At 52.1% G+C, this 126,598-nt stretch overlaps 6 protein-coding genes and 2 long non-coding RNA genes across 23 annotated transcripts; 6 read left to right on the top strand and 2 right to left on the bottom strand.

Moving 5' to 3' along the window:
• Positions 1–476: 476 nt before the first annotated feature.
• Positions 477–3,030, bottom strand: LOC138734269 (transmembrane protein 218-like). 2 transcript variants are annotated; one of them, XM_069881873.1, is made up of 5 exons: positions 2,915–3,030; positions 2,724–2,826; positions 1,463–1,531; positions 845–1,028; positions 477–620 (listed from the first exon to the last, which is right to left on the bottom strand). In XM_069881873.1, exons 1-4 carry the CDS (start codon positions 3,028–3,030, stop codon positions 894–896), a joined length of 423 nt encoding a protein of 140 aa, XP_069737974.1. In that variant the 3' UTR covers positions 477–620; positions 845–893. The 2 variants fall into 2 exon arrangements, with proteins under 2 accessions (XP_069737974.1, XP_069737975.1); XM_069881874.1 differs by lacking the exons at positions 477–620; positions 1,463–1,531 and having other exon boundaries at positions 627–1,028.
• A 10,491-nt stretch (positions 3,031–13,521) lies between these two features.
• Positions 13,522–15,445, top strand: LOC138734271 (uncharacterized). The gene is made up of 2 exons (XR_011339547.1): positions 13,522–13,669; positions 15,190–15,445. It is a non-coding gene; the product is annotated as an uncharacterized lncRNA (long non-coding RNA).
• Positions 15,446–16,976: 1,531 nt separating this feature from the next.
• On the bottom strand, positions 16,977–18,703 carry LOC138734272 (uncharacterized). The gene is made up of 2 exons (XR_011339548.1): positions 18,617–18,703; positions 16,977–17,275 (listed from the first exon to the last, which is right to left on the bottom strand). It is a non-coding gene; the product is annotated as an uncharacterized lncRNA (long non-coding RNA).
• Positions 18,704–18,962: 259 nt separating this feature from the next.
• On the top strand, positions 18,963–86,682 carry LOC138734267 (coiled-coil domain-containing protein 15-like). 15 transcript variants are annotated; one of them, XM_069881862.1, is made up of 18 exons: positions 18,963–19,064; positions 48,274–48,395; positions 57,256–57,304; positions 67,657–67,806; positions 68,631–68,813; positions 70,061–70,165; positions 73,879–74,043; positions 75,140–75,259; positions 76,988–77,091; positions 79,858–80,037; positions 80,111–80,259; positions 81,059–81,176; positions 81,304–81,362; positions 82,676–82,800; positions 84,758–84,822; positions 85,099–85,146; positions 85,730–85,762; positions 86,225–86,315. In XM_069881862.1, the coding sequence occupies exons 2-17, from the start codon at positions 48,343–48,345 to the stop codon at positions 85,731–85,733; spliced, it is 1,677 nt and encodes a 558-aa protein (XP_069737963.1). In that variant the 5' UTR covers positions 18,963–19,064; positions 48,274–48,342; the 3' UTR covers positions 85,734–85,762; positions 86,225–86,315. The 15 variants fall into 15 exon arrangements, 13 of the variants coding, with proteins under 13 accessions (XP_069737963.1, XP_069737960.1, XP_069737961.1 ...); XM_069881859.1 differs by lacking the exon at positions 85,730–85,762 and having other exon boundaries at positions 86,225–86,373; XM_069881860.1 differs by having other exon boundaries at positions 85,730–86,347.
• Positions 86,683–89,678: 2,996 nt separating this feature from the next.
• On the top strand, positions 89,679–95,610 carry LOC138734199 (glucose-6-phosphate exchanger SLC37A2-like). Its single transcript, XM_069881774.1, has 10 exons — positions 89,679–89,692; positions 90,903–91,023; positions 91,632–91,871; positions 92,310–92,386; positions 92,470–92,636; positions 93,049–93,086; positions 93,960–94,142; positions 94,264–94,354; positions 94,433–94,495; positions 94,962–95,610. The coding sequence occupies exons 1-10, from the start codon at positions 89,679–89,681 to the stop codon at positions 95,105–95,107; spliced, it is 1,140 nt and encodes a 379-aa protein (XP_069737875.1). The 3' UTR covers positions 95,108–95,610.
• A 589-nt stretch (positions 95,611–96,199) lies between these two features.
• On the top strand, positions 96,200–100,357 carry LOC138734198 (glucose-6-phosphate exchanger SLC37A2-like; the record flags this gene model as incomplete). Its single annotated transcript, XM_069881773.1, has 9 exons — positions 96,200–96,285; positions 96,483–96,618; positions 97,057–97,133; positions 97,217–97,383; positions 97,796–97,833; positions 98,707–98,889; positions 99,011–99,101; positions 99,180–99,242; positions 99,709–100,357. Coding segments are annotated over 9 exons (987 nt in total), but the record flags the coding sequence as incomplete, so codon positions are not given.
• Positions 100,358–100,946: 589 nt separating this feature from the next.
• Positions 100,947–105,106, top strand: LOC138734197 (glucose-6-phosphate exchanger SLC37A2-like; the record flags this gene model as incomplete). Its single annotated transcript, XM_069881772.1, has 9 exons — positions 100,947–101,032; positions 101,230–101,365; positions 101,804–101,880; positions 101,964–102,130; positions 102,543–102,580; positions 103,456–103,638; positions 103,760–103,850; positions 103,929–103,991; positions 104,458–105,106. Coding segments are annotated over 9 exons (987 nt in total), but the record flags the coding sequence as incomplete, so codon positions are not given.
• A 589-nt stretch (positions 105,107–105,695) lies between these two features.
• Positions 105,696–126,516, top strand: LOC138734196 (uncharacterized; the record flags this gene model as incomplete). Its single annotated transcript, XM_069881770.1, has 40 exons — positions 105,696–105,781; positions 105,979–106,114; positions 106,553–106,629; positions 106,713–106,879; positions 107,292–107,329; positions 108,205–108,387; positions 108,509–108,599; positions 108,678–108,740; positions 109,207–109,292; positions 110,153–110,201; positions 110,487–110,560; positions 111,031–111,109; positions 111,218–111,315; positions 112,649–112,831; positions 112,953–113,043; positions 113,122–113,184; positions 113,651–113,736; positions 114,597–114,645; positions 114,931–115,004; positions 115,475–115,553; positions 115,662–115,759; positions 117,093–117,275; positions 117,397–117,487; positions 117,566–117,628; positions 118,095–118,180; positions 119,041–119,089; positions 119,375–119,448; positions 119,919–119,997; positions 120,106–120,203; positions 121,537–121,719; positions 121,841–121,931; positions 122,010–122,072; positions 122,539–122,624; positions 123,485–123,533; positions 123,819–123,892; positions 124,363–124,441; positions 124,550–124,647; positions 125,981–126,163; positions 126,285–126,375; positions 126,454–126,516. Coding segments are annotated over 40 exons (3,733 nt in total), but the record flags the coding sequence as incomplete, so codon positions are not given.
• Between the last annotated feature and the right edge of the window lie 82 nt (positions 126,517–126,598).

Genomic DNA, 126,598 nt, shown 5'->3' with positions numbered 1-126,598 from the left:
GCTCCAGGATAACACCTTGGGCTCCTGAAACACACAGGAGACCCAGCTATCAGCACAGTCCCTGAGGGGCAAGAGGGTTTTTTTTGTGGGCTGGCAGGATTGTTTAGTGCAGTGAGGCAGGACCTGGCTTTCCCCTGGGTCCTTATGGAGGGGGGAATTTTAATTTGCCCATTTTGGCATTATTTTGCATATTGTTCTGTCCCCACTCCAAAGCCTCAGGTTTCCAGACAGCCTGGAAATACCTCCCTTTGACCCTCCAGCTGCAAGTAACAGGGAATAATTCCCTGTTTCAATTCCCCCATCACATGAAGCCGGAACACTCAGCTTGTTCCTGGGAATACTGCAGGAAGCCTGAACAGGGCCAATTACAGAGACAACAGAGGAGAAACGGCCAAAGGGACTGTCCCCAGCAATCCACAGCCCCACACAGAGACATGGTCACTGAAAGGTGACATTCTGGGAGAAAAAAGACTGAGTTAGGAGTTTCTCAGAGAGTTTTATTAAACAAAGGTGGAAAAGGAACGATAACAAGACATCTCGCGTAGGTAATAACAAACCATCTCAGCTCAGTTCAGTTCACTGAATCAAACCTACTGCAAAGTGCACAGATTTCAACTTTCCTGTAAAAGAGAAAAGAGAGAGGTTAAAAGCACCTTTGCAGTCTGCAGAGTCTCTGGAGAGGAAGGCGCTCATGCTCAGTCCAAACTCTGCTTCTGAAGAAGAAAGACGCAGTGCTGGGTGCTAGCAACACACTTTGCCACTTTGCTGGCTCTTTCTGAGCTCAGAAAAAAACAACGTGTTCACCTCCAGAAGAGTTTCCTGGCCTCCCTTCCTGGTTTATTACCGTGAAATTGGGATTTCCTCTTCCCAGGGCTTGCTGCCTCCAGCTGCTGCTACCTGCTGTGCAGCGGTTTGGCATAGACTGGCTCCATGAGGTAGTAAATGAGGAGCAGGAACAGGGACCCAAGAAAGACCAGGCTCATCACGGCCAGGAGAACGAAGCGGCCAATCAAGAAAGTGTCCACGATCTGCAGAGAGTGGGAAAAAAAATAAAGACCACAACACACATTACAACCTCATAGAATCATGGAATGTCCTGAGGTGGAAGGGACTCACAAAGTTGATTGAGTCCAACTCCTGTCACTGCACAGGACAACTCCACGATTCACACCGTGGGGCTGAGGGCAGTGGCAAAACGCTTCTGGACTATTGTCAGGCTTGAGACTGTTTCCCTGGGAGCTGTTCCAGTGCTCCACCAGCCTCTGGGGAAAGAACCTTTTCCTAATGTCCAATCTAACCCTCCCCTGGCATCTTCTTGCCATTCCCTCGGGTCCAGAGAGAAGAGCTCAGTGCCTGCTCCTCCTCCTTCTCCCCATGTGAGGAAGGTGCAGAGCACTAAGTCTCAGTCTGCTCTGGGAGCCTAGAGGGAGCACGCCACGTCCTGGAAAAGAGAATCACCTACCCCAGGAGGAAAATCTTTAGGGTTCCCCAGTTTTCCCCCATCACTTTTCACTCCTGATGCAGGTGCTTTCTGTGGGAAGCGGGGTGTGTGACAAATGACTGGAAGAAGAATCACAGGGAAGAAGCAACACAGGGAAGAAGAGTAAAAACCTGCAGCAGCTCTCCCCAGCCACAAATCTCCCAGCACTACACGGAACTGCGCAGTTCACCCCTTTTAGAAGGGAAATGGGAGAAAAAAAACACAAAAGATTAAAAAAAAAAAGAAGATACAGTAGCAACGTGAGACACAATGAGAAGGCAGCCAGGAGATGGCTGGTTATGAAATCACCCTCTTCGCTCCTGAGGCTGCCCCAGAGCCTCACCCACCCCCAGCTCAGCTGTCTCAGTCACATTAGCGCACGCTCAGCCTTGGTGTTGCTGCAGAAAGACTCTCTTGCGACCGACGCGTTGGCTCCTGCTGCACGTTTTGCTTTTTAATTAGCCAGTTAGCAGACTTTTGGTGCAGAAAGCCCAGGTCATGTATTATTGATAGGCAGGGCAGGTCCACTCCAATTGAAGAGCCAAAAAAAAAAAAACCTTTCAATTTCTGTTGGCCTCCCAGGCACAAACACGTGCTCAGGCACCCTTCATCTTGCTCCCAACCTTTGCATGAGGAGATCCCATGAAAGCAGGGAAAAGGAAAAACTTTCAAGTCTCTTTAGTAGGGATTTACACAGATCAGGACCGAGAAGAGCAATAATTAATGTGCATTAATAACAGAACAGAGGAAACAGCACCTAAAACGCCACAAAACTTCATGAGCTCCGGGAAAGCTCAGGATGGCAGCACAGGCAGCGGGTGCACAGCCAGCCCAATACGACCCACAACTGGGGGAGATCCTGCGCCTGACAGTGCGGGCAAGGGGCTGGATAAAAACAAAGCAGGATCTGTGCTTGGGTGCTGTAGTGACCTATGGAAGAGATGATCTGCTGTTACTGGCCTTTAAAGCAGAAAAAAGAGCTGAGGGAAGTGAAAAGCTGCCAAATTAGGAGGAAAATTATCAAAACTACCTGGCACGGGGCCTTGTTAAACCTCAGATGTTTTGCTGTGCGGGTGGGGAGGCCCTGGCCCAGGTTGCCCAGGGAAGCTGTGGCTGCCCCATCCCTTAGGGTGTCCCAAGGCCGGGCTGGATGGGGCTCGGAGCCCCTGACCCAGCGGGAGGTGTCCCTTCCCCGGGCTCTGCTGTCCCCCCCGTTCCAGGGCAGCCCCAGCCCCGCTCTCACCTCCCGAGCTCCGCTCGGCACGGGCCCCTCCTGCCCACGGGGCCAGAGCAGCAGCGCGGCCGTCACCGCCGAGGCCCCCAGCGCCGCCCCCGCCGCCACCGACCTGCGGGCGGGCGGGCGGCACGGGGCTCGGGGCGGGCTCGGGGCGGCCCCGGCTCCGGCCCCCGCCCCGCTCACCGCGCCCCGCTCACCGCGCCCGCCCGGCCGCCCGGAACAGCGACAGCGCCAGCAGCAGCGCCAGCGCCCACAGCAGCTGCAGCGCCAGCACCCCCGGGCCCAGCGCCGGCCCCGCCGCGCCGCCCGCCATGCCGCCCGCCGCTTCCGCCCCGCCCGCCGCAGCCAATCAGCGCCGCCCGCCGCTCCCCCTAGCAACCGCCCCGCCCGCCGCAGCCAATCAGCGCCGCCCGCCGCTCCCCCTAGCAACCGCCCCGCCCGCCGCAGCCAATCAGCGCCGCTCTCCGCTGCCCCGGCCACGGCTTCGCCCTCCCGCAGCCAATCAGCGCCGCCCTGCGCCTGCCCGGCGCTCCCCATTGGGGACACGGGCGGCGCGCGGAGCGGAGCCGGACCTCAGCCCCAGCCCCAGCGCCAGCCTGGACCCCATCCCGGACCCCATCCCGCATCCGCATCCCCCCATCCCCATCCCGGACCACATCCCCATCCCTATCCTGGACCCCAGCCCCATCCTGGGTCCCATCTCCAGCCCCAGCCCAAGCCCCAGCCCCATCACCATCCTGGACCCCATCGCAGTCCCTATCCCGGTCCCCATCCAGGTCTTCATCAAGATCTCAGTCCTGTCCCGATCTCCATCCTGATCCCCATCCCAATCCCTGTTCTGGTCCTGATCCCAATCCTTATCCCGGTCCTGATTCCTATCCCAGTCCCAATCCCTATCTCCCTCCCAGTCCCCATCCCGCTCCTGGTCCCTGTTCCTATCCCCATCCCCATCCCTATGTCTCTCCAGTCCCAGTCCCCATCCTGGTCCCACTCCCCATCCCATCCTGGGCCCAATCCCCATCCAGGTTCTGGTCCTGATCCTGGTGTCAGTCCTAATGCCGATCCCGTTCCTGAACCTGATCCCATGTCTCCCGGCAGCACGGAGCTCACCAGCCCCTCGTGCCAGTGTCCCTGTCCTGCTCCTGGAAGGTGCTCCCCATGGAATGGCAATTCCCCACCCTCCTGCCCCCCGTGTCAGACTGGTCTGTGTTTTACGAACCCCGCGTTGCTCGTTGCCATCGCTGCTAGCTCCTGTCCACCCTGCTGCCAGGAGCATCTCTGCTCGAGACAGGCTTCAACCCCCCAAATCCAAGGAGTTTTGCTATTTAGGGACAAAACTGGGCCAATTTGGTTAATGCAAACACGGCGGGACGTGGCCGAGCTTTGTGCTGCTGTGAGATGGGCACGCTGGGGGCTTCACGGCTGAGCTTTGTCGATGCACTCAGCGTCTCTGCATAAAGTTTGCGGACAACACTAAGCTGGGTGGAAGCTGGATCTGCTGGAGGGTCGGGAGGCTCCAAAAGGATCTGAACAGGCTGGATCCGTGGGCTGAGACCAATGGGATGAGGTTTAACAAGGCCAAATGCCGGGTCCTGCACTTGGGGCACAACAACCCTGAGCAGCTCCAGACTAGGAGGTCTGGCTGGAAACTGCCTGGAGGAGAGGGACCTGGGGGTGTTGGTTGACAGCGACTGAACAGGAGCCAGCAGTGGCCCAGGTGGCCAAGAAGGCCAATGGCATCTTGGCTTGGATCAGAAACGGTGTGACCAGCAGGTTCAGGGAGGTTCTTCTCCCTCTGGACTCGGCACTGGTGAGACCGCTCCTCGAATCCTGTGTTCAGTTCTGGGCCCCTCCCCACAAGAAGGATGTTGAGGCTCTGGAGCGAGTCCAGAGAAGAGCAACAAAGCTGGTGAAGGGGCTGGAGAACAGGCCTTCTGAGGAACGGCTGAGAGAGCTGGGGGTGTTTAGCCTGGAGAAGAGGAGGCTGAAGGGGAGACCTCATTGCTCTCTCCAACTACCTGAAAGGAGGTTGTGGAGAGGAGGGAGCTGGCCTCTTCTCCCAAGTGACAGGGGACAGGACAAGAGGGAATGGCCTCAAGCTCCGCCAGGGGAGGTTCAGTCTGAACATTAGGAAAAAATATTTCACGGGAAGGGTCATTGGGCACTGGCAGAGGCTGCCCAGGGAGGGGGTTGACTCGCCTTCCCTGGAGGTGTTTAAGGGACGGGTGGACAAGATGCTGAGGGACATGGGTTAGTGTTTGATAGGAATGGTTGGACTCGACGATCCGGTGGGTCTTTTCCAACCTGGTGATTCTATGATTCTATGATTCTAATTCCTTACCCGTGGATTCATCTTTTGTCTCAAAGAAAGGCACAGCCCAGCTGCAACACCACGTGTGCCCAGTAAAGAAACAAATAACGGTGTTAACATCTTTGTCCCAGACACGGATGGTGAGATTGAGGGCACACTTATCAGGTTGGCCGATGACACCAAGTTGTGTGGCATTGCCAACACACTGGAGGGCAGGGATGGCATCGAGAGGGACCTGGACAGGCTGGAAAGGCAGGGCTGTGCAAATCTCGTGGAGTTCAATGAGGCCAAGGTCCTGCACTGGGGTCGGAGCAACCCCAAGCACAAATCCAGGCTGAGCTGAGAATGGACTGGGAGCAGCCCTGAGGAGAAGGACCTGGGGTGCTGGGGGAGGAGAATCTCCACATGAACCAGCAACGTGCACTCGCAGCCCAGAAAGTCAAACTGTGTCCTGGGCTGCACCCAAAGCCATGGGACCAGCAGGGCCAGGGAGGGGATTCTGCCCCTCTGCTCTGCCCTGGTGAGACTCAACCTGGAGTCTTGTGTACAGTTCTGGAGTCCTCAGCACAGCAAGGACATGGAGTCCAGGGGAGGCCACGGAGATGGTCCAAGAGCTGGAGCACCTCTGCTATGAGGACAGGCTGAGAGAGTTGAGGTTGTTCAGCCTGGAGAACAGAAGGTTCCAGGAGAACTTAGAACAGCTTCCAGTACTGAAAGGGGCTCCAGGAAAGCTGGGGAGGGACTCCAGATCAGAGAGTGCAGGGAGAGGATGATGGGAATGGTTTTGAGCTGAAAGAGGGGAGATTGAGATGAGATGTTAGGGAGAAATGTTTTCCTGTGAGGGTGGGGAGGCCCTGGCCCAGGTTGCCCAGAGCAGTGGTGGCTGCCCCATCCCTGGAGGTGTTCAAGGACAGGTTCGATGGGACTTGGATCCCCTGATCCAGTGGGTTGGAACTGGATGGGCTTTGAGGTCCCTTCCAACCTAAACCATTCCACGATTCTCTGATTTGGGAGTCTCTTGGGCTGCTGAGATTTTCATCTCACAATCTTAGTGCTTGAATTGCCATCAACCCAGCTCTGATGGATACAACAGGTAGGATTAAAACCAACAAGCCGCATGGCTAGAAGCCCAGCTGCTGAAGCATAGGTCAGATATATTATTCAACATCTGAACAAATATCTGGGCCATAGAATGGTCCAGAAGTGGTTTAAATAGCTGGATGATTCCAGCTTTTGGACTTGCTTTACATTGTCATTGATGGCATCAAGAGACTATGAAGCAGAACCAAGAGGAGATGAAGGAGTCTAAATACTGAAAAAAGCCAATAAAAATGGGAAAAGGTCAAAGATGCTGTTGTAAAAGCTGCAGACAAAAGGTAGAAGAGGACATTCGATAAAGGAAAGGTCTCATTGGTTGATGGCCAAAAAATATAATTTTTAGATGGCAAAACAACAGATGGAAAAGGACCGGCAGAAGGACAAGGGTTTCTATGAAAACAGGGCCTTGAAGATGAAATTTGGGGTTTTACAAACTACTGGGGTCCAAAACTGCAAAGAAATGGGAGAACAGAGAAAAGCAAAGGGAATTTCTCAAGCAGCAGGAGGAAATTTATTTTGGATTGCCATTGGGGAATCATGGAAGGGAAGGGCTGGGGAGATGACGGTGAAGATGGACATTGCCAGTGGGGGCTTTACAGAGGGAAAAAAGCCCTCTCTGGTGGGATTAATGGCTCGAGGTGGTGCGGGAAGGAGTTTGCTACCAAACATACCCTTTTGCTGTGTTGGCAGGCAGATCCTATGCGATGCCAAGCAAAGCACGTGTCGCAGACAGCGTGCACCCTGGTTGCCGAACCGGTTGGTGTCACACTGGCACCTTTGATTCCAGCACAGCAGAAGGCAGGTCGGTGCCACACAGCGTAATTAATCGCTGTTTTATTCCTCCCATTGCAAAAAATGACAGAAGGGAAACAGCGGTTACGTGACATTTCATGCAGTCAAAATATCATCAGACTCCAAGTAGTTGAGAGGAAAACTGAATATATCTAGGCATTTACTTTTTTCAGGTTAACTGGTGGGTGAGCCGCAAGCACCAGCGTGGAGTCACCGCTCCGACCATGCCAGTCAGAATCTGATGGGCGAGAGCGATGAGGAAGAAACAGGATGTAAAAGCAGGCAGAAAAAGTGGGTTTAAAATGGAAATCCCTCTTGTCTTGATATAGAATCATAGAATCATAGAATCACTAGGTTGGAAAGGACCCACCGGATCTTCGAGTCCAACCATCCCCATCAATCGCTAAACCATGCCCCCCAGCACCTCATCAACCCGTCTTTTAAACCCCTCCAGGGGAGGTGACTCAACCCCCTCCCTGGGCAGCCTGTTCCAGTGCCCAATGACCCTTTCTGTGAAAAATTTTTTCCTAATGTTCAGCCTAAACCTCCCCTGTTGGAGCTTGAGGCCATTCCCTCTCATCCTGTCCCCTGTCACTTGGGAGAAGAGCCCAGCACCCTCCTCTCCACAACAAATTAGGAGAAGGTAACTGGGAAAATCAACCTCATTGGTGTGACCTTCCTTAGAAAAGACTTCAACCTATGTGCAATGACCCACATCATCGTAAATGCCCTCTTCTTTAGCTCAGCCTCCGCCGGCACCAGAGATGCTTGCGCAGTGGTTGGTCGTACCGGGGCAGTTGAATGCAAAGCTTAGGTTTTATGGCCAAAGAATAAGTCATTGTTGTCCTAAACCAAGCTTTTTTCCCTGCTTTTCCGTGCTAGGATTTGGTGTTGGTTCCTGCTTTGTGTCAGAGCTGTGTTGCACCTGGGGAAAAAAGGAGGGGAAAAGCAACGCTGACCATAGAACGTTCAGGGAAGCAACAGGAATTGAGGATTTTCACGCTGTTTGCAGCGATTCCCTGACTCTGGGAGAATCTTTATCTCTGTGGTGTTTCTTTACAGGATTCCGGCTGGTGTTGGGGTTGTCAGCACATTGAGTTCCTCCAAGACTTTTGATTTGCACCCACACCCTTGCTATGGACAGGACACCTCAAACTGGTGACAAACAGCGTGTTAACAATTAATCCAATCTGTTTGGTCCAACATATATGGATAATCGAGGTGCCATCCAGCCTCAAAGTGATGCTGAGCTATAAATAAGGAGAAGCAGAGTTATCTTGGTGCTACTGGATGCTCACAGCCCAGCAAAACCCAGCGCAAAGGGTTTAGTTGGACACAAAGAGTTCAGGTGGTGGCCGGTGGGTGGGAGATGCTGCCTGGGAATGATTCAAAGGGTGCAGCATCACCACAGATATCCTTGCTCAAGAGAAAGATAAGATTTCCTGGCAAAGGTATGAACAAGATCCTTGTGTTGGAATCAGACAAAATGGGCTGGACGGAGAGATGCAATTAGCACCAGGGCTAATTAAACACTTGGCCTGGTGGGGTTAGAGAGGTCACTTTCCTTCAAGGGCTGCAAAGCAGGATCAGATGGATCAAAGCTCTTCTGTAAGACGCCACTCAAGGAGCGGCCTCCGGAAACGGGGTGGGGTTGGGTTAAGATGGTCTTTTTTGGGTTAAAACCTGCAAATCCACCCTGCCTGGCTCATCCTCATGGACAAAAATTACCAAAGTGATCTCATATCAAATGCTGTTGTGATCAAACCCTCGGCAGCAGAGTTTGGAAGTGCTGGAGGAATTGATTTAAAGCTCTTTGCGCAGTTGTCAGACTTGCAGTTTTACAGCTGGAGCTCCCTGACGCTCCCATATTAGAATTAAAAAGAAACAGGCGTTGATGCAAGCAGGAAAATACTCTGCTCCTGATTTAAAGACTAGTGAATTGCTAAATATTTTTATTAGCGGCAAATTTGCAGCTTGCTGGAACTAATTTCACGCCCGGTAGATATGGAGCTTAAGCCGGGGATGGCGTTAAATTGCTCTCTTGTAAAGGTGTTTAAGTCTCGTGGTGGGGAGGCCGGTGGATGGTGGGGACCTGGCTGGGGACCCCTCTTTGGGGTGGCTTCTTGTGGGCTGGGAGCCCAGGGAGAGCAACCAGGGAAAGCCAGGCTTTTGTGGTGTTGGTGCAAACCCATCATCTCCCCCCAAGGAGCAATAGGAACCACCAACCCCTCTCATTTGCATATATTTGCTTACAGAGGTTTGCTACAGACTTGTGCAGGAACAAGGTAGTTGTGGGGCCCCGGGATCCTCCGGCCTGAAAAGATGCTCTTTATATTTTAGGGTGTTTTGGCGTATTTCAAAATTTATTTAGGATATTCGAAGTTTAAGTGATTTATGATTTTTAAATTTATTCAATTGATTTAAAAATTTTTATTTAATTGATTTTTAAAACTTATTTAATTTATTTTAATTATTTTAATTGATTTTTTTTTTTATTTAGGCTGTTCTGGGTTTAACAGACTCAAGAGGTGTGCAAATGCGGGCACAGCTACATCCCGACATGCGACCTGCCCTCTGTGCCCTTTATTTCCACATCTCCCTCAGCAGCTGGAGGTTTTGTACTTTGGAGATGGTTTTCCAGCCCCAATACCTTCGTCCTCCTTCTGCAAAGCCCCCGGCTGTGCTGGGAACCACCCAGCTTAACGCACTGGGGAAAACACATCCCGTTTCAGTTTGCCCAGATACAAACTGGGACAGGTGCAGGGATGGGCTCAGAGGATGCGGAGCCCGAGAAAGCAAAGTGAAGGCGTCGAGAGGATCCAATTACCCCTCTAAATAAACCTCCGGGAGGGCAGCAGTGGTAAACAAGAGCTATTTAAATCCCCTTATCCGCTCTCTGCTGTGGAAACACATGAGGTTAAACACATCTCCCCAACTTCTTGGAGGAGACGTGTGGCTGAGAAGCACTAAATTGCCCTTTTCCGAAGAGAAATACCCAAGAAAAGAAAGTTAAAACGCTAGGAGAGAGTTTGTAATGGCTCCGGTGGGGATCCGGCGCTCTCCCGCTTTGGATTATCTTTCTCCTGCTGATGGCAGAAATCAATTTTAATCGTCCTGACGGGAAATGAGGATGGAAGACTTCAAACAGAACAAATCCTGCCATGTTTGAAAAATAATAAAATGGGATAGGAAGTCACTTTTAAAATAAAAATAAATCCCATCCCAGCAAGAGGCAATGACTCTAAAAGCCCCAAAAGAGGCCCCGGGTGGTGGGAGGTGAAAGAATGAAAGCGTTTCCCATGTCGGGACAAGTCTGACTCATACCAAGAAGCGCTTGGGGAAGGCGGATGGAGGAAGAGAAGAGGTCCCAGTCATCACTCGTTATGGTTCAGAAGACTCCCAAGTGTGAGGAAATTGGTCCTTTTTTTGGTTTAGTGACTTTTAAAAATAAATGCAATTTAAATTCGGTCCAGTCAGTTTGTATATCAGGCTTTTTGATACTTGGCTCTCCGGAGTTAAAGCAAGTGCACAGTGATTTCCCTAAAAACCCTACAGAAAAAGGTCCTGTATTTGTCCTCTATTCTGGGGTTACTGAAATGTCACCGTGCCCACATGGAAGGACATTTCCCTGGGGATCCAAACTGCTCAGTGATATCGTGACAAAATCAGATCCAGCCAAGTAGAGGAAGGAGGAGAGAAACTACCAGAGAGATTTAAATTGGGTTGTAGAACCCTCTCTGGGTGCTGCAAGTGATGGAGCAGAGGCAAAGCTAAAGGCAGGAGTTAAAGGACTGATGGAAAATTTATACAAGGTTGAGGAGAGAAAGGAAGGCGAGAACAGGGTCTGGGGAGATGCTAAATGATATAATTTGGTTTTATAATGGCATTCTTAAAGGTGCTAAAGCCCATGCTGAGATGCTTTTCCAAGAAAACTGTACTTCTCATACGTTTCTCCAAGAAACGCTATTGCCCATCAATCTTATCCTTAAAAGATCATCAACAGGGGACCTCCTTGTGTCATTGCTTCTGGAAACCTCTTGCCTTTACCCATTTCCACCTCTTCCTCCTTCCAACCCAGGAGTTTTTAGCTGAGAAACCATGCAGTCATTGATAATGGAACTCTTGACACTTCACTTTAAGTGGCTCATCACCATTAGTTCTTTTGGTATTCCTCGTAATGGCATTAATCACCGGCCACTCATTAGACTTTAATGTGCCCATAATATGTTCATCTGTAGTAATTCCATCGCAATTAAGCGGTCAATAATGTCTCCTTATTGGAAAGGATTGGCGACACTGACGGGCGCTGTCTGTCCACGGGGCGTTGGGTGGCCGTGAGCAACCAACAGCTGCTAAAATGGCCCAGACCTGTGGGCCACGTGCCTGGCAGTGGCTGCTGTTCCCAAGACTCTGATTTCTTTTGGCAGCCAACCGTGTTGGCAGTTTTAATTACAGTTTTATCCTCCGCTCCTTGCAACACCTTGCTCTCACCCCTTTTCATTTGACGTAGATCGATTTTTCTGCAGTTCCCAGGCGGCAGCGTGGCAACGATGCAGCTGCTGCTGTTGTTGGGGTTTCTTTCAAAAATTGAATTCCTTTCCGTATTTGTGTGTGGCGGCAGGGAAATGAGTCCTGGTGGGAACAGGCTGGGCTTGGAGCAGCAAGGTCAAAGCCCTGCCTGGCTCCTGGGAGCTTCCTTCAAAAGTCACAGGGTTGCCCTTAAGCTCTCCTCTCTCCGAGTCCTGAGTATGAGGGATGTGGCTTTTACACCCCAAAATGACATTTTGGATTTTCACACAGCTCAGGGTCATTGGCAGAAAGGATGTTCTGGATCTGGCCAGAACAGCGCTCAATCAACACATGGCTTCGTCCTACCATGTGTGGACAACCCCAAGGTGGAGGTGACCCAGCTCCTGGGGAATTCCCAGGTCTGCACTGACCTCCCAGGTGTTTCCCCTCTCCTCCATCCTGAGTTTTTAATTGCTGGTGGATGACAAAAAAAAAAAAATAGAAGGCTAGTCCTTTCTGCTGCATCGTGACTCTGTGATCCTTCCAGCACCACATGCCAATGTTCTCCAAGGACACCATTTTCTTTTATCCTCGGGCGGGTGGGATCTTTGTGACCCAATGGGTGCATAAAACTTATTTTAATTGCTTTTGCCTGCAGATGAGATGTTATGTGGTGCTTTGATTTCCTCATGTTGTTCTGGTTTGAGCTAAAGCAGAACCAATTTTTTAACTTCTCAGCTCAGCCTCGTCTGTGTAAGTAACTCCATTTTCTGAAACTTAATCACAGAATCATAAAATCATGGAATCATTAAGGTTGGAAAAGACCTCTAAGCTCATCCAGTTCAACTGCCAAACCAACCCCACCGTGCTGACTAAACCATGACCCGAAGCGCCCTGAACACATGGTTTTTGAACTCCTCCAGGGAAGGAGGCTCCACCACTTCAACTGCACATTTTTCACTTCAGCTGCACAGTTTTCAGGCAGTGTCTGTCTCTAGAAGTCATAACACTTAAAGTTTATGATTATCACCACAGTAACATTGGGATGCAGAAAAGCCATTGCTTACGGCTGCCCCTACAGAGGCGAAGGCCATCCTCAGGTTGGTGGAATGTCCTAAGTGAAAGGGGTGGGAAAGGGTTGCACCTGCAGGGAGGGGCAGACAGGAGCAGGGACCCCAAACCGATGTAGTCATCAGGGGCGTAGATTTTGTACATTTGTATATCTTTTATTATTTTCTTATTCAGTATTTTCATTCTTCTTGTTGTTCCATTAAAGCTGTTTTAGTTTCCAGCCAACAAGTCTCTCTCTCATTTCTCTTTCCCTGGATGTGGGCGATCAGGATCACAGCCGCTCGTGTTTCGCTGCCGATGGGGCCAGGTCCGAGCTGAACCGGGACACAAGTCCGCCAGAAGTCCCTGAGGAAACTCCAGCAGCCCAGGGCAGGAATCATTTCCCTGGCATTTAAGATCCTTCTGGGTAACTCGTACAAAACAAAAAAATGAAAAGGTGGCTGATCAAATGGCTTTGGGGGCTGTAAAAAAAGTTGAATTCAATTCCTGCAAACTCTCCTAGATGTAATTTCAGGAGAGATCAAAGATGACACCAACCTGAGGGAGAAAAGCTACTCAAAATTCCAAGTTTATAGTCCATCTGTCTCCTTGCTTCAGGCAGCCAGCATTAAATTTATTGCTAAATAAAACAAATAAGCCTAGGAAAAGTCAGTGTCGAAATCTGCATACTCATAAGAGAATTAACAGAGCTCTCTGGCTATGATGGCTGCTTCTCAATTTGCATCTTTAAAGAGTTGTGACCATCTCGCTGCTTCCCCCTCCACTGGCTCCTCCAAAGCTGGGCCAGTGCGTGGTGCTGCGCAGCATTGCTTGGGAAAGAGATGCTGTGACTGAACTCCCATAGGGACCGAACCACAGCGGAGGTGGGGAAGGGATGCTGAACCCCAGCCAAGGTGAGGGAACATCTCAGGTGGAGCCAGAATTTGAATGTCACTTCTGCTGGCTGGTACCCAGCCACCACCGAGATCCAAGTGCAAAATAACATGTGGGGTGGTGATTATTGCTTCACATGACTCAGCTCATTCACCAGCTCTAGGTTTTGTTTTACCAGTGTTTGTACAAGGTGTAATTTTATGATCCTTTAGGTTTGTTTATCCCCCCGGTGCGTATCCCTCCAGCCCATTTCAACTGACCAGTATTCTCTTCGGGCAGCAGACTCCAAGTGCTGGAGGTAAGATGCTTTAAACATCCAGATCTTCCTTTTTTGTTGTTGTTTTTGTTCTTGGAAATGCTTGAGAAAAGATCCATCAGTGGGATGCTTGCAGTAACTTTGCGTGGGAGAGTGTGCAGGAGCAGCAAGAGCCAGCCCTGAGCTTCTTGCACCTTGAAATTCAACATTAAAAAGGAGGGAGCTGGCAGTGGAGGGGTTCCTATAAAATCTGTGTAACTTGTCATTTGTCCAGCATTTCCCTCCAGAAGGATCCCAAAATGTCATTGTTAGCGAGCCATCATTAACCCCAGCTCAGCCAGCACCAGGCTTGAGTAATCTCTTTTTTTACGGTGTTTTCTGCTCAAGCCTGGCTGCTTGGCAGAGCCAACAACAAGGAAAATGTCTTTCCTTTGGCTCTGGTTTCCTTTATTATTGATCCATCAGTCCCGCACAAGAAAAAAGCTTTGATTTTATTTAATCTTGCATGGGGAAACCTCCGGGAATATCAAACCATCCCAGCATCGATCAGTTATTCTTAATACATCCTCCTTGTGCCATTGGATAAAGCCTTTAATTATATTCTCCTGTGGATTTATCTATTAATAGTTGTCAAACCTGTGTAGTGATACTTGCTCTTGTTTGTGTGTCTGAGACTATTCAGGATGTATGGTGGCTTCAAAAATGATGCTGTTGCCTTGGTTCTGTAAATCTTTTGGGTTCATTCTCTTATTATTTAAGGCCAGGTTGGGTGGGGCATGGAGCCCCTGATTCAGTGGGCAAGTGTCCCTGCCCGTGGCAGGGGTTGGAAATGGATGGGCTTTGAGGTCCCTTCCAACCCAAACTATTTCATGGTTCTGTGACTCGTTGCTCTCATTGCTCTCTACAACTACCTGAAAGGAGGTTGTGGAGACGGGGGAGCTGGGCTCTTCTCCCAAGGGACAGGGGACAGGACGAGAGGGAATGGCCTCAAGCTCCGCCGGGGAGGGTCAGGCTGAAGATTAGGAAAAAATTTTTCACAGAAAGGGTCATTAGGCACTGGCAGAGGCTGCCCAGGGAGGGGGTTGAGTCACCTTCCCTGGAGGGGTTTAAAAGACGGGTGGACGAGGTGCTGAGGGACATGGTTTAGTGTTTGATGGGAATGGTTGGACTCGACGATCCGGTGGGTGTTTTCCAACCAGGTGATTCTATGATTCTATGATTCTATGACTGCAACACAGCGCCCGAGCTGCAGGGATGCAGGGCTGGTGGGTAACACCACCCTCCAAGCTAGGACTGTCTGGAGCAGCATCTCCTCCAAAACAAGCCCTCAATTTTCCTTAGGGATCTCTTTTGAGCATCCTTTAACTCCCGAGGAGGTCAGATATCCTCCCACACAGCCAACTTGCCGTTGGAGGGGATCTCTTCTCCCTCCAGCCCATTGGTCTGTGTGAGCCAGGCTCGGCTGTAGGTGCTCCGGCTGGGGCTGCATCCGAAAACTCTGTCCTGGCTTTAAGATCTGTCCTTTAATAATTCACTCGGCTTCACTCTTATGTATTTTTCAGAGTATCCCGTCACAGTTTTCTCAGAGAAACCCGACACGAGCAATAATGCAATCTTGGAAAGAGAATTGAATTATTTATGGAGGAGCAGTCAAACGATGGAGAAGAAACCACTGTATTTTATGTAATTTGTTTCCTCCTAAAGCCCATTATGTAAAAATGTAAATATCGCTGCTTTTCGATGTTTCCGCTCTTGCCAAGTGTTTAATATTTTAGTAAACTTGCTCCAAGTGCTTGTCACTTTGGAGAAGGAACCGTCCGGGGGCTGTTCAATAAGCACTGATTAGTTTGTGGTAATTAGATACGTAAGGCACCAACTCTGAGTGTGCTGACAGAGCAGTGAAGCCCTGGCAGAGGCTGCCCAGGGCAGTGGTGGAGTCGCCATCCCTGGAGGTGTTCAAAAACCACGTGGTCGTGACACCTCAGGACATAGTTGGGCAGGCACGTTGGGGTTAGGATGACGGTTGGACTGGATGAGCTTGGAGGGCTTTTCTAACCTTAACAATTCTCTGATTCTCTGATTCCAGCAGGGATGCTGCCAAAAATCCACTCGCCCACCAGGCAGGTGTGGGGGGAGCTCAGGGCTGGTGGGACAAGATCGGACCAAAAATAAGGAACCATCTAGGGGTGACCTGGTACAGCAGAAAGATGCCTTTTTTGGAGCGAAACCCCCCAGACTGAGTGCAGGGGACTTTCAACTTACCACCAAAAAAAGCTACAGTGAGATCCCCTGGCCAGATGCTGGAGTGGAGCCAATTCCACTGGGAAATCAGGTGCCATTGTTTTAAACCAGGGATGTTAATTAACCTCTGGAAAAAAAACTCTCCAGGGAAGAAGCAGCTTTTGCACTTGTGGAGGAATAATCCAGAGCAGGCTACTTTTCCTGGAGGATGAACATGAGTTTCTGAAACCAGTGGAAGAATCACTTTGGTGTTTGGCAACCAAAGCTTGGGAAGAAGAAAGAGGGGTGTTGGAGGAGTGAACATGGGGTGCTTGAGGAGTGAACATGGGGTGCTTGAGGAGCAAACATGGGATGCTCAAGGAATTCTCTTGGGATGCTCGAGGAGTGAACGTGGGCTGCTGGAGGAATTAACTTGGGATGCTTGAGAAGCGAACTTGGGATGCTTGAGAAACAAACACAGGATGCTTGAGGAATTCCCTTAGGTTGCTTGCAGAGCAAATGTGGTATGCTTGAGGAGCAAACATGGGCTGCTTGTTGCTGCTGGCACTGGAAGGATCAGGAGAACACCAAAATATTGAGCACTTGGGCATTATCAGCACTGATGGGGCTTAAACTACGCCCCGTGTGCACCTGCCCTCTTGGTTGGAAAAGACCTTTGTGATCATTGAGTCCAACCATCCCTGTCCTCTACTGAATCATCCCTGAGCACCTCATCTACCAGGCTTTTAAACCCCTTCAGAGATGGGGACTCCACCACCTCCCTGGCAGCCTCTGCCAGTGCCCGAGAATGCTTTCCGGGAAGAAACATTTCCTAATATCCAGTCTCAACCTGTCCAGGTGCAGCTTGAGGCCATTTTATTTCATCCTATCACCCATCACTTGGGAGAACAGACCAGCACCCACCTCACCACAACCTCCTTTTTCACCTTTCCCATCACATCTTGACCCCACAGCCATCCCTTGCGCATCATTTCTTGCCGCTGGGTCGTGCATCTCGCTGTAACTCCCTGGAGCAGATTTTAACCCAATCCCAGAAGAATTCCAGGGCTGTTTCAAGGGATTCTCTTTCCCACGCAATATTCCTTAGGAAATGGGCAGAAACTCAGCATTTTGTATCAAACACAGCTTTGACAGCAGTTTTTATTGGGGAAGGGGATGGAAAATTGGGAGAAACCAAACTGTGGCCAGGACTGAGATGAAAAATACCTATCCCTGTGCCTGCTGGAATAGAGCGTGTGGAAATTTGGCTGCAGAACCCAGTGCTCTCAGTGCTCCCAGTGAAAGGGACTCCAGGTAAAAGGATGAGATGGAGCTGTTGGAACAGGTCCAGAGGAGGTCGCAGAGATGACCTGAGGGCTGGAGCACCTCTGCTATGAGGACAGACTGAAAGAGCTGTGGTTGTTCAGCCTGGAGAAGAGAAGGGTGCACGGACATCTTAGAGCAGCTTCCAGTCCTGAAAGGGGCTGCAGGGAAGCTGAGGAGGGGCTCTGGATCAGGGAGTGCAGGGACAGGGCAAGAGGCAATGGTTTTGAGCTGAAAGAGGGGAGATTGAGATGAGATCTTAGGAAGAAATGTTTTGCTGTGAGGGTGGGGAGGCCCTGGCCCCGGTTGCCCAGAGCAGTGGTGGCTGCCCCATCCCTGGAGGGCTTCAAGGCCAGGTTGGACGGGGCTTGGAGCCCCTGATCCAGTGGGAGGTGTCCCTGCCCAATGCAGGGGGTGGGACTGGATGGGCTTAAGGTCCTTTCCAGTGCAAACCATTTCATAATTCCGTAATTCCACCCCCAGGTCCTTGGGAGAAGAAGGGGGAGGCGTGGACGAAAACTGGGGAGAACTCCATCTGAAATCCCCCCACAATTAACAGTGATTGAGGGATGCTCCCACCACTGGAGTGTTTTCCTCAAGGAAGGGGCTTTTGGGGTGCCCTGACTGTAAAGATCATAGAATCACAGAATAGTTTGGGTTGGAAGGGCCCTCAAAGCCCATCCAGTCCCACCCCCTACCATAGGCAGGGACACCTCCCACTGGATCAGGGCCTCCAAGCCCCATCCAGCCTGGCCTTGAACCCCTCCAGGGATGGGGCAGCCACCCCTGCTCTGGGCAGCCTGGGCCAGGGCCTCCCCACCCTCAGCGTGAAGAATTTCTTCTTTATGTCCACTCTACATCTGCCCCTCTCTGGTTTAAAAATGGTGCTGGGGTTGTGGTGACTCCCAGGGCTGTTGGTGACCTGGATGGCGGGGAGGCACCTTCAGAGGGGGCTGTGGTTGTGGCAGTTGTCAGTGCCAATCGGCGCTGGGGGGGCAGACTGGGGGGAGGCAAATGCAGCAGAGGGGAAAATGAGATGGGGGGAAGTAGGTTTGGGGGCAAAGGCAGCCGGGGCCGCTCTCAGGATGTCCTGGGGGGTCCCCAGATGTTGGGGGGGGGGAGCCTACTGGTCAGGGGCCGCTCGGGGGTAGAGGGCGGGGAAGAGGCGCCGGCCGGCAGGGGGCGTGGCCGGGGGCGTGGCCAGACGCCGGGGGCTGAGCGAGGGGCTTGACTGGCTGAGGGGCGTGGCTAAAGGGAGCCGATCGATGAGGGGGCGTGGCTACGGCTGAGGGCTCTGGCTGAGGGGGCGGGGCTACGGCTGAGGGGTCCGGGTGAGGGGGCGGGGCTAAGGGCACAGAGGGGGGGACGGGCCGCGGGAAGCAGGGGGCGTGGCCACGGGGGCGTGTCCGGTCGCGGCGGTGGAGGCGCGGCCAGGGGGGTCCTTACCCGGGCGAGAGGCCGCAGGAGGCGCGGTTGGTCGGGGCCGTTTCCAATCGCGGCGGAGGGCGGCCGGGGGCGTGGCCAGCGGGAGCACCGCGGGACTCGGGCCGGAGGGGGCGTGGCCTGCGGGAGGGGGCGTGGTCACACTCCGCGTCGGGGGCGTGGCCAGGCGAGGCCAATGGGAACGCGCCGTGGGCAGCGAGGGGCGCGGAGCGGAGGGGGCGTGGCCTATGGCGGAGGAGGGGGCGTGGCCAGACGGGGCGCGTCCAATGGGGACGGGTCATGGCCGGCGGGGGGCGTGGCCAGGCGGGGGCGTGGCCGGCGAGGGGCGGGGCCATGCGGGGGGCGGGGCGGGCGCGGGGCGGTTCCCGCGGCGGCGCGGCGGGGCCGGGCGGGCGGCGAGCGGCGGCCGCGCTGTCAGGCCGGTGTCGGTGTGATGAAGATTGGCGGGCAGGTAGGGCTGTCACTCACCGGCGGCCGCCGCGCGGGGGCGGGCGGAGCCGCGCCGTGCGCCGCGGACAAAGCGGCCCGGGCGCCGGGGCACGTGCGGCGGGGACCGGGACATCCCCCCCCGGCTTCACCTCCCCGGTGCGGGCAGCACCGCGCCGCCTGCCTCCTCTCCCTCCCTCCCTCGCGGGTGCCCCGTTCCCCCCCCCAGCCCCGGTCGGTTGCGGAGGTTCCCGGGGAGCTGCGGTGACCCCCGCCCCCGGCCGGCTCCGGTGCCCGCGGGAGGCTTGCAGCCCCCCTGCCCCGGGCCTTGCGGAGTCCCTGGCGGTCGCAGCCCCCCAGCCGGTTCGCCCCCATCCCCGGGCCGGTTGCACCCCCTCCGCAGCACCCGCTGACCGGTTGCAGAGCCCTCGGGGAGTCTCGTGCTCTACCGACCAGTCCCCTCTGCAGCCCCTCTGGCCGGCTGCCGTCCCCCTCCAGTGCCCGCAGACCCCCAAGCCAGGTTGCAGCCCCCACCCCCGACCGCTTGCAGAGCCCTCTGAAGCCCCTATGACCGGTTACCGAGACCCCTGGGGTTGGAGCCCCCAGCCGGTTCGGAGCCCCCTGGCCGGTTGTGCCCCCTCCTATGCCTGCAGAGGCCTCGGGTTCCAGCCCCCCAGCTGGGTCTGCACCCCACTAGAGTCGCTGCCCCAGCCCTCCCTAAGGGGGTCGTCCCCCTTCAGCCCCCCACCTTGCTTTTCCCAGCTGGAAAGTTGCCCTCCCTCCCCCCGGCCCCGGCTGGGGGGTTTGTCCGCAGCCACCGGCTTGGCTGGGGGCCCCCTGGCCACCCCCCCGAGCACCCGCAGTGCCCGCTTCTCCCAGGGGAGCCCCTGTGCTCCCTTGTCCTCTGTGGCACCCAGTTCTCCCAGTGCCTCCCAGTTCCCTCCTGCTCCCCTGTCCACACTCCTCCCAGTTCTCCCAGTGTCTCCCATTTCTGCTTCTCCCCTGTCCCCCACTGCACCCAGCGCTACCAATTCTTGTGCTCCCCTGTCTCCCACTGCACCCACTTCTCCCAGTTCTCCTCCTGCTCCCCTGTCTCCCACTGCACCCACTTCTCCCAGTTCTCCTCCTGCTCCCCTGTCTCCCACTGCACCCACTTCTCCCAGTTCTCCTCCTGCTCCCGTGTCCCACTACACCCAGTTCCCCTTGTGCTCCTTCCCCTGCTGCACCCATTTATCCCTGTTCCCCCAGCTCCCCAGCTGCACCCCATTCTCCCAGTGCTCCCCAGTTCCCCTCCTGCTCCCCTGTTCCTCACTGTCCCCAGTTCTCCCTCCTGCCCCCCAGTTCTCCCAGTGCCCCCCAGTTCCCCACTGCACCCAGTTCTCCCGGTGTCCTCCAGTTCCCCTCCTGCTCCCTTCTCCCCGTTGCACCCAGTTCTCCCAGTGCCCCCCATTTTCCCCGGACGCCTCTGTGCCCCCTGTCCCATCCCTCCCGTGCCGGTGGCGCTGGACAAATGCCGCAGCATTCCGCGTAGGGAGCTGCGCAGTGATGCTGGGGGCGCTTTGGGGGACTAATTCGGATAAGTTTGAACGGCCTTTGAATTCTGGAGTGTGTTTCCATCTGCAAGAGGGTGGCTCTGCCGGCAGCACTGTGCGGCTGGGGAAGTTTTGCTGAGGGATCCGTGTCCCTCTGCTCCGTCGCAGTCCTTGGCGGGCACTGAAGCTCAACCTGCACTCTGGCTCCTGCTCTTTGTTTGGATTCTTCCCAGTTTTTCTTGCTCCCAAGGATCTTTTTTCCCTCTATCTCACCGCCCGCCGGGTAACGGGAAACCCTAAACCTGGCAGGATATTTCCAAACTCCCAGCCGGGCGATGGGATTAAGGGAAAGGGGGGGATGGATTATTTTTGGCTGGGATGCGGGGGCAGCCGTCTGCCGGGGCGAGGCAGAGAACGGGAGGAGAAACCGCTTCAATTTGCTTTTTTTAGACTTATTTTACCTTTAAATCCTACAAAGTTGTGGAAGAAGTGGCGTGCGGCTCTGCAGATCCAGCTCCGGTGAAACTTTCGGGCGTTGTGCCTCCCAAAGCGCTGACTCGGTGTTTTTGGCATCTTTCCCCATGGCGGAAAAAGGGGGTGCGGGAAAAAGCCCTACTCCAAAACCTCTAGGGCCTGATGGTTCAGGGGCTGTTTGCAGCCCTGCGTGGATGGGGAGAGGGATTTGGGTCTACAAATTGGATTTTTAGGTGATTTGGGTCAAAAAATAACACCGTTTTGGGGAGTTTAGCCCATACCGAGCAGCCGGATGATGGGATTGGGATTCCTGCTTCTTTTTTTCCCCCCTCCCTCCCATTTTATTTCACTCCCTGTGCTAAGATCCCTCCATTAGGGGCAAAAGTTAATTGCTTGAGGCTAGTTACAGGCAAGGTTAATAGGGGAGCTGGCAGCATCAGGCAGGGAAGGAGATGTTGCGCTCCCCAGCATCCCAAAATGAGGGAGTTTAGGGCAATTTGCAGCCTTCCCCCCGACCCTGTAACAGTATCGGGGGGTCTGTGACCCCTTCATGCTTCATGTGAGCACGAGAGCGATAACGTGTCCTGTGGATCTGACCCCAAACACCCCCGGCTCCATGGGGTGGGGGAGAAGAGGATGAAAGTGCTCTCCCGCATCAGTGTGGGGCGTGCGGGAACAGTTTCCTTTCTCTCTCTCCGTCATTTCTGGCAGGGAAAGGAAATCTCCCTCTTTTTTAAGGAAATATTTTTTTCTTTTTAAGGAAATTGTTTTTAAGGTGATCTCTTTTTTGCCTAAGGAAATATATTTTTTAAAGGAATTCCCCTTTTAAGGAAATATCTTATTTTAAAGGAAATCTCCTTTGCTTTAAGGAAATCTCTTTTTATTTTAAGTAGATACAGAAAGTTGTATTGTGGGGGGAGAGTTTTATTCCACTGGATCACCTGGGAATAACCTTTTCTCCCAACTCCCGGATAAAAGGAGTCCTGGACATGAGGCAGCTTTGGATCTTGGTTGAGTTTTGCTTTTCTGGTGAACTTTCAGATTACTTAATGTTGTTTTTCTAGTTGACCAGCAGCATCCATCAGTCCCCGGGCGATAATAGGGTTTGGGTTTGTTTCCTCCCAGAAAACTTAGGCAGCGGCGCAGTCTCATTGGGAAGAGCATCCTTCACTCGCCCATCCCCACCCTGAGGGAGTCGGGGGGCCGGATTGCGCCTCCGGGTCCCACCCGCATCCCGCTTCCTGCGCCGTCAGGTTAGAGATGTGCGATGGATCCCCAGGGATGTTTCCTGAGGACGTGGAGAACAACAGCCTGGCATGCCGGGACCCCCCCAGTTTGGCCGAATTTGTTTTTCCTGGGAGCTGCTCTGCCTTAAAATAATTAGTGCAATTAGTGATGGCGATGGGATGGGGGGCGATGGGCAGGGATGCTGGTGGCAAGCGTGGCACAGAGCGGGCGAGGATTGATTCAAACACTGCCCGGAGAATTTTGTGGTGCTGAGCTCCCTCCCCTGGCTCTGGATAAATCCTTCTTTCTGATGTCTGGCTTTTTTCCCTGTGGAAATATCAGATTTGAGCAACAAACTCCTGAAGTCGAGCGGAAACTTTTGCCACGGTTAGGGATAAGTGAGGGGAGACTGGGCCTTCCTGACCCCAGTGGAGTGAGCGTCAACATCCTCTGTTCCAGTTTGCGGGTACCCTCGACGCATCCTAGCACCCCATCCCAGGGATTCTCCATCCTGATCTCACCGGGACATGGAAAAGCTGCTTGTTTTCAGGGTCTTAGTGGGATAATTTGCTGGATCCACACAACTCTCACTGGAATTTAGTATCCTAGTCGTCATCAAATGACTTGATTCCCAAATAATTTTCACTGCCACCAAAGAAAGTGTTAACAACTTCTCTCTAATTAGAAGAAAAATGAATTATTTCGTATGAATTAATCGTATCGTTAAGACATCAGCTCAAAGTAATAATTTGGAGGGACGAGAATTAATTCCCGATTAGATTCAGACCCAGGTTTGTCCCCATCCCCAGTCTTGCAAGGACCCAGTTGATGCTCCAGGTGATCCCTAGGGGAAACACCAGCCCTCTGGGACGGAATGGAGCCACGATCTGGTTGGGATGCAGCCGTGATCCCGTTGGGATGAGGTTGCCTTTGCCCAGCTGTGTGTGGCAGCTGTGTAAATAAGGTGGGAATTTGGCCTCGCCTCTCCTCCGTGCCTGATTATCTCGTATTTTTGTGGCCTTCCCTCTCCCGAAGGGCGAAATGCCCCTCCTTTGTCCGCGCCTCTGGTTAAATCTGCCGTTGGGAAACATCTGCGAGCTCCTGGCGGGTTATTTTGGCTTTTTTCTTCTTGGTGGAGAGGCCACAAAGGGCTGGGTTTGGGTCAGGGCTGCTCCAGTGGGATGAGATGCTCTGCGCGGCTGAGGCGATGCAGCTGCTCCTGGGGAACTGAGTGGGGGGAGCTGAGGCTTGGGGAGAGGCTGCGGCTGGCTGGGAGCTCCAGCTCAGGGCTGTTCCAGCTCGAAAGCATTTTCCGTCACCCTCAAAGTTCCATTTATTTACTTCTTTGTTTGTTTAGATTTTATTTTATTTTATTTTATTTTATTTTATTTTATTTTATTTTATTTTATTTTATTTTATTTTATTTTATTTTATTTTATTTTATTTTATTTTATTTTATTTCCATGGAATCACGGAATCACTCAGGTTGGAAAAGACCTTTACGATCATCGAGTCCAACCATAAACCTCCCTTTCCCAAGTCCACCACTCAACCAGGTCCTTAAGCACCACGTCAAAGCATTTATTTTTTATTTATTTTTTATTTTGCATTTTATTTTTTAAACTTTTTATTTCTTTTTTTAAGAAAATATTTATTATTTTATCTTATGTTTTCCTATTGAATTTTCTTTTCCATCTAGTGCTCCGGCAGCCTTCCAGCATCGCACACTGTGCGCCCCGTCCCACCCTAGGATAATCCAGGCAGCAGAACCCCAAATCTCCCGGCACCCCCAAAGGCTCCGGCAATTCCAGCACGGAGGCAGCGCTGCTGCTGTTCTCCAGGAGCCCCGAGCGCAGGGGCGCACAGGAGGAGAGCTTTGCGAGCTCCTCGCCCCGGGATGCTCAGGGGAGCGTTTGCCTTTAATAACAGATTGCCAAAACCATGAGAAATTTGCAAGCAACCCCCCATGTTTTGGGGTCGGTTCTCCCTTTCGCTGCTTCCTCCTGTCCACGTATCCCCTAAAACCAACCAACAACAGCCCCGACCGCAGGGAGTGATTCCTGTTTGATTTCATCCCAAATTTATATTTGGTCAAGGATGGCTCTGGAAAGCAGGGTTGGACCCGGGAATCTGGGGGGCCCTGGCTGGGAGCCGAGCACTGACCCTGTGCCCCTTTTCCCTCCGCTTCCCCCTCCCATTCCTCCCCTTTCCTGCACTTTTCCCTATCCTTTCCCCCTCTTTCCTCCCCTTTTCAATTTTTTTCCTTTCCCCTTTCAGTCTGCCCCTTTTCCTTCATTTTCCCTCTTACCCTTCCCTTCCTTTCCCTCTTCTTCCTTTTTTCCTCCTTCCCCCCCTTTTTCCCCATCACTCTTTTCTCCTCCCTTCCCTTTCCTCTCCCTTTCCTCCTCCCATTCCCCCATCTCCCCTCCCCATTCCCTCTTTCCTTTCCCCTCTTTGCCCCATTTTTTTTTTACTTTTCCCCCTTTTTTCTTCCCCCCTTTTTTTTCTTTTTCTCTTTTCCTTTTTTTCTTTTATTTTTGGCCTATTTGCTTCAGCCTTTTTTTTTTTTTCCCATTTTCATCCCCCCCTTTTTCCCCCCTTTTCCATTCTTTGTTTGCCCTTTTTTCTTTCATTTTTACCTTTTCCCTCTTCCCTCACCCCCTCCCTGGCTGCACCCTGGCTGCCCTGGCCAGCAGCCCCCATCCCATGCTGCGGAGGCTGCTGGAATCCCCCCCACTCACAACTTCTCCAAGGAATTAAACTCCCGCTCATTATTTCATGTCTCTGGTTCCGTTCCCCCTGATCAGATCAGCGCGTTATCCCTGTGATTCTCTAGCGGAGGCAGGAGCCGCCGCATCGCTCCCTGTATGCAAGAGGCACCGTGCAGTTTATAAAACTCTTACAATGGTTTCGAACACAACTCGCAGCGTCTCCAGCGAGTTTTAGAGCCGTGATTGCCAGCTCCCTGCTCCTGCAGCCAGTTCCCCCTGCCCTGGGGGATGGAAACCGCTTGGGACATTTTTAATGCTCCCCAGCAATATACTTAAAGGGAATTTATTGTTGTGTGCTGCTGGTTTCTCCGTCCGGCCACTGTCGCCTGGTGAGATTTGGGTGTTTGGTGCCTTTCCCAGAAAAAGACGCTTTGACTTGCTTGATTTTTCTCATCCCCCCCTCTATTTTCTGGTTTATTCCCTATTTTCCAGGCACTTTCTGCTACCTCTTACCAAAGGGAAGACCCTCTACGAGCGAGGCTGATAAGCCAAACTCCCTTCAGGTCTTCCATTGTATCAGCCCCTGGATCTGCTCGTAATCAATAATTACAAATAATCATCGCAGAGGTGGCGGGTGGGGGTCCCCTCTGGAGCATCCTGCATCCTGCGTTCATGGTCCCTCCTTTCGCATCCTGCATCCTCTCCCTGACCTTGCTTCTCCTCAGGACTCACTTCTTGAGATAAAATGATTAAACCCCGCGTCTGGATTCCAAGCCCATGGACTTTGCTTGAGGAGTTAAAAATTATTATTATTTATTATCTCAATCCCAAGAAAATCCCATTTATACAAAGTGTCTGGAAAGGTCTTTTAGTGCATTTATGTGCAGAAATTGGTTTCTTTATATCTCAGTGCCAGATCCAGCATCTCTTAACTCCGGCAATTAATTAATCACCATAAAAAAAATTAAGTGGGACATTTTGTCAGGCGCTGATCTGCCATGGCCACCCCTTGGTTTCTGGAGCACGTTGTAACCTCTAAAACCAGCGTTTTAAATGCATTTGGGAGTTGTTCAGTAGATGGAAATGGTCCTTTTGGCCAATATTGAGCCCACCAGCGCTGTTTGGCTTCCAGCAAATCGTTCTGTAAACCAGGGGGCTGTGTCAGCAGGATGGCAAAGGACTTAGTAATAATAATTAAGTAATAAATAAATAATACATAGCAGACAATTAATAAATAGTAAGAATTAAGTAAGAAGAAATAAAATAAATAGTAAGAAGCAATCAATAGTAAATAGTCAAGATCTGACATGTAATGAGCTGTCTTTGATAAACCAGGTTTAAGAGCAGATTCCAGGCAGAGTCTTAACCGATTTAATCCAGCTCAAATTTTAATTCCGGCTTTATTTGCCAGGCTCAGGCTGGAGCATCCTCCACCTTGTCTCTCCATGGGTTTTGAAGCTGATGGGGAAGAACAGGACGCAGTGCCTGCTGTATTTGTCCTCCTAAATAAATACTTCTATAGAAAAGATTTGTTATATTCCAGGAGATGCATGACTTCCTGCCCCATCCATTGCTTTTCCCGGGATAGGAGCTAGGAGGCCCTTGGCTGGCAGTCGCCTTCCCTTCTCCCCTTCATTAGCAGAGCCAGGTCCCGCTGGGTTCGGGGTTCTGCTCGCTCCCCGGGGATGCTCGGCTGGAGGAGGCTTCATCTGATAACTGTGATGCTCGTAATGAGCCCATAATTAAAACCCCTATCAGCGCTGGCAAGGCAGCCTCGCCGCGGCTCTCCCCACCTTCCCACCTCGTACCGGGGATGCTGCTGCAGTTTTAGGGATGCTTATGTGATTTTTAGGGATGCTTATGTGATTTTTAGGGATGCTGGGACAATTTTTGGTGTTGCTCATCCCACTTTTGAGAAGGCTCAATTTCAGGGATACTGGAAAGTACCCTTGAAATGTGATTTCTAGGGATGCTGGTGCAGTTATAGGGATGCTCGTCCATTTTTAGTGTTGCTTAACCAATTTTAGTGATGCTGGTATGGGTTTATGAAGGCTGGTGCAATTTTAGGGATGCTGATGCATTTTTAGTGACGCTGGTGCAGTTACAGGGGTGCTCACTCCAGTTTTGACGATGATGCAATTTTAGGGATGCTCATCAAATTATAGGGGTACCGGTGCAGTTTTATGGATGCTCATGCAAATTTTAGGGGTGCTGGGGTAATTTAGGTGATGCTATTCCCACTTCTGAGGAGGCTGCAATATCAGGGGTACTGGTGTGACTTTTAGGGATGCCGGTGCAGTTTTAGGGATGCTCATTTATTTTAAGTTTACTTATCCAATTTTAGTGATGCTGGTATGGTTTTATGGATACTGGGCCAGTTTTAGGGATGCTCATGTGAGTTTTAGGGACGCTATGGTAACTTTGGTGATGCTCGTCCCACTTTTGAGGAGGCTTAATTTCAGGGACACTGATGTGATTTTTATGGATGCTGGTGCAGTTTTAGGGATGCTGATGCAATTTTTATGTATGCTGGTGCAATTACAGGGCTGCTCATTCCAATTTTGAGGATGCTGGGGGAATTTTAGGGATGCTCATCACATTGTAGGAGTGCTGGCGCAGTGTTACGGGTGCTCATACATCTTTAGTGATACTCCTGCAGCTTTTGTGTGTGACTCACCCCAAACCCATCCTCATCATCAACATATTCCCCATCCCCACTCTTTTCCCCTATGCAAACCTGACCCCTTCAAGCCCTGCTGTTGCACCCACTGCTTTTTATTGAGTTGTGTTTCACTCTTTATGACCATTTTGGCATTTTGTCCTCATCCTGAGAGCTATCCTAGCTTTTCCTTCTGGTTAATATAACCTGTTACATATTAATCCCACCCAATGCCACTCTAAATCATTCCTCCTTACCTAAACAACCTCCAAACCCATTGTTTGGTTTTCTTCCATTTCCTCTCCTTTTAAAGTTCCTGTCCTAAACAGCACGGCTGAAGGAGCTGGTGAGAATTTTGATGCTGAAAGCACCAAATAAAGTGCTTTAGTACCATCTTTAATAGCAGAACAGCTGGAAAGTAGCCAAGGTTATCTCAAGGTAGAGACATCGTGGAGGGGGTTATTTTCCCTGCAACCATTTATGTTGGGATTTCGCTCGGCAGGGGAAAGCTAGTGAAATTCCCGGCGCTGTTATCCCTGCGGGAATTACTGGAAGCTTTTTTTGCCCTGAATTAATTGTGCTTGGAGAGGGGCTCAATGCAGAAGCGCTCTCACACTCCTGTGATCGCTTGGGGAGAGCTCGGCTGTTTGGGTTCCCCTTTCCCTGCCCGCTGCCTTTACTAGTTCAACTCATGTTAGGATGGAGGCTGGCAGCAAAAGAAAGGCACCTGAATCAGCACTGCAACCCTAAAGTGGGGTTTGCAGTGCCCCTTCAGCTGAGACCCTTCAGCCGGGACCCTTCATAGGAGACCCCTCAGCAGAGACCTCTCAGAGGAGACCACTCCGCAGAGACCCTTCAGCAGACCCCCCATTGTGAAGCCCCCTCAGCGAAGACCTCTCAGAGGACACTGCTCGGCAGAGGCCCCTCAGCCAAGCCCCCATTGTGAAGCCTCCTCAGGAGAGATCGCTCATCAGAGCCCTCTCAGCAGAGACCCCTCAGCCCAAGACCCCCTCAAAGGAGCCCCCTCAGCCAAGACCTGTCAGCAAAGCCCTCTCAGCAGAGACCCCTCAGAAGACATCCCTCAGCAAAGACCCCTTCAGCAAAGCTCCCTCAGCAGAGACCCCTCAGAGGAGACCCCTCAGCCAAAATCCCTCATCTGAGAGCCCTCATCAAAGCCCCCTCAGATGAGACCCCTCAAGAAGACATCCCTCAGCAGAGACCCCTTCGGCAAAGCTCCCTCAGCAGACACCCCTTTGGCAAAACCCTCTCACCAGAGGTCCCTCAGAGGAGACCCCTCAGCAAAGCCCCTGTGGTGAAGCCCCTCTGCGGGCCCCCCCGTGCCCCACGGCCGCAGCCCCACATCGCGCCCTGGCTGGTTTCCCACCTTCTGGCATCGCTGCCGCTTGTGGGGCTGGAGACCCCCGGGACACGCAGCGCCCCGCAGCCAACCAGACAGAATTCCACCCTTTGTTTCCTGTCCGACAGCCGACTTCGCGAGGCCGGGACGCTCAACAAGCCCCTCTTTGTGCTAATTTAATTAATCGCCGGGGCTGAGGGCGGAGGGGATGAGATGGGATGGCTATAAATGCCGCCTTTTTGGACGGGGCGTGCGTGGGGTCACTTAGCCTGGCAGTGATTGAGCCTAAATCCAATTAAATTTGAGTTAATTCTAATTGACTTGCGATAAAAAACTATCGGTGGATTGATTTATAATAGAAAATCACAGCTTGATTGGTTTATAATAGGAAATCATTGATGGATTGGTTCACAATAGGAAATTTTTGATTGATTTATAATACAAAATTGTTGATTGATTGATTTATAATATAAAATTGTTGATTGATTGATTTATAATAGGGAATTATTGATTGGTGTGTTCATAATAGGAAATTATTGATTGGTCTGTAACAGGAAATTATAGGTTGATTTATGAAAGAAGATTGCTGATTGATTGGTTTATAATAGGAAATTATTGATTGATTGGTCTGTAATAGGAAATTATAGATTGATTTATAATAGCAGATTGTTGATTGATTGGTTTATAATAGGAAATTATTGATTGGTTGGTTTATAATAGGAAATTATCAATCAACAATAGGAAATTGTTGATTGATTGGTTTATAATAGGAAATTATGGAGTGATTTATAATGGAAAACTATGGACCGATTGGTTTATAATAGGAAATTATGGAGTGGTTGGTCTATAACAGGCAACCACCATGCAGGAGCAAGCGCTGGGTGTGTGTCGTATTCCCCATCGCAGCTCCAGAGGAGGAAGAGCATCTCAACATCCTCCACCAGCGAGCTGCGAGATGGCGCTTGACCCACTCGGATACTCATAAATAAAAATAACTTTTCCAATGTGAGTTAAGCATCCCAGTGCTCTGTCTGACAGCGATTTCCTGGGACAAGCACCGCGTGGATGCACGCATGCGCTCCCAGCAGGCTTCCCGCGAGCATTCAAGCATGCGAGCATCACGGATGCTCACATTCCTGGGACTATCTTTGCCCTCGTGCTGTTATGTTTTTTTGTTACAACACAAATTTTGAACTTTATGTCCTGTTTGGAAGCAAGGGAAGTAAATAAAGAAGAGGTGAGGTCTCTAAAGCTGCAGAAACAGAGTAAAAAATAACTCTGAGTGTTGCTGCTGAGCAGGTTTTAGCTGCAAGATTTGATGTGTGTCTCCCACGAGAGCCGCAAACTATTTTCTAGCAGATAAATGATCGTTTTCAATGGAGAAATTGGGCTATTTTAGCAAAATTCTTTTAATATGTAATATAACATATATAATAGGAAATTATGTTAACGCTTAATAATAAGCAGCTCTAGGGAGCTGGAGGAGGAGATAATCCTAAATTAAAGATTTTTGGCCCCAAATAGCAGCAATCCCCATTGGACTTATTGCAGACAGCAAACAAGAAAAAAAAAACAGCGAACAATGATTTTCCCAACAGTTTTTCCTGTTTTGGCACATGGAGCATCTCGTTTTTGCCTCTGCTTTGGGTAAGAAAATCCTGAATACGTGACTGGTGGGAGCCAGTCCTGCCCGGATAGCGATGCTTTTTATTTATTTATTTATTTACATGGGATAACTCCCCAAATAGAGGGTAAACTCCCCCCAAAATCCCTCCGTGACCTCCAGCTCCAGATCTCAGCAGCATCACTGTGTCCACTGCATCTTTCATTTATGGGACATCCAACTATTTGCTGAAATCCAAAGTTCTTTTTGACGTTATTGTACTTTATTCTTCTTCCTATTAATAACCTAAAATAAGTGAAATCGTTGATATGAATTATTTGAGTGCTTGTTATTGTATTTAACATTTATGCTTCTATTCCCTTTAAGACAGGGGAGCGGTTGCTTGTTTATTTTTGGGATGCTAGGTCAGTGTCACATGAAACCAAGGGGGACGGTTGGTGAAACGCTATCCCATCCCAAAATAACCGCGCTGTGGTGCAGCCCTGCCATTCCTCAGCGAGGTAGCACAAGCCTTGGTGTGTGCATGGTGCAGCCAAACCAGCGCATCCCTTGCTTATATCCCAGTTTTATTTAGATGAGTGGCTACTCACTCCTCGTTTTGCTTTGGGGGGGATGAAAACAGCTTGTGTCTGCAATCCTGGTTGAGGTTTCCGTATGGATAGCCTGAATCCTTGTGGGAAAGGTCTGGGATTTGAGTCTATCCATGCTTGGTGCTTACTTTTTCCTCTGTGCACAGGGAACTGGAGCATCCCTGAGCATCATGGGACATGAATGGGTCATGCAACAGGTGATCTTGAGTGCTATCATGAAGCACATGCAAGAAAACCAGGTGATCAGGCCCAGTCCACACGGGTTCACAAAAGGCAGGTCTTTCCAAACTAACCTGGTCGCCTTCTATGACAAGTACAAGTCACTCGACGACTGGATGAGGGAAAGGCTGTGGATGGATCTTCCTGGACTTCAGTAAAGCCTTTGACACAGTTTCTCCCAGCATTCTGCTTGAGAAACTGTCACCTCAGGCCTGGAGAGGCACACACTCTCCTGGGTGGAAAACTGGTTGGCTGGAGGGCGCAGAGAGTGGTGGGAAATGGAGTTAACTCCAGCTGGAGGCCAGTGACAAGTGGGGTTCCCCAGGGCTCAGGGCTGGGTCCAGCCCTGTTCAGTGTCTTTATCAATGACCTGGATGAAGGCATCGAGTGGACCCTTAGCAAGTTTGCGGACGACACTAAGCTGGGTGGAAGTGTGGATCTGCTGGAGGGTCGGGAGGCTCCAAAGGGATCTGAACAGGCTGGACCGCTGGGCTGAGTCCAATGGCATGAGGTTTACCAAGGCCAAATGCCAGGTCCTCCACTTGGGGCACAACAACCCTGAGCAGCTACAGACTAGGAGAAGTCTGGCTGGAAACTGCCTGGAGGAGAAGGACCTGGGGGTGTTGGTTGACAGTGACTGAACATGAGCCAGCAGTGGCCCAGGTGGCCAAGAAGGCCAGTGGCATCTTGGCTTGGATCAGAAACGGTGTGACCAGCAGGTCCAGGGAGGTTCTTCTCCCTCTGGACTCGGCACTGGTGAGACCGCTCCTCGAATCCTGTGTTCAGTTCTGGGCCCCTCCCCACAAGAAGGATGTTGAGGCTCTGGAGCGAGTCAAGAGAAGAGCAACAAAGCTGGTGAGGGGGCTGGAGAACAGGCCTTATGAGGAGCGGCTGAGAGAGCTGGGGGTGTTTAGCCTGGAGAAGAGGAGGCTGAGGGGAGACCTCATTGCTCTCTCCAACTCCCTGAAAGGAGGTTGTAGAGAGGAGGGAGCTGGGCTCTTCTCCCAGGTGACAGGGGACAGGACGAGAGGGAATGGCCTCAGGCTCCGCCAGGGGAGATTTAGGCTGGACATTAGGAAAAAATTCTTCACAGCAAGGGTCATTGGGCACTGAAACAGGCTGTCCAGGGAGGGGATTGGGTCACCTTCCCTGGAGGTGTTTAAGGGATGGGTGGACGAGGTGCTGAGGGACATGGGTTAGTGATTGATGGGAATGGTTGGACTCGATGATCCGGTGGGTCTTTTCCAGCCTGGTGATTTTATGATTCTATGATTCTATCCTTGGTCCAGCCCAGGGAGATCCCTAATCCTCATCCTTCTCTGACCCTAAATGGCTCCTCAACAGCAGGAGCAGTTTTTAATAATTATCTCCTCCTGGCATTTTTTAGGAGAAAAAATGGGTTTTTCTCATAGGAGAAAGCTCTCGATCCTCCATGGGTGGTTCGGCATTGGAGGGCAGTTGTCTTGCGGACAGAGGTGGGGATGACAGATGGGTTTTGGGATGATTGGAGAGAAAAACCTGGCCAGCACTGTTGTGTTACCAGTTACCCACTGTTTTCACTGTTTTTTCTGGCTGGATTGGAAAACATGGATTTTCCCCATCATGTATTTTAGGTTTTAAAAGTTCCGGTGATGTCTGCCGGACTGTTGCATCTGTTTTTCCACAACATCATATAAATACTCCATATCCGCTTTTAATCCTTGTTTGCCTGGAATTTAGGGCTTTGCTCAAACTTCCCCAGCAAAAGTTTTTTGTGGTGTGTTTTTTCTTAATCCAAAGGGGCTGTTGCGTGTGTGCCTCCTCCCCATTCCTCTCTCCCAGGAATGGGGGTGTTTGTACACTTGGTTTTTCATCCCAGGGTGAGCAAAAATCCTGAAATAATGATGTTTTCAGTGGAGCGTAGCAGGCTTGGGAAAAGGGTTGGATGGGAGGTGCTGAAAATAGGGATTGGGAATTCCCTGGCAGCATGGCCGCAGTGCTGCCAGCTTGCTGGGGATGCTGGTGTGTTAGAGGTTTGGGTGGTATTTTTCCCTCTGATGTGGCACGGGTGTTGTTGAGTTTTTCTTTCTCAAGGGAAAAAAAAGAAAAAAGAAAAGGGGAAAGAAAATTCATAAAAAAAAGAAAGAGAAGAGATAATGAATAAAAGGAAAATTGGAAAAAAAGGAAACTAAGAATTGGAAAAACAGAGAAAAGAAAAGAAAGAAGAAATATGAAAAATAATTTTTAAGGAAGGAAAATAAACCAAAAAAGGTGAAATAAATAAAAAAAAAGAAAATAAAAGGAGAATACCCACCAGCTCTGGGCACAGCCCCAGCAAGGTGATCCCAGCAGTGTTGCCCTCTGAGCTGTGCTCCCGGAGGCTGGAGCACCTGAAAAGCACCCAACTCCTGTGGGATGCTGGCAGCTCTTCCCTCCAGGGGAAGGAAGGATGCTCCTGCTCTCTCCACTCACCTCCCAAAATCTTCTCGCTCTGGAGGGTGCGGGGGCTTGGGCAGAGCTGTACGCAGCCCCATACAGAGCGACCCCCTCAGTGTTCCATTATCCTATTAGAGCTCCAAAGCCGGTGTTAAGTGGACATGATTTCTGCCCACGGACCATTAATTTTGGTTTATTGCTGGCCTGATGGCCATTACCCATTTTTCCCCCCTCCCCGCCAGCGCCTTCCCCCATTAGGTTTGTTCAATTAGCAAAATATGAGCTGTTAATGCAGCGCGGGGGCTGCGGGTGGGATTTCGGGATGCGCTGATGCCAGCGAGGCATCCCAGGAGCTGTCTGGGTACCCCTTCCAAGGATGCTCATTGTCTGCTTCTCACGGGGTTTGGGGGTCAAATGAGAGACCCCAAGAGGGCACCCAAATTAGCAAAGACCCTTGCAGGGCACCCAAAATAAAGCCCCCAGCCAGGCACCCAGATCAGCAAGGGTGCTTGCAGGGCATCCAAATGAATGACCTCAAATTAGCGACAACCCTGGTGGGGCACTCAAATTGGCAAAGACCGTTGCAAGGCGCTCTAATTAGCCAAGATGCTCTTAGGGCACCCGTATTAGAGACTCCCAGCAGGGCACTCGAATTAGCAATGAGCCTTGTAGGGCACCCAGATCAGAAACAGCCCTGGGCTGGCACCTGAATTAGCAAAGACTGTGGCGTGGTACCCAAATCAGCAAAGATGCTCGCAGGGCACCTGAATTAAAGAAAACTAAAGACCCAAGCAAGGCGCCCTGACTAGCAGTGGTCCCTGCAGGGCACCCAAATTCCAGTCCCCAGCAGCCACCATCTCACTTTTAGTGCTGCAGTTCCCAAAGCAAGCGGAACACGTCCTGTGCTGCCGACTCGGGCACTCCTGTCTCTTCCAAAAATGAATTTCTCATCACATTTGATGCCCAGGATCCACGATTCCCACCTGCCTCTGTGCCCATCAGTGGTTTTCTGTAAGAACAGAGTGTTTTGGCAAAATCTGATTTTCTGATGAAACTAGAAACATTTTCAAGGCTTTTTTTGTGTACCGAGGGTGGGATCTTGGGGACATCATTCCAGTACAAACCCCCCTGGCCTGCAAAAAAATTGAGTGGGTTTTGTTCAAAACTTGTAGCAAAGTGAAAACAGAAATTGGACAACACAAAGCTGAGCCTGGGAGGTGGAAAAATTGATGGATATTGCAAGAAAAATTCCAAGTAATTGCATTAATTGCAGCTGCTGAGTTGCTTCTCTGTTAAATGTGGGGCAAACTGGGGAGTCTTCATGGCGTTTAGTGAAAATGGGGAGGTTTTTTGCTGTGAGGTTGCGTGGACGATGAAGCACTGAGGCGAAAACCAGCAAGAAGGGAGATGCTGCTCTGAGTGCATCCCGCAAGCATCTTGGTCCTTGGTGGTGTGCAAAGCTGGAGCATTACCTCTGGGACATGGGTCCCACCTCCAGTTTTGCTCCCTCTCTGTCATCCCCCATTAAAACTAAAGTAAAAAAATATTAAATATAATATAAAAATCAAATAAATTAAATAAAAAAAAAAGTAAGGCTAAAAAAAGCATAAATTTAATTAGAAACCCCACTGCAGCTGCGCTGATCAGCTGGTGGAGAGTGAGGAAGGAGAGTTTGGGGTGACATCCGTCCCGGTGAGCAGCTGTCAACACGTGGCTGGGGTGTGTGCTTGGGCAAAAAAATGGGAATATTATGGCTTAGGAACACCTGGTGCTGGTGGCTCCTTGCTTTGATGGGCATCCTGCTTTGTTGCAGGGTTATCCTGTATGAGGAAGAGGGAACATGTATTTATTGAGGAATAGTAAATGTATTTTTAATTTATCTATAATGTCAATAAATAGATTGGGGGAATAGATTGGGTAATGTTATATATTATAATATATTATATATATATGTGTGTGTTTATGGGGACTTTTATAAAATACATATTATATTGCATTACCCATATGTATTTGTATTGAGGAATACAATATGTATTTTATATATATATGGTATTAAGGAATATGTTGAGTGAATGTATTGGGGAATATAATAAATAGGGGAAATATTGTACAATATTATAGTCGCTGATATATATAAATTAATGTTTTATAGTATAATATTAACTATATGTGTATTTTGGGGAATATGATACAGAATCATGGAATGGTTTGGGTTGGAAGGGATCTAAAGCCCATCCAGTTCTACCACTCCCATGGGCAGGGACACCTCCCACTGGATCAGGGGCTCCAAGCCCCATCCAACCTGGCCTTGAACCCTCCAGGGATGGGGCAGCCACCCCTGCTCTGGGCAGCCTGGGCCAGGGCCTCCCCACCCTCACGGCAGAATATTTCTTCCTGAAAGCTCAAGTGGAGCTTCTCATCCCCAGCATCCCAGGTTCCTCTCCTCAGGGCTGCTCTCAATCACATCATCCTCCAGCCTGTATTGAAACCGTGGATTTGTCCAGAATTAGAGGGTGCTGTTAGCAAGGGTGTTTGCATACCCGCTTCTGTGGTCGCAAGGCTTTGCTGGCCTGGATTTAATTGGGATTTCTTAATTACTTGCTCCTGCCGCCGGCACAGGTGAGTCATTCCTTCAGCATCCGCTGTCAGCCCACTCCGTTGTCTCGCTGCCCCAGTACCCGATGCCTCCCTGAACTGTTTGCTCTGAGTTCATCTTCACACTGCTCCAAAAAAACCCCAAATTCCTGATGTTTTGGGATGGTGGTGGCAATATTGCATCTTTCCTCCAGGCGTTGCTTGGGATGGCGGGGAGAAAAAGTTTCATTTTAGGAATGCTACAAATTGGAGATGGAGGATACTGCTGGGGCGGCACAGGCACGAGTTCCCTGACCATTTATATATATATGAGTGTATAAACCCTGAGTGCTCACTGGGTGCTTATTTTATGAGGTTTTTCCTTTTTTTCCTCCATTTTAAGGGGTTCTGGAGCAATTCCTGGAAAAGGTAAGGCTCCTCTTGCCTTGAATTGATGCTTTTTATAGGTGGCTCTGTAATACACTAATAAAGCAAAAGGTTAAGAGAACAGTGACGTTCCTCTCCTCCAACCAGTTGTTATAACCTCCGATTTTAAATCACGGGGAATTATTAAACACGGCAGCTTGTGCTATCAGCTATTTTAGCTTTCCCTGTAGTGCTGTGCTGTCTAAACGAACGCTGTTAGCGTTACGACATGTGGAAGCTGCGGCACTCCCAGGCATCATTAGGGACCAGTGTGAACACGCCTGCAGCCTTAGGGTGAAAAACCTTGAGTAAGAGCTGGAATTAATACTAAAATATCTTAAAATAACTTTAAACAATAGCGTTTGCATCACAGTGCTCAGCAGGTGCGCTGGTCTGGTGGGTACCAATCTGGCCCCCAACCTAAATTCGGGGATTCCTGCCCATGCGCCTCCAAAATACGGGTTTTTTTCCTATTTTGGGGGGCAGTGAAACTAAAAAACAAGCGGTGGGTCGGCGCGTGCTGGCTTGCAATTTGCATGATGCAATCAAGGCACTGATGAGATGCTCAAGGGCTTTTCGAGGAGCACGGAGGGGTCTCACCATTAACACCTCCCTCCCTCCCCAAAACGCCCCCCCAGCCTTGAGACGAGCTGACTGCTGGAGCGCCGTTCTCAATTAATGGCTTTGTTTAATCATACCCCCTGTCCAGAGGAGTATTGTCTTACGGATAATTTCGTTTGCCTAACGAGATTTTTGCTAATTAAATCTCCTTTTGGTCGGTGTGGTTCTCCCTGCAGGATAGGGGGAAATGTTTGTGAAGCCGTTGCCGCTGCTGGCTAAATCAACCTTTCCACTCGGCTTGCAAAAAAGCCCACGGGGACACGGGATACAAACATCGCCTTGGCAGATTAATTAATTTTTTGCAACCCTAAAAAAGCTTTTCCATCCCCCCAAAATACAGAGGAGTCACTCCCTCCATCCCCTTTTTTGCTCTAGTGCAGCTGCGCATTGGGATCCTCATGCATCAAACAATTGATGTGTTTGTGGTTGCAAAGTACCAAATTCAGAAGGGTTTTGGCTTCTCTAGGATTGGTTGATTGGGAAAAATCAGAATGGGGTTTTGAGGCTCTAAAATAGCTCCAGAATTTTTCACTGGGGTTTGAAGATGTTTCAGCAACAGGCGGATTTATTTCAGAATAAACTGGATTTTCTTCAAAGAGCCACAACACCGGGAGAGCAAAATCCTGCAAAATCAGGAAATTTAGGAAAATGAAGAAAGGAAATTCAGGAAAATAAATTCAGTAAATTCAATAAATCTAGGAAAATGAATTCATTAATTTCAGGAAATTCAGGAAAATTAATTCAGGAGTTTCAGGAAGGAAATTCTCACAAATTCAGGCAAATCCCATTTGATAGAAATTGTGCAGTTAGGTTGGATATTATATCTGTATCGCAATGCTGTTTTTTAATCCTAAGAATCCCCATTTCTACCAGCCCCTGTGGAATCTCTGAGCAAATTTGCTTCAGATTAAATAGAATAGGATGGAATAAAATCGATCCTATAAATGAGATGCTCTCACATATCTCAAATATGAGTATTCCTCACGATATATGAATTGAGAAATGGGACTGAGATATTATATCTTGAAATCTCAAATACTGTTATTAGTCTATATTTCTGTGAAAGGAAAAATGATCCCCATTAATGACTCGTGTGCAAGATCCTGATCCTGGAAATAAATCTCAGCTGTGTCATAAAATGAGTGTAAAGAATGTGAATTTAGATGGGGAGAGGGATGCACTGCCCGTGTGGGGATGTCTTGCTGCAGAGAGCAAAGATTTAGGGTCTTTTTGCAGCTTCTGGAGTATCTTTAAGTGCTGAAGCAGAGGTTTTGACATAAAGCGTATGAATTTTATTTAACCTGTGGGCTGAACCACAGATTTTGCATAAAATACGTATCATACGTATAGTCGATGTACAGTATACAGTAGAATATAGAACAGAATGCTGGGGGAGAAGCTCCACATGAGCTGGGACCAGCAGGGAGGGAGGGGATTCTGCTCCCTGCTCCGCTCTGGTGAGACCCAACCTGGAGTCCTGTGTCCGGTTCTGGAATCCCCAAGATAAGAAGAAGATGGAACTGTTGGAACGGGTCTGGAGGAGGAAACTAGGATGATGCGAGGGCTGAAGCACCTCTGCTGTGAGGACAGGCTGAGAGTTTGGGTTCTTCAGCCTGGAGAAGAGAAGGCTTTGGGGAGACCTTAGAGCAGCTTCCAGAACTGAAAGGGGCTGCAGGAGAGCTGGGGAGGGACTCTTGATCAGGGTGTTCAGGGATAGGAGGAGAGGGAGCAGGTTTGAGCTGAAAGAGGGGAGATTGAGATGAAATCTCAGGAAGAAATGTTCTGCTGTGAGGGTGGGGAGGCCCTGGCCCAGGTTGCCCAGAGCAGGAGTGGCTGCCCCGTCCCTGGAGGTGCTCAAGGCCAGGTTGGATGAGGCTTGGAGCCCCTGATCCAGTGGGAGGTTCCAGAGGGTGGAACTGGGTGGGCTTTGAGGTCCCTTCCAATCCAAACCATTCTATGGTCCTATATACAATATATGATGTATGATGCGTACTCTATAAGAATGAGTAAGAGCTAATAGATAAATAATAACTATGTTTCTGCCCATATATATATTTTCATACATATTTGCATTATATATATATTTGTATAAAAACACATAAAAACTTGTCTATGGGGGTTGCATGCAATCAGATCATTCCAGGCTCGAGAAGGTTGGAGGGAGACCTTGAGCAGCTTCCTGCCCTGAAAGGGGTTCCAGGAAAGCTGGGGAGAGGCTTTTTTGTAAAGGCTTGGAGTGATAGGATGAGGAGGAATGGTTTTAAATTGGAGAGGGACAGATTTAGACTAGACATTAGCGTGAATTTCTTCACGCTTAAGGTGGAGAAGCCCTGGTCCAGGTTGCCCAGAGCAGTTGTTGTTGCTCCATCCCTGGAGGTGTTCAAGGCCAGGTTGAATGGGGCTTGGAGCCGCTGATCCAGTGAGAGGTGTCCCTGCCCATGGTGGAAGGGTTGGAATTAGATGATCTTTAAGGTCCCTTCCAACTCAAACCATTCCATGATTCTATGATTCTATTAGTATCCATATAAACTATATTGTCTATATCATCTGTGTCATCTCTGTTTTACTGTTTGTGTGTACATAAAACGGCATTAAATCTCTGTATTCGTCATGTACGAGGTCTGACATGGACTCAGAGTGACCCTTGAGCTTGGGAACCTGGACTGGGAGGGCAGAGACAGAGAGATAGGTCACAACCTGACCTGTCTCAGCCAGACAGGGCTCAGCTCCATCACTTCACACCATGCCGTTGGGCGCGTGTTCAATGAAGATGTTTCTGTACCCTCGGTCGGAAATGTCGTTGTATGTGAGTGAGGTTGCACCAGACCCTGTGCCACCTGAGAAGCATCTCACACCAACATTGCGGTGCTGAGCACCCACCCTGGTCCCCATCCCAGCCACCTCTGCCCACAGACCCCGTCAGGGCTCCAAGGAGCCCATGCTCTGTCGGTAGGAGGTGTGAGAACCAAACCAATGGAGATCCTCAACGCTCTTCCAGGAGACACTGTGTGGGATGGCACTGGACACTGGCGGCACTGTGTGCGGGAGCGCTGTGAGCGTGGTTGGAGCGGGTGGCCTTAATTTGTTAATTAAAGAGTTACAGGCGCAGCCTCAGGGTTTGCTTTGTGCTGGACCTCGTATGATATGTAGGTATTATAGTCGTATAGATGATACAGCACCCATATTATGTATCCATAATCTATATAATATAGTGTATAGGATATCATAGAATCATAGAATAACCAGGTTGGAAGAGACCCACCGGATCATCCAGTCCAACCATTCCTATAAAACACTACACCATGCCCCTTAGCACCTTGTGCACCCATCCCTTAAACACCTCCAGGGAAGGTGACTCAACCCCCTCCCTGGGCAGCCTGTTTCAGTGCCTAATGACCCTTTCTGTGAAGAATTTTTTCCTAATGTCCAGCCTGAACCTCCCCTGGCGGAGCTTGAGGCCATTCCCTCTTGTCCTGTCCCCTGTCACTTGGGAGAAGAGGCCAGCTCCCTCCTCTCCACAACCTCCTTTCAGGGAGTTGTAGAGAGCAATGAGGTCTCCCCTCAGCCTCCTCTTCTCCAGGCTAAACACCCCCAGCTCTCTCAGCCGTTCCTCATAAGGCCTGTTCTCCAGCCCCATCACCAGCTTTGTTGCTCTTCTCTGGACTCGCTCCAGAGCCTCAACATCCTTCTTGTGGTGAGGAGCCCAGAACTGAGCACAGGATTCGAGGAGCGGTCTCACCAGTGCCAAGTCCAGAGGGAGAAGAACCTTCCTGGACCTGCTGGCCACGCCGTTTCTGATCCAAGCCAAGATGCCACTGGCCTTCTTGGCCACCTGGGCCACTGCTAGCTCATGTTCAGTCGCTGTCAACCAACACACCCAGGTCCCTCTCCTCCAGGCAGCTTCCTAGACAGACTTCTCCTAGTCTGGAGCTGCTCAGGGTTGTTGTGCCCCAAGTGGAGGACCTGGCATTTGGCCTTGTTAAACCTCATCCCATTGGGCTCTATGCCTCTATGCTTTGATATCTATGCCTCTGTATCATATATAGTACAGTATATATAAAACTCTAAGAAATGAACAATTATATTATTTATATGTTATTGTATCTTATATATCATTATATTATATGTTATCATATTATTATAGTTTATGATAAACTATATAGTTTAACTATATGATAAACTATATTAACCCAATTTTTATTGTATATAATGGATAACATAGGTAATACATAAGATAGATAATATATAATTTTATAGTAAATATGTAGAATAAACTATATTAACTCCATCTGTTTATAATGTATTTATAATATCTGTAATATATGTTTAACAAGTACAATAAATATACAGTTATATAAATATATGTAAATATACATGATATATAATATATAACATACATGATAATACATATATACATGATATAGAATACATAACTATATGTTTATGTATATTTATATATTATTTATACCGTAAACTTATATAATTCTCTGTATAATATATAACTGTATATATATTTTTTATATATAGATATTACTGCACAGCCAGTTCTCTTGCACTTTGCTTGGAACTGATAGCCCAGTGTGCCAACAGCTGTGATGTTGATTCACTCTACATTTTCACACAGAAATTACCCCATAATAATAATAATAACAACAACAACAATAATAATAATAGTAGCAGTAGTAGTAGTAGTAGTTCAGGGCTGCTCACTGCCCCAGCGTCGCATCTGTGCGAAGGTGATGCCGTGCCTTCTCAAAGCATCACTGGCCGGTTGGTGGCGGCAGGAGTGCTGTGGATTTTCCCAAATCTGGCAAATCCCATGGGATTTTGAGTGGGCGCCGAGAGACCCCTTGGGCAAAGGGGTGCTGTTGAGTGAAATTTCAGATTTTGGCAGCAAAATTTGGTGCCACTGGAGTGTTTGGCGGTGGCTCGGATGTACACTTAAATGGGAATAAAACCCAAACATGTAGTTTTATACTGTTGAACGTGGCTTTGGCTTTTGCTTCTCCTGGAAGGAGAAGAAAGAAAATGTTGTTGAAAATCAGCTTTTTTGCACATTTCCTACAAGCCTCTTTTTCTCTTTGTGTCATTCCTGCTTGTGGCTACGTGCTGGGAGAGCCTCCTGGGTGCATTCCCTGCAGGCTCCCCACACACACATGCTCCCATCTGCAGTCCCACCACTGCCCTGGGCACGCTCCCAGCTCCTGTCCTGCTCCTTGTGCTTCTTCTCCTGGGCATGTTCCTTGGCACGTTCCTGTGCACGCTTCCAGCTCCCTTCTGTGCTTGCTTCCTTGCACATCTCAAGCTCCCATCCACGTGCAGTTTGGAGAACAAGGGTTATGAGGAGCAGCTGAGGGACCTGGGGCTGTTTAACCTGGAGAAGAGGAGGCTGATGGGGGACCTCACTGCTCTCTCCAGCTCCAGGGAAGGAGGTTGTCGGGGGGTGGGTGCTGGTTGTAGGATGAGACAAAATGGGCTCAACTTGCACCAGGGCAGGTTCAGATTGGACATCAGGGAAAATGTCTTCACTGAAAGGGTTCTTGGGCATGGGCAGAGGCTGCCCAGGGAGGTGATGGAGTCACCATCCCTGGAGGGGTTTAAAAGGGATCTGGTTCAGTAGTGGGCAGGTATGGTTGGACTCGATGATCTCAAAGGTCTTTTCCTACCTAGTGATTCTATTATTCTTTGATTCTAATTCCTTGCAGACCTCCATGCACAGTTCTAGGTCCCATGTGCATTCCTGTGCATTCTCCTTGTGTTCTCTTACGCACAATCCTTTTCCCATCCACGACTACTCGCAGCTCCCATGGATGCTTCCCTCCACACTTCACACTCCTGATCACCCATCCTGATCACCCATCCACACATCCCTGCACACCCCTTTGCACACCTCCTTGCCTCAGCCTCCCGTTCATCCATCCTTAGGGCAATGAGCCTGGGAAAGGGGCTGGAGGACAAGTCTTACAAGGAACAGCTGAGGGACCTGAGGCTGTTGAGTCTGGAGAAGAGGAGGCTGGGGAGAGATCTCATTGCTCTCTCCAGCTCCAGGAGAGGAGTTTGTGGTGAGGTGGGTGCAGGTCTCTTCTCCCAGGTGAGAAGGGACAGGATGAGAGGAAATGGCCTCAGGTTGTGCCAGGGGAAGTTTAGACTGGAGATTAGGAAAATATTTCTATTGACAGAGGCTGCCCAGGGCAGTGGTGGAGTCTCCTTTTCTGGAGGAGTTCAAAAAATGTGTAGATGTGGCACTTGAAGATATGATTTAGTGGGCACGGTGAGGCTGGGCTGATGATTGGACTGGATGAGCTTAGAGGTCTTTTCCAACCTTAACAATTCTATGATCCTCCCACGCACATGGTGGTTGGAGGCCACCTTGGGCACAGGGATCATGAAATGATGGAGTTCTTAGTTCTTGGAGAAGTGAGGAGGGTTCAGCAGAATGGCCACCTTGGGCTGCTGGAGGGTAGACTTTGGTCTCTTTATCATAGAATCACAGAATGTCCTGAGTCAGAAGGGACTCATAAGGCTCATGGAGTCCAGCTCCTGTCCCCACGCAGGACAACCCCAACATCCACACCATGTGTCTGAGAGCATTGGCCAAAGGCTTCTGGAATATTGTCAGGCTTGGTGCTGTGACTGCTTCCCTGGGAGCTGTTCCCGTGCTCCACCACCCTCTGGGGAGAGTTTACGGTCTTTGGAAGCAGGAGCAGGGAACTCAGGAGGGCTACAAAGATGTTGTGATGTTGTGCAGGGAGATAATTAGAAGGGCCAAAGCCCTACTAGAAGCTAATCTGGCTGCTGAGGTGAAGGACAATAAAAAATGTTTCTATAATTAGATCAGCAGCAAACGGTGGCTGAGGAGAATCTCCAGCCTTGTGTGGATGTGGGGGGAAACCCAGTGACAGAGGACGAGGAAGAGGCTGAGGTGCTGAATGCCTTGTTCACCTCAGTCTTTCGCAGTCAGGCCGGTTGTTCTCTGAGCACCCAGCCCTCTGAGCTGGAAGACGGGGATGGGGAGGAGGATAAACCCCCTGCCCCTAATCCAGGAGGAAGCAGTTCGTGACCTGTTACACCACCTGGACACTCAGTGGGACCAAATGGGGTCCATCTGAGAGCACCGAGGGAGCTGGTGAAGGAGTTTGCCGAGCCTCTCTCCATCATTTATCCGCAGTCCTGGCTGACCAGGGAGGTCCCAGATTGGAGGCTGCCAATGTGACGCCAATCTACAAGAAGGGCTGGAAGGGGGATCGGGAGACCTGCAGGCTTCTCAGCCTGGCCTCATAATGCTGGGAAAGGTCATGGAGTGTTTCATCTTGAGGGGCTCACCAGGCAAGTGCAGGCCAACCAGGGATCAAGCACAGCCGGCAGTTCATGAAGAGCAGGTCCAGCCTGACCAACCTGATCTTCTTCCATGACCAGATGACCCGCCTGGTGGACAAGGGAAAGGCTGTGAATGATGTCTGCCTGGACTTCAGTGAAGCCTTGGACACTGTTTCTCATGGCATTCTTCTCGAGAAACCATCTGCTCATGGCTTGGACAGGTGTGCTCTTGCTGGGTAAAAAGAAGACTGAGCCCAGAAAATTGTGGGGAACAGAGCTGAAGCCCATCGGCGACCGGTCACAAGTGGTGTCGCCAGGTATCTGAGCTGGGGCAGGTTCTGTTCAACATCTTCATCCATGATCTGGATGAGAGGATTGAGTGCTCCCTCAGTCAGTTTGCAGATGACACCAAGTTGAGTGGAAGAGTTGATCAGCCGGAGGGCAGGGAGGCTCTGCAGAGGGATCGGGACAGGATCCATGGGCTGAGACCAGTGGGATGAGATTCAACAAGGCCAAGTGCAGGGTCTTGCACTTGGGACACAACAATCTGAAGCAATGCTCCAGGCTTGGGGAAGAGCAGCTGGAAAGCTGCCCCATGGAAAAGAAGCTGGGGCTGTTGGCTGACAGCGGCTGAACATGAGCCAGCAGTGGCCCAGGTGGGCAAGAAGGGCAACAGCATCCTGGCTTGGATCAGCCATGGGGTGGCCAGCAGGAGCAGGGCAGGGATCGTCCCCCTGGACTCGGCTCTGCTGAGGCTGCACCTCGAATCCTGGGTTCAGTTTTGGGCCTCTAGCTAGAAGAAGGACGTTGAGAGACTGGAGCACGTCTGGAGAAGGGAATGGAGCTGGGGAAGGAGCTGGAGCCCTGGCGTTTGGGGACTGGTGAGGGACCTGGAGCTGTTTGGTCTGGAGATGAGGAGGCTGAAGGAAGACCTAATCGCTCTTGCAGCTCCTGGAAAGCAGGTTGTGGTGAGGTGGATGCTGGTCTCTTCTCCCAAGTAACAAGAGGTAGGATGAGAGGAAATGGCCTTAAGTTGCACCGGGGAAGGTTTACGTTGGATATTAGGAAAAATTTCTTTGTTGACAGAGCGGTGAAGCCCTGGCAGAGGCTGCCCAGGGTAGTGGTGGAGTCTCCATCCTTGGAGGTGTTTAAAAGCTGTGTAGATGTGGTACTCGGGGCCATGGTTGAGTGGTGGCTTGGCAGTGCTGGGTTTCTAGTTGAGCTCTGTGATCTTCAAGGTCTTTTCCAACCTAAACAATTCTATGGTTCTCTGCTGTTCCCCTGCTCGCTCCCTGCACGCCTCAAGTTCTTCTCCATCCATATTCCCATTCCAGCGCCCTACAGCCACCACGGCTGCCTCCCTCTCCCTTCCTCTACCATCCATGAGCTAAAAAACTCCAAAATCGACCAATTTTCCCTTATTCTGCAGGAACTTCACCCGGCGTCTCCCACTGGTATCCACTGCGGCATCCCAGCTCGGCAGCAGAGGTCTTTTGCAGCTCCTAAATTTGTGCATGCAGCTTTGCAGGATATTAAGTAACATTCAATGATAATGAATGATATTTAATAAGATCTAGTAATGTTTCATACAATATAATACTATTTAATATGATTTAATATGATGTTAATTCGTGGTATTGTGGCCTGAGCGTCACCTGTGCCTTACGGAAGGCAGAAAGGCGAAGGAAGGATCGCGATCACCCCTGTGAGAGCAAAATAATTGGTGACCGAGGAGAAATATGGAAAATTAACATTAAAAAAAGATATACGTTAGCGAAAAATATATACATCATCGAAACATTAACTCTCAGCGTGAGGCGACTTCCATGGGAGTGGGGAGGGGGTCCCGCACCGCGGAAAGGTCCTGCTATAAGGAAAATAAAATGAAATGGAACTGTTTTATCTGCGATCGCGCTCTGTGATAACGATCCGGCCAGAGGTTGGCGAGGAAAAAAGCGTGTGTGGCTTTTAAATGAAAGTCACCTTCGCTCCTGAGGGCTGGAGCCGGGATTTGGGGTGGTTGATTGTTTTGCGGGGTTATTTTGTTATTTATTCAGGATATTTTATTATTTGAGGTGTTATTTTGTAATTTACACAGGATATTTTATTATTTTGGGTGGTATTTTGTTATTTACTCAGGGTATTTTATTATTTGGGGGGTTATTTTGTTATTTATTCAGGTTATTTTATTATTTGGGGGTATTTTGTTATTTATTCAGGTTATTTTATTATTTTGGGCAGTATTCTCTTATTGAATTTGGATCTTTTATTATTTGGGAGGTGATTTTGTCATTTATTTGGGACATTTTATTATTTTGGGGGTATTTTGTTATTTATTCAAGGTGTTTAAATATTTTGGAGGGTATTTTATTAATTGGGGGGTATTTTGTTACTTATTTGGGATATTTTATTATTTTGGAGGCTATTTTATTAATTTTTGGGGGGTATTTTATTATTTTGGGAGGTATTTTATGTTTGGGAGCATCCAACTCAGAGCTTGGGATGCTCACCGCGCCGTTGGTCGCCCTGTGCGCCCCGGCGGGATTGCAGACTCCAAGCAGGAAAGAAATTATAGGAAGAACCAGAATTCCTGAGGGGGTTTTCCCCCACAGCTGAGCTGAATTTTGGGGCAGATACTGCACGGATGGAGAATGGGAGCGAAGGGGGAAGGTGCTGGGGAGGCTTTTTGGGAGGAAAAGAGTTTTTGAAGGACTTTTTTTTTGTTGCAAAGCCCTGTTTTGGTATAAAACCCCTGTTTGAAGGCACTTTTTGGTGCAGATCCCGTTTTATAGGCTTTTTTGGATGCAAACCTCTGTTCAAATTCCTCTTTTTGGTGCAAACACTTTGTTGAAGGACTTTTTTGCTGCAAACCCCCGTTTAAAGAACTTTTTTTCCTGTTCCCTGTTTTGTTGCATTTCCCTGCCTGAATGGCTTTTTTGGATGCAAACCTGCAATTTAAAGATCTTTTTTGCTGCAAATTGCTGCCTAAATGGTGAGGTTTGGACTTTTTTTTGCTCCAAGCCCCCATCTGACTGGCTTTTTTGGGTATGAAGTCCCAATTTAAAGGATTTTTTTGGCTGCCCACTACTTTGGAGGAGCTGTTAGAGCAACATCAAGGTGGGATGAGGATGGGGACAGAGCCAGGATGCTTGTGCAGGAAACAGAGCTTATTTTGGGGGAAGAAGCAGGGGTTCTAGAAGCAAGCAAGGAACCCACTGCTGGCCGCTTGTGCAGGGTTTTGAATGAGAATTACCCTTTTTCTTTCCTTTTCAAAGCAAAGACCCCCAGATGCCATCCGTAATGCTCATTTATTCTCAGTGACTAGTGCAATAATACAGCCTTTGTCTAAAATAATGGTATTTCTTTGCAAATTGCCCCAAAACCCCCGTCTGTGGTGGAGAAATCCCTGTTACCTGATGGTGCTCCTCCAAGCTGTCCCGCCAGCAAAACCATCACATTTTTAAGCCTTGTTTTTGCTTTAATTTCAGCCTGGAGCAGAATATGGAAGAGCAAACCCGTCTTGGGCTGGGTAGCAGAGGAGCATCACCTGCATCCCCATGGGCAGCATCCACCTTTCCAACCCATTTTTGCAGCCGATAGCTTTGAACAGGTAGGAAAAGTATTTTTTTCCTGCTGGTTTTGGGACAAAAAATGAAGTTTTCTCCACTTTTCCCCCTCTTTTGCGTGCTGAGCGCTCGCCACCCTGCTGTCTATTTTTCCTCGCTGAGGTTCAGTTCTAATTATGTTGATTTTCTCCAGCCCACCCCCCTCCTGGCAAGCTTATTAGGGGGAATATTTTTATTTATTATCATTTCGCCCAACTCCCGCCAGCATTTCCAATTACTCTCGCCGCTTCCTTGTAATTGTCTTTCCGTAATGGCTGCGAAACAATTGCGCTAAATGAGGTGGCTCCGGCAAGATGAGGGTTTCACTTCATTAAAGGCTAATGGATTCCCAACTCCGGCTCTGGGCGAGAAAAAAAAAGGGGAGAGAAAAGATGTTTAAATAGCTTCTTTGATTTTACGGGATAACCTTCCTCAGGTTACAGGGGGTTGGCTCTGGGTTGGTGTTGGGTGGGTGGTAGGGACCAGGGTATTTGCAGCAGCACCGTGATGCACGTGGAGTGTCCCCGTATCCAAGCTAGAACCTTCCTGGGCTTTATTTGATTTTTTTACATGTGTTGTCCCTCTAAATTCCTGCTGGCTTGCAAAAGCTGGCATCCTTCCCTTTTCCTTTTGCTATATCTAATGATAGGCTCTATTTATGGCTATAAATATAATGTGTATATTTATATATTATAAAAATACATGATACCTAGTAATATAATAACGTTGCTGTATAATAATGTATTACTATAATATATAATGTATCTGTGATATAACGCTGCTGTAATAACATATTAGCATGACATACACATATTTATAATTAACTACATTACATAATTCTGTGTTATAGAAATATCTAGTGTTTGATATAAGGTTAGGCTGAGAGGGTTGGGGTTGTTCAGGCTGGAGAAGAGAAGGCCCCATAGGGACCTTGGAGCAGCTTCCAGTGCTGAAAGGGGCTCCAGAAAGCTGGAGGGAGGCTCGTGATCAGGGAGTGCAGGGATAGGATGAGGGGCAATGGCTTTAAATTGGGAGGGGGAAGATTTAGATTGGACGTTGGGAAGAAATTCTTCACACTGAGGACAGGGTGGCCCTGGCCCAGGTTGCCCAGAGCAGTGGTGGCTGCCCCATCCCTGGAGGGGTTCAAGGCCAGGTTGGATGGGGCTTGGGCCCCTGATCCAGTGGGAAGTGTCCCTGCCCACGGCAGAGAGTGGAACTGGATGGGCTTTAAGGTCCCTTCCAACTCAAAGCATGGCATGATTCCAAGATTCTGTCATTCCATAAGCAGTGTATCAATAAACAATGCTTGATAAATAGTGAGTCCGTATTCATAGAATCTTGGAATTCTACAATTCCACAGCTTTTGTGTAGCTCCCTTCAGGCACTGGAAGCTGCTTGAAGGCCTCCCCATAGCTTTCTCTTCTCCAGGCTGAACAACCTCAACTCTCTCAGCCTGTCCTCACAGGCTTTGGATCATCTCTGTGGTCTCCTCTGGACCTGTTCCAACAGCTCCATGTCCCTCTTATGCTGGGGACTCCAGAACTGGACACAGGACTCCAGGTGGGGTCTCACCAGAGCAGAGCAAAGCAGCGCAGAGCAGCAGAATCCCCTCCCCAACCCCACTGGCCATGCTTCTTGCGATGCAGCCCAGGACACAGGTGGTTTCTGGGCTGCAAGAGCACTTCATCCGCTCATGTGGAGCTTCTCATCCCCAATCACAGCTTCCCTGAGTAACCTGTTCCAGGGCCTCCCCACTGTCGTTGTGAAGAAATTCTTCCTTATGTCTAGTCCAAATCTGCCCCTCTCCAGTTTATGCCCCCAGTCCTATCGCTCTATGCATTTGTAAACAGAACCCCCCCAGTTTTCTTGTATCCCCTTCAGGTACTGGAAGGTCACTATAATGTCTCCTTGGAGCCTTGTCTTCTCCAGGCTGAGAACCCCAACTCTCTCAGCCTGTCCTTGCATGGGAGGTGCTCCAGCCCTCCAATCATCTTCATGGCCCCCGCTGCACCCATTCCAACAGCTCCCTCTCCATGCTGAGGATTCCAGAAGGGTACATAATACTCCAGATGAGGTCTTACAAGAGAGGAATAGAGGGGCAGAATCCCTTCTGTTGACCTGCTGCTCCCACTGCTGTGGCTGCAGCCTGGGACGTGGTTGGTTTCTGGGCTGAGCGCCTGTTGCTGCCTCATGTGGAGCTTCTCGTTCCCCAGCACCCCAAGTCCTTCTCCTCAGGGCTGCTCCCAATCACATTATCTCCCATCCTGTATTGAAATCGAGGATTTCCCTGACCCGGATGTAGGACCTTGCAGTTGGCCTTGCTGAACCTCATAAGGTTCGTGCAGCCCCACTTCTCCAGCCTGTCCAGGTGCCTCTGTATGCCATCCCATCCTTTATTATTATTATTATTATATAGTTATTATAATTATTATATAATCCTTATGTCCCTATATATTATATAGTGTAGGTTATTTATAATAGCAATACTCATACAGATATATGTAGCAATATCATTGATTTATTGCCATAAAATATCTGTTTCTGCTACCAGTATTATTGGCCCAGCAGCCAGGGGCAGAGGGAAAGCTTTTTGGTTTTTTCTTTGAAGCCTGAAGGCTTGCTGGATTTTCTCTCCTTAAACAGATACTATTTCAGCATTATTTTTATTTATAAAAACTTCTTTTCAATTTTTTTTCCAATTTTCCCCAACCTTCCTTTTTTTCCATTTTCCCCGTCCTTTCCCTTTCTTTTGCTGGATGCAGTTGTGGTCCAGGGGCTGGGCTGGAGGTGGGATCCATCCTGGTACCACGTGGAGTTGGAAGCTGAGACTCCGGGTTTTTTATTTGGAAAAAAAAAAAAAAAAAAGCGTTCACTCCCACTAGGACTTTATTTTTTTGGCTAAAAAAGACAAATTGGAACCCTTGGCCATAGCAGGATGCTCGGGGCCGAAGCGCCCCAACACAGACATCATTAGCACAGGAGTGAGGCTTCACAGCAAAGCAAAATCCGTCTGGGAACTGATGGAAAAAGCTTCCAAAATGGAAAATTTCCAGTTAAGGGAAATACTCAGAGCCAGAGGCACCACTTGAGTGAGCAGGAGTTTGGGTAGGTGTTGAAAAATGGGTAAAACTCAGGTTGAAATGGCCACATCACTTTGGTAAGCATCACGCCTGCTAGATCTGCAAAAAATAGCTATTTTTGGAAGCAAGGTACAAGGGACACCTCAAAATGGAGGGGAAAATGCTTTACTCTGGAGATTGCTCATCATAGAAATATGTGAATTATCGCCGTTGTGGTGGAGGGGAAAAAGCCAAAAACTAAAGAAAAGTAGGGATTTTTGAGAAAGGTACAGAAGTTTGATAAAGCAGATAAAACCCAGGAGTTGAAAGGGTTAATGCTACCAGAAGGTGGGATATTTGTACTGGATATGTATTGGGTATAGTGGGTACATTACATCTGTCCACTAGATCGTTATTATAACACTGGTCTTCTGCAATTAGGTGAGACCACACCTCAAATCCTCACTCCAAGAAGGACCTTGAGGGGCTGAAGCGCATCCGGAGAAGGGAATGGAGCTGGGGAAGGGTCTGGAGAACAAGGGTTGTGAGGAGAAGCCGAGGGAACTGGGGCTGTTGAGAAGTGGAGGCTGAGGGGAGACCTTGTCGCTCTCTGAAGCTCCTGAAAGGAGATTGTGGTGAGGTGGGTGCTGGGCTCTTCTCCCGAGTGATGGGTGATAGGACGAGAGGAAACGGCCTCAGGTTGCACCAGGGCAGGTTTAGGTTGGACAGCAGGAAAAACACCTTCACTGAAAGGGCTCTCAGACCGTGGTGGCATCCCCATCCCTGGAGGGGTTTGAAGGCCAGGCATATGAGGTGCTCAGGGATACAATTTAGCAGTGGACCTGGATGGTTGGACTCAATGATCTCAAAGGTCTCAAGAACATTTCTCTTTTTACAGATCTGACTGACCTTCTAGCAAGGTGTGTGCAGTGGGATCTTTCCTAGAAAAATGGCATTTTTAAGGCATGCAGCCTTCTGAAACGCATGTAGGTGCCAAACAGCTTTGCAAAACTGGGGAACTTATGATGACACTGTTTCTGGGGGAACCTTAGATTGGCTTTATCTGACCTGAACTGTGATTTTAGATTTAGAAAGCAGAAAAACCTCTAAAATTGGGATGGCAAAATTTTGGGTGATGGCAAGGGTGGCACTTTGCGCTGGATGATGCTCAAGCATCCAAGATGTGTGCAAATTCAGGCTCATCTCTGCAAAAATCTCTCCCTTTGATAGATTTTGGTGGAGGTCATACACCCAGCAGAGGGGAAAGCCACGACCAACACCTGGCTGCGATGATGTGCAGCCGTTTGCATCCTCACCTCACATCCAGCGTGGTTCGGCTTCTGATTTGGGGCAAAATCCTGCATGTTTTGTGAAGGCGGCTGCCAGCTGCTGCTGCAGAGCTCCATTAACCCTGCGCTGGGATGACACCAGACCTTCACTTCGTTAAGTTGATGGCTCTTGCTAATTTTTGCCCTGTCCTATTGGGGCGCTTCGCTATTCAGCAGCCAGCCAGGACAGACGCCTTCATCCCTGTTTTGCAAGCATCCTCCTCATCCTATTTAACATCTCTGCTTGGGGCTCGCGCTCCTCCCTGTTTCATCCCTTCTTGTTTCCAAGGAATTTAAGAGAGTTTTTCCTTCCCTGGGAACACAAACACCAGTTTGATTGGCAAATTGATTTGGGATATTATTATTAGGGATTATTTTGATGCGGAGCACAAAGCAGCCCTGATGGGATGAGGATGCTGCAACCCAATGAGCCAAAATCCTTCATTATTGCAGACCTGACCTTGCTGGGCTGAGCAACCAGACGGCCAGGGATGCTCACCTCCCCCCAAAAAAACAGGGCAGACTTGGCACAGGGGCTTCTGATGAAGCCAGTGCTCCCCAGCCTTGATTAGGCACCCGTCATTAAGCACAGAGCTCGTATAACTGCACGTCCAAAACTCCCTGGCTCCAGATCGCAGCTTTTCGGCGCTCAAATGCATGGGAAAAAAAAGCGCCTGGTCTGGTTGCAGAGCATCACATCTCATCATACCGCAGCTACAGCCTTATTAGAATAATTATAAAACCATTTTGCAATTAATATTTTTATAGGATGCAACATTGAACATGGCTTTAGTGACACCTGGGGCTTAATTTATCTTCATCTTGGGGCAGAAAATTGTTGTAAAGTGACTTCATTGGCTTCAAAGCTCAGCAGAGGAATTATTTTCTGTCCTGTTTGCAAACTGGGTGTCATCTGGGTGTGGGGTTTGGGACCATTTTCCCCTCCAGCTGTTGCATTGCTATTAGATTTACAGGGAAAACACCGTATTTTGCAGCTTTCTCTGTCCTGGAGTTACTTCTGGGGTTATATCTAGCCCAGGAAGTGATGAAAAATCTGCTGTTTCTGAGAAAAAGAATTAATTTTTAAAAAAATACAGAGTTAAAAAAGCAGTTAATTGAATTTAAAATAACAAGTATTAATTTTTTTGGAGGGTGGGTAAAGGACGTGGCTGGACTGAATTACTCAGCCATGCAAATAGTGGGTTACCAATACAAACGGGTGTCAAAAGCCCCCACAAACCTCCCCAAAACCCTGGACGTTGAGCTTTTCTAATGAGCTCGGGAACTAAAGGCTGGGTTTTGGGGAGCAAGTGAGGATAACAAGCTCTTGGGACACATTTGGGCTTGCTAGAAGCCTCTGATAAAAGCTGAATCCCTCAACGAGGAGCATCAGTAATGAAGAGCCAAACCCTGATTTTGAGGTAGGAATTATTAGTGTGTGTTTTGCAAGGCATTTGGGGTAAAAAACACCGTTTGACCAAAACTGAGCCAGCAATGTGTGCTCACAGCCCAGAAAGCCAAACCGTGTCCTGGGCTGCGTCCAAACCAGTGGAACCGGCAGGGTGAGGGAGGGAGTTCTGCCCCTCTGCTCTGCTCTGGTGAGACCCAACCTGGAGCCTGGGGTCCAGTGCTGGAGTCCTCAGCACAGGACGGACATGCAGCTGTTGGAGCGAGTCCAGAGGAGGCCATGGAGATGATCCAAAGGCTGGAGAACCTCCTGTATGAGACCAGCCTGAGAGAGATGGGGTTGTTCAGTCTACAGAAGAGAAGAGAAGGCTTCTGGGAGACCTGAGAGCAACTTCCAGTGCTGAAAGGGGCTCCAGGAAAGCTGAGGAGGGGCTCTTGGTCAGGGAGTGCAGAGATACAATGATGGGAACGGTTTTGAACTGAAAGAGGGGAGATTTAGATTGCACATTAGGAAGAAATTCTTCACACTGAGGGTGGGGAGGCCCTGGCCCAGGTTGCCCAGAGCAGGGGTGGCTGCCCCACCCCTGGAGGGGTTCAAGGCCAGGTTGGATGGGGCTTGGAGCCCCTGATCCAGTGGGAGGTGTCCCTGCCCATGGCAGCGGTGGAACTGGATGGGCTTTAAGGTCCCTTCCAGCCCAAACCATTCCATGATTCTATAAAATCTCGCCAGGTTCATGCGCCGGGGCTGTGTGATGAGTTCAACAGTGGCAGCAAATGACTTGTTGCTGACAAAACATGTGCCAGCAAGGAACAGCCTGTGGGGTTTTGAGTAGAGCTGACTCACAGTCGTGCCTGCACCACGCAGGCAGCATGATGCAGATATCCCGAGGCTGCCTTAGCTCTGGAGCCACGAGCAGGAGGGATCTTTTGGGACCTGAGCTGTTCCAGAAAGCATCTCTGTTTTTCCCAGCTAGTTCAGTCAGGTTAATAAACCCCCATCACTGCCTCGCCAGAGGGGCTGTGGAGCGGCATGGAGCCTTGATGGGCTACTGGCAGCTGGAGGAGATGAAAAAAGTTGCATTTTTATTAAAGTTGGATCAAAATGGAGAGTCACCAAGCTTTGCTTTTAGCCAGTGTCCTTGCTTTGGTCTTAGCCAGCGTCTTCACTTTGTGTTTAGCTTGTGGACTTGGTTCAAGGCCAGCCAGCACTGCTGGTTTGATGTCAGCTCACGTCTGTGAGTTGGTCCTAGACAGCATCTTCGCCTTAGTCCGACCCACCATCTTTGGCTCGATTTTAGCTATGGTCCTTGGTTCAGTCCCAGCCAGCATCCTTGCATTGATCTGACCCAGCATCCTTAGTTTGGTTTTAGTTAGCATCCTCTGTTTGATTTTGACCAGCATCCTTAGTTGAATCCCAGCCAGCGTTGTTGGTTTGCTTCTAGCTTGCATCAGTTCTAGCCATAATTTTCAGTTTGCTCCTAGGTACTGTCCTAAGCCAGTGTCCTCGCTTTGACCCTTGTGAGCATCTTTGGTTTGTATGTAGCCAGCAGCCTTGGTTAGATAAGTGCCAGCACCCATGGCTTGATTCTAGTGTCCTGAACTTAATTCTGCCCAGCATCCTTGCTTTGATCCTACCCAGCATCCTTGCTTTGATTTTAGCTGGTGGCCTTGGTACAGTTCTACACAGCGTCTTTTCTTCAGCTTGAACCAACAAGTTTGAATTTATCTGCCATCCTTGCTTTGATCGTCTCCAACATCCTTGGTTTGATCCTAGCCAACATCTTCGGTTTGATGTTCTCCAGCATCCTTGGTTTGATCCTAGCCAACATCTCTGGTTTGGTCCTCTCCAGCATGCTTGATCTGATCCTAGTCAGTCCTCATGCTTCAATTGTAAACCTTGCTTTGCTCCTAGCCGGCATCTCCACCAGCATCCTCAGTTTAAATGTAACATATTTTCCAACTTATACAGGTAAATATATATATAGAAATACGCTTCCGATGGCTATGATGGGGCTGGCTCATCCCACTGCTCTTAGCTTCCTCTGAGCTGCTCCAGCCTAGACTAAGTCTTTGCAAAAACCAGACCCTTGCCCTCCCCGATCCACCACGTGTGGCATCTTGCTGCTTTTATCTACTTCTGGCTGGATATTTTAGCATTCGCTGATGCAAAAGTGAAGTGCAGGGGGGTTGTGCTTCGTAAAAGACTCAATCTACGTCTGGATTTTCTCGAGCATAGGGTGAAGAGCTGAATGTAGGAGGTCTTATGCCCCATTCCCCGTTTTTTTCAGCAGTTTTTCACAGTGGAACATCCTGGCTGTGTGAGTGATGCAGGGTGGCAGATCCCCGGCTGGTGTTGATGTGGGGGGGATGTGGTCATGTGTGCGGTCAGACCTGATCAGATTCAAGCCAAGTGTTTACTTTTCTTCCCATAATGAGAGTAAAAAAACAAACAGAGCAAAATAATTGCCAACAAGCTGTGTTTTGCCCAGGTGAATGAGAAAATGGGATGAAGCCTTCCAGTTCTGAAAGGGACTGCAGGAAAGCTGGGGAGGGGCTCTCGACCAGGGCGGGCAGGGACAAGATGAGGGGAACCGTTTTCAGCTGGAAGAGGGGAGATTGAGATGAGATCTTAGGGAGAAATGTTTTTGTGTGAGGATGGGGACACCCTGGCCCAGGTTGCCCAGAGCAGTGGTGGCTGCCCCATCCCTGGAGGGGTTCAAGGCCAGGTTGGATGGAGCGTGGAACCCCTGATCCAGTGGGAGGTTCCAGAGGGTGGATCTGGATGGGCTTTAAGGTCCCTTCCAACCCAAACCATTCCATGATTTTGTGATTGTCTGAGCATCACCAACGCTGAGCCAGAGCTGCCACACTTCATCATTTAACTTGACATTCAAGCTGCGCTGTGCAAAAAGCCTTTTTCTCCCTATTTTGAAGGGGTTTCAGCACGGGGATGCAGGCACCTTGCTGCTCCCGCATCCCTCGAAAGCTGCAGCAGCCGGTTGCGTACACTGGTTGTAAAGATAATTAAGTTGCATTTCTGCACGTTGTTTACTGTTCCTCTGAACCAACAGTTCCCCGGAGACTTCATCTCAGGGTTGGTTTTTCTTTGCAAACCTCCTTGTGAGTACATTCTTCATTATGCTTTGCTAACAATTTTAATTTTACTATTATTAAACCATCCCAGACGCTGCCTTATTATGTGCCTGGGAGCTGAAATTCCTGAATTGGGGGGGGGAACGACTCACATCTGGGCTTGTTCTGCAGATGTTTGGTCTGCTTTATGAAAGAGCAGACGTTAAAGCCCGATGTCAAAATGGTTTTGCCCCAGGATGGGTTTGCACAGGTTGGTGTGGGAACGGCCGTGGCACAAAGTGGAACCAAAAACTTGTTTCATCCTGTGCAGGAGCCAAATGGGAAAAGATCTTATCTTGGCTTGGCCTTTTGGGAAGAAAAAAGTGATAATTTTTGCCCTGGAAGAAAAGAATAATTGAAAAAAAATTAACTGGAAGGAAGAGCACCCATACCGTGATGAGGCAGAGCCTGGAATTCTGCCCTTCAGACACTGTTTTGCTCTTTTATTCTATTGTGGGAGTAAAAAAGTTACCCCAGACACCTGGGAGCATTGCTCTGGGACCTGGCGAGGTGCATGTGCAGAAACCCATCAGGATTTTACTGCGAAGGCTCCTGGGCATGTGCATGCACTTGCATGCGCGTGACTGCAAGTGCATGTTTGCATGTGTGAGTTCGTGCTCACATGTGCATTTGTGTGTGTGCATGTCCGTGTGTGCGGGTTTGTGTGTGTGCCTGCATGTTGAGGTTGTTCAGCCTGGAGAAGAGGAGGATCTGGGGACACCTTAGAGCAGCTTCCAGTATGTAAAGGGGATGCAGGAAAGCTGGGGAGGGTCTCTTGATCAGGGAGGGCAGGGAGAGGACAAGGGGAATGGTTTTGAGCTGGAAGAAGGGAGATTAAGATGAGATCTTGGGGAGAAATGTTTTACTGTGAGGGTGGGGAGGGCCTGGCCCAGGTTGCCCAGAGCAGGGGTGGCTGCCCCATCCCTGGAGGTGTTCAAGGCCAGGCTGGATGGGGCTTGGAGCCCCTGATCCAGCGGGAGGTGTCCATGCAAGTGTTGGAACTGGATGGGCTTTGAGGTCCCTTCCAACCCAACTCATGCCGTGATTCTAGGAGTCTGTGTTTGCAGATGCATGTTTGGAAGTGCTTGCTTGCATGCACCTTTGCATTTGCGTACCTGCACATGCGTGCACACCCATATTTACCTCAGTGCAGAAGCACACACGTGCACAAAGGTCCTCAATGCAAAATAACCATGTTTTCTGCGCACAAAGCCACACACACTAGCCTCGGGAGGCAGGGATGCGTTCCCAGTGAGCATCACATGCAGATTCAGCCCCCCTGATTTACACCCCCTCAATAACTTTCTTTTCTTCCCATTATCTCTAACCCATCTACTCCGGGAAGTTTAATTTCTTCTTGCTAGTAATCACCATTAAATAGAAATTGTCTTTTTCTGTGTAAACACATCATTAGTGAAGCTGGTTTCTGCAGGGTCCAGATTTCATTTTTATTAAAATGAAACATTTTTCGGCTCCTTACTGTGTCCGGAGATGAAGAGGATAATTTTAACCCGTTGGGTTGGCCACAGATAATTGTGCCGGTGTTTGATTGGGGCGATTAAGGAAATATCCTCTTTCCATGCAGGAGAATTTACATTTCCCCCCCTTACTTCTCTGAAGTGGACTCGTGCTTTCCTCCCCAGCCAGTTTTAATGAGCGTTATCAATCCTAATGAATGTATTTTCATCTTCACTTTATTGGCTTGGATTTTATTAAGGAAGGGGTAAAAAAGGCATATGAGGAAAAACTCAGGGTGGGGAAAGGCACCTGATTTTGTCTGCAAGGATGATGGTCAATAAGGAAAATCCCCCCTTTTTTTTCCATCAGGAGCATCTGAACTATTTTAGAGCACTGAAAACATCCTTGGAGCGAGGCAGTGGGGTTTGCTGAGGGGAAAGAGAAGTGGGTTTGGTGCCAGGGGTTGCAAACTACTGAGGTTTTCCTCTTGTGCAAGAGCTGTCTTTTCCCAAAAGCAGCTCTTTCCCCTCTATCCCACAGGAGCCTCCTGGGTCCTTGCATGCTGCCTCCGTCTCTCATCAGGTGGTGCTGGGAAAAGACCCTTTCACCCTCTAAGCGCCCCAGAAAAATAATGAAGCTCATGTATATATAAATACACCTATATGACATATATTAAAATACATAATATACATAATATATTCTGTATTATACCCATTATAGTATATATATACCCACATACAGGGATATTCCATCCTCTTTATTGCTATCATTTCATATCACGTTAATTTGCATCACATCACATCACATCATATCATATCATGACCTGCCATGCTATATGTAGAATCACAGAATCATGGAATGACAGAATGGTTTGAGTTGGAAGGGACCTCAAAGCCCATCTAGTTCCAGCCCTGCCGTGGGATGGATCAAGTTGCTCCAAGCCCCATCCGACCTGTCCTTGAACACCTTCAGGGATGGGGCAGCCACCACTGCTCTGGGCAACCTGGGCCAGTGTCTCCCCACCCTCAGTGTGGAGAATTTCTTCATAATGTCCAATCTAAACCTTTCCCCTCTCCAATTTAAAGCTGTTCCCCCTCATCCTGTCACTCTAGGCCCTTATAAGAAGCCCCTCCCCAGCTTTTCTGGACCCCTTTTCCATGCTGGAAGCAGCTCTAATATCACCTTGGAGCCTTCTCTTCTCCAGGCTGAACAACCCCAACTCTCTCAGCCTGTCCTCATAGCAGAGGTGCTCCAGCCCTTGGATCATCTCCATGGCCTCCTCTGGACCTGTTCCAACAGTTCCATCTCCTCCTTCTTATGTTGGGGATTCCAGAACTACAACATAACATAATGTAACATAACATAACACAACACAACAGAAGAATTTATGATATATTGGAATAATACAGAATACATTATGCGTATTATCTTATAGGGGAAAAATAGACAGTAAAATATTCATTTTTCCTATATGTCATGTCATGTCATGTCGTGTCGTGTCGTGTCGTGTCATGTCACGTCATATCATATCAAGTCATGTCATATCATACCACACCACGCCATCATACATGGCATTAGTATATAATATATTATTAGAATAATAACTAATAGACTATATAAATATAACTAAATAGTGTCTCTCTCTATATATACGGGAATTAGATGATGTTGTGGCCTCTCCCCTCGCTCTCTGTCATACCCAGACCTTGAATTTTCTGGCTGCATCACTACAAAGAAGACAAATTAACTCTGGCTGTACCACGTACCGCATCCAATCCATTCACCACACTCGCTTTGGTTTCAGCAGCAGGATTTTCCCTTCCTGTGACACCAGGAAAATCATATTCTTAGACACAGAGAAGTAAAAGATTGTCCCCAAATCCAGCTCTCAGCTTCCCCAAACTGCAGAATCACTGCCGGTGTGGGGCCCCGGGCGCAGCCTCTCTCCCTGCCCCGTACCCGCAGCAGATCTTCTCTGGCGCTGCCGGGCGGTGCTGTTTGCACAAACCCACTGGGGGACAGCGAGGGATTGTGGGGCGACGCGAAAGGGGCTTGAGGAAGCTGATTTCAACCTTTTTGACCCCAAACTGCTCTGATGAGCTTGCTTTTTTTTGCTTTTCCTTGCTTTTTTTGCTTTCTTATTTAGCTTTTCCTTGACTTTTCTTTAATTTTCCTTCCTTTTTTTCCTTGCTTTTCTTTGGCTTTTCCTTGTTTCCCTTGGTTTATCGGTTCTCTCTTGAGATCCCACCTGGGGCCCTATGCCCAGTTCTGGAATCCCAAACTTAAGAAGGAACTGCTGGAACGGGTCTGGAGACGGAAACGGGGGTAATCCAGGGGCTGGAGAACCTCTGCTATGAGGACAGGCTGGGAGAGTTGGGGTTGTTCATCCTGGAGAAGGCAAAGCTCTGGAGAGACCTTAGAGCAGCTTCCAATAATGAAAGGGGCTCCAGAAAAGCTGAGGAGGGGATCTAGATCAGAGATCCAGTGGGAGGTGTCCCTGCCCATGGCAGGTGTGGAACAGGATGGGCTTTGAGGTCCCTTCCAACCCAAACCATTCCATGAGTCTATGATTCTGTGATTGGTTAGTTTTTTTTGGCAGAGCCATGCAGGTGGCCAGGCCTCACGTCCTGGCTAGGAATTTGGGTGAAAATCACTCTTTGTTGGCACAGAGGCTTGTTTCTTCCCCAAATAAGGTTTTTTTTTGATGGGGGGATGTTGCTGCAAAAGGAAAGAACCTCTTGGTTAAGTAAATCCTTGCTCTTTCTTCTGCGTGTGACGTAGCATCCCACTAAGATCTGGAAATAACCCAAAACAGAGCTTTTTCCCCTCAAAATGCAGTGGGATCATGGCCTGTTTGCTTAAGGGAAATTAAATTAGGCAGAATCCCCCCCTAGTTTAGGAAAAAGAACACTGGGAACAGTCATTTGTGCACACAACAGGGCAGTGCTGACCCTCACACCTGGGATTTCAAAAGTACCAGGCTGAGTTTTGCAGGAAGCTTAACATGAGCGATGGAGGCAGTGGAAAGGGTGCAGAGCTCCCAGGGGAAGGGCTGGGGCGATGGAGAGTTGCAGAAGTGCAAAAAAAAACCCCCAAACCCAAACATGCCTCACACTGCAAAGTTGAAGAGGGAAGCAAAATGAGATTTCATTGCAGAGCTGCAAAAAATGCAAATACACATCATATGGGAAAGGTGGAAAACTGTGAAACCATGTTGGATCCGAGAGTTGTCTAAAGCTGCAGGCACAGAACTGGGAACTGGGAACCTGCAGGAGCTGCTCTGAGAACCTACAGGCCCTGCTTTTCATCCCATCGCAATCCCTTCCTACTTTCAGTCTCAGGTCCTGGTGTAAAGTTGATTTATTGCTGTCACCAGCAAATTAGTTCCAGTAACTCCGTGTTTTGCTGCCGCGAGGAATTCCCTCTCCTGTGTTGCCTTGAACTCCGGCTCAGTGCTGGGAATGTCTCTGGGGTGAGGGATTTCCCTTGCTCCCTTTCCATTCCAAACCCTTTCATCACCGCTCGTAGTTTCCCCCCTGCCTCTCCCCTCAATGCCACCCCATATTTGTCGCTTATTATGACGTGAAAAATCACCGTTGTCCTCTGTGCATGGTTTTCCCTGCTCGGGCTGAGCAGTTCCACAGCCACTGACTCCTAAAGCTGCTTTAAGCCTGGTCAAAGCCCTTGATGCTGCTCTGGCCGAGCCCTGTTAGTGCTGAGGCCCTATTTGTACAATTGAATATTTGTTAATTGATGTCAGTTTTGTTTGAGGAAATCAAATGAAGCCTTGTGAGTGCTTTTCTGGATGAAAGTCAGAAGTTTCTCTTCTGTTTTGCTTAGGAATATGATTCAGTTGTGGACAGGAATGGTTGGACTTGATGATCTTGAAGGTCTTTTCCAGCCTAGGGAGTCTGTGATTCTGTCTCTTGGCCCTAGGGGCTGAGCTCCTTGCCCGGACACTGGGATGCGTCCTGGAGCTGGTGCTGAGCGCTGGCTCTGAGGCCAGATGGTGACAGGATCCCTCAGTTTGGGATTAATCCTTATTATTAATTTGAAGCTCTTGAGGTCCAACAAGGCCAAGGGCCAAGGTCCTCCACCTGGGTTGGGACAATCAGGTTTTCATTGCCGAACCCCTAGCCCCACCAAAATGTAGATGCCAAAACTTGTGTTTCAGAACAGGAATAATTAGTGCTGGGTTCAATTCTGGTCTTTTCAAGCTTGGGAGTTTATGTTCCTAAGGCAACCAGTAGTTTTATTCTCTTCGATTGGCATTATACACAATGGAGTCAAAGGGAAATCTCTTCCCTCCCAAGTCCCGCGAAGGTGTTGGGGTCATAGAATCACTTGGATGGAAAAGACCTTGAGATCATCGATTCCAGCTGTCCCTGTCCTCTAGTGAATCATCTCTGAGTACCTTGTCTGCCCAGCTTTTAAATCCTCCAGGGAGACACTCCACCGCCTCCCTGGGCAGCCTCTGCCAGAGCCCGAGAACCCTTTTGGTGAAGAAATATTTCCTGTTGTCCAACCAGGTGTCAAGTTGCCCTGGGGCAACTTGAGGCCATTAGCTCTCATCTTGTCCCTTATCACTTGGGAGAAGAGACCAGCACCCACCTCACCACAACCTCCTTTCAGGGAGTTGTAGACAGTGATAAGATCTCCCCCACCTTACTGCATATATATTAATTGTTTTTAGTATTAAGTTTTTTGCCATGGTGGGATTTTTTTGCCATGATGGGCCTTGCTGGCAACACCTGGCTCCTGCCCACTGGTGAAGGCACTGAATTAAGCACAAATTAAAGATTATTATGGTGTATTTTTTTCTCTTGCCTGGCTCAAACAATGCTGTTGGCATAGAAACAGCCTTTGTGGAAAGGTCACCTGCGAGGAGGAGGGTTTGGCTATAATTCAAGGAGATTATAGGGGATTAGGGTGCATTTATAGATATATTTTATAGAGAGAGGGAGTGCGCGGATCCTGGCATCCCTGTATATGTGCATACACACTGCTGTGTGCATGCATACCCAGATATATATGTATTTTTTTAAGGAAATATGGTGAAGGAGCAATATCCAGGGTTGCAGAATTACAAAGTCTATGATAAAGGTTTTATTTTCTTCCCATTTTTTTCCCCATTCTCCACCTCCCTGCCACGCGTGCTGGGGTGATATCAGAGCAGAGCGCTTCTCCTCTGTGTTTTTTGCTTGGCTTTAATTAAACCTCAGGCAGAGCTGGCAAAATGTGGCAAGGCGAGATAATTGCACTTATTCCCCGCGCGGGGCTGGAGACCAGGCTTGGGGAAAAAAGACAAAAAAAACAAAGAGAGAATTTTGGGGGTGATGCAGAGGTGGCGAGGGTGTCCAAACCCAGGATGCTGGAGCTTTGGGATGGAAAACTTGCCTTACAGACCAGCAGTGGCTCCAAAAGCACTGGTTTGCATCCTGTTCTGTAATGCTGCAGTTTTACATCTGCTGCTGGAACCAGAAAAACGAGTGAAAATTATATTTTTAAGCAGCAACCAGCCTGGGTCCCGTCCCTCATCTTTCTCCTGGTGGGATGCAGTGAGAGAGAAGCTGTGGAAATATGGGAATCCCAGCAGGGTGAAGGAGGGGATTCTGCCCCTCTGCTCTGCTCTGGGGAGAGGCCACCTGGAGCTCTGCATCGAGTTCTGGAGTCGTCAGCACAGGGAGGACATGGAGCTGTTGGAGTGAGTCCAGAGGAGGCCACGGAGATGATCTGAGGGCTGGAGAACCTCCTGTACGTGGCCAGGCTGAGAGAGTTGGGGTTGTTCAGGCTGGAGAAGAGAAGTCCCCACAGAGACCTTGGAGCAGCTTCCAGTGCTGAAAGGGGCTCCAGAAAGCTGGAGAGGGGCTCTTGATCAGGGAGTGCAGGGATAGGATGAGGGGCAATGGCTTTAAATTGGGAGGAGGAAGATTTAGATTGGACGTTGGGAAGAAATTCTTCACAATGAGGACAGTGAGGCCCTGGCCCAGGTTTCCCAGAGCAGTGGTGGCTGCCCCATCCCTGGAGGGGTTCAAGGCCAGGTTGGATGGGGCTTGGAGCCCCTGATCCAGTGGGAGGTGTCCCTGCCCATGGCAGGGGTGGAACTGGATGGGCTTTAAGGTCCCTTCCAACCCAAACATTCCACGACTCTGTGATTTTCAGTGAATTCCTAGATGCTGCCTCTCAGCACAGCTAAAATTTAGCAGGTTTGTGCCCCTCTCAGTGAGTTGTTTGTTGCTGTTCCCGTGTGCCCCTTGGTTTGTTGGTGCTGGGTTTGGACTTCTGCACTGTAGCTCGGTTTGAGGTGCCCATGCTGAACCTGGGTGCCCGGTTCCCCCCAGGCATCGATGCTGTGCTTTGCCTTCCCATTCATCCGTGAAGGGTGTCAGGGAGCTGGGAATTTGTTCCATGTTGCTGATTTAAAAAAAAAACCAAAGTTGAAAGTTTCAGGGTCTGGAGCCAATCTCTGCTGTGCCCCATTAGAAACACTTAAAAACTCTTATCGGTGCTTATCTTGGGGATTTCTGCTTTGAGGATTATTATAGGAGGACTAAAAGTGCGTTAGATACAGGATGATGAGTTCAGTCCCCTGTAATTAATGTCTTAATGTTACAGAAGCTCCTGCCCTTCGGAGATGATTTATTTCCATATTGTAATTTAAATCCTAAAGGTTGAGATAATACATGGAAATGAATCATCTCCATATTCCACGCAACATCCATCTCTGCACTGTGGAACTTCTAGGGAAGCCAAAGTCTTCTTGACTGCTCGGGGGGACCTGGGTGCTCCCAGTTCTCCCCCGCAGCACGGGAGCTCTCGGGTGTAGCTGAAGGTGTGCAGAGTCATTGCAGCATGTTTAATATCTTTTTATACATCAGCAGATGGTATTAAGGCTACAGGGAGACCGTAAAGCAGCTTCCAGTACTGAAAGAGTCTCCAGGAAAGCTGTAGAAGGGCTTTTTGTTAGGGCCTGGAGTGACAGGATGAGGGGTTGTGGCTTTAAATTGGAATGGGGGAAGATTTAGATTGGACATTAGGCAGGAATTCTTCACACTGAGGGGGGAGGCCCTGGCCCAGGCTGCCCAGAGCAGTGGTGGCTGCTCCATCCCTGGAGGGTTCAAGGCCAGGTTGGATGGGGCTTGGAGCCCCTGATCCAGTGGGCAGTGTCTCTGCCCATGGCAGGGGGTGGGACTGGATGGGCTTTGAGGTCCCTTCCAACCCAAACCGTTCTATGAGTCAATGATTCATATCTCTTCCATTGGAACTGCTGGTAAGACAGATGCCAGGGAGAGAAGCAAGTTGCCTGTGGCGCCGTTTCATAGACTCATAGAATAACCCGGTTGGAAGAGACCCACCGGATCATCGAGTCCAACCGTTCCTATCAAACACTAAACCATGTCCCTTAGCACCTCATCCAGCCGTGCCTTAAACACCTCCAGGGAAGGTGACTCAACCCCCTCCCTGGGCAGCCTCTGCCAGTGCCCAATGACCCTTTCTGTGAAAAATTTTTTCCTAATGTCCAGCCTAAACCTCCCCTGGCAGAGCTTGTGGCCATTCCCTCTTGTCCTGTCCCCTGTCACTTGGGAGAAGAGGTTATCACCCTCCCCTCCACAACCGCCTTTCAGGTAGTTGTGGAGAGCAATGAGGTCTCCCCTCAGCCTCCTCTTCTCCAGGCTAAACACCCCCAGCTCTCTCAGCCGCTCCTCAGAAGGCCTGTTCTCCAGCCCCTTCACCAGCTTCGTTTCGTGCTGCTCTGTCTTGGTTTCAGTGTTAACAGTGCTGGTTTCTCCCCACCTTCTGCTTTTGGGTGATTGTACTGCCCTGGCTTTGCTGCTGGTGGTGTTCCTGGCATTCAGCGGGATGCAGGAAGCATCCGACTCAGCATTTGCTAAGTTGATTTTTCAGACTTGCTCCTTTCCTCTCCCCTCACTGTGGTAAGAGCAGGAGAGCAATACTGGTTTGCTTTACGCTGTCGTAGTAGCAGCAGAACTGCCTGCAAAGGCTTCAAAGTGAGAACTGTACAAGACTCTGATTTTTTTTTTTTTCCTAATCTTCAGATAAAAACATTCTTGGAGCAGCTACATGCTCTGTAAACTTCTGCCCTGATACACATCCAGCCTTGCGGAGCATTAATGGGATCAGAGTCTGGGCTTTGGGTGTTTCATAGAATTATGGAATTGTTTGAGTTGGAAGGAACCTAGAAGTCCATGCAGTTCCACCTTGCCGTGAGCAGGGACATAGCTCCCACTGGATGTGGTTGCTCCAAGCCCCATCCATCCTGGCCTTGAGCACCTCCAGGGAGGGGGCAGCCACCACTGCTCTGGGCAACCTGCACCAGGGCCTCCCCAGCCTCACAGCAAAACATTTCTTCCTAGAATCTCATCTCAATCTCCCCTCTGTCAGCTCAAAACCGTTCTCCTCATCCTATCCCTGCACTCCCTGATCCAGAGCCCCTCCCCAGCTTTCCTGGAGCCCCTTTCAGGACTGGAAGCTGCTCTAGGGTCCCCCTAGTGCCTTCTCTTCTCCAGGCTGAACAACCCCAACTCAGCATTTGATTTGAGCATCCTTTTGTGGCAGCAAGAGCTGGGAGCTGCTGTGTGAGGCTGCCTCCTTTTTTTCCTTCGGTGTGCATTGCAGCATGTTAAAGGAGGAGGTGTGCACGCTGTATCTGGCTGGCTAGGTTCGATCCAAGCTCATAATAACTCCAAGACATTATCCAAGCTGTTTCTGCATAGATTTTGAAATGAAACATGGTGAAGTTTGCTCTGGGTGCTGGTTGCCTGGCTTGTAGATGCAGGTGTGGGAAGGGAAGATAGAATACAAGCTGCTGTAATGATGCTGTGTAGCAGAAATCTTGTGAAGACTGCTTTCACCTCTTGCAGGATTCAGCGTCTCGGGTGGAGGCAGAGCTGAAGGAGCAGCAGCGGGAGAAGGCAGCCAGCCTGAGGCGTTTCCAGGGGGAGGTGAAGCAGCGGGTAAACCAGCAGGTCAGGATGCGAAGAAAGCAGCAGCTGCAGAAATCCTATGAAGCGGTAAGCAGATCTTTGGCCCTGCCTCACGCGGAGTCTTGGAGGAGAAACTCCTCTGAAACCAGTGTAAATCAGGAAAAAAAAAGCCTGCTGTCAGGGTGTAAATGTGGAAAGGTGAGACAATGCGTGGCCACGGCAGAGCCTGTGTGTCTCTTCAGGCAAAGTCAGCGTGACACCTTGGCTCGCCCTGGTGCTGAAAGTGTTTTACAAGCCCTTTGCCTCCCTGCAGAAAGGTCGCCGCCTCTCTTGGGCAGCAGAACAGAATCTCAGTGCCCTGTGCAGTATTGCGTGGGGTTAAAAAACAGCCAGGCCAGAGTTGTGAGTGATGTGGATGTTTCTGGGTTGTAACAGCACATTTCTGCTATCCCTGTTCCAGGATAATCAGATATTTCACAAGCAACACGTTCTGGCTGTCTCCACATTCCTGGTTCCCTGTGGGCTTTTTCTAGGTTATCCTGTGAATATATTTAATCCTTTCTACTCTTAAACAACTGCCAGGAACCCTTGCCAGAAGCTGACTGTGGAACAAAAAGGGAGCGCACTGAAGTGACAACAGTGTTGGCCCCACTGGGATGTTTGGGCTCTTTCCAGGGTTTGGGAGGCATGGCTGAGTGAGGATGTCCTCATGTAACTCTGCGAGCTCTGCTCCAGACTGAAAGCCCACAGGTGCCTTCGTGCCCCTCTCGGCATGGCAAACAAAAATGTCCATCCCAAGAAATGCCACCAAACTGAGCCAGCAGCTCTCACGCAGCACGTGCCATGTCCTGCTAGGCGATGGTTAGGGATTTGCACGTGGCTTTCTAACACTGGGGTCTGTGTCTAGGCAGGCAGAGAGGGAGAGCAGCATTGCTGTGCAGTACTCAGACTCTGCGCTGCGCTTGACTCCCAGGAAGAACACATGCCTGTTCCGGAGCTGCCCTGTGCCCCCCATCTGTGGTCCCGGCGCTTGTGCCAGCCTGGCACAGCAGCAAGGGATGCCAAGCGAGCCGTTTCTGCAGCAAGCCACCCAGGTGAGCCGCTCCCCTCCTGCATTCTTCATCCCAACTTCATCATGCTTGTGGTTTGAAATAGAAGTTGTTCAGCCTGGAGAAGAGAAGGCACCAGGGAGACCTTAGAGCAGCTTCCATCCTGAAAGGGGCTCCAGGAAAGCTGGGGAGGGGCTCTGGATCAGGGAGGGCAGAGAGAGGACGAGGGGAACGGTTTTGAGCTGAAAGAGGGGAGATTGAGATGAGATCTTAGGGAGAAATGTTTTGTTGTGAGGGTGGGGAGGCCCTGGCGCAGGTTTCCCAGAGCAGTGGTGGCTGCCCCATCCCTGGAGGGGTTCAAGGCCAGGTTGGATGGGGCTTGGAGCCCCTGATCCAGTGGGAGGTGTCCCTGTCCATGGCAGGGGTGCAACTGGATGGGCTTTGAGTTCCCTTCCAACCCAAACCATTCTGTGATTCTCTTTTCCAACACATCCCTATTTTTATTTTTTGTACTGAATGAAGAGTGGGCTTACACTTTCACTCTGATTTCTTCATAGAATGGTTTTGGATGGAGAAGACCTTTACGGTGATTGTGTGCATCCTGTTGTACTCCTCTGTAGCTCTTATCAGAGCCTCAAAACTGAGAGTAAATGCTGTCCTGGAGGATGCCGTGGTTGTCCTTGCACTGCTGCTTGTCCATACAGCGTATTTTCCATCCGCACGCAGGGTGGTTGTGTCGGAGAGGAGGCACTAGGTGGTGCCACCTCCTTGCAGCCTGTGTCCTGTGGAAAAGGAATATGGGATCACGAGATCTTGAAAAGCCTGCCTTGGGGACTCTTTTAAGCTGGTTTTAATAGTGATTATGTGGTGCACCTGGTGTTTTAGATGGCATGTGTGTTCACCTAGGAGCTGGAGTTATTCTGGTTCAAGCGCTGCTTCCCTTGGAGCATTCACTTTTTGTTTGGACACTGGGCAGGACCATCGGGGACTTTTGACATCTCAGCAAGGCGATTTGGGAGTGGATGAGCTGTAACCGAGTCCTTTCCTGTGCCTGGGCCAGGGTTTCAAGGCACTGGGGTAGCTCTGAAAGAGACCTGGGGTTGCAGGTTATCTTATAGCCAGCTGCGAGGCTGATTGTGTGTTTTGTTGTGCTGCCTTGGGAAAGCACCTTGATTGGAGCAGGGTCCATCAGGTGATTTCATCTGTGCAGCTCACCTCGGCATAGCCCTCCCAGAAAGCAGCCAGTGACCTCCTCTTTGGTCTTGTCTTTGAACCTTCACTTTGAATGGCAGCTTAGCAAAACCATGAGGCAAGTTCGGCGCAGGCTGGCGTCTTGCAAAACTGTGTCCCAAGGAACGGGTTCTCCTCGACTCCCCGGTGGTGTCTGGAGGCAAGAGGTGAGTGGGGGAGTGCCTGGGGCAGGGTGAGAGGAGTTAACCTTGCAGACTGTTGAAGATCTGTCTCTAAGTAGGAAATCCAAAGAAAAGTCCAGTGAATCTCCAGCAAAAGTGAAACAAACTGGGCTTTCTTAACCCGCCTGATGATCAGCCCCTGGATTTTGGTGGCCCAAGGGCTGTGTTCCTGCTGCCTTTCAGACAAGGCAGCAGAATGAAGTGGGTGAAAACATCTCTCTTTGCAAACTAACAAGAAATAAATAAGGCAGCTAGAATGCAAAAAAACCTCTTTAAAGGCTGAGATTATGATCTGGGTATCTGGGAGGCATGTGATGATCAGCCCTCCCCTTAGGTGGCTTTATTTCTTAAAGGAAACTCAACAAATTTTCCCATCGCATCAATCCCTTGTTTGCTCTGGGTGGCAAAGATCTGGAGGGTTTTCTGCATCCAGGGCTGGTTTCTGGTAGGGAATTGTTGGCAGGCGTCTGCTTTCCTTGAAGCAGTACCCAGTACCCATGTGAGGAGGTCAGTCCCCAGTGCCTCGCTTTTTATTCTGCTGAATTTCATCTTACTTTTATCACTCCAGTTCTCAAGTACAGCTTCCCCGCCCCCCAACCAAGCTATTATCTTGCTTTCTGTGCCAAGACCTTTCTTAAACTGCCATCCTTTGTCCAGCCTGGAGAACACCAGCAGCAACCCAACCTGATATTTTGTCATGTTGCCTTCTCTGGAGCCAGTTTCCTGCCCATCTTGCAATTCTTCATTCCCGTCTCTTTCTTGGGTTCATCAAAGGTGAAGTAGCTCTTGGCTGGCTGTTATCTAGAAAATACCTTTTATGTAAGGGCTAGCCTGTCTCTTCCTCCTCCACGTGCTGTTGGATTTCTGTTCAAGGCAGTCAGCTTTGCAAACAAACTTTACAGAAACAGTGTAAATACGGGTTCCAAAGCCTCCTGTCTATCTCAGACACTAAAGATACATCCTGTCCTCAGTGTGTTCAGACTGCTCAGCAAGGTGGAGTGATTCCTTACTTGGCTATTAGCAGCACTAAAACCTCCCATGGATAATAGAGTCACTGCCCGTGCAAACCAGAGTCCAGTGGCAAGTCATCGCAGCTGGCAGGAATCCTGGGCCATTTTCCTGCCTGAGCCTGCTCAACTCTGCTCTCAAACCTTGGGGAAAGAGGACTGAACAGCTTCCCCAGGCAATTAATTCTAGAAAGAATTTATTGATTTATTGCGTTACTCTTTTATTACTCTAAGATACTAGAGATAAAAAAGCTCTAATATTAATCTGATTCTTTCTCCTGGTCTGAAGGTTGGCTGTGTTTGCAGCTCAGCGGGACAGGAGCTTATTCCCTTCTCTTCAGATGCAAAAGGCTGCCAGGGGCTTAAGTGCCCTGATAATTGCTCCAGAGTGCCCTGTCTTGCCCTTCACATTCGTCCTTGTGGAATTCCCTTGTGCTGTCCATTCCAACTGATTTCTTTAGGTTGAACCCGAACATTTTTAGCCTGTTCTCAAATAATTCTGCAACTTAAAGCTCGGTGGAGCCAGCAAATGTAATCAAGGTGCTGCCATCATCCAGGCTGGTATTGAAATCATCAAGCAGGGCCCATTTAATTATGTCTTTATTTTTGTGCAGGGAACTCCCGAGGCTGTATCTGGATGGTGTTTTTAGTCAATATTGCACCTCCGATGTAACAGCTCCATCTAACAGGCATTTCCTTACACAAGTGCTGAATAGGCTGCATCGAAAGCTGAGCTGGAAGTCAAAAGTGAAGTTAAAATCAAGATTGTTGCTGGACTTTGCCTGAGGCCTCTTTGGGTACGGGAGAAATTCAGACCAGCTAGCCATGACTTGCCCTTGATGCATTTATGCTGGCTGCTGCTTATCTCTTTTTCTAGCACCTTACAGGCAGTTTGCAAAGTGATTTCCTCTTGTTTTTCCAGCTAAGATTTTAGTCTCAAGAGCTTATCTTTGGTGTTTCCTCTGTTTAAACACAGACACTCCTTGTGCCCTTTTGTGATGAACTGGGCTTCCTGTGGGGCAGGTGGGTCCTCTCAGCAGCTTGTCTGCCTCTCCTGGCAGTAACCGAGGGCAGGTCCTGCCTGCTGAAAAACCTCAGCTCCGCAGAATAGTTGGACTTCTCCTTCCCAATGATAATCCAATGTTGTTCTGGCTGCTGTTGTGAGCTCAGAGTGTGCCCTGGGCTGACTGCTGGTGCCCAGAAGGATAAAATGCTGCTGCTGCTCGTGTCCTCTGATAGCTACCCTCCTTGAGGAGTGTGTCCTTTAGTCTCTCTTACTAAAGCTGACTTGTTACCTTGATCTTTCATATTCTACTTAGAGCTTTGGCCTTTCTGACACTTGTTTTGTTGTTTTGTCCCCACGTGCTTGTGTTGTCTCCTGCATGATTCCTTCAATAATCTAACCTGTGTTCCACTTCCTCCGTTCTCGCGTGAATCATGGGCACAGAAGGAGCCCGGGGCTCGGCCAGGGCTTTCTCACGCTGCACCGCTTGTCTCTTCCCTCTGGCCAGGCCGTTTTCGCTTGCTTAGTGTAAAGGAGCTGCTACTTCTCCTTCAGGCCTAGCTTCTGCCTTCCTCTTTTTCCTCCTCCCTTCTCCAGAGTTGCATTCCCTGCAGCTGGTGATCCATGTTCCCCGAATCATTGCTCTTCCTCTCTCCCAGAGACTTTTCAGGTCAAAACCATTCCAAGTTTCTCCCCCCTTTCCCAAGCGGATACGTAGGTTTCCATTGCATGGAAATGACCTGTCCTGTTTTTCAGATGATCCTGTTCACCAGGTCTTCAGCTGCTTTGCCTTTTGGGGCTGGCAGACTGCTGTAGGTCCCAAATTGTTTTCTTTTACTAATCACTCACCAAAGTTGTTTGTTTTTTTTTCCCCACAGTTTCATTTCCTTCTACATTCAGGACTTCAGCGCATCCTTACAAAGCAGTAACGGTTCTTTTCTATTCCCTTTTCCTCACCAAAGAAGTTCTTTTTGTGTTGTTTCCATCAAAACAGGGTTGATGGGAATTCTTCTAAGCCTGTCAAATAATTTCATGTTCAGACTAACTCTGGGCTCTCCTCCATCCTTCCATCATCTTCTGGTGGCGTCAGAGCCATCTCGAGGGATCCCTGGCGTGACCTGCTCTCCTCCCTTGATCCATCCTCTCCCTCTCTCTGCAATCCTGTTCTTTTCTTCCTGAACAGACGCAGGCAAGGAAAAAAACCATTCTGGCTCCAAGCTTGCTTCTGGCATTTCAGTTTTTTAGTTTGTAGGAAACAATCTGCTGCATCTCAAAACATTGTTAACTGCCAGTGGGGAGCCTGCCCACTCACCATCTGAAGGAGTGTGTTACCCACCCGAGCGTCGCTCCGGAGATCCCATCACACCCCAGCTCCTTGCAGTTGCAAAACTGAAGAGGTTTTCTCCTTGTCTTTCCTTTGCCCCACACATCCCTCCTTCTGTTTGTGCGGTTGATGAGAACGTAATCACAAGTTGCCCTGCTAAACTGTGATTTTCTGGCTCTTGTGCCCTGCAGTGATACTCAAACACGTTGTGTTGCTGCTTGCCAGATCTCAGCTGTTCTGCAGAACAAGCCGCCCTTGGGTTAAAGCTACCTCTTACCCGTGTGCGAGGGTGTTGAGTTTGCCCTAGGCACCAAAGCAGCTGCAGTTCAGTTCCATGTTTACACTCGTCTCCTCCCTTCTCCAGAAACCAGAGTCTTGCAAGACTTCCACAATGCCCGCAGCAGATGAGAATGAGGAACTGCTTCTCACAGGACACCACGATCTTCCAGCTGAACTGCAGGACCAGAGGACAGACCCGCATCGGGCTGAGCACGATGATGACTTCTACATCAAAACTGAATTTGAAAAGGTAAGACTTGTACAGGGCTGGGCCAGTTGGTCTTAAAGGGTTTAAATCATTTGGTTTATTTCAGCAGAGGTGGCGAGGCTGCTGCTGGAGTAGAGCAGTTCCTCCCTCAGGCCTGGTTAACTCTTGAGCCTACTGTCATCCAAACAGGTTTGAGAGCGATGTTGGAGCTAAGCAAGATTGATGGCTTCTGTTTCACTGCTTTCGTCTTTCAGCTTTGGCTTCCAAAGGGGTTTTATTTGTGCCTGCCTCCTGGTGCCAGTTGGCTGGCACTCAGCGGAAATCTGAAAGTGAGGGTGCAATTGCATTGTGTGCTTAACTGTGAACCGCGAAGTGCAGCCAGCAGGACCTGCAGCACCTCTGCTCCGGCTGCCCCGCTTGCAGGCAGCAGCGGGTGGGAGAGCTGGGGGTGCTGCGTCTATCAGCCAGAAACCTCCTAGAAAAGAGAGCAAAAAGCTCTGCATCAGAAGGGGGAAACTGGGGAATCACTGCTGTGGTGATTCCTGTGCCTCAGGGGCTGGGGAAACACCTCCCTTTGAGGCAGCCCCATTCTGTCTGTTTGTGAGGACTGAGCTCATGTATTTATTGATTCCTCTTTTGTTAACATCTGAGGTGTGGAAATGCTTTGCTCTGATTACCTGGAGTAGTTGGCAGATCCTGTAGGGCTTGCTAGGGATTTCAGCCAGGAGCAGAAATACTGGCTTCACAAATACCGAGCAGACGGAAGAAGGCAGAGGTTTACACTGAGCTTTTGGGGCATGGCTCTCTTGACACTTCTGTTACTGTCATTTTTGTTTCGCTTCACAAAGTTCAGAATGAAAGTTTGAGGAGGGGAGGTATGAATCCAGTTTTAAACTAAACAGGGAACCTCCTCCAGGGATACCTTTGGGCGTGTTTTGATAAAGCTTTGGTGCTCAAGCTTTGACATGGAGGTGTCACACGTTTCTCTCATTTCTGTAGCCAACCTATATCCCGAAAAAGGGGGTGAGTTACCCTGTTGATGACTGTAGGGGTTGTGCGTGGAGAAGTGTTTTGCTGGGGGAAGATGAGAAACTTGTTTGTGAGGGTGCTGATTCTACTCTTTTGCATTGTCTTCCAGTTCTGCGATGGATCAGTGAAGGACCCGAGCTCGCCCGAGCCTCCCCAGAGGCCTCACACCAATTACCCGCCTCCCCTCCTACTCTGGGATGGTGTAGACCAAGAGGAAACCAAGAAACAGGTTTGTCTGCTGGAGCCAAGTCCTCTTTGTTTTGTCTCTGTTTCAGGACTGGAAGGTGTTGAGAACAGTGGTAGCTGCCAGCTCAGATAAGAAGCCTCAAGAGCAGCCTTAATGTATGAAGCATTTGCTAGGTTCATGAGTTTGCTGGGGCTGATGGTGTCTCAGGTCACGGGCAAAGCTACGGAGTTCTTTTCTAAAGGTCTGCTGTGACTGTCAGAGTGACCATCACGTGCTCCTGCTGCCGAATCCGGGGTCTGAATAACACGGAAGGGCTGGAGGAGAAACAGGCTTCATTTAATTTGCCTGGCAAACCAAAAGTATTGCTTTCTGTTGCATGGAGAGAGATGGAAGCTGCCAAAAATGCTTAAAAAAGGGAAGAACAAACCTCCCTTTATCTTATTTGGGTGTAAGGCTGAGAATACAAAGCTTTCTGCCATATCGGCACCAAGCAGGCACCAGGCTGGTTGCTTTCCAGCACAGAGAGTGACCAGGGCTTTCCAGCCTGTGTCAGGGACTGTTTGCCTCGTGCTAATGTAGGTGATGAAAGAGAAGATGTTTCTTTTGGATGCGTAAAGGAAGTGACTTTTATTTTCCTCTTGCTTTCAGATGTGAAGAAGAACACTTCCCTCTTCCCTAGTCGGCTTTCCTGCAGCTCACGCTGTAAAACTCCATAGGACTTTGTAGGAACTGCCTGTTTTTTTTGTTCCTTACATGCATTTTTCCAACCAGCTGATCTGCAATCCGGTTGTGGTTTCTGGACAGCGTGACAGCAGCTGGGGCCTGTCAAGCTGTTCCTTCACTGAGCGGCTCCCTCTGCCCCTTGCTTTTTATCTCCTTGGCTCTGATCCACACTGAGATAACTGGTTTTGCAGTTCTCTCTTCCGCATTGGGTTTTTCCACCCAGCTCTCTCCCCTTTCAGCCTGGCAATCCCTCCTGCTCCTTTATCTCCAGCTGTGCAGGGCTCTCTCCACTGAGCGAGATGGATGAACGCAGCCCAAAACTCTTGGTGTTGATGAGGAAAAATCTGTGCTTTAGGCTTTCTGGCCTTGTGGAGTTCAGACTCGCTGCGTACCCACTGATTCCCATGGGAGGACTTGAGGTGTGAGTGTCAGCCAGGAGGTTTCCCTGCCCTTGTGCATCTGTGGGATTAAGTAGAAGCCCAGACATTAAACCTCTTCATGTTCAAGTGTCTGTATAGGAGTTGTTCCCTGCAGGGCTTGTGGATTTGTCTCAGCAACCCTGCCACCTCTGTGGTTCTTCTGCTCGCAGTGGGTCCAGCTCGGTGTTGTACGTTTGGTTTTTCTGGAGGTACAGGCTTCCAGTGAAGCGCAGAGGACCACCAGTCCCAAGGTGGGTCAAAATCCTGGGCCTGTAGCTTTTAGCGCTCTGGTAAAGAGGGTTCAAGTGGGAATTGGCTCTTCTACCAACAGTAAAGTGAGTGTTCAGAAATTTCTCAGGTGGCAGAGCTTCCATCCATACGAAGGTTCAGTTGAGGGATGCTGGTACAATGCCCTCTAATACTCCAAGATGTCTTAGTCCTCTCCTAGCTAACTGCCATCTCTTCAGCTTCTCTGTCCCAGGGCACATGCAGTAGGAGACATTTGAGGATCTGGGGAAGGAGCGAGGTTTCTGTCCTGACAGATGTGCTCCAGAAATCAAGCTGAGGGCTGATGTCACTTGACATCAATCGCAGCCTCCTTCTCTAAGGTGCCTCTTCTTTCCTGCAGCGCAAGAACGAGTACCTGAGATACAGGCGCCTCTTCATGAGCATCGAGCGAGAGCAAGTGAGGGAACAGCAGAGGCAGAGGGAGAGGCAGAAGAGAATCGCTGAGTGAGTACATGTGGCTGAGCACCAACCCCTTGGTATCGGCTTCGTCATTGCTGGCAGGGCCATTCTTGCAGCTGGAAAGGTCTTGTGTGCTTGGCTGGTGGGAACAGGCAGTGATGTTTTGGAAAGCACTTCTGCACCCAAAGGGGGCTACAGGGCAGCTGGGCAAGGGCTCTTGGTCAGGGAGTGCAGGGGCAGGATGAGGGAGGACAGTTTTCAGCTGTGAGAAGAGAGATTGAATGAGAGAAATGTTAGGAAGAAATGTTTTGCTGTGAGGGTGGGGAGGCCCTGGCCCAGGCTGCCCAGAGCAGTGGTGGCTGCCCCATCCCTGGAGGGGTTCAAGGCCAGGTTGGATGGGGCTTGGAGCAACCTGGTTCAGTGGGAGGTGTCCCTGCTTGTGGCAGGGGGTGGAACCGGATGGGCTTTTAGGTTCCTTCCAACCCAACCCTTTCCATGATTCTATGAAATGCAGAGGCTCTGAGAAGACTATCCAGCTTCATAGGACCCTGCTATATCATGGGCAGCATTCTGCCTCTGGCTGCAAGCTGCCCCCAATGGGTTAAAACCACCACTTTTATCAGCTTTTTAGAAATCGGAGAGTATGTTGAGAGAAGGTCCACCATACAAATGCCAGGTGGAAAGCCTGCCTCGTCCCCTGGGTTTATTTCAGTGCCCAGTCTGTGAGCCCTGGGGTGGGATTTATTCAACCAGCAGCCCAAGGGTAACCCTTGGGATGTGTCGAGCCCTTCAGAGGTGCTCAGGGCTTCTCTCTTTACTTTGTGTCCCAGTGCATTGTGGATAGGAGTTAGGAGCTGAACCACTGGGCTGGGAGAGTCCTAGCTTACCAAACTGTGACCCCTGGGAACTGACCCCAAGCTACTATCAAAGAGTTGTAGAATCAATAGGTTGGAAAAGACCTTAAAGATCACCAACTCTAACTGTACCTGCCCACTACTAAATCATGTCCCCAGGCACCTCATCTATCTGCTTTTTAAACACCTCTGGGGATGGGGACTCTGCCACCTCCCTGGGCAGCCAGTTCCTGCTCCATGCTACAGTCTGTGTTTAGAAACTTTGAGGCGAGGTCACGTCATTAAGCTGGTCTTTATCTCTGGGTCCTTTAATGCCAGACCCTTCACCCTCACAGCTATAAACGTATATAGTGTAATAAAAAGATTTCCCAGCGTTTGTTCCAGAGTTGAGAACGTTATCTGTGTAAAAGTATCAGCCCTTGTTTTGGTGTTCAGTCATCTCCCTTTCCGGGACCTCCTTAAGGAGGAGCTCTGCAAGCTCACACCAAAATAGGAAAGACACTTTAGGGGTGGGTTGGTTTGATTGCTTGTTTTGGGTTTTTTTTGTCTCTGCCTTGCCATAAAATAAAACGATGGAGGTCTGACCGCGTCCTCTCCAGGCTCTGTGGGAGCACGGCAGGCACCCAGGGGCAGGATTTTCATGGTCACTTTTTGGAGAGGAATTGCAGGGCTAAAGAAAGGCTCCTCCTGCTGCATTCTTGACATTTAAATTGGCACTGGGGAGCTACAGAGACCTTCTCCTGCCCTGCAAGTGCTGGCGAGACACCAGGGAGTTCCGAGTTAGTGCGATACCATTCATTGCATGTGTTGTCTTGGTTGCAGGGGCACTGCTCGAGCCGAAAGCTGCTTGGAGAGTACATGGAAAAGAGCTGGTTTTGTAATTACTTAGTGTAAAGCCTTAAGTTGGCCTTGGCCTTGGTTTCTGTAGCAGAAGATTTATGGGGGAGTAGTTAAGGCTCTATTACCACTTCATTTAAAAAACATTTTTGAGTTTATAACTTGACTGGAGATGTTTGGCTTAAGCACTTTCCTTCTTGATGTCAAGATTTGACCCCATAAACGGAGGACCATCCCAATGCCTCATTCGATTGCGTGTCCTCCCTCTGGCTCCTACCCAGCCTGGATTTTTTTATTTTAATGCCTTTGACTGTAATGTGTTATTGCATTTGGTACTTGTCAGAGGGAACGAAATGGCAGATGCTTCAGCTTAAAGCCTTTGTGCTCTGTAATTGCCGCTTGTCAAGGGAATGGGCTGTGCCTTTGGCGTGGCTTGTACAGCCCAGCTGCCTCCACCAGGGCTGGAGTGCCGTGTAGGTGCAAGGCAGGTGGAGGAAACAGAGGAAGATTTGGTTAAAAATGCCTCTTAAATCCTGTTTTGGAGTAGATGCGGGATCCTTGGAGCTTCTCTGTTGTACCCAGCGCTCTTCTGTTGTGCCCCCATCCCAGAAGCTGCAAGGACAGCTTACAGCGGGATCCCGGGTGCCCCAAAATCAGGGGAAATTAGAAGTGGGGAAGCTGAGCTGTTGGTCCTTCCTGGTGTTTATTGAAAGTCTAGACATGGCTCTTGGTTTTGGAAGGAGCAGCTCTTTTGGGGACTTGCAGTGGGCACTTCATAACAGAAGCATGTGTGCATGTGATGCAGCAGGGAGCTGGAAGGAGAAGTCCAGGGTGATGAAAAAAGTAGCAGGTGGGAGGAGGTCAAGGGCAGGAGAGCGTTCACAGGCTCATATTTCCATATCAGGAAAAGGAGGCTTGGGAAGTATTTTTGACCATTTTATATTTCAAGTTGTTAGGAAGTCAATGCTGCAATTGGTGCAGAGTTCATTTTGCCTGCTGGGGGTTGTTTGGGCAAAAGCAGCATCTCCATCTCCTTGCCCTGATCTTACAGATGGGGACTAGTGAGGAATGGAGGTTTGGGGTGGGGAAGCTTCTTCCCTAAGCATGTGTGTGCCCACAGGATTAAGAGCAAGAAGGAAAATGAGCGCCGAGTGGAAGAGAAGAGGATGCAGGAGATGACTGAGCAGCCAGAGCCCACCCTGGGAATGGGAGCCTGCGAAACCCTGGCCCGGCTCAAACTGGAGGAGAGGAGAGGGAAAAAGACTAAGGAAAACCAGCAGCGGAATAAGGAGCACGTGAGGTATGGCTGGATCCCCCCTCCTTGCGCAGAGCTGGGCGTTACTTGCAGAGTGCGAACATTTTATCCCTGGCAGGTACATTGAAGCTCTAAGAGCTCAGATAAGGGAGAAGATAAAACTCTGTAACATCGACTTGCCCCCACTGTGCTTCTGCGGGTCTGATTTCTGGGACTCCCACCCGGATACCTGTGCTAACAACTGTGTCTTCTATAAAAACCACAAAGGTAGGAGCTCCTGCTTTTGAGGAGGAAGAGGCATTGGTCATGGAAAGGGTTGGGTTGGAAGGGACCACAAAGCCCATCCCGTCCCACCCCCTGTCATGGGCAGGGACACCACCCACTGGATCAGGGGCTCCAAGCCCCATCCAACCTGGCCTTGAACCCCTCCAGGGATGGGGCAGCCACCACTGCTCTGGGCAGCCTGGGCCAGGGCCTCCCCACCCTCACAGCAAAACATTTCTTCCTAAGATCGCATCTCAATCTCCCCTCTTTCAGCTCAAAAGCGTTGCCCTCATCCTCTCCCTGCCCTCCCTGATCAAGAGCCCCACCCCAGCTTTCCTGGAGCCCCTTTCAGGACTGGAAGCTGCTCTTAAGGTCTCCCTAGAGCCTTCTCTCCCCAAGCTCAACAACCCCACCTCTCCCAGCCTGTCCTCATATGGGAGATGCTCCAGCCCTCAGATCTCTGTGGGTTCCTCTGGCCAGATCCATGTCCTATCTGTGCTGAGGACTCTGATCTTGAGCACAGCCTGGAAAAATACCTGGCTGAGCAACTGGGACTTGTCTTTTAGAGGGAAAGTAATAGAGAAATTGGGGCTTTATAAGAATCTTTGGCTTTCCAGCTTTGGTTGGCATACTGCTTTGTGATCAGGGCTGTGCAGAACGTGCAAACAAGCCTGTGGAAAGCTAAAACAATGTTGATTTATCTTAAAAGAACAGCTGCTCTATGGTAAAAGGCTGAAGCTGGCCCCAGTCACAGGTCGTAAGTGAAATGCTGATCTGCTAATGCTGCCTCTGTGTCCCTCAGCTTACAGCCGTGCTCTGCAGTCCCTCATCTCGTCCTGCGCCCCCATGGACAGGACCCCGTCAGCAAGGCTTCCCTTCCGAGACCTGGCCGTGCTCTGCGCTCGCCTGGGGCAGCCTCGGTGAGGGGAGCAGCTGTAGTACCCAGCCCCCTGGGTTTCGGGGCTGCTGGAGGCAGAGAGCCCGGTCCTGCCTGCTCCCTCCACTCCATCCACAATGGCACCTTTGTGTTTCTGCTCCTTTGCTCAGGTTTGAGCTGCACCTCTCCTGCTCTGATCCACGTGTGCTTGGCCGGACCAGATGCACGGGTGAGGGTTGGTGTGAAGGAGCCGATTGTGGGGCTGGTTTAGAGGCCAGCACTTGAATTTTGTGGAATAAACTCTTTTCAAGGGTTGTTTGTCTCAGCAGGAGTGTGAAAGGAGGAGAGATGAGGTAGAGGGGGTGAACAGCTCCTAGAGTTAGAGACCCTCCTAGTTTCTAACCTCTTAGAATCATGGAATGGTTAAGGTTGGAAAAATCCTTTAAGCTCCTCCAGTCCAAGTGTCAGCCCAGCCCCACCGTGCCTATTAAACCATGTCCTGAAGTGCCACATCTACACCCTTTTTTAACACCTCTAGGGAAGGTGACTCTTCCTTCCCACTCCCTTTTCTCCATTTCCCTATGGCTCCTACCAGCCCGTGCCGCTCCAGTCACGCTCCAGAGCTGGCTCTTTATTGCTCCTTCCCTTTCTTCCTGGCGAGGACCTCTCCTCCACTCCCCTCCACCCAGCTTGCACTCCTCCAGCCTCTATTTAACTAGGGAAAGAAGCTTTTTCCTAGGAAAAAGGTGTTTGCTCTGGGGGTGAGCGGGGCTCTGCTGTGCTGCCCCCGCCCCTCGGCGCACGCTGCTGGAGCACGGTCATTTTTACCAAGCGCTGGGGATGCTGCTGTTTCTCTCCATGTTTAAAATCCACCCATTTCTCCCTGGAAGAATGACACGTGCGGGTACCGTGTTCCTGGATGGAAGTTGCACCCTAGCCCAGCATTAATATTTGCTGCTCTTTGGCCCCCTCCTGCCACCTCTCCAGTATTAACCATGGCAGGAAGGATGGGGGGCTGAGTGTGCCGCCTGATTTCTTTTCCCTCTTCCGATGCCGCCTGGTGCGAAGCAAACCCGCGACCCCGGTCCAGAGGTAGCGGAGGCGCTGAGCCGTGGCGAGGGATGCTCCTCTGTTCCCCGCTCACGCTGGACAATCATTAGTCACCGGCCCATTTGCGGTGGCTGGTGCTATTTATTAACCAGCGTTTGCGTCAGGGGAAGGCACCGCAGACTGAATCGGGGGCGTCGAGGCGGAATCGTGCAGGGCAGGATCCGGCCTGGGAGGTTTTTTGCACGCGGCAGGGCCAGGGAAGCGAAAGGCTGAAGCTGCAAATGCGTTTTTGAGCTGATTTCAGGGCAGGGCTCTGCTGGGGCAGCTGTTCCTGGGAGAGGGGGGAGTCCCCTTCCCTGGAGGGGTTTGAGGGATGGGTGGATGAGGTGCTGAGGGACATGGGTTAGCGGTCGATGGGAACGGTTGGGCTCGATGATCCGGTGGGTCCTTTCCAACCTGGTGATTCTGTGAGTCTAAGCGTTTCCTTGGCAGGACCCCAAGGCCTCGCTCGCGTCCTGGGGACCCCCCACTTTCCACCTTGCCCGAGCGGCTCCTGCACCGCATCTCGGTCCAGAGGAACTGCTAAAATCAAACCATCGCTGAGCCTCGAGCCCACGGTCTGTCCCTCGCTTGACATCCTCGGGATCCTTGTTGGAGAGCGGGGATTTCTCCCTCCCGGTGTGAGACCCCAGGGAGAAGGGGAGCGGGGCTCCCCAAAGCCCCGGGCTGCAGGCAGCTCAGGCCGAGCCTTTCTGGGGAGCGGAGGGGCGAGAGCCGGCGGTTCCCGCGGGACCCGCCCCGGGGCCGCGAGGGGAGGCGGGGCCGGAGCCCTGAAAAGGGGCGGCGGGGGCCCCGGGGGCGGCGGAGGCCCCGGCAGCGGCGGCATGAGGGCACCGCTCGCCCCCGGGGTGCGGCTGCTGCGAGCCCTGCCCCGGGACAGCCGGTGAGGGGCACCGGGACCGGGGACGGGGAGGAGGGAACCGGGACCAGGAGACGGGACAGAGACAGCGGGATAAGGGAACTGGGATAGGGGGAGCGAGACCAGGAGACGGGGACCATGATGGGAACAGGGAGAGGGGAACTGGGATGGGAACCAGGACAGCCAGCGAGCGGGGACCGGGATAGGGAAACCGGGATAGAAGAACCAGGATAGGAGGACCAGGAGAGGGGACCAGGTTAGAGGCACTGGAGCAGGTGATCTGGAGTGCCATCATGAAGCACATGCAAGAGAACCGGGTGATCAGGCCCAGTCCACACGGGTTCACAAAAGGCAGCTCTTGCCAGACTAACCTGATCGCCTTCTATGACAAAGTGACTCGGCTGCTGGATGAGGGAAAGGCTGTGGATGGATCTTCCTGGACTTCAGCAAAGCCTTTGACACAGTTTCTCACAGCATTCTGCTTGAGAAACTGTCACCTCAGGCCTGGACAGGCGCACTCTCTCCTGGGTGGAAAACTGGTTGGATGGCCGGGCCCAGAGAGTGGTGGGAAATGGAGTTAACTCCAGCTGGAGGCCAGTGACAAGTGGGGTTCCTCAGGGCTGGGTCCAGCCCTGTTCAATGTCTTCATCAATGACCTGGATGAAGGCATCGAGTGCACCCTGAGCAGGTTTGCAGACGACACTAAGCTGGGTGGAAGTGTCGATCTGCTGGAGGGTCGGGAGGCTCCAAAGGGATCTGAACAGGCTGGACCGCTGGGCTGAGTCCAGTGGCAAGAGGTTTACCAAGGGCAAATGCCGGGTCCTCCACTTGGGGCACAACAACCCTGAGCAGCTACAGACTAGGAGAAGTCTGGCTGGAAACTGCCTGGAGGAGAAGGACCTGGGGGTGTTGGTTGACAGCGACTGAACATGAGCCAGCAGTGGCCCAGGTGGCCAAGAAGCCCAATGGCATCTTGGCTTGTATCAGAAACGGTGTGACCAGCAGGTCCAGGGAGGTTCTTCTCCCTCTGTACTCGGCACTGGTGAGACCGCTCCTCGAATCCTGTGTTCAGTTCTGGGCCCCTCCCCACAAGAAGGATGTTGAGGCTCTGGAGTGAGTCCAGAGAAGAGCAGCAAAGCTGGTGAGGGGGCTGGAGAACAGGCCTTATGAGGAACGGCTGAGAGAGCTGGGGGTGTTTAGCCTGGAGAAGAGGAGGCTGAGGGGAGACCTCATTGCTCTCTCCAACTCCCTGAAAGGAGGTTGTGGAGAGGAGGGAGCTGGGCTCTTCTCCCAAGTGACAGGGGACAGGATGAGAGGGAATGGCCTCAAGCTCCACCAGGGGAGGTTTAGGCTGGACATCAGGAAAAAAATTTTCACAGAAAGGGTCATTGGGCACTGGAACAGGCTGCCCAGGGAGGGGGTTGAGTCACCTTCCCTGGAGGTGTTTAAGGGACGGGTGGACAAGGTGTTGAGGGACATGGTTTAGTGTTTGATAGGAATGGTTGGGTCTTTTCCAACCTGGTTATTCTATGATTCTATGATCTTCCCTGGGAAGAGCCTTAAAACTTATCTCCCAGCAATACAGACACTCATGCCGAGGCTGGTGGCTACAGAGCCATCGGTCCCATCATGATCCTCCACTTTTCCTCCTGCAGCTCCTCGTTCGTGTGGTGGTCAAAGAGGTTCGCGGGTGGTGTGGCTGCATGGTGAGGAAGAGAGGGTACGTACGTACTGCCCCGTGGTGGCCTCTGGCCCCGCGATGCCAAAACACGGCACTGCTGCAACTCCAGAAAGATGTTTGTTATCCCTTGCTGTCATTGCTGCATCTCCGTGTGGGCGTCACACTGGGCTTCGTGTCACCGCCTGCCCAACATCTCCCTCCTGTGGGCACAAAGACATTCCCACCTCTGGCCAGGGCAGTACCTGGGGGATTTTAGCCATCCACACCCCATGAAACTCTCTTGATGCTAAACAAGCCATCCTTGTGTCTTTGTAGCCCTAGAGTGCAGCTAACAGAGCCAGTGCTGGACGGGAATAGCTTGATGTGAGTATCCCTACTTGAGCCCTGAGGATTAAATGCAAACGCAAGCCTGATTCACTGTGATTTCAAGTTTCGCTTGGCAGGCTCAGCCTAGAAACGGCTGCTCTGCTGATAATTTAAGGGCTGAGATCAAGATTTGGGAATCAAAGCATGCAATCATGATGGCTGGGGGAGAGACTGCAGATGTGCGGGTGGGCAGCACATCCCTGTCTCCAAGTGACTTACAAGACATGAGCCTGGATGCCCAATTAGCAAAACATTGATTAACGCACTTGAAACAGCCAAATGTATAGGCTGAGCGTTTTGCCCATCCATGCTAATGAGCTTGATTACGCAGAGTGTGGGCTCGCTAATCAAATGCGTGGGCCAAATCACTGCATCAAGGGTGTGAATAACGTGAATTACAGAATGGTCGAATGGTTTAGGTTGGAAGGGACCTTAAAGATCATCCAGTTAATGAGCACTGGCCCAGCTCCAGTCGCCACCAAACCCCTGGGAGCACCAAGGGGACGAGGCCACCGCCAGCCCTGGCAATGGGGTGTTGGACCCCCAGGAACATTTGGTCCTTTGTGTCTTGTGTTTGCAGGTGAAAGACCAATAATCTGGGCCTCGCGCTGTGGTAAGTGCGGCCCAAACCTCCTTTGCCGGCCGCCGGTGGAGGGCTGTGGTGCTCCGCTCCCCTGCGCTGGGGCTGGTTGGGGCCAGGACTGTCCTGGCTGGGTTGGCACTGTCCTCGTCTGCACCAAAACCCTGTGCTGGGGGAAGCAGCTGGTTCCATTTACAGCAATACTGCAGCACCTCAGAGGGCTTTGGGGAGCGCGTTTTCTCTGGAGCAGCTTGTGGATAGAAGGCGCAAACACTGAGGGGTTTGGGGGACACTTCAGCTTTGGCCAGAAACAAATTGGTGGCCCGGTCTTCTCCTTGCAACTTTCTTCTCCTCTGGGCTTGTGGTTCAGATGGGGTTTCTCGGCAGAGCCGTTCTTCCTTTCCATCCCTCTGGCAGCTGCGCTGCACCCATCGTCGATCCCGATGCCAACAAAAGGCGCCTGCTGCACTCAGCCGCCCGCTTCTCTCCCCGCAGGTTTAAGGAGTTTTGACATTCCCCCTGCGAGCTGCCCTGAGCTGAAAGGCCTGGAGGGAGGAGAGAGGCTGGGGCATGCAGGAGCGTGTTCGTCTCGGCAGAGCCGAGGCACAACCTCAAGCACGGCCCCATGGGCTTGTACAGCCAACATGGGTTTGCTTTGGAGGAGGGCAGCGGTGAGGAGCCGTCCGAGGGTCCCGGCTGGCCGGTTTTCTGGGCCGATTCTTCACCGTCAGCCGGTTTATTAATAAAAACATGCAAAAACTGTGTTGCCACTCCGTGCCCTTTCCTGGTGGGGCTCGGCCAGGCCTGCATGAACCTGGGGGTGGTGATCACTCCCTTCTTCTTGCTTGTCTTCACATGGAGCCTCTTGTTTGCAAGCCTGCACCATCCCAGCAATTGGTATTTCAGGATATTGGATCAGGAGGATGGCGCCGAATCACGGAATGGTTTGGGTTGGAAGGGACCTCAAAGCCCATCCAGTCCCACCCCTGCCATGGGCAGGGACACCTCCCACTGGATCAGGGGCTCCAAGCCCCATCCAGCCTGGCCTTGAACCCCTCCAGGGATGGGGCAGCCACCCCTGCTCTGGGCAACCTGGGCCAGGACCTCCCCACCCTCACAGGAAAACATTTCTTCATCTCAATCTCCCCTCTTTCAGCTGAAAACTGTTCCCCCTCATCCTCTCCCTGCCCTCCCTGATCCAGAGCCCCTCCCCAGCTTTCTTGGAGCCCCTTTCATTACTGGAAGCTGCTCTAAGGTCTCCCCAGAGCCTTCTCTTCTCCAGGCTGAACAACCCCAGCTCTCTCAGTTGAGAGAACACTTAAAGGCGCAGCCTCACCAACAAAGTGCCACTTATTCTACCTAGAGAAGATCCCATGGAGCCCAAACCAAGATAGTTTTGCTCCTTGTCTCATCCCACTGACAAAAACCCAAACCCCAAAGTGGCATTTTTCCCGACTACTGCGTTTCGTAATTTCATAGAATGATGTAATGGGTTGGGTTGGAAGGGGCCTTAAAGTCCAGTGCAGCGCGGGTGGCTGATAATCTTCATTAGCTGTGTCCTAATTATGAGGAGCCGTTGGACAGATGTTGAGGAGCGCCTTGTGGGTAGCTAAGGCCCGGCGGTCGGAAGATCTCGCGATGTACGGAAAGGTAGGACCCCCTCCGGGTAGCCAATTGCGTTTAGTTCACGATGTAAGCGGACGGAAGTGACGTCGTACGCCCAGGCTATATAAGGCTGTGTTACGCATCAACAAACGCCATTTGCCATCCACCACATTGGTGTCTGTGAGCTCGTGGACCGAGTGACCTGGGTCTGGTCGCCGTGCCGTTCCTGAACCAGGTCGCCACGCCTCCGAAGGCAACGCCCCCCGAAGGCAACAAGTGGTGCCGAAACCCGGGAGCCGGGGAGGAGCTCCGGGAATCGGGAAGTCGCTTGGAATCGTGTGAACGGCGGCCGGGGCGGCTGGACCAGCCCGGCGGGGAGGACGCTCCTGGACCCGCAAGGAGGGTGGAAGCCCTTGTGAAGGTCGTATCGCAATTATATAAGACAGATTTTAAGCCTAAAGATTTTATTCTCGCCATTGCGAGACTTTCAGAGCTTGGGGTCATTGACCAGCCGGTGGATATTCTCCACCCCGAGGTGCGGGATGAATGCACCAAAGCGTTAGCCGAGGAGGCGATGTCCTCGGGTTGTGGGAGAAGCCTTAAGTCGTGGGGGAAAGTCGTACAGGCCCTGCAGGAGGCCACGCAGGAGCAGGAGACCTGGAGGGCGGCCAGGGACTGTTTGCCGGCCACCCCGGGATTGGGGGTCGGGGCGGCCACGCGGACTCTGCACCCCCCACGTGGTGATGATCATGCAGAGTCTAAATGTTTGCGAGAGGGTGATACGTCCCCTCAGTCCCCAAACCCCGACCCGCTTTCGGAGGGACAGAAACGAGCGGAATCCTTCTGCGGGGGGTTGGCCGAGGAGGCCAGGGGCGCCGCTGGAAAAGCGGAGCCCGAGGAAATCTCGGAGAGACGCCACCTCCTGCGGCCCAAGATGGCGCCGAGCGGGAAAGGGAAAGGCGGGGCGGGAATGTTCCCGGCGGGAACAGGGAGGAGGCGCTGGAATTGAATGGCGCGTGCGAGCGTGAGGGGGAGGAGAACGTGAGAGAGAAGGGTGGTGCGCGCGAGGGGCGGGGAGCCAGTCAGAGCGTCCGTCTGCTCCGAGCAGCAGGCGGGGCGAGCCGGGGGGAGGGAGCGGCCCCTCCGCAAGGGAGGTGGGCGGGGCCGGGGCCCGACAAAAAGAGCTCGGGGCCCGGCAGTGGCCGGTCAGGCGAGGTCCGGCTCGGACACTAGTCGGGGCGGGGGGGTCACAGCCGACTCGAGCTCAGAGGAGGAGGTGGGGGTGCATAGAGTTAAAAGCCGACACATCCCCACTCGAATTAAAGAAAAGCCGAGAGGGGGACAAATCCCTCTCACGGATTGGAGAAAAATAAAGATGGCGTGTGCCGATTGGGCCCCATGGGCCACGCTGGCGTTCCCGGTCCGGGTGACGGAGGGGACAGAGGGTCCACTCGCCAATAAACCCTAAGGACGTACAAGCGATTGTTGAAGCAATTGCGGATAAAGGGCATTTTGCCAAGGAATGCAGCTCTAAAACTCAGGGAAACGGGGCGGGGAGAGGGCACCTGGGCCGCGCACGGCTCTCTCCCACTTGGGACACCAGGCGGCCCAACTTGCCAACCCCGAATGGGGCGAAGCGCCCCCGAACCTGCAGCCCCCCCCGAGAAGCAACCAACTTTATGGCTCAACCAGCGGTCCAGTCGAACCTGCCCTTATCTCAGGGACAGCAAGGACCACCCTCTGGGGGCGAGACCCCAGGGTGGCCCTGGCAGTGAAGTGTGATAACCCACCAGTGGTGTGGGGGACTTGTTCCCTTTATAATACCCTAAATGGCACCACCATTAGTGTCCCGTTTTTGATCGATACCGGAGCAGACGTTACAGTTATTCCCGAGACGAGTTTGCCCCCGCGTTGGAAATTGGAAGACGCCCCTATGGTGGGTGGAGTTGGGGGATTAACCCGAGCTCGGAAGAGCGCTCAACCGATAGCAATAACGCTTCACACCGAAAAGGGGCCGGAGAAAACTATTACCCTCTTCCCATATGTTGTGTCGGGAGTCCCACCCCTGCTGGGAAGGGACGCTCTAGCCCTATTAAAAGCCAGAGTGACAAATTTACCATAAGGGCCACTGCCGCATACCCACTTCCACCAATTAAACTGAAGTGGAAATCGTCCGACCCAGTATAGGTCAAGCAGTGGCCCCTGTCGAAGCCTCGAATGGATGCTCTTCTTGAGCTAATTGACCGTGAACTACAACGAGGTCATATAGAGCCTTCCACTAGCCTATGGAACACCCCAGTTTTCGTAATACCCAAACGAACCGGCGAGGGGTTTCGTCTCCTCCATGACCTGCGTGAGGTAAACGAGAAAATTCAACCAATGGGTCCTGTCCAAACGCTGTTGCCCATGAACTCTATGATACCGGAAGGACAACCTTGTGCTGTCCTTGATATTAAGGACTGTTTTTTCTCGATACCTCTACATGAGGCAGATAAGGAGCGGTTTGCTTTTTCTGTCGTGTTCCCAAGTAGCCAACGCCCCAACTTGCGCTTTCAGTGGAAAGTGCTGCCTCAAGGAATGATCAACTCGCCTACTATTTGCCAAATTACGGTGGATCGAGCGTTAGCACCGGTTCGGCGCAGTGACCCGACTGCGACAATCATTCAATACATGGACGATATTTTGATTGCAGCGCCGGGTTCGGCTCCCTGACCGGCACCAGAGTCCCCTTCGGTGTCAGGGGGATCTTGTCAGGGAAACAAGCAAGAATGACCCTGGTGCTGTGTCCAGTTCTGGAATCCTCAACATAAGAAGGAGATGGAACTGTTGGAACAGGCCCAGAGGAGGCCACGGAGATGATCCAAGAGCTGGAGCTTCTCTGCCGTGAGGACAGGCTGAGAGTTGGGGTTGTTCAGCCTGGAGAAGAGAAGGCTCTGGGGAGACCTTAGAGCAGCTTCCAGTGCTGAAAGGGCCTCCAGGAAAGCTGGGGAGGGGCTTTTCACAGGGATCAGGAATGATAGGATGAGGGGGAATGGCTTTAAATTGGAAGGGGGAAGATTTAGGTTAGACATTAGGAAGAATTTCTTCATGCTGAGGGTGGGGAGGCCCTGGCCCAGGTTGTCCAGAAGAAGTTGTGGCTTTCCCATCCCTGGTTCAAGGTCAGGTTGGATGGGGCTTGGAGCCCCTGATGCAGTGGGAGGTGTCCCTGCCCATGGCAGGGGTGGAACTGGATGGGTTTGAGGTCCCTTCCAACCCAAATCATTCCACGATTCTATGTGTTTTTTTCCAATGTGTTTCTAAGACCCTGAAGGTTAAACAGTGATGGGGCCCTGTGTGCACCCTAAATCTGCATCCGCACCCCGAGCAGATTCATCCGGGCTGAGATTAATGGGAGCATTGCCTCTCATCCCCCTCACTGGATAATTTTCTCCAAAAAGCATGGATTTTAGATCTGGGAATGAAAAGCATGAATAATTCAAGGCTGGAGCTGAGACATGCCCACTGGGCTGGGCTTTGCCACCCATCCCCATCCCTCAACCCTGACCCCTCTGGTCTCTCCATCCCACAGGTATCGGGGCCTGACGCTCGTGCTGACCTTCCTCTGCTACACCAGCTACCACCTCTCCCGAAAACCCATCAGCATCGTCAAGATTCGCTCCCACCTCACCCCAGGCATGGGGAGAGGAGACGTGGGGATGGGGGGGTCTTGAGATTCACCCCTTCTCTCTCCCCGCAGAGCCAGCTGCACCCCAACTGCTCAGCCTTGGGTCCGAACCCCCACAATGACACCAACAGCAGCTCGTGGTGCAGCTGGGCACCCTTCGGTAAGGCTGAGCGCCCCCGTCACCCCGAGCCGGGTCACGGCCAGAGGTTTTGGCAGGGGGCCGGCTGCTCATTAGGCACCCGGAGGTAATTAATGTGCCCTGTGTCCCCGGGCCAAAGGGCAGCAGCGAGTGGTGAAATCGGGACCGGGTGCCAAAGCCGCTGGCGCCTGGCCACGGCCCAAGAGCTGCCCCTCCCCGGGGAGAAGAGTTTTGGGGATGGGGGATGAGGACCAGCCAGTGGCCACGGCGAGGGAAACAGGATGGCAGCCTGGCTGATGTGGCCCTGGTATTTCTTTTGCAGATGGGGACAACTACAATGAGCTTTTTGGGGCGCTGGATAATGCCTTCCTGGTGGCCTATGCCATTGGGATGTTTATCAGGTACCCAAGGCCTTTGCACCCCTTGTCCTCTGCCCACCAGTTTGCAGTCCCAAACTGGTTTCCATCAGGTCGTGCTAACGGGAAAGCAGCTAGGTGCTGGGATCCCCTTGGGATTCGGGCACTGACGTGGTGTGGTGCCGCCCATCGGCAGCATCGCCCGTGACGGCCCCTGTCGGCACTCTTCCCTCTCTCCGCAGCGGCATTTTTGGGGAGCGCCTCCCGCTGCGGTACCACCTGTCGGCGGGGATGGTGCTGAGCGGGCTCTTCACCGCGCTCTTCGGCCTCGTCTCCTTCTGGAATATCCACGTCCTCTGGTACTTCATCATCATGCAGGTCTGTGTGCGCCAGAGATGCCCAGGCTCTGGATTTTACTGCCCTGGCCGTATCCCAGTTTTCTGGTGGCTCTTAGGGATCAGGGTGGCCCAGTTTCATGCGGGAGCACGACGGGCATTTCCACTCCCCGCAAAACCCGGTTACGAGTAGCGTGGGCGCTGAAACCACCGGGCGCGCCGGTCCAGCCGAGCAGGGCGGGCGGCCGGTTTGGCAACCCCAGCCGCTCCCGATTTAGCCATGGGAACAATGCAAAAGGCTCCGGGATTGCCCCAGCAGGAAAAAAAATACCCAAACCAAGCATTTTCTGGCCAGCTTTGGGATGGGGGGGCTGGTTTTGAGCGCAGTTGCCCGAAGCAGCGGAAGGGCTGCGCTCCATGGATCCAGTGGGTGCTCGCCGGGTGCCGACAGTGCCGTGTGATGCTGCTCGTCTCTTGCTAGGTCTGCAATGGGCTGGTGCAAACGACCGGCTGGCCTTCTGTCGTGGCGTGCGTCGGGAATTGGTTCGGGAAGGGAAAGTGAGTGATTCTCCGGCGTATTGCACCCTGGTCCTGGTCCCTGTTGGCCCTGGCGATGCCAACCCCAGCTCTGTCCCTGCCAGGAGAGGTTTCATCATGGGCATCTGGAACTCGCACACCTCCGTTGGCAACATCTTAGGGTCACTCGTCGCCGGCGTCTGGGTTTCCTCTGCCTGGGGTTTCTCCTTCGTTGTGCCTGGCATCGTCATCGCTATCATGGGCATCATCTCCTTCTTCTTCCTTGTGGAGTGTGAGTGGCACAATCTGGGGCACAGCAGATGCTTGGTGGAACAGCAAGATCAGCAGGCAGGGCTATAATTTTTCTCCTGACCCAGCTCTGAGTGTTTTGGGCAACCCAAATACTTTGCAGCTTGTGACAAGCAGGGATGTGGAGCCGGCCACCACAGAGATGCTCAGTATCCTTTGGGATCACCCAGGCAGGCCCAGCGCCCTGTGCCACACGCTCCTCTTGGCCTGTCTTTGTAGGAAGCATTTGGGAAGCCCTTTGGGATCTGACCAGGACTTTTCGCTGCCAGGAAGCGGGCGCCAGAGACACAGCCCAGCCCTGGGGGGATTGCAGCCCCATATTTCTCCCTTGCAGCGCATGAGGTGCTGGAGCAGGGCTGGTCCAGGCTCTCACAGGATCTCCTTTCTCCCTCCAGATCCCGAGGATGTTGGCTGCAACCCACCTATGCATCACGTGAGTTCCTTTGATTCCCAACGGGCTCGTACTGGGCCGGGTTGCTCAGTTTAGAGCAAAGCAACCCGAGTGTCACAGTGACTGAACGTGAGCCAGCAGTGTGCCCAGGTGGCCAAGAAGGCCAATGTCATCTTGGCTTGTATCAGAAACGGTGTGACCAGCAGGTCCAGGGAGGTTCTTCTCCCTCTGGACTCGGCACTGGTGAGACCGCTCCTCGAAACCGGTGTTCAGTTCTGGGCCCCTCCCCACAAGAAGGATGTTGAGGCTCTGGAGCGAGTCCAGAGAAGAGCAGCAAAGCTGGTGAGGGCTGGAGAACAGGCCTTCTGAGGAACGGCTGAGAGAGCTGGGGGTGTTTAGCCTGGAGAAGAGGAGGCTGAGGGGAGACCTCATTGCTCTCTCCAACTCCCTGAAAGGAGGTTGTGGAGAGGAGGGAGCTGGGCTCTTCTCCCAAGTGACAGGGGACAGGACAAGAGGGAATGGCCTCAAGCTCCACCAGGGGAGATTTAGGCTGGACATGAGGAAAAAATTCTTCACAGAAAGGGTCATTAGGCAACGGAACCGTCTGCCCAGGGAGGGGGTTGACTCGCCTTCCCTGGAGGTGTTTAAGGTGCAGGTGGATGAGGTGCTGAGGGACATGGTTTAGTGTTTGATAGGAATGGTTGGACTCGATGATCCGGTGGGTCTCTTCCAACCTGGTTATTCTATGATTCTACGATTCTATAATGTCAGAAATTGGAGTGGTGTTCAGTTATTGCACAGGATGCTCACTGCTACCGTGGTCTGAGCATGCTCAGGGTCACCTGCTGGCCTCTCTGATGGTTCAGCCCCTTGCAGCAACGAGAGCCACATCTCCCGCTTTCGCCTTGCTTTTAGATGGCCTCCGATGAGGAGGATGTTGGAGGGGTGGCCTCCAAAGAGAAGGACCCTGAAGCAGTCACCTCCCATGAGGGGCCACTGAAAGTCTCAGGCCAAAGCAGCGGGGATCACTCCAACAGCCCCAAGGAACCAGCTGAGGAGCCTGAAGCCATCAGCTTCCTCGGGGCGCTCCGGATACCTGTGAGTCATGGGATGCTGCTTGTGTTGTGATGGGGACGGAGGGAAGAGCAAAGCCAGGGCAGCTCACCCCATCAACAGAGGGAGAAAGAAGCTCCTCTGATGTCTCCTGCTGTCCTCGCAGGGTGTGGTGGAGTTCTTCCTTTGCCTCCTCTTCGCCAAGCTGGTGAGCTACACCTTCCTCTACTGGCTGCCCCTCTACATCGTGAATGTCGGTGAGCTCTTGGGGAGGGTGAGGCAGGAGCAAGCGTGGCAAGGACAGCATCTTCTCACCCCTCTTCTCTCCCTTGCAGCTCATTTTGGGGCCAAGGAAGCTGGGGACTTGTCGACTCTTTTTGACGTCGGGGGCATTTTAGGTTTGTGCCTGGGTGGTTGGGGTGGATCGGGGATGGCTTGGGGACAACCCTGGCTTTGATGGGAATTGCTCTCCATGAAGCACTGCAGTGAGGTTTATTCAGTGTTGCAAGCTGCATTCTGCAGGCATAAAATGCCCCTCACCTTTGCCATCCCGTTGACCATCACAACAGCTTTCCTTGGATCTTGCTTGCTCAGGCTCAGCTTTCTCCTAAATAATACCTCAGAAGCGTGGAAGGGATGAGAGCTGTGTGCAGGTGTATAGAAACATCTGCAGGGAGAAAGCGGTGTGAATAAACCAAAGCTCCTCACTCTGATATTGTTATTTTTAACCTTGGGGGTGTCTCGCTCAAAAGCTGTGGGATGAAACAGCACCACAGCACAGCATCCCATAGAATTTTTGAGTAAACCAGGGCAAAGCTTTGCTGTTGGTGCAGCTTGAGCAACACCTGTGACTCCTTCTTGCAGGTGGGATCTTTGCCGGCCTCGTCTCTGACTACACCGGCGGCAGAGCCACCACATGCTGTGTGATGCTGGTCGTCGCCGCTCCCATGGTGCGTTGTCATGTGGGGAAAAAACAGTCACAAGGGTTTCTTCTCCTCCAGTTCCTTTGAGTCACGGCCGCCTTCCTCTTCCCAAGCGCCTGGGATGAGCTGGTCACACACTCGGCTGAGATAAGAGCTGGGATAATCCACGTGCCTAGATGTTCCCAGGGTGGATCTCCAGATCTGGGGGCTCGGAGGGGCTTGTTTAGTCCCTGACAGCTAAAGTAAAACCCCTTAGGGTTTTTTCCCTCCGTCCTGCCATAACCCTGTCTTGTCTTAAAGCCTTGGGTGTCCCACTGAGCAGCCCAGCTTTCATCTCTTTGCTCTGTATCCCCAAAGCCCTCATGCTGACAGCCTTGTGCTCCACTTTCTTTGGCCAGGACATCCTTCTTGAGCACCCGCACGGAGCTCATTTGGCTTTGCTGCCACAAACCCACAGCTAATTACCTGTAATCCAAACCTGGCTGGCTCTGGGTTGCAGACCTCTATCACCTGAAGTAGGAGCACACTGAAAAGCAGAGAGGCCACATCGCCTCCACATCCCCCAACAGCACCAGGGGGGCAAATTACCATCTGGCTCCTGCCAGCGCGTGAGTCTTGCCGGGCCATAAATCTCAGCAGCACCTCTGTTTGCCAGGTATTTAATCTGGCAGGCAGACAGCAGGATGCGGAGCCAGGGGCTCGGCTCCCATGCTGGCTGGTGCTCTTCTTTCCAAACCCCGCATAGGTGAGGGGGGCCGCAAACCTTGGCACCAACAATAGTTCAGGTCCCCAGCTTGTGCACTAGGGCCGCTGCTTGCAGGGCTCATCTCCCCCACCGGCTGGAATAATGTCTTCTACATGTTGATAGCAGCTGGGCACCCTTCGGTAAGGCTGAGCGCCCCCGTCACCCCGAGCCGGGTCACGGCCAGAGGTTTTGGCAGGGGGCCGGCTGCTCATTAGGCACCCGGAGGTAATTAATGTGCCCTGTGTCCCCGGGCCAAAGGGCAGCAGCGAGTGGTGAAATCGGGACCGGGTGCCAAAGCCGCTGGCGCCTGGCCACGGCCCAAGAGCTGCCCCTCCCCGGGGAGAAGAGTTTTGGGGATGGGGGATGAGGACCAGCCAGTGGCCACGGCGAGGGAAACAGGATGGCAGCCTGGCTGATGTGGCCCTGATATTTCTTTTGCAGATGGGGACAACTACAATGAGCTTTTTGGGGCGCTGGATAATGCCTTCCTGGTGGCCTATGCCATTGGGATGTTTATCAGGTACCCAAGGCCTTTGCACCCCTTGTCCTCTGCCCACCAGTTTGCAGTCCCAAACTGGTTTCCATCAGGTCGTGCTAACGGGAAAGCAGCTAGGTGCTGGGATCCCCTTGGGATTCGGGCACTGACGTGGTGTGGTGCCGCCCATCGGCAGCATCGCCCGTGACGGCCCCTGTCGGCACTCTTCCCTCTCTCCGCAGCGGCATTTTTGGGGAGCGCCTCCCGCTGCGGTACCACCTGTCGGCGGGGATGGTGCTGAGCGGGCTCTTCACCGCGCTCTTCGGCCTCGTCTCCTTCTGGAATATCCACGTCCTCTGGTACTTCATCATCATGCAGGTCTGTGTGCGCCAGAGATGCCCAGGCTCTGGATTTTACTGCCCTGGCCGTATCCCAGTTTTCTGGTGGCTCTTAGGGATCAGGGTGGCCCAGTTTCATGCGGGAGCACGACGGGCATTTCCACTCCCCGCAAAACCCGGTTATGAGTAGCGTGGGCGCTGAAACCACCGGGCGCGCCGGTCCAGCCGAGCAGGGCGGGCGGCCGGTTTGGCAACCCCAGCCGCTCCCGATTTAGCCATGGGAACAATGCAAAAGGCTCCGGGGTTGCCCCAGCAGGAAAAAAAATACCCAAACCAAGCATTTTCTGGCCAGCTTTGGGATGGGGGGGCTGGTTTTGAGCGCAGTTGCCCGAAGCAGCGGAAGGGCTGCGCTCCATGGATCCAGTGGGTGCTCGCCGGGTGCCGACAGTGCCGTGTGATGCTGCTCGTCTCTTGCTAGGTCTGCAATGGGCTGGTGCAAACGACCGGCTGGCCTTCTGTCGTGGCGTGCGTCGGGAATTGGTTCGGGAAGGGAAAGTGAGTGATTCTCCGGCGTATTGCACCCTGGTCCTGGTCCCTGTTGGCCCTGGCGATGCCAACCCCAGCTCTGTCCCTGCCAGGAGAGGTTTCATCATGGGCATCTGGAACTCGCACACCTCCGTTGGCAACATCTTAGGGTCACTCGTCGCCGGCGTCTGGGTTTCCTCTGCCTGGGGTTTCTCCTTCGTTGTGCCTGGCATCGTCATCGCTATCATGGGCATCATCTCCTTCTTCTTCCTTGTGGAGTGTGAGTGGCACAATCTGGGGCACAGCAGATGCCTGGTGGAACAGCAAGATCAGCAGGCAGGGCTATAATTTTTCTCCTGACCCAGCTCTGAGTGTTTTGGGCAACCCAAATACTTTGCAGCTTGTGACAAGCAGGGATGTGGAGCCGGCCACCACAGAGATGCTCAGTATCCTTTGGGATCACCCAGGCAGGCCCAGCGCCCTGTGCCACACGCTCCTCTTGGCCTGTCTTTGTAGGAAGCATTTGGGAAGCCCTTTGGGATCTGACCAGGACTTTTCGCTGCCAGGAAGCGGGCGCCAGAGACACAGCCCAGCCCTGGGGGGATTGCAGCCCCATATTTCTCCCTTGCAGCGCATGAGGTGCTGGAGCAGGGCTGGTCCAGGCTCTCACAGGATCTCCTTTCTCCCTCCAGATCCCGAGGATGTTGGCTGCAACCCACCTATGCATCACGTGAGTTCCTTTGATTCCCAACGGGCTCGTACTGGGCCGGGTTGCTCAGTTTAGAGCAAAGCAACCCGAGTGTCACAGTGACTGAACGTGAGCCAGCAGTGTGCCCAGGTGGCCAAGAAGGCCAATGTCATCTTGGCTTGTATCAGAAACGGTGTGACCAGCAGGTCCAGGGAGGTTCTTCTCCCTCTGGACTCGGCACTGGTGAGACCGCTCCTCGAAACCGGTGTTCAGTTCTGGGCCCCTCCCCACAAGAAGGATGTTGAGGCTCTGGAGCGAGTCCAGAGAAGAGCAGCAAAGCTGGTGAGGGCTGGAGAACAGGCCTTCTGAGGAACGGCTGAGAGAGCTGGGGGTGTTTAGCCTGGAGAAGAGGAGGCTGAGGGGAGACCTCATTGCTCTCTCCAACTCCCTGAAAGGAGGTTGTGGAGAGGAGGGAGCTGGGCTCTTCTCCCAAGTGACAGGGGACAGGACAAGAGGGAATGGCCTCAAGCTCCACCAGGGGAGATTTAGGCTGGACATGAGGAAAAAATTCTTCACAGAAAGGGTCATTAGGCAACGGAACCGTCTGCCCAGGGAGGGGGTTGACTCGCCTTCCCTGGAGGTGTTTAAGGTGCAGGTGGATGAGGTGCTGAGGGACATGGTTTAGTGTTTGATAGGAATGGTTGGACTCGATGATCCGGTGGGTCTCTTCCAACCTGGTTATTCTATGATTCTACGATTCTATAATGTCAGAAATTGGAGTGGTGTTCAGTTATTGCACAGGATGCTCACTGCTACCGTGGTCTGAGCATGCTCAGGGTCACCTCCTGGCCTCTCTGATGGTTCAGCCCCTTGCAGCAACGAGAGCCACATCTCCCGCTTTCGCCTTGCTTTTAGATGGCCTCCGATGAGGAGGATGTTGGAGGGGTGGCCTCCAAAGAGAAGGACCCTGAAGCAGTCACCTCCCATGAGGGGCCACTGAAAGTCTCAGGCCAAAGCAGCGGGGATCACTCCAACAGCCCCAAGGAACCAGCTGAGGAGCCTGAAGCCATCAGCTTCCTCGGGGCGCTCCGGATACCTGTGAGTCATGGGATGCTGCTTGTGTTGTGATGGGGACGGAGGGAAGAGCAAAGCCAGGGCAGCTCACCCCATCAACAGAGGGAGAAAGAAGCTCCTCTGATGTCTCCTGCTGTCCTCGCAGGGTGTGGTGGAGTTCTTCCTTTGCCTCCTCTTCGCCAAGCTGGTGAGCTACACCTTCCTCTACTGGCTGCCCCTCTACATCGTGAATGTCGGTGAGCTCTTGGGGAGGGTGAGGCAGGAGCAAGCGTGGCAAGGACAGCATCTTCTCACCCCTCTTCTCTCCCTTGCAGCTCATTTTGGGGCCAAGGAAGCTGGGGACTTGTCGACTCTTTTTGACGTCGGGGGCATTTTAGGTTTGTGCCTGGGTGGTTGGGGTGGATCGGGGATGGCTTGGGGACAACCCTGGCTTTGATGGGAATTGCTCTCCATGAAGCACTGCAGTGAGGTTTATTCAGTGTTGCAAGCTGCATTCTGCAGGCATAAAATGCCCCTCACCTTTGCCATCCCGTTGACCATCACAACAGCTTTCCTTGGATCTTGCTTGCTCAGGCTCAGCTTTCTCCTAAATAATACCTCAGAAGCGTGGAAGGGATGAGAGCTGTGTGCAGGTGTATAGAAACATCTGCAGGGAGAAAGCGGTGTGAATAAACCAAAGCTCCTCACTCTGATATTGTTATTTTTAACCTTGGGGGTGTCTCGCTCAAAAGCTGTGGGATGAAACAGCACCACAGCACAGCATCCCATAGAATTTTTGACTAAACCAGGGCAAAGCTTTGCTGTTGGTGCAGCTTGAGCAACACCTGTGACTCCTTCTTGCAGGTGGGATCTTTGCCGGCCTCGTCTCTGACTACACCGGCGGCAGAGCCACCACATGCTGTGTGATGCTGGTCGTCGCCGCTCCCATGGTGCGTTGTCATGTGGGGAAAAAACAGTCACAAGGGTTTCTTCTCCTCCAGTTCCTTTGAGTCACGGCCGCCTTCCTCTTCCCAAGCGCCTGGGATGAGCTGGTCACACACTCGGCTGAGATAAGAGCTGGGATAATCCACGTGCCTAGATGTTCCCAGGGTGGATCTCCAGATCTGGGGGCTCGGAGGGGCTTGTTTAGTCCCTGACAGCTAAAGTAAAACCCCTTAGGGTTTTTTCCCTCCGTCCTGCCATAACCCTGTCTTGTCTTAAAGCCTTGGGTGTCCCACTGAGCAGCCCAGCTTTCATCTCTTTGCTCTGTATCCCCAAAGCCCTCATGCTGACAGCCTTGTGCTCCACTTTCTTTGGCCAGGACATCCTTCTTGAGCACCCGCACGGAGCTCATTTGGCTTTGCTGCCACAAACCCACAGCTAATTACCTGTAATCCAAACCTGGCTGGCTCTGGGTTGCAGACCTCTATCACCTGAAGTAGGAGCACACTGAAAAGCAGAGAGGCCACATCGCCTCCACATCCCCCAACAGCACCAGGGGGGCAAATTACCATCTGGCTCCTGCCAGCGCGTGAGTCTTGCCGGGCCATAAATCTCAGCAGCACCTCTGTTTGCCAGGTATTTAATCTGGCAGGCAGACAGCAGGATGCGGAGCCAGGGGCTCGGCTCCCATGCTGGCTGGTGCTCTTCTTTCCAAACCCCGCATAGGTGAGGGGGGCCGCAAACCTTGGCACCAACAATAGTTCAGGTCCCCAGCTTGTGCACTAGGGCCGCTGCTTGCAGGGCTCATCTCCCCCACCGGCTGGAATAATGTCTTCTACATGTTGATAGCAGCTGGGCACCCTTCGGTAAGGCTGAGCGCCCCCGTCACCCCGAGCCGGGTCACGGCCAGAGGTTTTGGCAGGGGGCCGGCTGCTCATTAGGCACCCGGAGGTAATTAATGTGCCCTGTGTCCCCGGGCCAAAGGGCAGCAGCGAGTGGTGAAATCGGGACCGGGTGCCAAAGCCGCTGGCGCCTGGCCACGGCCCAAGAGCTGCCCCTCCCCGGGGAGAAGAGTTTTGGGGATGGGGGATGAGGACCAGCCAGTGGCCACGGCGAGGGAAACAGGATGGCAGCCTGGCTGATGTGGCCCTGATATTTCTTTTGCAGATGGGGACAACTACAATGAGCTTTTTGGGGCGCTGGATAATGCCTTCCTGGTGGCCTATGCCATTGGGATGTTTATCAGGTACCCAAGGCCTTTGCACCCCTTGTCCTCTGCCCACCAGTTTGCAGTCCCAAACTGGTTTCCATCAGGTCGTGCTAACGGGAAAGCAGCTAGGTGCTGGGATCCCCTTGGGATTCGGGCACTGACGTGGTGTGGTGCCGCCCATCGGCAGCATCGCCCGTGACGGCCCCTGTCGGCACTCTTCCCTCTCTCCGCAGCGGCATTTTTGGGGAGCGCCTCCCGCTGCGGTACCACCTGTCGGCGGGGATGGTGCTGAGCGGGCTCTTCACCGCGCTCTTCGGCCTCGTCTCCTTCTGGAATATCCACGTCCTCTGGTACTTCATCATCATGCAGGTCTGTGTGCGCCAGAGATGCCCAGGCTCTGGATTTTACTGCCCTGGCCGTATCCCAGTTTTCTGGTGGCTCTTAGGGATCAGGGTGGCCCAGTTTCATGCGGGAGCACGACGGGCATTTCCACTCCCCGCAAAACCCGGTTATGAGTAGCGTGGGCGCTGAAACCACCGGGCGCGCCGGTCCAGCCGAGCAGGGCGGGCGGCCGGTTTGGCAACCCCAGCCGCTCCCGATTTAGCCATGGGAACAATGCAAAAGGCTCCGGGGTTGCCCCAGCAGGAAAAAAAATACCCAAACCAAGCATTTTCTGGCCAGCTTTGGGATGGGGGGGCTGGTTTTGAGCGCAGTTGCCCGAAGCAGCGGAAGGGCTGCGCTCCATGGATCCAGTGGGTGCTCGCCGGGTGCCGACAGTGCCGTGTGATGCTGCTCGTCTCTTGCTAGGTCTGCAATGGGCTGGTGCAAACGACCGGCTGGCCTTCTGTCGTGGCGTGCGTCGGGAATTGGTTCGGGAAGGGAAAGTGAGTGATTCTCCGGCGTATTGCACCCTGGTCCTGGTCCCTGTTGGCCCTGGCGATGCCAACCCCAGCTCTGTCCCTGCCAGGAGAGGTTTCATCATGGGCATCTGGAACTCGCACACCTCCGTTGGCAACATCTTAGGGTCACTCGTCGCCGGCGTCTGGGTTTCCTCTGCCTGGGGTTTCTCCTTCGTTGTGCCTGGCATCGTCATCGCTATCATGGGCATCATCTCCTTCTTCTTCCTTGTGGAGTGTGAGTGGCACAATCTGGGGCACAGCAGATGCCTGGTGGAACAGCAAGATCAGCAGGCAGGGCTATAATTTTTCTCCTGACCCAGCTCTGAGTGTTTTGGGCAACCCAAATACTTTGCAGCTTGTGACAAGCAGGGATGTGGAGCCGGCCACCACAGAGATGCTCAGTATCCTTTGGGATCACCCAGGCAGGCCCAGCGCCCTGTGCCACACGCTCCTCTTGGCCTGTCTTTGTAGGAAGCATTTGGGAAGCCCTTTGGGATCTGACCAGGACTTTTCGCTGCCAGGAAGCGGGCGCCAGAGACACAGCCCAGCCCTGGGGGGATTGCAGCCCCATATTTCTCCCTTGCAGCGCATGAGGTGCTGGAGCAGGGCTGGTCCAGGCTCTCACAGGATCTCCTTTCTCCCTCCAGATCCCGAGGATGTTGGCTGCAACCCACCTATGCATCACGTGAGTTCCTTTGATTCCCAACGGGCTCGTACTGGGCCGGGTTGCTCAGTTTAGAGCAAAGCAACCCGAGTGTCACAGTGACTGAACGTGAGCCAGCAGTGTGCCCAGGTGGCCAAGAAGGCCAATGTCATCTTGGCTTGTATCAGAAACGGTGTGACCAGCAGGTCCAGGGAGGTTCTTCTCCCTCTGGACTCGGCACTGGGGAGACCGCTCCTCGAAACCGGTGTTCAGTTCTGGGCCCCTCCCCACAAGAAGGATGTTGAGGCTCTGGAGCGAGTCCAGAGAAGAGCAGCAAAGCTGGTGAGGGGGCTGGAGAACAGGCCTTCTGAGGAATAGCTGAGAGAGCTGGGAGTGTTTAGCCTGGAGAAGAGGAGGCTGAGGGGAGACCTTATTGCTCTCTGCAACTCCCTGAAAGGAGGTTGTGGAGAGGAGGGAGCTGGGCTCTTCTCCCAAGTGACAGGGGACAGGACAAGAGGGAATGGCCTCAAGCTCCACCAGGGGAGATTTAGGCTGGACATGAGGAAAAAATTCTTCACAGAAAGGGTCATTAGGCAACGGAACCGTCTGCCCAGGGAGGGGGTTGACTCGCCTTCCCTGGAGGTGTTTAAGGTGCAGGTGGATGAGGTGCTGAGGGACATGGTTTAGTGTTTGATAGGAATGGTTGGACTCGATGATCCGGTGGGTCTCTTCCAACCTGGTTATTCTATGATTCTATGATTCTATAATGTCAGAAATTGGAGTGGTGTTCAGTTATTGCACAGGATGCTCACTGCTACCGTGGTCTGAGCATCCTCAGGGTCACCTCCTGGCCTCTCTGATGGTTCAGCCCCTTGCAGCAACGAGAGCCACATCTCCCGCTTTCGCCTTGCTTTTAGATGGCCTCCGATGAGGAGGATGTTGGAGGGGTGGCCTCCAAAGAGAAGGACCCTGAAGCAGTCACCTCCCATGAGGGGCCACTGAAAGTCTCAGGCCAAAGCAGCGGGGATCACTCCAACAGCCCCAAGGAACCAGCTGAGGAGCCTGAAGCCATCAGCTTCCTCGGGGCGCTCCGGATACCTGTGAGTCATGGGATGCTGCTTGTGTTGTGATGGGGACGGAGGGAAGAGCAAAGCCAGGGCAGCTCACCCCATCAACAGAGAGAGAAAGAAGCTCCTCTGATGTCTCCTGCTGTCCTCGCAGGGTGTGGTGGAGTTCTCCCTTTGCCTCCTCTTTGCCAAGCTGGTGAGCTACACCTTCCTCTACTGGCTGCCCCTCTACATCGTGAATGTCGGTGAGCTCTTGGGGAGGGTGAGGCAGGAGCAAGCGTGGCAAGGACAGCATCTTCTCACCCCTCTTCTCTCCCTTGCAGCTCATTTTGGGGCCAAGGAAGCTGGGGACTTGTCGACTCTTTTTGACGTCGGGGGCATTTTAGGTTTGTGCCTGGGTGGTTGGGGTGGATCGGGGATGGCTTGGGGACAACCCTGGCTTTGATGGGAATTGCTCTCCATGAAGCACTGCAGTGAGGTTTATTCAGTGTTGCAAGCTGCATTCTGCAGGCATAAAATGCCCCTCACCTTTGCCATCCCGTTGACCATCACAACAGCTTTCCTTGGATCTTGCTTGCTCAGGCTCAGCTTTCTCCTAAATAATACCTCAGAAGCGCGGAAGGGATGAGAGCTGTGTGCAGGTGTATAGAAACATCTGCAGGGAGAAAGCGGTGTGAATAAACCAAAGCTCCTCACTCTGATATTGTTATTTTTAACCTTGGGGATGTCTCGCTCAAAAGCTGTGGGATGAAACAGCACCACAGCACAGCATCCCATAGAATTTTTGAGTAAACCAGGGCAAAGCTTTGCTGTTGGTGCAGCTTGAGCAACACCTGTGACTCCTTCTTGCAGGTGGGATCTTTGCCGGCCTCGTCTCTGACTACACCGGCGGCAGAGCCACCACATGCTGTGTGATGCTGGTCGTCGCCGCTCCCATGGTGCGTTGTCATGTGGGGAAAAAACAGTCACAAGGGTTTCTTCTCCTCCAGTTCCTTTGAGTCACGGCCGCCTTCCTCTTCCCAAGCGCCTGGGATGAGCTGGTCACACACTCGGCTGAGATAAGAGCTGGGATAATCCACGTGCCTAGATGTTCCCAGGGTGGATCTCCAGATCTGGGGGCTCGGAGGGGCTTGTTTAGTCCCTGACAGCTAAAGTAAAACCCCTTAGGGTTTTTTCCCTCCGTCCTGCCATAACCCTGTCTTGTCTTAAAGCCTTGGGTGTCCCACTGAGCAGCCCAGCTTTCATCTCTTTGCTCTGTATCCCCAAAGCCCTCATGCTGACAGCCTTGTGCTCCACTTTCTTTGGCCAGGACATCCTTCTTGAGCACCCGCACGGAGCTCATTTGGCTTTGCTGCCACAAACCCACAGCTAATTACCTGTAATCCAAACCTGGCTGGCTCTGGGTTGCAGACCTCTATCACCTGAAGTAGGAGCACACTGAAAAGCAGAGAGGCCACATCGCCTCCACATCCCCCAACAGCACCAGGGGGGCAAATTACCATCTGGCTCCTGCCAGCGCGTGAGTCTTGCCGGGCCATAAATCTCAGCAGCACCTCTGTTTGCCAGGTATTTAATCTGGCAGGCAGACAGCAGGATGCGGAGCCAGGGGCTCGGCTCCCATGCTGGCTGGTGCTCTTCTTTCCAAACCCCGCATAGGTGAGGGGGGCCGCAAACCTTGGCACCAACAATAGTTCAGGTCCCCAGCTTGTGCACTAGGGCCGCTGCTTGCAGGGCTCATCTCCCCCACCGGCTGGAATAATGTCTTCTACATGTTGATAGCAGCTGGGCACCCTTCGGTAAGGCTGAGCGCCCCCGTCACCCCGAGCCGGGTCACGGCCAGAGGTTTTGGCAGGGGGCCGGCTGCTCATTAGGCACCCGGAGGTAATTAATGTGCCCTGTGTCCCCGGGCCAAAGGGCAGCAGCGAGTGGTGAAATCGGGACCGGGTGCCAAAGCCGCTGGCGCCTGGTCACGGCCCAAGAGCTGCCCCTCCCCGGGGAGAAGAGTTTTGGGGATGGGGGATGAGGACCAGCCAGTGGCCACGGCGAGGGAAACAGGATGGCAGCCTGGCTGATGTGGCCCTGATATTTCTTTTGCAGATGGGGACAACTACAATGAGCTTTTTGGGGCGCTGGATAATGCCTTCCTGGTGGCCTATGCCATTGGGATGTTTATCAGGTACCCAAGGCCTTTGCACCCCTTGTCCTCTGCCCACCAGTTTGCAGTCCCAAACTGGTTTCCATCAGGTCGTGCTAACGGGAAAGCAGCTAGGTGCTGGGATCCCCTTGGGATTCGGGCACTGACGTGGTGTGGTGCCGCCCATCGGCAGCATCGCCCGTGACGGCCCCTGTCGGCACTCTTCCCTCTCTCCGCAGCGGCATTTTTGGGGAGCGCCTCCCGCTGCGGTACCACCTGTCGGCGGGGATGGTGCTGAGCGGGCTCTTCACCGCGCTCTTCGGCCTCGTCTCCTTCTGGAATATCCACGTTCTCTGGTACTTCATCATCATGCAGGTCTGTGTGCGCCAGAGATGCCCAGGCTCTGGATTTTACTGCCCTGGCCGTATCCCAGTTTTCTGGTGGCTCTTAGGGATCAGGGTGGCCCAGTTTCATGCGGGAGCACGACGGGCATTTCCACTCCCCGCAAAACCCGGTTACGAGTAGCGTGGGCGCTGAAACCACCGGGCGCGCCGGTCCAGCCGAGCAGGGCGGGCGGCCGGTTTGGCAACCCCAGCCGCTCCCGATTTAGCCATGGGAACAATGCAAAAGGCTCCGGGATTGCCCCAGCAGGAAAAAAAATACCCAAACCAAGCATTTTCTGGCCAGCTTTGGGATGGGGGGGCTGGTTTTGAGCGCAGTTGCCCGAAGCAGCGGAAGGGCTGCGCTCCATGGATCCAGTGGGTGCTCGCCAGGTGCCGACAGTGCCGTGTGATGCTGCTCGTCTCTTGCTAGGTCTGCAATGGGCTGGTGCAAACGACCGGCTGGCCTTCTGTCGTGGCGTGCGTCGGGAATTGGTTCGGGAAGGGAAAGTGAGTGATTCTCCGGCGTATTGCACCCTGGTCCTGGTCCCTGTTGGCCCTGGCGATGCCAACCCCAGCTCTGTCTCTGCCAGGAGAGGTTTCATCATGGGCATCTGGAACTCGCACACCTCCGTTGGCAACATCTTAGGGTCACTTGTCGCCGGCGTCTGGGTTTCCTCTGCCTGGGGTTTCTCCTTCGTTGTGCCTGGCATCGTCATCGCTATCATGGGCATCATCTCCTTCTTCTTCCTTGTGGAGTGTGAGTGGCACAATCTGGGGCACAGCAGATGCCTGGTGGAACAGCAAGATCAGCAGGCAGGGCTATAATTTTTCTCCTGACCCAGCTCTGAGTGTTTTGGGCAACCCAAATACTTTGCAGCTTGTGACAAGCAGGGATGTGGAGCCGGCCACCACAGAGATGCTCAGTATCCTTTGGGATCACCCAGGCAGGCCCAGCGCCCTGTGCCACACGCTCCTCTTGGCCTGTCTTTGTAGGAAGCATTTGGGAAGCCCTTTGGGATCTGACCAGGACTTTTCGCTGCCAGGAAGCGGGCGCCAGAGACACAGCCCAGCCCTGGGGGGATTGCAGCCCCATATTTCTCCCTTGCAGCGCATGAGGTGCTGGAGCAGGGCTGGTCCAGGCTCTCACAGGATCTCCTTTCTCCCTCCAGATCCCGAGGATGTTGGCTGCAACCCACCTATGCATCACGTGAGTTCCTTTGATTCCCAACGGGCTCGTACTGGGCCGGGTTGCTCAGTTTAGAGCAAAGCAACCCGAGTGTCACAGTGACTGAACGTGAGCCAGCAGTGTGCCCAGGTGGCCAAGAAGGCCAATGTCATCTTGGCTTGTATCAGAAACGGTGTGACCAGCAGGTCCAGGGAGGTTCTTCTCCCTCTGGACTCGGCACTGGGGAGACCGCTCCTCGAAACCGGTGTTCAGTTCTGGGCCCCTCCCCACAAGAAGGATGTTGAGGCTCTGGAGCGAGTCCAGAGAAGAGCAGCAAAGCTGGTGAGGGGGCTGGAGAACAGGCCTTCTGAGGAATAGCTGAGAGAGCTGGGAGTGTTTAGCCTGGAGAAGAGGAGGCTGAGGGGAGACCTTATTGCTCTCTGCAACTCCCTGAAAGGAGGTTGTGGAGAGGAGGGAGCTGGGCTCTTCTCCCAAGTGACAGGGGACAGGACAAGAGGGAATGGCCTCAAGCTCCACCAGGGGAGATTTAGGCTGGACATGAGGAAAAAATTCTTCACAGAAAGGGTCATTAGGCAACGGAACCGTCTGCCCAGGGAGGGGGTTGACTCGCCTTCCCTGGAGGTGTTTAAGGTGCAGGTGGATGAGGTGCTGAGGGACATGGTTTAGTGTTTGATAGGAATGGTTGGACTCGATGATCCGGTGGGTCTCTTCCAACCTGGTTATTCTATGATTCTACGATTCTATAATGTCAGAAATTGGAGTGGTGTTCAGTTATTGCACAGGATGCTCACTGCTACCGTGGTCTGAGCATCGTCAGGGTCACCTCCTGGCCTCTCTGATGGTTCAGCCCCTTGCAGCAACGAGAGCCACATCTCCCGCTTTCGCCTTGCTTTTAGATGGCCTCCGATGAGGAGGATGTTGGAGGGGTGGCCTCCAAAGAGAAGGACCCTGAAGCAGTCACCTCCCATGAGGGGCCACTGAAAGTCTCAGGCCAAAGCAGCGGGGATCACTCCAACAGCCCCAAGGAACCAGCTGAGGAGCCTGAAGCCATCAGCTTCCTCGGGGCGCTCCGGATACCTGTGAGTCATGGGATGCTGCTTGTGTTGTGATGGGGACGGAGGGAAGAGCAAAGCCAGGGCAGCTCACCCCATCAACAGAGGGAGAAAGAAGCTCCTCTGATGTCTCCTGCTGTCCTCGCAGGGTGTGGTGGAGTTCTCCCTTTGCCTCCTCTTTGCCAAGCTGGTGAGCTACACCTTCCTCTACTGGCTGCCCCTCTACATCGTGAATGTCGGTGAGCTCTTGGGGAGGGTGAGGCAGGAGCAAGCGTGGCAAGGACAGCATCTTCTCACCCCTCTTCTCTCCCTTGCAGCTCATTTTGGGGCCAAGGAAGCTGGGGACTTGTCGACTCTTTTTGACGTCGGGGGCATTTTAGGTTTGTGCCTGGGTGGTTGGGGTGGATCGGGGATGGCTTGGGGACAACCCTGGCTTTGATGGGAATTGCTCTCCATGAAGCACTGCAGTGAGGTTTATTCAGTGTTGCAAGCTGCATTCTGCAGGCATAAAATGCCCCTCACCTTTGCCATCCCGTTGACCATCACAACAGCTTTCCTTGGATCTTGCTTGCTCAGGCTCAGCTTTCTCCTAAATAATACCTCAGAAGCGCGGAAGGGATGAGAGCTGTGTGCAGGTGTATAGAAACATCTGCAGGGAGAAAGCGGTGTGAATAAACCAAAGCTCCTCACTCTGATATTGTTATTTTTAACCTTGGGGATGTCTCGCTCAAAAGCTGTGGGATGAAACAGCACCACAGCACAGCATCCCATAGAATTTTTGAGTAAACCAGGGCAAAGCTTTGCTGTTGGTGCAGCTTGAGCAACACCTGTGACTCCTTCTTGCAGGTGGGATCTTTGCCGGCCTCGTCTCTGACTACACCGGCGGCAGAGCCACCACATGCTGTGTGATGCTGGTCGTCGCCGCTCCCATGGTGCGTTGTCATGTGGGGAAAAAACAGTCACAAGGGTTTCTTCTCCTCCAGTTCCTTTGAGTCACGGCCGCCTTCCTCTTCCCAAGCGCCTGGGATGAGCTGGTCACACACTCGGCTGAGATAAGAGCTGGGATAATCCACGTGCCTAGATGTTCCCAGGGTGGATCTCCAGATCTGGGGGCTCGGAGGGGCTTGTTTAGTCCCTGACAGCTAAAGTAAAACCCCTTAGGGTTTTTTCCCTCCGTCCTGCCATAACCCTGTCTTGTCTTAAAGCCTTGGGTGTCCCACTGAGCAGCCCAGCTTTCATCTCTTTGCTCTGTATCCCCAAAGCCCTCATGCTGACAGCCTTGTGCTCCACTTTCTTTGGCCAGGACATCCTTCTTGAGCACCCGCACGGAGCTCATTTGGCTTTGCTGCCACAAACCCACAGCTAATTACCTGTAATCCAAACCTGGCTGGCTCTGGGTTGCAGACCTCTACCAGCTGAAGTAGGAGCACACTGAAAAGCAGAGAGGCCACATCGCCTCCACATCCCCCAACAGCACCAGGGGGGCAAATTACCATCTGGCTCCTGCCAGCGCGTGAGCCTTGCCGGGCCATAAATCTCAGCAGCACCTCTGTTTGCCAGGTATTTAATCTGGCAGGCAGACAGCAGGATGCGGAGCCAGGGGCTCGGCTCCCATGCTGGCTGGTGCTCTTCTTTCCAAACCCCGCATAGGTGAGGGGGGCCGCAAACCTTGGCACCAACAATAGTTCAGGTCCCCAGCTTGTGCATCCTGTCCCCAGGGTGCCGGTCCAAGGAAAACAGCTGGGAAAACAGCTGGGATAGCCATAACCGGTACATCTCGTGTCTCTTCCAGCTGTTCCTGTATAACCATGTTGGCCAGAAGGGCATCGGCACGTCAGTAGGTAAGTGGCTCCTCAGCGCAGCCGTCTCTGAAGGGGCGGTGGGAGATGCTGCAGACTCAACCTGCCTTTATTTCTTCTCTCAAGCTGGGCTCTCAGTCTAGAATGAGGGGGCGGGTGGTGCTGGTTGAGCATTCGCTGCCTGCCAGGTGGGAGCTCCTGGGGAAAACAGAGATGAGCAGGTGGCAGATGTGTGCGATGGCAACATTTGCACACAGACCAGGGGTGAGGGACCGACGTCCTTTTGCCCCCTGCACTTAATCTCTCTGGCCATCTTGTTCCTCGCAGTGATGCTGATCGTCTGCGGTGCTCTGGTTAACGGGCCTTATGCTCTCATCACAACAGCGGTCTCAGCAGATTTGGTAAGAAGCGTGTCTTGTACCCACCCAAAGCCCACTCCCTCTTTCCTGGAGGAGTGTTTGCTGTGGTTTCTGCTTTCCAGCTTTGTTCTCCAGCGCCTGCAAAGCCCAGCAGAGAAGGCCGGGCTGTTACACCCTGGGCTGTGGTCCACACCCTCCTTTAAACATGGCTTTTCTCCTATTACTTTTTCACCTTGGCTGCATGACTCTGCTTTGGCCCCACTGCATCTCCCTCCATGCACAATCCTGGTGGGAAAATGGACTGGGATGTGACCTGTGATTGCTGCCCAGTGGTGGCAGTCTGGGTTTTGTCATGGTTTGGCTGCAGGCAGCATCCAAGTTTGATCTTCCCATCCACGGCTGGGTCCGATACTTGGGAATTGCTATCGGGAATGGCCTCACACTAGGACTTGCCAGCTGCCGGACCCCAAGGCCACTTTTCCTCCTTACATTTTAGTCCTTCATCCCAACAGGGAACCCATGAGTGTCTCAAAGGGAACGCCAAAGCACTTTCTACCGTCACAGCCATCATCGATGGCACAGGATCTGTAGGTCTGTACGCCCAAAGGATGCTGAGCACTGACTTCCCCTGGTGCCATGGTGCTGGGGGTCCCGGTCCCCTCTCCCCTGTCGCCTAACTTGCCTCATGTGCCCTTGCAGGTGCAGCACTAGGGCCGCTGCTTGCAGGGCTCATCTCCCCAACCGGCTGGAATAATGTTTTCTACATGTTGATAGCAGCTGATGTCTTGGCTTGCCTGGTACGTCCTTTCCCAGCAGGATTTGTTTTGCTACCCTGCACACTCGAGGGCTCCATTTTAGCCGCCTGCTTGCTGGCAGAGGGCAGGGATAGCCCTTGGGAGACAGCCAGGCACAGGACAAATTGCAAAGCCCTGTATGGACTCCAAACCTTTGCCACCACCCACTTGGCTTTTCCCAACGACCGCTTTCACACATGGGTTTAGATCCAGTTCCAAGTGGTGTCCCCAGGGCTCAGTGCTGGGTCCAGCCCTGTTCAATGTCTTTATCAATGACCTGGATGAAGGCATCGAGTGCACCCTGAGCAGGTTTGCGGATGATACTAAGCTGGGTGGAAGCTGGATCTGCTGGAGGGTAGGGAGGCTCCAAAGGGATCTGAACAGGCTGGATCGCTGGGCAGAGTCCAATGGGATGAGGTTTAACAAGGCCAAATGCCGGGTCCTGCACTTGGGGCACAACAACCCTGAGCAGCTCCAGACTAGGAGAAGTCTGGCTGGAAACTGCCTGGAGGAGAGGGACCTGGGGGTGTTGGTTGACAGCGACTGAACATGAGCCAGCAGGGGCCCAGGTGGCCAAGAAGGCCAATGGCATCTTGGCTTGGATCAGAAACGGTGTGACCAGCAGGTCCAGGGAGGTTCTTCTCCCTCTGGACTCGGCACTGGTGAGACCGCTCCTCGAATCCTGTGTTCAGTTCTGGGCTCCTCCCCACAAGAAGGATGTTGAGGCTCTGGAGCGAGTCCAGAGAAGAGCAACAAAGCTGGTGAGGGGGCTGGAGAACAGGCCTTATGAGGAACGGCTGAGAGAGCTGGGGGTGTTTAGCCTGGAGAAGAGGAGGCTGAGGGGAGACCTCATTGCTCTCTCCAACTACCTGAAAGGAGGTTGTGGAGAGGAGGGAGCTGGGCTCTTCTCCCAAGTGACAGGGGACAGGACAAGAGGGAATGGCCTCAAGCTCCACCAGGGGAGATTTAGGCTGGACATGAGGAAAAAATTCTTCACAGAAAGGGTCATTAGGCAACGGAACCGTCTGCCCAGGGAGGGGGTTGACTCGCCTTCCCTGGAGGTGTTTAAGGTGCAGGTGGATGAGGTGCTGAGGGACATGGTTTAGTGTTTGATAGGAATGGTTGGACTCGATGATCCGGTGGGTCTCTTCCAACCTGGTTATTTTATGATTCTACGATTCTATAATGTCAGAAATTGGAGTGGTGTTCAGTTATTGCACAGGATGCTCACTGCTACCGTGGTCTGAGCATCCTCAGGGTCACCTCCTGGCCTCTCTGATGGTTCAGCCCCTTGCAGCAACGAGAGCCACATCTCCCGCTTTCGCCTTGCTTTTAGATGGCCTCCGATGAGGAGGATGTTGGAGGGGTGGCCTCCAAAGAGAAGGACCCTGAAGCAGTCACCTCCCACGAGGGGCCACTGAAAGTCTCAGGCCAAAGCAGCGGGGATCACTCCAACAGCCCCAAGGAACCAGCTGAGGAGCCTGAAGCCATCAGCTTCCTCGGGGCGCTCCGGATACCTGTGAGTCATGGGATGCTGCTTGTGTTGTGATGGGGACGGAGGGAAGAGCAAAGCCAGGGCAGCTCACCCCATCAACAGAGGGAGAAAGAAGCTCCTCTGATGTCTCCTGCTGTCCTCGCAGGGTGTGGTGGAGTTCTCCCTTTGCCTTCTCTTCGCCAAGCTGGTGAGCTACACCTTCCTCTACTGGCTGCCCCTCTACATCGTGAATGTCGGTGAGCTCTTGGGGAGGGTGAGGCAGGAGCAAGCGTGGCAAGGACAGCATCTTCTCACCCCTCTTCTCTCCCTTGCAGCTCATTTTGGGGCCAAGGAAGCTGGGGACTTGTCGACTCTTTTTGACGTCGGGGGCATTTTAGGTTTGTGCCTGGGTGGTTGGGGTGGATCGGGGATGGCTTGGGGACAACCCTGGCTTTGATGGGAATTGCTCTCCATGAAGCACTGCAGTGAGGTTTATTCAGTGTTGCAAGCTGCATTCTGCAGGCATAAAATGCCCCTCACCTTTGCCATCCCGTTGACCATCACAACAGCTTTCCTTGGATCTTGCTTGCTCAGGCTCAGCTTTCTCCTAAATAATACCTCAGAAGCGTGGAAGGGATGAGAGCTGTGTGCAGGTGTATAGAAACATCTGCAGGGAGAAAGCGGTGTGAATAAACCAAAGCTCCTCACTCTGATATTGTTATTTTTAACCTTGGGGATGTCTCGCTCAAAAGCTGTGGGATGAAACAGCACCACAGCACAGCATCCCATAGAATTTTTGAGTAAACCAGGGCAAAGCTTTGCTGTTGGTGCAGCTTGAGCAACACCTGTGACTCCTTCTTGCAGGTGGGATCTTTGCCGGCCTCGTCTCTGACTACACCGGCGGCAGAGCCACCACATGCTGTGTGATGCTGGTCGTCGCCGCTCCCATGGTGCGTTGTCATGTGGGGAAAAAACAGTCACAAGGGTTTCTTCTCCTCCAGTTCCTTTGAGTCACGGCCGCCTTCCTCTTCCCAAGCGCCTGGGATGAGCTGGTCACACACTCGGCTGAGATAAGAGCTGGGATAATCCACGTGCCTAGATGTTCCCAGGGTGGATCTCCAGATCTGGGGGCTCGGAGGGGCTTGTTTAGTCCCTGACAGCTAAAGTAAAACCCCTTAGGGTTTTTTCCCTCCGTCCTGCCATAACCCTGTCTTGTCTTAAAGCCTTGGGTGTCCCACTGAGCAGCCCAGCTTTCATCTCTTTGCTCTGCATCCCCAAAGCCCTCATGCTGACAGCCTTGTGCTCCACTTTCTTTGGCCAGGACATCCTTCTTGAGCACCCGCACGGAGCTCATTTGGCTTTGCTGCCACAAACCCACAGCTAATTACCTGTAATCCAAACCTGGCTGGCTCTGGGTTGCAGACCTCTACCAGCTGAAGTAGGAGCACACTGAAAAGCAGAGAGGCCACATCGCCTCCACATCCCCCAACAGCACCAGGGGGGCAAATTACCATCTGGCTCCTGCCAGCGCGTGAGCCTTGCCGGGCCATAAATCTCAGCAGCACCTCTGTTTGCCAGGTATTTAATCTGGCAGGCAGACAGCAGGATGCGGAGCCAGGGGCTCGGCTCCCATGCTGGCTGGTGCTCTTCTTTCCAAACCCCGCATAGGTGAGGGGGGCCGCAAACCTTGGCACCAACAATAGTTCAGGTCCCCAGCTTGTGCATCCTGTCCCCAGGGTGCCGGTCCAAGGAAAACAGCTGGGAAAACAGCTGGGATAGCCATAACCGGTACATCTCGTGTCTCTTCCAGCTGTTCCTGTATAACCATGTTGGCCAGAAGGGCATCGGCACGTCAGTAGGTAAGTGGCTCCTCAGCGCAGCCGTCTCTGAAGGGGCGGTGGGAGATGCTGCAGACTCAACCTGCCTTTATTTCTTCTCTCAAGCTGGGCTCTCAGTCTAGAATGAGGGGGCGGGTGGTGCTGGTTGAGCATTCGCTGCCTGCCAGGTGGGAGCTCCTGGGGAAAACAGAGATGAGCAGGTGGCAGATGTGTGCGATGGCAACATTTGCACACAGACCAGGGGTGAGGGACCGACGTCCTTTTGCCCCCTGCACTTAATCTCTCTGGCCATCTTGTTCCTCGCAGTGATGCTGATCGTCTGCGGTGCTCTGGTTAACGGGCCTTATGCTCTCATCACAACAGCGGTCTCAGCAGATTTGGTAAGAAGCGTGTCTTGTACCCACCCAAAGCCCACTCCCTCTTTCCTGGAGGAGTGTTTGCTGTGGTTTCTGCTTTCCAGCTTTGTTCTCCAGCGCCTGCAAAGCCCAGCAGAGAAGGCCGGGCTGTTACACCCTGGGCTGTGGTCCACACCCTCCTTTAAACATGGCTTTTCTCCTATTACTTTTTCACCTTGGCTGCATGACTCTGCTTTGGCCCCACTGCATCTCCCTCCATGCACAATCCTGGTGGGAAAATGGACTGGGATGTGACCTGTGATTGCTGCCCAGTGGTGGCAGTCTGGGTTTTGTCATGGTTTGGCTGCAGGCAGCATCCAAGTTTGATCTTCCCATCCACGGCTGGGTCCGATACTTGGGAATTGCTATCGGGAATGGCCTCACACTAGGACTTGCCAGCTGCCGGACCCCAAGGCCACTTTTCCTCCTTACATTTTAGTCCTTCATCCCAACAGGGAACCCATGAGTGTCTCAAAGGGAACGCCAAAGCACTTTCTACCGTCACAGCCATCATCGATGGCACAGGATCTGTAGGTCTGTACGCCCAAAGGATGCTGAGCACTGACTTCCCCTGGTGCCATGGTGCTGGGGGTCCCGGTCCCCTCTCCCCTGTCGCCTAACTTGCCTCATGTGCCCTTGCAGGTGCAGCACTAGGGCCGCTGCTTGCAGGGCTCATCTCCCCAACCGGCTGGAATAATGTTTTCTACATGTTGATAGCAGCTGATGTCTTGGCTTGCCTGGTACGTCCTTTCCCAGCAGGATTTGTTTTGCTACCCTGCACACTCGAGGGCTCCATTTTAGCCGCCTGCTTGCTGGCAGAGGGCAGGGATAGCCCTTGGGAGACAGCCAGGCACAGGACAAATTGCAAAGCCCTGTATGGACTCCAAACCTTTGCCACCACCCACTTGGCTTTTCCCAACGACCGCTTTCACACATGGGTTTAGATCCAGTTCCAAGTGGTGTCCCCAGGGCTCAGTGCTGGGTCCAGCCCTGTTCAATGTCTTTATCAATGACCTGGATGAAGGCATCGAGTGCACCCTGAGCAGGTTTGCGGATGATACTAAGCTGGGTGGAAGCTGGATCTGCTGGAGGGTAGGGAGGCTCCAAAGGGATCTGAACAGGCTGGATCGCTGGGCAGAGTCCAATGGGATGAGGTTTAACAAGGCCAAATGCCGGGTCCTGCACTTGGGGCACAACAACCCTGAGCAGCTCCAGACTAGGAGAAGTCTGGCTGGAAACTGCCTGGAGGAGAGGGACCTGGGGGTGTTGGTTGACAGCGACTGAACATGAGCCAGCAGGGGCCCAGGTGGCCAAGAAGGCCAATGGCATCTTGGCTTGGATCAGAAACGGTGTGACCAGCAGGTCCAGGGAGGTTCTTCTCCCTCTGGACTCGGCACTGGTGAGACCGCTCCTCGAATCCTGTGTTCAGTTCTGGGCTCCTCCCCACAAGAAGGATGTTGAGGCTCTGGAGCGAGTCCAGAGAAGAGCAACAAAGCTGGTGATGGGGCTGGAGAACAGGCCTTATGAGGAACGGCTGAGAGAGCTGGGGGTGTTTAGCCTGGAGAAGAGGAGGCTGAGGGGAGACCTCATTGCTCTCTCCAACTACCTGAAAGGAGGTTGTGGAGAGGAGGGAGCTGGGCTCTTCTCCCAAGTGACAGGGGACAGGACAAGAGGGAATGGCCTCAAGCTCCACCAGGGGAGATTTAGGCTGGACATGAGGAAAAAATTCTTCACAGAAAGGGTCATTAGGCAACGGAACCGTCTGCCCAGGGAGGGGGTTGACTCGCCTTCCCTGGAGGTGTTTAAGGTGCAGGTGGATGAGGTGCTGAGGGACATGGTTTAGTGTTTGATAGGAATGGTTGGACTCGATGATCCGGTGGGTCTCTTCCAACCTGGTTATTTTATGATTCTACGATTCTATAATGTCAGAGATTGGAGTGGTGTTCAGTTATTGCACAGGATGCTCACTGCTACCGTGGTCTGAGCATCCTCAGGGTCACCTCCTGGCCTCTCTGATGGTTCAGCCCCTTGCAGCAACGAGAGCCACATCTCCCGCTTTCGCCTTGCTTTTAGATGGCCTCCGATGAGGAGGATGTTGGAGGGGTGGCCTCCAAAGAGAAGGACCCTGAAGCAGTCACCTCCCACGAGGGGCCACTGAAAGTCTCAGGCCAAAGCAGCGGGGATCACTCCAACAGCCCCAAGGAACCAGCTGAGGAGCCTGAAGCCATCAGCTTCCTCGGGGCGCTCCGGATACCTGTGAGTCATGGGATGCTGCTTGTGTTGTGATGGGGACGGAGGGAAGAGCAAAGCCAGGGCAGCTCACCCCATCAACAGAGGGAGAAAGAAGCTCCTCTGATGTCTCCTGCTGTCCTCGCAGGGTGTGGTGGAGTTCTCCCTTTGCCTCCTCTTTGCCAAGCTGGTGAGCTACACCTTCCTCTACTGGCTGCCCCTCTACATCGTGAATGTCGGTGAGCTCTTGGGGAGGGTGAGGCAGGAGCAAGCGTGGCAAGGACAGCATCTTCTCACCCCTCTTCTCTCCCTTGCAGCTCATTTTGGGGCCAAGGAAGCTGGGGACTTGTCGACTCTTTTTGACGTCGGGGGCATTTTAGGTTTGTGCCTGGGTGGTTGGGGTGGATCGGGGATGGCTTGGGGACAACCCTGGCTTTGATGGGAATTGCTCTCCATGAAGCACTGCAGTGAGGTTTATTCAGTGTTGCAAGCTGCATTCTGCAGGCATAAAATGCCCCTCACCTTTGCCATCCCGTTGACCATCACAACAGCTTTCCTTGGATCTTGCTTGCTCAGGCTCAGCTTTCTCCTAAATAATACCTCAGAAGCGCGGAAGGGATGAGAGCTGTGTGCAGGTGTATAGAAACATCTGCAGGGAGAAAGCGGTGTGAATAAACCAAAGCTCCTCACTCTGATATTGTTATTTTTAACCTTGGGGATGTCTCGCTCAAAAGCTGTGGGATGAAACAGCACCACAGCACAGCATCCCATAGAATTTTTGAGTAAACCAGGGCAAAGCTTTGCTGTTGGTGCAGCTTGAGCAACACCTGTGACTCCTTCTTGCAGGTGGGATCTTTGCCGGCCTCGTCTCTGACTACACCGGCGGCAGAGCCACCACATGCTGTGTGATGCTGGTCGTCGCCGCTCCCATGGTGCGTTGTCATGTGGGGAAAAAACAGTCACAAGGGTTTCTTCTCCTCCAGTTCCTTTGAGTCACGGCCGCCTTCCTCTTCCCAAGCGCCTGGGATGAGCTGGTCACACACTCGGCTGAGATAAGAGCTGGGATAATCCACATGCCTAGATGTTCCCAGGGTGGATCTCCAGATCTGGGGGCTCGGAGGGGCTTGTTTAGTCCCTGACAGCTAAAGTAAAACCCCTTAGGGTTTTTTCCCTCCGTCCTGCCATAACCCTGTCTTGTCTTAAAGCCTTGGGTGTCCCACTGAGCAGCCCAGCTTTCATCTCTTTGCTCTGCATCCCCAAAGCCCTCATGCTGACAGCCTTGTGCTCCACTTTCTTTGGCCAGGACATCCTTCTTGAGCACCCGCACGGAGCTCATTTGGCTTTGCTGCCACAAACCCACAGCTAATTACCTGTAATCCAAACCTGGCTGGCTCTGGGTTGCAGACCTCTACCAGCTGAAGTAGGAGCACACTGAAAAGCAGAGAGGCCACATCGCCTCCACATCCCCCAACAGCACCAGGGGGGCAAATTACCATCTGGCTCCTGCCAGCGCGTGAGCCTTGCCGGGCCATAAATCTCAGCAGCACCTCTGTTTGCCAGGTATTTAATCTGGCAGGCAGACAGCAGGATGCGGAGCCAGGGGCTCGGCTCCCATGCTGGCTGGTGCTCTTCTTTCCAAACCCCGCATAGGTGAGGGGGGCCGCAAACCTTGGCACCAACAATAGTTCAGGTCCCCAGCTTGTGCATCCTGTCCCCAGGGTGCCGGTCCAAGGAAAACAGCTGGGAAAACAGCTGGGATAGCCATAACCGGTACATCTCGTGTCTCTTCCAGCTGTTCCTGTATAACCATGTTGGCCAGAAGGGCATCGGCACGTCAGTAGGTAAGTGGCTCCTCAGCGCAGCCGTCTCTGAAGGGGCGGTGGGAGATGCTGCAGACTCAACCTGCCTTTATTTCTTCTCTCAAGCTGGGCTCTCAGTCTAGAATGAGGGGGCGGGTGGTGCTGGTTGAGCATTCGCTGCCTGCCAGGTGGGAGCTCCTGGGGAAAACAGAGATGAGCAGGTGGCAGATGTGTGCGATGGCAACATTTGCACACAGACCAGGGGTGAGGGACCGACGTCCTTTTGCCCCCTGCACTTAATCTCTCTGGCCATCTTGTTCCTCGCAGTGATGCTGATCGTCTGCGGTGCTCTGGTTAACGGGCCTTATGCTCTCATCACAACAGCGGTCTCAGCAGATTTGGTAAGAAGCGTGTCTTGTACCCACCCAAAGCCCACTCCCTCTTTCCTGGAGGAGTGTTTGCTGTGGTTTCTGCTTTCCAGCTTTGTTCTCCAGCGCCTGCAAAGCCCAGCAGAGAAGGCCGGGCTGTTACACCCTGGGCTGTGGTCCACACCCTCCTTTAAACATGGCTTTTCTCCTATTACTTTTTCACCTTGGCTGCATGACTCTGCTTTGGCCCCACTGCATCTCCCTCCATGCACAATCCTGGTGGGAAAATGGACTGGGATGTGACCTGTGATTGCTGCCCAGTGGTGGCAGTCTGGGTTTTGTCATGGTTTGGCTGCAGGCAGCATCCAAGTTTGATCTTCCCATCCACGGCTGGGTCCGATACTTGGGAATTGCTATCGGGAATGGCCTCACACTAGGACTTGCCAGCTGCCGGACCCCAAGGCCACTTTTCCTCCTTACATTTTAGTCCTTCATCCCAACAGGGAACCCATGAGTGTCTCAAAGGGAACGCCAAAGCACTTTCTACCGTCACAGCCATCATCGATGGCACAGGATCTGTAGGTCTGTACGCCCAAAGGATGCTGAGCACTGACTTCCCCTGGTGCCATGGTGCTGGGGGTCCCGGTCCCCTCTCCCCTGTCGCCTAACTTGCCTCATGTGCCCTTGCAGGTGCAGCACTAGGGCCGCTGCTTGCAGGGCTCATCTCCCCAACCGGCTGGAATAATGTTTTCTACATGTTGATAGCAGCTGATGTCTTGGCTTGCCTGGTACGTCCTTTCCCAGCAGGATTTGTTTTGCTACCCTGCACACTCGAGGGCTCCATTTTAGCCGCCTGCTTGCTGGCAGAGGGCAGGGATAGCCCTTGGGAGACAGCCAGGCACAGGACAAATTGCAAAGCCCTGTATGGACTCCAAACCTTTGCCACCACCCACTTGGCTTTTCCCAACGACCGCTTTCACACATGGGTTTAGATCCAGTTCCAAGTGGTGTCCCCAGGGCTCAGTGCTGGGTCCAGCCCTGTTCAATGTCTTTATCAATGACCTGGATGAAGGCATCGAGTGCACCCTGAGCAGGTTTGCGGATGATACTAAGCTGGGTGGAAGCTGGATCTGCTGGAGGGTAGGGAGGCTCCAAAGGGATCTGAACAGGCTGGATCGCTGGGCAGAGTCCAATGGGATGAGGTTTAACAAGGCCAAATGCCGGGTCCTGCACTTGGGGCACAACAACCCTGAGCAGCTCCAGACTAGGAGAAGTCTGGCTGGAAACTGCCTGGAGGAGAGGGACCTGGGGGTGTTGGTTGACAGCGACTGAACATGAGCCAGCAGGGGCCCAGGTGGCCAAGAAGGCCAATGGCATCTTGGCTTGGATCAGAAACGGTGTGACCAGCAGGTCCAGGGAGGTTCTTCTCCCTCTGGACTCGGCACTGGTGAGACCGCTCCTCGAATCCTGTGTTCAGTTCTGGGCTCCTCCCCACAAGAAGGATGTTGAGGCTCTGGAGCGAGTCCAGAGAAGAGCAACAAAGCTGGTGATGGGGCTGGAGAACAGGCCTTATGAGGAACGGCTGAGAGAGCTGGGGGTGTTTAGCCTGGAGAAGAGGAGGCTGAGGGGAGACCTCATTGCTCTCTCCAACTACCTGAAAGGAGGTTGTGGAGAGGAGGGAGCTGGGCTCTTCTCCCAAGTGACAGGGGACAGGACAAGAGGGAATGGCCTCAAGCTCCACCAGGGGAGATTTAGGCTGGACATGAGGAAAAAATTCTTCACAGAAAGGGTCATTAGGCAACGGAACCGTCTGCCCAGGGAGGGGGTTGACTCGCCTTCCCTGGAGGTGTTTAAGGTGCAGGTGGATGAGGTGCTGAGGGACATGGTTTAGTGTTTGATAGGAATGGTTGGACTCGATGATCCGGTGGGTCTCTTCCAACCTGGTTATTTTATGATTCTACGATTCTATAATGTCAGAGATTGGAGTGGTGTTCAGTTATTGCACAGGATGCTCACTGCTACCGTGGTCTGAGCATCCTCAGGGTCACCTCCTGGCCTCTCTGATGGTTCAGCCCCTTGCAGCAACGAGAGCCACATCTCCCGCTTTCGCCTTGCTTTTAGATGGCCTCCGATGAGGAGGATGTTGGAGGGGTGGCCTCCAAAGAGAAGGACCCTGAAGCAGTCACCTCCCACGAGGGGCCACTGAAAGTCTCAGGCCAAAGCAGCGGGGATCACTCCAACAGCCCCAAGGAACCAGCTGAGGAGCCTGAAGCCATCAGCTTCCTCGGGGCGCTCCGGATACCTGTGAGTCATGGGATGCTGCTTGTGTTGTGATGGGGACGGAGGGAAGAGCAAAGCCAGGGCAGCTCACCCCATCAACAGAGGGAGAAAGAAGCTCCTCTGATGTCTCCTGCTGTCCTCGCAGGGTGTGGTGGAGTTCTCCCTTTGCCTCCTCTTTGCCAAGCTGGTGAGCTACACCTTCCTCTACTGGCTGCCCCTCTACATCGTGAATGTCGGTGAGCTCTTGGGGAGGGTGAGGCAGGAGCAAGCGTGGCAAGGACAGCATCTTCTCACCCCTCTTCTCTCCCTTGCAGCTCATTTTGGGGCCAAGGAAGCTGGGGACTTGTCGACTCTTTTTGACGTCGGGGGCATTTTAGGTTTGTGCCTGGGTGGTTGGGGTGGATCGGGGATGGCTTGGGGACAACCCTGGCTTTGATGGGAATTGCTCTCCATGAAGCACTGCAGTGAGGTTTATTCAGTGTTGCAAGCTGCATTCTGCAGGCATAAAATGCCCCTCACCTTTGCCATCCCGTTGACCATCACAACAGCTTTCCTTGGATCTTGCTTGCTCAGGCTCAGCTTTCTCCTAAATAATACCTCAGAAGCGCGGAAGGGATGAGAGCTGTGTGCAGGTGTATAGAAACATCTGCAGGGAGAAAGCGGTGTGAATAAACCAAAGCTCCTCACTCTGATATTGTTATTTTTAACCTTGGGGATGTCTCGCTCAAAAGCTGTGGGATGAAACAGCACCACAGCACAGCATCCCATAGAATTTTTGAGTAAACCAGGGCAAAGCTTTGCTGTTGGTGCAGCTTGAGCAACACCTGTGACTCCTTCTTGCAGGTGGGATCTTTGCCGGCCTCGTCTCTGACTACACCGGCGGCAGAGCCACCACATGCTGTGTGATGCTGGTCGTCGCCGCTCCCATGGTGCGTTGTCATGTGGGGAAAAAACAGTCACAAGGGTTTCTTCTCCTCCAGTTCCTTTGAGTCACGGCCGCCTTCCTCTTCCCAAGCGCCTGGGATGAGCTGGTCACACACTCGGCTGAGATAAGAGCTGGGATAATCCACGTGCCTAGATGTTCCCAGGGTGGATCTCCAGATCTGGGGGCTCGGAGGGGCTTGTTTAGTCCCTGACAGCTAAAGTAAAACCCCTTAGGGTTTTTTCCCTCCGTCCTGCCATAACCCTGTCTTGTCTTAAAGCCTTGGGTGTCCCACTGAGCAGCCCAGCTTTCATCTCTTTGCTCTGCATCCCCAAAGCCCTCATGCTGACAGCCTTGTGCTCCACTTTCTTTGGCCAGGACATCCTTCTTGAGCACCCGCACGGAGCTCATTTGGCTTTGCTGCCACAAACCCACAGCTAATTACCTGTAATCCAAACCTGGCTGGCTCTGGGTTGCAGACCTCTACCAGCTGAAGTAGGAGCACACTGAAAAGCAGAGAGGCCACATCGCCTCCACATCCCCCAACAGCACCAGGGGGGCAAATTACCATCTGGCTCCTGCCAGCGCGTGAGCCTTGCCGGGCCATAAATCTCAGCAGCACCTCTGTTTGCCAGGTATTTAATCTGGCAGGCAGACAGCAGGATGCGGAGCCAGGGGCTCGGCTCCCATGCTGGCTGGTGCTCTTCTTTCCAAACCCCGCATAGGTGAGGGGGGCCGCAAACCTTGGCACCAACAATAGTTCAGGTCCCCAGCTTGTGCATCCTGTCCCCAGGGTGCCGGTCCAAGGAAAACAGCTGGGAAAACAGCTGGGATAGCCATAACCGGTACATCTCGTGTCTCTTCCAGCTGTTCCTGTATAACCATGTTGGCCAGAAGGGCATCGGCACGTCAGTAGGTAAGTGGCTCCTCAGCGCAGCCGTCTCTGAAGGGGCGGTGGGAGATGCTGCAGACTCAACCTGCCTTTATTTCTTCTCTCAAGCTGGGCTCTCAGTCTAGAATGAGGGGGCGGGTGGTGCTGGTTGAGCATTCGCTGCCTGCCAGGTGGGAGCTCCTGGGGAAAACAGAGATGAGCAGGTGGCAGATGTGTGCGATGGCAACATTTGCACACAGACCAGGGGTGAGGGACCGACGTCCTTTTGCCCCCTGCACTTAATCTCTCTGGCCATCTTGTTCCTCGCAGTGATGCTGATCGTCTGCGGTGCTCTGGTTAACGGGCCTTATGCTCTCATCACAACAGCGGTCTCAGCAGATTTGGTAAGAAGCGTGTCTTGTACCCACCCAAAGCCCACTCCCTCTTTCCTGGAGGAGTGTTTGCTGTGGTTTCTGCTTTCCAGCTTTGTTCTCCAGCGCCTGCAAAGCCCAGCAGAGAAGGCCGGGCTGTTACACCCTGGGCTGTGGTCCACACCCTCCTTTAAACATGGCTTTTCTCCTATTACTTTTTCACCTTGGCTGCATGACTCTGCTTTGGCCCCACTGCATCTCCCTCCATGCACAATCCTGGTGGGAAAATGGACTGGGATGTGACCTGTGATTGCTGCCCAGTGGTGGCAGTCTGGGTTTTGTCATGGTTTGGCTGCAGGCAGCATCCAAGTTTGATCTTCCCATCCACGGCTGGGTCCGATACTTGGGAATTGCTATCGGGAATGGCCTCACACTAGGACTTGCCAGCTGCCGGACCCCAAGGCCACTTTTCCTCCTTACATTTTAGTCCTTCATCCCAACAGGGAACCCATGAGTGTCTCAAAGGGAACGCCAAAGCACTTTCTACCGTCACAGCCATCATCGATGGCACAGGATCTGTAGGTCTGTACGCCCAAAGGATGCTGAGCACTGACTTCCCCTGGTGCCATGGTGCTGGGGGTCCCGGTCCCCTCTCCCCTGTCGCCTAACTTGCCTCATGTGCCCTTGCAGGTGCAGCACTAGGGCCGCTGCTTGCAGGGCTCATCTCCCCAACCGGCTGGAATAATGTTTTCTACATGTTGATAGCAGCTGATGTCTTGGCTTGCCTGGTACGTCCTTTCCCAGCAGGATTTGTTTTGCTACCCTGCACACTCGAGGGCTCCATTTTAGCCGCCTGCTTGCTGGCAGAGGGCAGGGATAGCCCTTGGGAGACAGCCAGGCACAGGACAAATTGCAAAGCCCTGTATGGACTCCAAACCTTTGCCACCACCCACTTGGCTTTTCCCAACGACCGCTTTCACACATGGGTTTAGATCCAGTTCCAAGTGGTGTCCCCAGGGCTCAGTGCTGGGTCCAGCCCTGTTCAATGTCTTTATCAATGACCTGGATGAAGGCATCGAGTGCACCCTGAGCAGGTTTGCGGATGATACTAAGCTGGGTGGAAGCTGGATCTGCTGGAGGGTAGGGAGGCTCCAAAGGGATCTGAACAGGCTGGATCGCTGGGCAGAGTCCAATGGGATGAGGTTTAACAAGGCCAAATGCCGGGTCCTGCACTTGGGGCACAACAACCCTGAGCAGCTCCAGACTAGGAGAAGTCTGGCTGGAAACTGCCTGGAGGAGAGGGACCTGGGGGTGTTGGTTGACAGCGACTGAACATGAGCCAGCAGGGGCCCAGGTGGCCAAGAAGGCCAATGGCATCTTGGCTTGGATCAGAAACGGTGTGACCAGCAGGTCCAGGGAGGTTCTTCTCCCTCTGGACTCGGCACTGGTGAGACCGCTCCTCGAATCCTGTGTTCAGTTCTGGGCTCCTCCCCACAAGAAGGATGTTGAGGCTCTGGAGCGAGTCCAGAGAAGAGCAACAAAGCTGGTGATGGGGCTGGAGAACAGGCCTTATGAGGAACGGCTGAGAGAGCTGGGGGTGTTTAGCCTGGAGAAGAGGAGGCTGAGGGGAGACCTCATTGCTCTCTCCAACTACCTGAAAGGAGGTTGTGGAGAGGAGGGAGCTGGGCTCTTCTCCCAAGTGACAGGGGACAGGACAAGAGGGAATGGCCTCAAGCTCCACCAGGGGAGATTTAGGCTGGACATGAGGAAAAAATTCTTCACAGAAAGGGTCATTAGGCAACGGAACCGTCTGCCCAGGGAGGGGGTTGACTCGCCTTCCCTGGAGGTGTTTAAGGTGCAGGTGGATGAGGTGCTGAGGGACATGGTTTAGTGTTTGATAGGAATGGTTGGACTCGATGATCCGGTGGGTCTCTTCCAACCTGGTTATTTTATGATTCTACGATTCTATAATGTCAGAGATTGGAGTGGTGTTCAGTTATTGCACAGGATGCTCACTGCTACCGTGGTCTGAGCATCCTCAGGGTCACCTCCTGGCCTCTCTGATGGTTCAGCCCCTTGCAGCAACGAGAGCCACATCTCCCGCTTTCGCCTTGCTTTTAGATGGCCTCCGATGAGGAGGATGTTGGAGGGGTGGCCTCCAAAGAGAAGGACCCTGAAGCAGTCACCTCCCACGAGGGGCCACTGAAAGTCTCAGGCCAAAGCAGCGGGGATCACTCCAACAGCCCCAAGGAACCAGCTGAGGAGCCTGAAGCCATCAGCTTCCTCGGGGCGCTCCGGATACCTGTGAGTCATGGGATGCTGCTTGTGTTGTGATGGGGACGGAGGGAAGAGCAAAGCCAGGGCAGCTCACCCCATCAACAGAGGGAGAAAGAAGCTCCTCTGATGTCTCCTGCTGTCCTCGCAGGGTGTGGTGGAGTTCTCCCTTTGCCTCCTCTTTGCCAAGCTGGTGAGCTACACCTTCCTCTACTGGCTGCCCCTCTACATCGTGAATGTCGGTGAGCTCTTGGGGAGGGTGAGGCAGGAGCAAGCGTGGCAAGGACAGCATCTTCTCACCCCTCTTCTCTCCCTTGCAGCTCATTTTGGGGCCAAGGAAGCTGGGGACTTGTCGACTCTTTTTGACGTCGGGGGCATTTTAGGTTTGTGCCTGGGTGGTTGGGGTGGATCGGGGATGGCTTGGGGACAACCCTGGCTTTGATGGGAATTGCTCTCCATGAAGCA

The sequence above is a fragment of the Phaenicophaeus curvirostris genome, unplaced genomic scaffold (genome assembly GCF_032191515.1).
Source record: "Phaenicophaeus curvirostris isolate KB17595 unplaced genomic scaffold, BPBGC_Pcur_1.0 scaffold_69, whole genome shotgun sequence".
NCBI lineage: Eukaryota > Metazoa > Chordata > Aves > Cuculiformes > Cuculidae > Phaenicophaeus > Phaenicophaeus curvirostris.
This window is presented reverse-complemented; position numbering and strand designations above follow the sequence as displayed.

What these genes read in the sequence shown, in the direction of transcription:
- LOC138734267 (XM_069881859.1), top strand. Translation starts at nt 48,343, where the DNA reads ATGGGCAGCATCCACCTTTCCAACCCATTTTTGCAGCCGATAGCTTTG. An exon ending in TTTTCTTTGCAAACCTCCTT is followed by an intron (nt 57,305 to 67,656) that starts GTGAGTACATTC and finishes CACCTCTTGCAG; the next exon opens with GATTCAGCGTCTCGGGTGGA. An exon ending in TGCAGAAATCCTATGAAGCG is followed by an intron (nt 67,807 to 68,630) that starts GTAAGCAGATCT and finishes GTGTCTAGGCAG; the next exon opens with GCAGAGAGGGAGAGCAGCAT.
- LOC138734269 (XM_069881873.1), bottom strand. Translation starts at nt 3,030, where the DNA reads ATGGCGGGCGGCGCGGCGGGGCCGGCGCTGGGCCCGGGGGTGCTGGCG. An exon ending in CGGGCGGCCGGGCGGGCGCG is followed by an intron (nt 2,827 to 2,914) that starts GTGAGCGGGGCG and finishes GCCCGCCCGCAG; the next exon opens with GTCGGTGGCGGCGGGGGCGG. An exon ending in TGCCGAGCGGAGCTCGGGAG is followed by an intron (nt 1,532 to 2,723) that starts GTGAGAGCGGGG and finishes CGCTTCCCACAG; the next exon opens with AAAGCACCTGCATCAGGAGT.
- LOC138734199 (XM_069881774.1), top strand. An exon ending in GGTACTTCATCATCATGCAG is followed by an intron (nt 91,872 to 92,309) that starts GTCTGTGTGCGC and finishes GTCTCTTGCTAG; the next exon opens with GTCTGCAATGGGCTGGTGCA. An exon ending in GCAACCCACCTATGCATCAC is followed by an intron (nt 93,087 to 93,959) that starts GTGAGTTCCTTT and finishes CCTTGCTTTTAG; the next exon opens with ATGGCCTCCGATGAGGAGGA.